Raw genomic sequence first — 121,896 nt, forward strand, 5'->3', positions numbered from 1 at the left:
GCTCTTGCCTGGCCGGAGTTAACGGTGTGGATACTGTCGGTGCCGCGGCAGACATCGGTACCAGGCGATCCGACTGAGCATAGCGCTCGGCTGCGGAGCAGGCGGCTCGGATGCAGCGTCATAGCGAGCTCGACCACGGTCCGTACCGGGGAGCTTTCCAGCACCGGACTCGACGGCCCTTGCCTGGCCGGAGTTAATGGTGCGGATATTGTCGGTGCCGCGGCAGACATCAGTGCCGGGCGATCCGACTGAGCATAGTGCTCGGCTGCGGAGCAGGCGGCTCAGACGCAGCTGTTCCAACGACCGACACAGGCGGTAAGAAGGAACTGAGGAGCGGATGGGTCGGCAGGGGTATATATCCTGCGCCATAGCGGCGCCACTCCAGGGGGCACCCAGCCGACCGAGTGTTGCTAGGGTAAAAATCTTCCGACGAACGTGCACGCGGCGCGCACACACCTAACTGGAATGCATAGGAGCAATCACTCGAAGAAGAACCAATATTCCCTTTGTTATTATCGCTTGCTGTGCGCGCCACAATCTCTGTGAGAGTAAGAGGGAGACATTTATGGCGGGGTGGGAGGTTGAAGCAAATCGCCTGGCCACTGATTATGCAGCTACTCACCTGCAGATCGCCACGCTGTCTACCTGGCCAGTGCATCTGAGTTGAGAGCACTGTCCAGAGCAGTCACAATGGAGCACTCTGGGATAGCTCCCGGAGGCCAGTACTGTCAAATTGTGTCCACACTACCCCAAATTCGACCTGGCAAGGTCGATTTCAGCACTAATCCCCTAGTCGGGGGAGGAGTACAGAAATTAATTTTAACAGCCCTTTAAGTGGAAAATAACGGCTTTGTTGTGTGTACGGGTGCAGGGTTAAACTGATCTAACGCTGCTAAATTCAACCTAAACTCATAGTGTAGACCAGGGCATAGTATCTCTACAGCTTTGGAAGTGCTCATCTCAGCAGCAGTAGAAAGGATATAATAAAGCCCTGAAGCCTGAGTGGTATTATTAATACGCTCATGTTTATGGCATGCCTGAGTCTAAAAAGTGACCTGTGTACAATGTATCTACTTGTACACCCTTTATAATTCACGTTGATTCTTAAGCATGGTTCTATATTCTTTGTTCTATAAAGCTGACAGATTGGATCAAATTCATTCTTGGTTGAACTCCATTTCAAGTCAAAGGAGACATGCATTTGGTCCACTGTATTCAGCCCCCAAGAGGGGCTGTGAATCTGCGTCTTTATCTGTTTAAACTAGTATCACATTAAACATACTAATCCTGAGCAAGAAAGAAGGGACCGAGAGTAACAATTACTGAAGTTGCAAAGCTTTAATCATCTTTTTATTTTAGCTGAATTTATTTGTATTGGTAAATTGAGGCTGTGTGCTATTCTGGTCTTTTTTTAGTCTCAATGCGAGCCACAATAGTGGTGATATTTCAGGCTATTTTATTCGGTGGTGTTGTAGCTTTGTTGATCCCAGGATATTAGCGAGACAAGGGGGGTGAGACAATATTTCTTATTGGACCAACTTCTGTTGGTGAGAGCCACAAGCGTTTGAGAGCCCCAACTTGAAGAAGAGCTCTGTGTAAGCTTGAAAGCTTGTCTCTCTCACCAACGGAAGCTGGTCCAGTAAAAGATATTACCTCACCCACCTTGTCTCTCAGGCTATTTTATGACATTATGGAATTAAAGCACATTAGACGAATGCCATACAGTGTAGGTATTGCAGGTTGTACCAATATAAAGCATATAGAATTCCAAATCCTATTTTATAATATCTGGGTACATACACAACAGAGTTGAAAACGTGGTGAAAGAGAAAAACTTAAGGCCAAAGGGATTGTTTTTTTTTTCTCTCTTCACAACAGTAAAAATCAGCACGAAGGTTACTACATATGTGGGTGTTGTTTGTGATTAAGTATATGCTAGCTAGCACCAACTGATCTTGCACCTGTTCTTGGGTGTTTGCTTTTTGTTGTTTTTTTACAACAGTGCAGAAGAATAAAAACAAGTCTGCCAGTCCTTCAGAAGTCAGCTGCAAGGCTAGAATTTTGCTGCTCTGCACTATGAGATTCCTTGAAGGTTTCTCTTAACATAACCTATGAGATTCACTGCTGCCTTTACAAATGTTACCCCCATCACAGTCAATGAGGTGCAATTGAAGTGGGTTGGTAAGTGGCTCCCCAGACAACTGTTTAGAGGAGTCAAATGAATAAGGCCTTGTCTACACAAAGACATTGTATCAGTATCACTATGTCAGCCAGAGGTGTGATTTTTTACCAAAATAGTTACACACATATAACCCCTAGCATGAGTATAGTTAGACCCGTATACCTTATACCCATATAGGAATGGAAATAGACTATGCCAGTGTGAACACTTTTATACCCTTGTAACTGCAGCCACTAGGAGGATTGTACACATAAGACAAGGGCTTAGTATCAGGAGTTCAGGATTCAATCATACGATCGTTGATTTTGATAGCTGGCTTACCCTGCTGTATCACTGGACAAGCTAGCTTTTGCTGTACAAACCACCCTTGAATAGTTTTCTGTAATATCAAAGGGAGAACCCATGCTGTATTCATAGACTCCAAATGAGAGAGAAACTCCCAACAGATTCTTGATTATATCAATATCCAAGCACATTCAATTTTCTGATGGGCTAGTGAAAAGCAGATTTTAAATGTTACTATATTGAGTGCTTTTCTCAGCTTTACACTGTATGACTATCCCCCTAAATCTGGATTTAGGGTGTGACAGACTTACTCCTCCACTTGTGCATTGGTCTCAGCATAATAGTACATCAGAAACTTTCCTACAGCTTTGGCAGCATACCAGATGTACCATAACCTCAGGGGCAACTGATGTGCACATTCAAATGCTATGCTGTCTAGTATCAGGACTGAGCACCTTCAGCAGAGCCTGAGGACTAGCCAGGCCAGCCTCCAGGCTGATTAATAAACACAGATGGGTTGCGCCGATAGGACTGCTTGATTACCTGACCTGCCTGATTGGCTGAAGGGAGCCAGTAGGCCCGCTTTTGAGCTCAGCAGCACCAGCCAGATGCTGGCTACTCAAAAACTCTGCCTGCAGTTGTGATTGCTCTTGCTCCTGCCTTGTGCCTGTCCTGCTCCAGCCCCATGTTTCCTTCCTTATTCCTGGCTCCTGATTTTGACCCATCTCCAGCTCCTGGCATCGAAACTTAGCTCTGGTTCCTGGTTCCTGACTTTGACTCTGACCTTTGGCCCCTGTTTCTGGAAGGCCCCGTCAGACCAATTCTAACCACTGAGCTGGACTGCAGATGCCCACCCCTGACATCAAGGCCCGGGGGAAAGGAAGTACTAACAAGTACATCAAATAGGCAAGATCGTCTTACATTTGAGAGAATGAGAAATTTCTGACCTGATAATTTTCTATCATCACTAATGGGTTATGCCCTCCTACCTGTGGACTTCAGAGGCAGTCCAAGATTGTTGCTGGAGGCTCCAGGACTAAGTCCAGCCTTTCTGCTAAGGGTGCTAGAAGAGTTCTTCCAAAAAATTCTAAAAAATACTCCAGCAACCTATTATAGCATTAAGACAACAACTTGATAGAATATACAAGTACCCTTTAAGCAATTTTGTGTCCAAGTTTTCCCTCAGAGAAACATTTTAATATGTTACAAGTTGCATCCCAGTCATTTACCAGGCTACCAGGGTAGGTTAAATGATGAAAGAACCTGCTAACAGAAAGAAAATGATCTGGTAAGAGATTTCTTATTCTGCTGCACAGCTTCTTTCCTCATTCATCACTAATGGGAAGCAGCCAGCAGGGAATCATAGAGGTAGAGAGGGAAAGCATAAGCAGAGTTTGATTATTAAAGCAGAATGATAGGCAAAATAGAAGTTCCCAATATAGCACAAGAGCTTTGTAATTTAAGGAATTATTTGGGAACCAACTCAGCAGCACCATCCTACTAATAGCTGCCTCTCCACAGGAATGGAAACTTCCTTTGCAAATCTTCCTCAGATGAGTCTCATACACTTTCCCCCACAATGCAACTAGGAAGACTGCAGAGGGACCTTTGACTCCTTCTTCATAAATAGTTTTCCAGATGCCTACCATGCCAATTGGTGCAGGATTTTGAAATCTTGCCTGCAGCAACTTTGAGGCCCTTAAGTCCCTGGCCTTTTAAATGGATTGAGAGGAATGGGGTACAGTTGGTGTTTGTACTTCATATGCTTGAGACATATCTTTAGAACTCTAGGAATGGCCATTTATGCTGCAACCTTCCAACGGGTTGCTAAAGTGTAGTACAAAATGATGAGAGAACCATTTCCCAGAAATTGTGGAAAGAAGAACTTATCCTGAACAGAAAGGTTTCTGGAGCTATAAGAATAACCTTTTCCTCTCTACCTCTATGATTCTCTGCTTGCTGCTTCCCATTTCTCTCTTTACAACATTTCAAACATTAATTTTTTTCTTCTCTGTCCTTACTTCCAACATATTAGTCCATTCACATCTTTTCCCCATCTCAACTTCTGCAAACTCAACCTGCAACTTCAATAGCTTTCTCCATCGTTCCCCTCTTCAGTCCATCCAGAAATGTGGCTACCACGCTCATCTTCCTTCCCTGCTGCTCTAACGACATCTCCCTTATTTGGTCTCCATACTGGCATCCCCTCTTTTTTTCACACACTAAATGCAAGCACTTCTTCCTCACCTTCTTGTCCTTGCCTATAATACAGCTGTGTATCGAATCAATGGCAATGCCAAGTCTCCTACCTGTACTGCATCACTGGCAGATTTGGAAGTAGAGCAATCAATGTGCACATTAAGAAGTCTACAACCTCATGTCATATGACATTTCCAAGTTGCTCAGAAAATTAAAATTTTTCCTTAACATGGAAGATATTAGGAAAAGTTATTGTTTTCTCAGTTGTTCTTTCCATTAACTGGCCAGATGCTGCTGCCATCCTTGTGCAGCCCAAAGAGAAGGCAAAAGATGCAGAATCTTTCTTCTGTATACTTCATCCCCATACAGGGAACACTGTTACCCAGGCTTTTCAGAACCCAACACAGTGGTAACTTAGCTGTTTCACTCCAGGCGGTTATAGGAATAAATCAGTGGAAACACAGCACTTCAATCTATAAATGATAGCTACAACCAAGTGTCCTCTTAACTAAAACTACTATTTATTAGATATTAAACACACACAATAGGTTTAGGACATCTCAGATATAGTTACCTGCAGTCTGAGATGGTTTAGATGATCACCAGCCAGGCTTCCAAGGGCCCTCTTTCCCATCCAGCTTACACCGAGTTTAGATGTCAGCTCCTTGCCTGAAAAAAAGCTCCTTCAGACTGCTCAGAGGTATTTACTTTGACCTAATTTTTTATAGCTAACTCTAACAAAGCACATAACCTATAACCACTCCTAGTGGGTCAGCATAATAACCTCTATTGAATCACCAATTTTTCTAATTTCAGCAAACTATTCATTATTTTAAAACACTTCTAGTATTTCTAGCCATAACAACAGTATGTTAGGGGCACCTAAAACTAAGGTCGCTATTCACTCACTTTCTTCCATAGCTTTCTGTTCCCATCCTCCCATTCTAATTAACAAACTGCAAGTAATGCAGTTGTCTGACCTTGTCTCACAAAGGCCTAAGATTATTCTTAGCTATATGATGTTTGGTTTTCAGCTGGCAGTGGCCGAACATACAAAATAGCTGACTGCAGTACTGCCAAGTTCTGGGGTACACGCAGGAATGTCAAATTCCTGGGTAACAATCCCCTCCTTGTAGATTGTCCCTACCCAGCTAGGTAAATACTCATTGCAAAGCATTTGGGTGCACCTGAACTTTAAGTTACTTGCAATCAATGTTCCCTCTAATTTTTTTCATCCATGTGCGGAATTAATTTTATTATGTGCACCAATATTGAGGTAATAGGTGAATGTGCACCACCTGTAGAAACAAAAAGCCTAGATACAATATATATTTTTAAAAAGTTACCATAGGAATAATTAATTACTCCAGACAGGACAGGTTAGGCATTTCAGAACTCACTACTCAAAGAATTAAATTTAAGCATAAGAGAGAAATAAAAATTATGAAATGCATAGATAACACACACACAAAAAGACAGAGTCTCCTTTTCCGTAACTGGTGATCTTTGAGATGTGTTGCTCATGTCTAGTCCACAATAAGTGTGCATGCTCGCCATATGCACCAGTGTCAGAAGTTTTTCCCTTAGCACTACCCATAGGGGAGCGCCCCTAGCAACCTCCATGGCGCGGTATAAGGGGCGCTGCATGCTCCCCCCCACCCTCAGTTCCTTCTTGCCAGACAACTCTGACAGAGGGAAAGGAGGGCGGGATGTGGAATAGACATGAGCAACACATCTTGAAGAACACCAGTTATGGAAAAGGTAACCGTCTTTTCTTCTTTGCGTGATTGTGCATGTGTATTCCACAATAGGTGAATCCAAGCTATATCCGTTGGAGGTGGGTAGGAGTTCACAAATTCTCAGGACAGAGCACAGCCCTGCCGAACCCAGCGTCCTGCCTGGTTTGGGAGAGGCATAATGTGAGGTGTAAGTGTGAACTGAAGACCACGTAGCAGCCCTACAAATGGCCTGGATGGGGACATGGGCCAAAAAGGTGGCCGATGACGCCTGTGCCCTAGTCAACTTTGTCCAAACAACTGACGGTGGGGGGACTCCCGCCAGGTCATAACAGGTACGGATAGACGATGTGATCCAGTTGAAGAGCCACTGAGTAGAGATCGGCCGACCCTTCATGCGTTCGGCTGAGGCGATGAACAGCTGCGAGGACTTTCTGAACGGTTTTGTCTGCTCCAGGTAGCTAAGAGCTTCAGTAAATCCGTAAACCTATCTTGGTCTTGGGCCATTCAGGGACAATAAGGATGACTTGAGCTCTGTCTTGACAGATTTTCTGTAGAACCTGTTATAAATGGAATGGGAGGGAAGGCATACCTCAGGTGATCCTTCCATGATAGCGGAAGGGCATCTCCCATTGAGCCCTTGCCTAGGGCTGCTATGGAGCAGTATAGAAGAAGTTTCTTGTTCACCTGTGAGGCAAAAAGGACCAAGGATGGCATTCTCCATTGGCAAAGGCCTCACTGAGAACCAAATTGTGAATTTCCCATTCATGGTTTGTGGGAAAATGTCTGCTGAGACTATCCACTAGGGAGTTCTGCACCCCTGCTAAGTAAGCTGCTGAAAAGATTATGTTATGGCTGATGCACCAATTCCAGAGGTTGACTGACTTTACACAAAGAGGACTGGATCTTGTTTCCCCCTGCTTGCTTACACAGAAGATACTGTCATATTGCTTGACATTATTTGGACAGGTCAGGATCGGATGAGTGGGAAGAAGGCACTGCAGCCTCGATGGACTGTCCTGAGTTCTAGTAAATTGATACAGATTCTGATCTTCCAAGGGGTCCAGATGCGTTGTGCTGTATTATTGCCCATATGAGCTCCACAATTTAAGAGAGAGGCATCAGTAATGATGGCTGTCTCAGGAGTCAGTGTGAGGAAAGGGATCCCCACCCAAACTTTTTCTGGCTTTGTCAACCAGCGGAGAGTCCAAAACTGTGCTCGCATAGAGTGAGATGTAATATCCCCTAGAGGAGGAATTCTTGCTATTTTGTAGCACTCCAAGATGCATCCTCAAACCCACTTGGAAATCCTCTGGAAGGAAATGGCATGTCCTCACGATCTTTCTGCTACCCCAATAAAAAGTCTTGGAGGTTTTCTAATGGGTTTGGTTCTTTGCAGGTAGAATCCCAGGGTGCACCTGACATTGAGGGAATGAAGTCTCTTGTCTTCAGAAGAAATGTGGGGTTTTGGGAAAAATACGGGTAAGCGTATTGCTTGATTGATGTGGAACTCAGAAACAATCTTGGGGAGAAATTTGGGATGTAACTGATGGGAAACCTTCTCTGGGCCCAGATTGGGGTGCTTGATTTTCCCTTGGTCCTGGGTTAGGAGATCAGAAATGGCAGGATCCTGATAAGTGGACAGACAGACATTGTTAGAAGTTCTATGAACCAGAATTGTCTGGGCCAGTAGGGTGCTAAGAGAATGATGCTGGTTCAGTTGCAATGTATCTTCCCTATCACTTGCGAGAATAGGGGGATGAGAGGAAAGACATTTCTGAGGCCGTCTGTCCAGGAAAGCAGGAGAGCATCACCTTCGGAGTCATGACCCCTGGATCCCCTGGAACAGTACAGGGTATGCTTCCTGTTTGTCTGGGATGCAAAGAGGTCCTGTAGTGGAGTACTCCATTGCATAAATATCTTGGTTAGGACTGTGTGGTGAATCTCCCATTTATGATCTGCAGAGAAACTTCTGGTTAGTTTGTCTGCCAGAGAGTTGTGTAAACCCGGGAGGTACACGGACTGTATTGTGATGTGGTTCCTGGTACACCAATTCCCAAGTATGACAGCTTCCAGGCAGAAGGAATGAGATGTCACTCCTCCTTGTTTGTTTATATACATCACTGTGGTGATATAGTCTGACATTGTCTGTACACAGAGCAAGAGTATGAGAGGAAGGAAAGCCTTGCACAGTTCCAGTAAGTGTATGTGGAGCCTGGCCTCTCCCAGGGTCCGCATACCCTAAGTATTGTGGTAGTCCAGGTGATCTCCCCACCCCATGAGATAGTCAGCTGTCACAATGATGGTTCTGCATGTGGAAGGACTGTAAGAAATCCCCACCATGACTTTGTTGGGTTTGACCACCAAGCAAGGGAGGTGAGAGCTCTAATGGGAAGAGTCACCTTGGAGTTGATGCGGTCCCTGTTTGGTTGGTAAATGAAGTGTAGACCTTGCAGACACTGCAAATGAAGTTTGGCAAACGACATCACGTAGATGCATGCAGCAATCTGGCCTAACAGAGAGAGATACCTGTGGATCGTAGTTTGTAGTCTGCATGTGATATGGGAAATCAGGTTGCTCATTGAATAAAATCTGTCTATAGGGAAGAATGCTCTTGCAAAGACTGAGTTCAACTGGGCATCTTACAAAGTTTATTGTCCTTTTAGGTGATAAAATTGACTTTTCTTCATATATGAAAACACCAAAGGTAGCAAGAAGTTGCAAAAGAGATCCTGACAATATTGGCTTACCAAGAGCCAGTTGTCCAAGTACTCAAAGAAGCAATTGTTCTGGCATCTCATCTGGACTCCTATCACAGAGGAAACTTTCATGAATACCCTGAGTGCTGTAGCAAGCCCAAAGGGGAGGACCCAAACCTGGTAGTGTTTCTGGCCAACCATGAAATGCAGAGACTTCCTGTGTGATAGGTGAAAGTACACATGGAAATATGCATCCTTCATGCGAGGGCCAAGAACCATATCCCCCCTGCTGAAGGGAGGAGATTATAGATGTCAATGTAATCATCCTGAATTTCAGTTTTCAGATAAAGATGTTGAGTTACTGAAGATCCAGGATGGGTCTCCATTCTCCGACTTTTTGGGGAATTAGGAAATACAGAGGGTAGAACCTATCCCTTGGTATTGAGGCAGGACATGCTCTCTTGCTCTTTGGTGTCAAAATGATTCTGCCTCCTGTTGAAGAATCAGTTGTGAGAATGGTCCCCGAAGGTGGTTTGTGAGGAGGGAAGGAGAGAAACTCTATGGAGTATCCCTGATGGATAATCTCCAGAACCCAATTGTTCATGACAAAGCCCTGTCTAGGTCCCTTCCAACCCTGATATTCTATGATTCTATGATGATCTTGTTCCAGCTGTGGGTGTGCATGGAGATTGTGACAGTAGAGAGAGATGAGAAATGGGACCTCTGAATCTTCTGGCATTTGTGCAGAGGCTCAGCTGGACTCTGGTAATAGGGAGCGAGCAGAGGTGGCAGCCTTAGTCTAAATGGCTGTCTCTGGTGTTTCCTCCTGAGAGCTGGAACGTAAATCTCCAGGGCCCACAGAGTAAATCTCAAGTCCTTTAGTGAATACAGGGACTCGTCTGTCTTCTAATTAAAAAGGTTGGATTCATCAAAGGGGAGGTCCTGGATGGTGTTTTGGACCTTTCTATGAAACCTTCATGACTGTAGCCACGAGTTCCTCTGCAGGACAAGTCCTGTGGCCATAGTTCTGGATGCTGTGTCTGCAGCATCTACCACAGTCTGGAGAGCCACCTTTGCCACTAACTTCCCTTCATATAAAAAGAGAGTGGAACTGGACTCTGGCTTCCATGGGAAACATTTCTTTAGAGTCCACAAGACTGGAGCGGCTGTTAAAATCTTATTTCACTAACAAAGCTTGGTAGTTAGCTATTGAAAATTGCACACCCGCGGAGGAGACAACCTTCTTTCCTAAGAGGTTCAGTTTCTTTAAGCTCTTATCTGCTGGGGTGGGTTACTGGTAGTGTGACCAAGCTCTTTCTATAGCCACCTGTACCATCACCAACTTGGGGCCAGGATGGCAAAACAAACAAACAAAAAAGCCAGTTCCTTTGGCAGGAATAAAATAACATCTCTCAGCCCTTTTAGGTGTAGAGAAACATGGTGCTAGTGTGCACCATACCGCTTTGACTGGCTCTAGTATAGCCTTGTTAATTGGAAGGACCATCTTACTCAGTTCCTGCAGTTGCAAGATGTCCCAGAGCTGTTGAAGGTCTTGAACCTCCTCTAGTGGGATCTGTAGATCGTTTGTGACCCTCTGTAACAGCTCCTGGCACTGATGGTGGTCATCCGGTGGCAAGGGCAATGAAGAAGCGACAGCATCATTTGGGGATGATGAAGAAGCGGAACGGGTTCTGGGTCTTTTTCTTCGTACACCAATAGAACTAACTGGTGAGAGGAAGAGGAGCGATAAAACTCCTGAGAAGGGCCTGACATAGGGATACCATGGACCCCAATAAGGTCAGAAAGAGGGAGCCACCAGTTGCAGGGGACCCCAAAGGGAATTAGTACTAGCAGACCTGACGTGGGGGGAGGGCAGTCATACCTGGCGGGATGCACAGCCCTCTCAGTTGGAGCTCCTGTGCCTCCATGGAGATTCTGGTGCAGCTATCTCCTCTGATTCTTAGGACTTTCCCATCAGTAGGGGCAGTGCCATTGGTACCAGCATGCTCCTGCCTGTTGGCTGGAGATGGAACAGCACCTGGGCCATTGGAATAGATTCTTCCTCCAGGGTAAAGATATCCCTCAGGAAGGCTGGGCCAGAAAGGAGTGGAGACTGTGGATAGGGGAAAAATATATCCTCTGGTATTATGCAAGTTTCTGTATGGCCCTGGGTCTGGGAGTTCCAGCAAATATGCCTGAAGGACCCAGCTCATCTGGTGTAGCCGAACAGTTTTTAAATGAACAAGGGAGTAACTCCAATCTGGGGATCTTGGCAAATCAGATTCCATAGGTTCCATGCACAAAATCTCACTCAACCTAGATCAGCTCAAAGACGGAAATAATTTTTTATGGACACTCCTCCGAGGGGATCTGTCCTTGCATCCATGAGAGTGCTCTGTACTCTCATGGGGAACCCTAGAGTCCTGGGCTTTGGAGTTAAAGGCTCTACTTCAAAGCATGTGCTTGGAGGCGCACTGCTGCTCGGTTGAGGCCGATGTATGGGGAGTCTCCTGGTCCTGGGTCCTAGCAGGACCTCCTCTATCAGGAACTCTCTGTCGAATACTGGGTGTAAAGAACCGACAAATACTGCACTTTGCAGAAATATGTACCTCACCGACAGCACAGGCACTACTGATGCTCATCACTGATGGAGAAAGAGCGAGGGCAGGAGACACAATCCTTGAATCCCAGACCTCCGGGCATAGTCCTGGAACCAGGGAGGATTTCCCCTGCCCAGGAAGAGAATACTACTCTATACTAACTATAAACTATTGTAGTGAGGCGGCCTGGTTCCCAGCCGCCCCAGAGAGGGACAAGCCCTTACGGACGCCAAAGTGGCGGAGTCACTGGAGCCTGCACCCGCCCCTCAGAGGTCACGGCGCAGGGCAGGAAGTATAAAAGCCCAGCCTCAGGGCTCAGAAGCTGCCTGGCCGCCGGAGAGGCCAGACGCTGATGCCCTAGCTCCCGCTGGGGAGACTCCTGCCGCCTGTGACCGACCTGAGGACTGGCCATACCTGCGGAGACTGGACACTGACCAGACGCTGGAAGAGCCTCTAAGCCAACCGGTACAAAGGGACCCTGAGGAACTGCCCAGTTTACCCCTCGCTCAGTATCCCGAGGAGCCCATAGTATGGGATGCTGTGGAAGACGCCGCTGAGACACAGGTACCGGTAGAGGGGGAGGTCGGAAGTAGCCCGGGGGCAGCCGACCCTAGTCTGGCTGCAGCACACCCAGAGCCAATGTCAGTGTGTTGCGGCCAGGATCCCCACTGACATAGCAGCAGGCTGCCTGCTGCTGTTAGGGCCCCGGGCTGCGACGCAGAGGAGTGGGCGGGCCCCGCGTCCCCCCTGCCACCCTACTCACGGGGGGCAGTCTCCCCCTCGCCCCGACGCTCAGGCCCAGGCGCCTGGGCTTCTTAACTTCCTGAATTATTTGCTCAGCCCCTGCCTGAGGGTCTGAGCCCTGAACTCTGTTTGTTGCCCCGCCCCGACCTAGGGCCTGGGCTTAACTTACTGAACTGTTTGCTCAGCCCCTGCCTGAGGGTCTGAGCCCTAAACTACTGTTTGCTGCCCCGCCCCGACCTAGGGCCTGGGCCTCCAAGACGAGACTATTGGCTCAGCCCCTGCCTGAGGGCCTGAGCTCCTGGCCGTTTCCTGACCACCAGGCTAATTCACCAGTGCACTGGACTCGTGTAGTGAGGTGGCCTGGCTCCCAGCCACCCCAGAGAGGGGCGAACCCCAACAGCGGATGTTTACACGTGGTACCAGAAGTGGGGAGCCTCCGTCCTGAACCCTGATCCCTGTGAGGAGGGATCTGAGGAGACTTGTCCGAGGCAGCCATGGACACGGACAAGCTTATTAAACTTTTGGCAGAGAACCAACAGCAGCAGCAGGTGGCCCAGCTTCAGCAGCAGCAGCAGGCCGCCGCCCAGCTCCAGCAGCAGCAGCAGCAGCAACTAGTCCAGCAGCTTGGGACGCAACAGCAGCAGCTGATCCTGGAATTGGGACGCCAGAACCGGGACCACCAGCAACAATGCCTGCAGCAGTTGGCGACATTGTTGCCCCGTCCCGAGCCCCAGCCGGTGGGGCCCCCGGGACCACCCGGCAATGCCCCGCCTATCCGGCTAATGAAGATGAGCCCCAACGACGACCCAGAAGCCTTTCTCGTAACGTTTGAATGGGTGGCAGTCGTCGCTGGGTGGGCCCCATGGGCTACCCTCCTGGCCCCGTACCTGACTGGGACCGCTCAGACGGTCTATCGGGGCCTGTCCAAGGATGCGGCACGGGACTACAGTCAAGTAAAGGCGGCAATTTTAGATGCCCTGGATGTAAGTCCGGAAACCTTCCGGCAGCGGTTTCGGAGCCTGGCCTACCCCACAGGGGCCCAGCCCCGGATGGTGGCTCAGGAGCTAAGGGAGGCGTGCAAGCGGTGGCTGCAGCCCGAAAGACGAACTCCGGAGGAGCTCAACGAACAAATCGTGCTGGAACAGTTCATCCACATACTCTCGCCGCGAGGAAGGGCCTGGGTCCTCCACCATCGCCCTGCGACACTAGCCGCCGCCATCACCCTGATGGAGGACTTTCTAGCTGCTGAGGCACTGGTGGGTCCGACTATTTGAGCAGTCCCACCCGGGGTGGGGCGCCCTAACCCAGAGAGGAGGAGGGCGCCAGCCCGGATTGACTCACGAATTTCCTCCCGGGGTCCAGAGCCCCGAACCCGTACAGCGGAGGCCCCAGGGCGACAAGCTCCAGCACCTTCTCCAGTTGCTCGAGGGATCAACCGGAGCCCTCCCCGGGGAGCCGCAGGAACACATCCACAGCCGGGACGGGCGGACCTTGGGCCCTGTTTTTCCTGCGGGGAGTATGGCCATTTACAACGGGACTGCACAGCGATGGAGTGCAACTTTGGCCAGGTCTGCTCAGGGGAAGCCCGTGCCCGACGTCCACAAGCCGCCAAGATCACAGTGCCAGTGGTCGTTGAGGGTTACCCAACGGTGGCCCTCATTGATTCAGGCTGCGGCGAGACGCTGATCTGCCAAAACTTAGGTCCCCAGGCCGACGCCCGCCTGGGGATGATCCAGCTGCAGTCTATACACGGGGACATACGGCCCTACCCCAGTACTCAAGCCCAGCTAACAGTAGATGGGGTCACCCGACCGATGGTGGTGGGTCTAGCCCCGTGCCTTGCATACCCAGTGATCCTGGGGCGGGACTGGCCAGAGTTCCCAGAAGTCCTCCGCTGCAACACCGGGAAATGCCCGAGGGTCACGCCAGTCTTGGAAGGAGACCTCCCCGAGACCGGGGAAGAGGAAGGGGAAGCACCCGACCCTACCGAACCGATGGGAGAATCGGAGCACTCTCCCCCGGAAGCTGTTGGGGAGCCCTCGCTTCACACTGACTTTTGCCATGATCAAAGAGCCGATCCCACACTCAAGCAGGCATACAAGCAGCTGGCCACTGTCGATGGCACCGTCATTGATCCACACCGGGCGGCCCAGTGGCCACACTTTGAACTGCGGCAGGAGCGCCTTTATCGGGTTGAGAGGGACCCCCGCATGGGGGAGTCCCAGACCCAACTCCTCGTGCCCCAGTGCCATCGGCGAGCTGTCATGAAACTAGCCCACGACGTCCCGGCGGCCGGACACCTGGGCCACGAGAAGACTCTGTCCCAGATATTGATGCGCTTCTTCTGGCCGGGCATACACCAGGAGGAGAGGAACTACTGTAAGTCCTGCCCAGACTGCCAGTTGGCTGCTCCTGCACAGAACCCCAAGGTGCCCCTGGTCCCCATGCCCTTGATTGAAATCCCCCATGGACCTGGTGGGGCCTCTCCCCAAAAGCATTGCCGGGTTTCAGTATATATTGGTCATGGTGGATTATGCTACCCGGTTCCCCGAGGCAATCCCCCTCTGAAACATCACGGCCCGCACCATCGCAGGTGAGCTTGTGAAGATCTTCACCCGTGTAGGCCTGCCCCGGGAGATTCTCACAGACCAGGGCACCAATTTTACTTCTCGGCTGTTACGGCAGGTGTGTGAGCTTCTGGGGATCAAGCAACTACATACGTCGGTCTACCATCCCCAGACCGACGGATTGGTTGAACGGTTTAACCGGACCCTTAAGGACATGCTACGCAAGTTCCCCCAAGAAGATCTCCGCCGATGGGACCAGTTACTTCCACCTCTGCTCCTGGCGGTTCGGGAGGTTCCCCAGTCATCTACAAAATTTTCCCCTTTTGAATTACTGTACGGTCGTCACCCACGGGGCCTATTGGACCTAAGGAGGGAGACATGGGAGCAAACCCCATCACCCGCCCAGGGCCTCTTAAAATACGTACTCCAGCTCCAGGAGCGCCTTACACAGGCTGGGGCCCTGGCGCGGGAGAATTTGAAGGCCGCCCAAGAAGCTCAGGCACAGACCTACAACCGGGATGCACAGACTCGCGACTTCCAACCCGGAGATCGGGTTTTACTCCTCCTCCCCTCAAGCAAATCAAAGATTCTGACCCAGTGGCAAGGGCCTTATGAGGTGGTCCGAAAGGTTGGGCCTGTCACCTATGAGATCAACCAGCCCGACCGGCGCAAGAAAATGCAACGGTACCATGTAAACCTTCTCAAACCCTGGCGGGAGCGAGAGGGACTCTTAATTAACCCATACCCGCTGGAACTCAAACTGGGTCTCCAGGTAACACGTTCGGAGGACCCCAGAGGGCCCCAGCTTGGAGACACGCTGACTGAGGAACAACTCAAACAGACCCAGTGTCTCCTACAAGCGTTCCCCTGCACTTTCACAACCCAACCAGGATACACCACCCTTGTCCATCATACAATTCAGACAGAGCCTGAGGTGGTGATCCGGGGCGCGACCAGGCCCTTGCCATATCACATGCGACAGGTCATTGAAGAGGAAGTACACGCCATGCTGGACTTGGGAGTCATCGAACCATCACAAAGTGAATGGCGCAGCCCAGTAGTGCTGGTACCGAAGCCCGATGGCACCCAACGGTTCTGCATCAATTTCAGAAGCGTCAATGCCATCTCAAAGTTCGATGCGTATCCAATGCCCTGGGTAGATGAGCTGCTTGGCCGGTTAGGAGAGGCCCGCTACATCACCACCCTTGATCTGAGCAAGGGGTATTGGCAGATCACCCTCGAGCTGGCCTCCAGGGAGAAGACCGCTTTTGCCACCCCTATGGGTCTGTATCAGTTTACTCAGATGCCCTTTGGCCTCCATGGGGCCCCGCCCATGTTTCAGCAGCTGATGGACCGCCTCCTCCAACCCCATTGAGACTATCCTGCTGCCTACCTGGATGATGTGGTTATTTATAGTCGCCAAAGGGGGAAACACCTAGAGCAGGTAGCAGCAGTCCTGAGGTCCCTGCGGGCAGCCGGGTAAACTGCCAACCCAAAGAAGTGCCGCATTGGCTGGCAAGAAACGACCTACCTGGGGTATACCATAGGGAATGGACAAGTAAAACCCCTCGTGGGAAAGGTTCAGGCCATTGCGACCTGCCCACTGCCGGCCACAAAACGCCAGGCACGCCAGTTCCTGGGACTTGCTGGATATTATCAGCTGTTCATCCCCCAATTTGCGGCGATTGCAGCCCCCTTGACTGGACTGTTGACCAAGGACAGCCTGCGGCAAGTCGTTTGGACCCGAGAGTGCGATAACACATTCCAGACACTCAAGGCAAGCCTCTGCCGTGAACCGGTCCTATATAGCTCCGATTTTGACCAGGCGTTCATCCTCCAGACAGACGCCTCTGAGGTAGGACTCGGGGCTGTCCTCTCCCAAGAGGTGGATGGGGAAGAACATCCAGTCATTTATATCAGCTGGAAGCTGTTCCCCCGGGAGAAGAACTATGCGGTAGTGGAAAAGAAAGCCCTCGCAGTGAAATGGGCTTGTGATGCATTGCGTTATTATCTCCTCGGAGTCCCATTCACGTTGGTCACCGACCACGCCGCACTCTAATGGCTGGCCCGAATGAAGGATCATAATATGAGACTACAGCGGTGGTACCTGGCATTACAGCCCTACGCCTTTATGGTTCACCAAAGGGCCGGGAAGGACCACGCTAATGCGGACTTTCTGTCCCGCTTGGGAGGCATGGAAGGGTCTGGCCCCGCTGAACGGGAGCCAGACTTGAGTGGGGGTGTGTGTAGTGAGGCGGCCTGGCTCCCAGCCGCCCCAGAGAGGGACGAGCCCTTACGGATGCCAAAGTGGGCAGAGTCACGAGCCTGCGCCCGCCCCTCAGAGGTCACGGCGCAGGGCAGGAAGTATAAAAGCCCAGCCCCAGGGCTCAGAAGCTGCCTGGCCACCGGAGAGGCCAGACGCTGATGCCCTAGCTCCCGCTGGGGAGACTCCTGCCACCTGCGACCGACTTGAGGACTGGCCACACCTGCAGAGACTGGAAGCTGACCAGACACTGGAAGAGCCCCTAAGCCGACCGGTACAAAGGGACCCTGAGAAGCTGCCCAGTTTACATCTCGCTCAGTATCCCGAGGAGCCCATGGTGTGGGATGCTGTGGAAGACGCCGCTGAGACACAGGTACCGGTAGATGGGGAGGTCGGAAGTAGCCCGGGGGCAGCCGACCCTAGTCTGGCTGCAGCACACCCAGAGCCAATGTCAGTGTGTTGCGGCCAGGATCCCCTCTGACATAGCAGCAGGCTGCCTGCTGCTGTTAGGGCCCCGGGCTGCGACGCAGAGGAGTGGGCGGGCCTGTGTCCCCCCTGCCACCCTACCCACGGGGGGCAGTCTCCCCCTCGCCCTGACGCTCAGGCCCAGGAGCCTGGGCTTCTTAACTTCCTGAATTATTTGCTCAGCCCCTGCCTGAGGGTCTGAGCCCTGAACTCTGTTTGCTGCCCCGCCCCGACCTAGGGCCTGGGCCTCCAAGACGAGACTATTGGCTCAGCCCCTGCCTGAGGGCCTCAGCTCCTGGCTGTTTCCTGACCACCAGGCTAATTCACCAGTGCACAAGACTCGTGTAGTGAGGTGGCCTGGCTCCCAGCTGCCCCAGAGAGGGGCGAACCCCAACAGCGGACGTTTACACGATATTAACTACAAACTACTTAAGCGAAGATATAAAGCTATTTACTAAGGCTGTCGATTAATCGGTTAACTCACGCGATTAACTCAAAAAAATAAATTGCAATTAATTGCAGTTTTAATTGCACTGTTAAACAATAGACTACCAATTGAAATGTATTAAATATTTTTGGATGTTTTTCTACATTTTCAAATATATTGATTTCAATTACAAAGTATACACTGCTCACTTTATATTTTTTTAAAATATTTGCACTGTAAAAATTATAAACAAAATAAATAGTATTTTTCTGTTCACCTCATACAACTATTGTAGTGCAATCTGTATTGTGAAAATGCAACTTACAAATGTGCATTTTTTGTTACATAACTGCACTCAAAAACAAACTATGCAAAACTTTAGAGCCTATAAGTCCACTTAGTCCTACTTCTTGTTCAGCCAATCACTAAGACAAACAAGTTTGTTCAGTTATGGGAGATACTGCTGACCGCTTCTTATTTACAATGTCACCAGAAACAGGCATTCGCATGAGACTTTTGTAGCCGGTACTTTTTTTTTTAAGAATCTAAAATCTAAAGGTTTATTCATAAAGGGAAAAAGGTAGAGATGAGAGCTAGAATTGATTAAATGGAATCAATTACATACAGTAATGGCAAAGTTCTTAGTTCAGGTTTGTAGCAGTGATGGAATAAACTGCAGGTTCAAATCAAGTCTCTGGAGTACATCCCCCGCTGAGATGGGTCATCAGTCCCTTGTGTAGAGCTTCAGCTTGTAGCAAAGTCCCTCCAGAGGTAAGAAGCAGGATTGAAGACAAGGTGGAGATGAGGCATCAGCCTTATATAGGCTCTTCCAGGTGTAAGAGCACTTCCTTGTTCTTACTTGTGATCCTGAGCAGCATCCTCCGCGCGAAGTACAGTGTGATCTTTGTGAGCCTGGGACTCTTCGCAAACCGCACCCTTGTGTATTTGACAGACTCCATCGTCTGTTGCTGGTGTTCCCGGGGCTGCGGAATACAGCCGTTTGGCCTTTTGGGCAGCACTCCCCAGCTGCACGTTGGAGACTAGCTCCCTCTCCGAACATGCTCCCCTGCACTCAGGGCAGAGGACGGGTTCACACTTGTCCGCAAGGTATTTACATGCCAGATATGCTAAACATTCGTATGCCCCTTCACGCTTCGGCCACCATTCCAGAGGACATGCTTCCATGCTGATGAAGCTCATTAAAAAAAACGCATTAAAGTAAATTTGTGACTGAACTCTTTGGGGGAGAATTGTATGTCTCCGGCTCTGTTTTACCGGCATTCTGCCATATATTTCACGTTATAGTAGTCTCGGATGATGACTCAGCACCTGTTTTTCCTTTTAAGAACACTGTCGCTGCAGATCTGACAAAATGCAAAGAAGGTACCAATGTGAGATTTCTAAAGATAGCTACAGCACTCAATCCAAGGTTTAAGAATCTGAAGTGTCTTTCAAAATCTGAGAGGGATGAGATGTGGAGCATGCTTTCAGAAGTCTTAAACGAGGAACACTCCGATGCAGAAACTACAGAATCTGAACCACCAAAAGAGAAAATCAACCTTCTGCTGGTGGCATCTGACTCAGATGATAAAAATGAACATGTGTCGGTCCGCACTGCTTTGGATCGTTATTGAGCAGAACCTGTCATCAGCATGGACACATGTCCTTTGGAATGGTGGTTGAAGCATGAAGGGACATATGAATCTTTGGCGCATCTGGCATATAAATATCTTGTGACGCCAGCTGCAATAGTGCCATGTGAACAAGAAGCAAGCAGCATTATCTCCTGCAAATGTAAACAAACTTGTTTGTCTGAGCGATTGGCTGAACAAGAAATAAGTTTGAATGCACTTGTAGACTCTAAAGTTTTACAGTTTTATTTTTGAATGCAGTTATTTTTTTTACATAATTCTACATTTATAAGTTCAACTTTCATGATAAAGAGATTGCATTACAGTACTTGTATTAGGTGAATTGAAAAATACTATTTATTTTGTTTTTTACAGTGTAAATACTTGTAATCAAAAATAAATATAAAGTGAGCACTGTACTCTTTGTATTCTATGTTGTAACCGAAATCAATATATTTGAATATGTAGAAAACATCCAAAATATTTAAATAAATGGTATTCTATTATTGTTTAACAGTGCGATTAATCGCGATTCATTTTTTAAATAGTTTGACAGCCCTACTACTTACAAATATTTTTAACTCTACAGAGTGAAGGAGGATATGATTCTGACTCAGGCCATGTAGCGGTAAGAAGGCACTGGAGAGGCATTGACCTTGTGCTCCTGACCAAGAGTATAGGGAGAACTGCTGTGCGCATGCTGGTTAATGGACACTGCTTTGAAGAAATACTGGACTTGGGCGTGTGGTGCGCATGCGTATCCATGTGTGGAATACACATGGGGACCATCACTCGAAGAAAACTATTTGTGACGAAGTGCCAAACTTTGATTTTTATAAATTTAGCAAAGTAAAGTTTAAATTTTTCTTCCTAAGAAAAAAGCATCAATCAAATATTGCATTTTTCCATTTTCTGAAGTGCCCTTAGTCATATAACAAATTAACTCCCCAAGTCAGTATTTTTAAGTTATTGAAAACCAACACATGGTACTACTGCTGGAGAAAGTTAAACTCTATGTCACTCTTTTCTTCTGATAGAAGTACTATAGTACAGTACTTGCCTTTCACATGAAACTCTCAAGGTATCCCTCAGTTGCCCATTGACAAAAAGTGCTTTGATTGTTTTGCAAGGACATGCAAATTTCTCTCTCCTCCCTCCTACCCCTCTAGGTTACTGTTCCAACATTAAATATTTGGTTTTCCTTAGATGAGTATTACCTTCTGTACACAAATGGATTCTCCACAGGGATGGAAATACTTTGTAAGCCATATATACAATATTTTCATGTTAATATCTTTGAGTACATATATATTTTCTCCAAATAACTCAAGTCTTTTCAATATGACAATTTTGTTTCCTCTTCTTCACATACAAGGCAGCTTTTGGATGTCGGACATTATTTTTCCAAATTCCTATAATTTAAATCAAACTTTTGTAGACAAATTTATCTTAAGTGCAATAATAAAAAACAAGCATGATAGCTAGCTAATTAAAGATAGTGGTATCACAATATTCCAACTAAATAAACTTTTCCAACAGCCATGTCTATCAGGGTTTCAACTTACTATTTGCATGAAGCAGACAAAAAACCCCCCCAAACAAAACGCTATTAAATTATCTGTTTGGATTGTCTGCTCATGGTTTTATATATTTCCCCACTGCCCCTTTTTTGGGATGCTCTGTTTATTGTAGGCTGTTAATGGAAAAACTACTATCACCACCAAACACTCACCATGGGTTTGTTTTGCACAGGTCCACTGTTTCTTCACAGTCTTTAACAGCAGCAGTTATAACAAGTCCACAGTGTAGAGAATTGCCTTTCCCAGATATTTTATTATTCATATATATACACAGAATTACCAAACTCTCACAAACTTTATCATAAGAACATAAGAATGGCCATAATGGGTCAGACCAAAGGTCCAGCTAGCCCAGTATCCTGTCTTTTGACAGTAGCCAATGCCAGATGCCCCAGAGGGAATGAACAGAACAGGTAATCATCAAGTGATCCACCCCCTGTAGCCCATTCCCAGCTTCTGGCAAACAAAGGTTAGGGACACCATCCCTGATCATCCTGGCTAATAGCCATTGATGGACCTATCCTCCATGAATTTATCTAGCTCTTTTTTGAACCCCGTCATAGTCTTGGCCTTCACAACATCCTCTGGGAAAGAGTTCCACAGTTTGACTGTGCGTTGTGTGAAGAAATACTCCCTTAACACGAGTCTTGTAATATTTGGTGTTTTTCTTGAGGCCCCAGCTATTGGAATCATCCAATTAAGTGAGGATCTCAGCTTCCATTAAAAACAAAGTTTCCAGTACTTATGGTTGAGGGAAAAAAACTTGAAAAATGTAGATCCCAAACACTCAAGAACAGGAAGGCAAGCAAAAAGAATCCAACATTTATTATTTTTCAAAATCATGATTAAGGCTCATGTTTTTTGGAGTCTAGTGCACAATTTTGGAATGCTGGAGACTGGAAATACTGTTTATATTTAAATAGCACCAAGAGAAGTCTATCAGATAAGTCTATCAGATAAGATAACATCCTTACCAGTGAGCTGGCTGGTCTTGAGCTTTCTCAGTCACAGCAAGGCTAACTGTTTCTATGGGTACGTCTACACTACCCGCCGATCGATCTATCGGGGATCGATTTATTACATTTAGTGTAGGTGCGATAAATCAATCCCCGATCGCTCTGTTGTCAACTCCTGTACTCCACCGCGGTAAGAGGTGGAAGCAGAGTCGACGGGGGAGCAATAGCAGTCGACCCCGTGCCGTGAGGATGCGAGGTAAGTCGATCTAAGATACATCGACTTCAGCTACGCTATTCTTGTCGCTGAAGTTGCGTATTTTAGGTCAACCCGCCCCCTCTCCCCCCACTGTAGACCAGGCCTAGCTGAGAGACTAACAAGGCCCAGGCTGCTAAACCAATGTACTTATTTAAACCCTTGCCAGTCCTGGCTAATGCTACATTGTGAGGCAATGGAATTTCCTCACAGGGACCAATTTGGGTACTGTTGGCCAAGCAGAGTTCCTCCTCAAACTTCAAAGTAGCAGCATATCTTGTTCCAATATGTTGAAACAGGAATAACGTGTACGTATAGGCACTTGCTCATTAAATTTCAAAACAATTAAAATATTTCTCAACTCACTAATTTTAAGATGAAATCAAACAAGAATAGATGATAGCTTTTGGAACCTGCAACTAAATGTTTAAAGAAACTGAAAGACTATGTACAAACAAATTAATTACCTGAAAAGTAAAATTATTCACAAAGACAAATATTGTTGCAAATATTTACTCAAAAAAGTAATATTTACAGCAGCGTTTTAATAGCTATTCAAAACATTTAACATTCATTAAAAACAAAACTGAAAGAGTCAAATGCACATTGTAAAGGATTCAAATGGAGCATTTTAATGAAGTTTTGTTAATATTTCAAAGCAAGCTACTGTTAATCATATTATGCATTCCTATACCTAGCTGCTAGCTACATAGCCAAAAAAAAAAAAAAGAACAAAAAACCTGCTGCAAAATTGTTTCAGCAGCCATCTTCTTGTATATAAGTTAGACTACAAAAAGTCCTGAAATCAAATTATACATCTCTGCTTTATATGCCCTTGAGTCTTTTTTGTAACAGTTAGCAAGCAGCAGCTGCAAAATGGCAGAATACATGCCTTTCTGTTTCCAGTTCATTTTTTAAAAACAGTTTCTGCATTAAACCGTACTTTGGTTTCACTTGAAGACCATTCATATGGGTCTATCACTAATAAAAAATCATTAAAACAACTGTAATGGCCTAACAGCTACAATACTTTGAGCAGTATTGCCCTACTTTATACAACTAGTACGTCAGGTAAATCTGCACAGCTTGCACACTGAGAAATCTCACATATATGTATTTATAATGTAATTTCCACTTTCACTGAAAGTTTAAGGTAAGTTTACAACCTGGCAAGATTACACCTGTACAGAGGTGCATAGATTCATTTAGTTCGGTTTACATGCTTTGACAGACAGGAATGTGACATCAAATCCAAAGTACGTTTCTATTTATCCAAACTGTCAATAGGTGAATGCACCATTGTTGTGAGCATGCTCTATTTCAGCAGTCGGTTTACTTAATCCTTGTGATTCTAAGATTTCCACATGGTGATGATCTTCACACACAACAATAATCTCAATCTTTTGCTCTTGGGTAACAAACCACTTTACTGTAGGCAACATCATTGTGAAAATGATTTTTTTTCCATTTTCAATTGCCAGACTAGTAAAACATATCCTCTTCCTATCTCTTGGAGATATATGCCAATGTGCTATTCTTTGTAATATTTTGTTACTAAACTGCTTCCTTCATATATAACATCTACCCTTTTATTTTTCTATCTTAATACTCTGAATCGGCATCAATAAGCATACTCATCAGGAATGGTCCATGGTGTTCTTACCATCATTTATACAGCATACTACTTTATACTGAATGAAGTTAGTTTAATTTCAGCTTGCTTCATTCTCATCTGTCTGGTTTACAGTTGTCTCCATTCTGCTAGGACTGCTTCCTTTAGGAATGTCATCTGTTTGTTCAGAAACTAGTTCAGCTTTCTTTGATGAAGGTGCAACATTACCTTTTTGAAGGATCTCAGTAGTTTCATGCTCAAGTACCTCTGATGGAGTCAAAGGCTCCAAATGAATACTGCCTTGCTCGCTAATATCAGAACTAACAGATTCAGGTTCATCTCTTTTTCTCAAAAACTGCTCAAAACTAACATCTTCACCCAATGTCAGTTTTAAGTCCTTTGTGTTCAAAGCTGCAAGCCTAGTTTCATCCAAGCTACTTTCTTTAGTCTGGTCATTCAAGATAGCATTCCCTGAACTTTGGCAAATTTTCAATTCAGTTTCATTACAAATATGTTTTTTTTGTTTGTCCTCTATGACTTGATCATTATTATCTGAAACACAACATACTGCTGTCTCACATGACGAGTTTCTTGAATAGTTGTCCTGGAGTACTAGATTGGAGTCATTTTCCATATTTGATGATGTACTTCCTTCACCCTTTTCAACTGATGAGCCATTGTTAGTTGGATTTCCATTGCATTCTTTTTTTGTTTCTTCTGAAGAGTCATTTGCTTGTCTGCTGGGAAAAAAATATCCACTTATTTTTCAGCCATCATAACAAATGTTTTAACATAAAATTCTACTCTGCAAAGTGACTAAAAATGTCACTGTAGAGTTCCATACTTGTCATCTCTTACTGACCTTCATATCAAGTAGAAAGTGCCCCCACAACTGCTAGCCCTGCAAACTCTGTCTTGCATCTAACAGCTGAGTTCTTTCCTTCCTTCAAATCATCGCCAGTAATAAAGATCTTTCAGGCCAAATCAGGCCCTTATAGCTATACCTGTGCAACACAACGGTTTTTCAAATTATACTCTCAGTGACACCTATCATCACATTATCTGGACTGATGCAGGTATAACTGATTGGAATTTAGTAAATAATTCTGTAGATGTATCCAGTTCACTCCATCTTAGTCTGATTGGCTCTGCAGTGTTAATAGAAATACAAAGCAATAAAAACTTGTTTTTGTCATTAAAGTGAGCTGCTTTGAATCTGAATTCACACAGGGAGCAGACTACTGAGCAGAAAAGGTGGCACTTTACATCACTTTTCACAGTAAAACTATATTTTGAATTAAAAGAAAGGTACTGAATTATCTAAGCCAAGTCAAGGAAAACCTTTCCATATAAGTCTGTTTAGCTATTTATGCTAAAGGGACAATATTGGAACAAGAATAAATGGATATAAACTGGTCACAAACTAATTCAGGATGGAAATTAGAAGACGGTTTCTAATCATCAGACATTCTGGAACAGCCTACAATAGGAAAGTGGGGGCAAGCAACTTAATTAGTTTTAAGAGAACTGGACAAATTTATGAGTGCTATTGTGTAATAGGTTTGCTTGTGATGGGGAAAGGCGGGGGGGGGGGGGGGAAGCAGGGCTCAACAGTTGCAGGGTTCACTTCTGGTTTACGTGTTATGTTCCTAAAAGTTCATGCTTCAGGGTTTCAGCCAGCCACCGGCAGGGGTCATGAAGGTATTCCCTCTCAAAGTATTCTGGGAGGGTTTTTTTTTCCCTATCTCCTTCCTCTGAAGCATCAGGAATGGCTGCCGCAGGAAATAGAACATTGGGTGAGGTGGGCCTGGGCTTTAAGATGGCACCAAGCATTATCTTTGTCTGGTGCTTGGATAGCTGATCCTTGCTCATGTGCTCAGGGTCTAACTGATCGCCATACACAGGGTTGGGATGGAATTTCCTGCCCAAGTCAGATCGGCAATGATCTCGGGTTTTTTTCACCTTCCTCTGCAGAGTGAGAGTGTGGGTAACTTGCCAGGATTATCTGGGTATATCTCATTTAATCATTTCCCTGCCATTGCAGGGGCCTCAACCATTGGTGCACCTTGGTCACCCCTATTCTCTGCCTCAGGCGCATAATATTTTAGTCTCTTATGGGTCTCATTTAGTTTGGGCTCATTTCCATTGTTGGGTTTAACGTGTGAGTGGTAGGTGGTGTTGGTGGCCTGTACACAGGAGGATAGAATAGATGACCTAGTAGTCCCTTCTGCCCTTAAAACTCTATGACTCCATAATAAAATCCAAGCCATAACATAGGTAAGGTTTATATACAAAGTTGATACTGGCTGCACTTTGTATTACTGTATCTTTTTAAAAAATCAGATGCACTGCTCTAAAATAGCCAGGGAAATCAATATTCCCCAAATAAAAACTCCATTACATACTTAGAACTCAACATGTACATACAAAACCCTCAAATACTCAGAGAAGATCGGATTTTTTTTTAGTCAAATCCCTAAATTTATCTGCTCATATTTTTGGTTCTGAGAGTTGATGATTCAAGTAGGACCCAGTTCTGAATGTTGCTTCCCATTTATTATAGGAACACCAACGTCCATCATATACTTGCACTGAGGGAATTCTGGTCTCCATTCAGAGGTTTATTTTGCTGAAAAGGTTTTACTTAATTCCTAGCACCCCTAAAAGAAAACTAAAATCTGAAAAAAGCCCAGACTGCCAAAAACTTTGAATGTGATGGACAGATTAAAAAGAAAGATGAAGGAACTATAGTTAGACTATTTTCAAGTTTAATTTGTATTTAAAAGGCTACCATTACTCCCAATTTAGCTTTTAAAAATCTAAAACTTAAATTGAAAACAATCCATGACCTCTGATATACACCCAAGAGATGTGTGAGGGAGAATAAGAGGGATTTTGGGGGGATGGTGGGTGAGGAGGTGATTCTGATTAAAAGTTGAAGTATTATTCTAGCCCAAATATTATTTATTACAAAACTGAGACGTTGCTCTGTTTTCAAGTTTTACTTTCACTTAAGAAGCTACACCAGGAATATTTATTAAAAAAACAAAAGCAAAGTGAACTTTCTTGTGCAGGATATAAAACTGATAAGAATTCAGCAACCAATGATATTTATCCAGACACTAGAAACAGCAGAGCCAGTTGTAATGTAAGCATCCCAACACTGCCACACCAATGTGTTTCACTCATACTCTGGGGGGATTCATTCAGAAACTGCCCATTAAAACCCTTCCTCCACTGAGATTGCCAACAAAGGTAAAATTTATATTTCATTTTTATAAAATGCACTGTAACATGTCTAAACCTCTACATAAAAAATGTAACATACAATTTTTGCTTATTGTTTAAGAGCCTTCAAGGAAAGGACCTTCTTCCAAAACAAATAAATTCCTACCCTACCCCAGCTCTTCCAGGAAAGATCTGAGAAAAGAGGTTTGCATGAGCTAGTGGATGCAACATGTTCCAGAGTTAAGGACTCTACATTCAAAATACCATATCATCTGTGTCTTGATGCTTAAAATCTAGGGTTTCTTAGCATGATTGCTCCAGTTGACCTTGACCACACTGCTGGAACAAGAAAAGAAAGATTGTCTCTCAGATAATCAAGACTTAAGTCATGTACAGGTTTACAGATTGAAGTTAATGCCTATAATTGTATTCACAAGTTAAATGAAAGCTATGACAGTTCCTGGAGAAATGGTGTAATATATTTGCTATAGCTAATACTGCCTAACAAGCTACCACACTCACTCTGGACCAGCTGTAGCTACAAAGTGACGAAAAAAGATACTCCATACTGATCCACCTGGGATTCCAAGAGCACGCAGGAGTATGAAAACAGGTCCAAAGTAAGAACCTCTTAAAATGTGAATATACCCTCAATAAAATGGGAAAGACCCATCACCCCAAGCTCTCAAAATCTCAAATATCCCTCGAGCATCAAATTCTCCACCTTTTCCAGACTGAACCCCTATGAATTTGCTTTGATCCAAGCTCAATTTTGGCCAGGCACTGGAAAGCAGCCTATGCATCATTTGATACTGATGAAGAAATAGATAAAGCTGTGTGCCATCAGCACACTGACAAATTTATATATCCTTCACTAGTTTATTTATACATGTTGAACTGAAGGGTGTAAGATTAACAATAATTTTGCAAAGTCACTGAAAAAGACCTCTTGCAGCAAAGGAATTTAGTTACCCAAAACAAATGGTGATCTCTCAAATAAAAAGACACACAATGCCTCTAAAGCAATACCATCTACCTTGACCAAGGATTGCAGATGAGTCAACAAAACCTAGCGGTTTGTGACAAATTAGGACATTGAGTCAAAAATATTATTTGGTATTGAGAAATAAATATGAAAAATAGTCATTTTGTTAGTAAGGCTGTGGCTGAAAAAGAACAGCTTTCTGTCTGATACTTCAGGGAATGAAACACCAATACTCCTGTGAACTATTCCTGTATGCTAACTATTTTGACAAATGTGCATGTAAAGAAACAGCTAACTGTAGATGTGAGGAAAAAAGAGGAAAAACTGCAATTTTCCAGAGAGAAGGAAGGTTTTGAGTAAATACAGTTAGCCAGCTGCCTACCCTACAATGAAAACAAGTATTCACTTCCTGGAGTTGTACGCTTGCATAACCCTTCGTGTCAAGATGAGAATACCAAGAATGCACTATGGTAATGAGCAAGTTGACACATGGCCCTAAAGTAGCCAGTTTTGACAGTAAGAGGAATCCAAAATCAGGGGCTAACCTAAGACATAAGTTAAAGAGCCACTGAGAGGATAAGACTAACAGCTTAGAGAAACAGAGTTACAGAACTCTAGAGATTTGAAGTGTTGTTGTTGTTTTTAAATCTCTCTTGTAATTTTAAGGATTTGGGTCTCGCTAGGGGATACTAGGGAAACAACTCTACGTATACTTGCTTTTTGAAACATTTATGAGTTCATTTGATCTTCTCTTTGTTTTATTTAGAACATTTTGGGATTTTTCATTTTCTGGGAAAATTCCTATAGTCTGTCCCAAGGAAAGGTAAACCACTCTCTTGTTTGAGAGAAGAGATATAACAAGGGAATGGGTTTTATGGTCATGCTTGAGTTCTCACTCAAAAGCCTGACTATGGAGCCATGTTAAAACTTTGGCTGAATTGTGAAACCTGGGAAAAAATAGACCATTGATGAGTCTGAGAGAGCAAGGTGACTTGAGCAATGGTATCAAGGGCTGCTGATGAAACTAAAAAGGATCAGTATGGACTCCTGACAACTGCCAATCGCCAGGAGGATATTGTCAACAAACAAAACTAGTCAATGCTATGTTATATCTTGGCTTAAAATCAAACAGAGATAAACAAAATTTGGAGGATTAAAAAATGATTGATACCAGAGGTACCTTGCCCCAGTTTTCTATATTTTAAAAAAATACAATCATAGTGGTAGTTTTCATCATGTTGAGATCTGCGCACTAGGAACTAGACGGAGACAACCAACTCATTTCCTCTAGGCCACTGAACTATTTTCAAACTTGTCATTACAAAGCAGAAATTTGCAACAAATACAGATGGGGAGGCAGGGAGAAGCTAGTAAATATGATACATAATTGTCTAATGTACCAAGATTAGAATGATTTACTACTGCCCTGGGATGGATTTGAACCAGTGATCTAGCAAAGGAGAAGCTTTGTAGTCATTGCTAAACCTGAGCCATCCAGTTCCCATTATTAAGCAAGCATTTTAAGTGAAAGTAAAATTTCAGAGGATCAGACATACCTCAGAAGTGGTCTTTGGTATGACCAGAGGAGGGAAAAGCAAGGGAGAACATTTTATGTATGGAAAAGTAACTGTCAGGCTTTTGTATTAAAGCTTACAGTACATACAGTCTTTAAAAAACAAGACATTACAAATGTGTACGAATGTAGAATAATATAATTAAGGTAGAAATTTGTGGCAAACAACTTTTAAGGACTACTTCAGGACCATGGTTTTGTAAATTAATAACTGCAATAGGCTACTTCAGGATGATAATTTTGGTGTAATAATTCACATTTTGTACAAATGAACTGTTCCAACAACCTTTTGCCCAGAACAAAATGTACATTATTTCACAACTCATGCCAAGTTTTACTGATTCACAGATTTTTATTTAACCAGTCTGAATTAATGTTAGCAATGTGTGTGTATTGCTGTATGTTACAATTAATTACCCAACAAGTTCACATATGTATCTTTTCACAAGTGTGAAAATATGTTTTTAAGAAGCCACACTGATGTTTTTTAAAACATTTATTATTTAATTACAGTGCATGTTCCCCAATTTTACCCCTCTACTTTTTCCCCTGAAAATACCCTTACTATTCAGATTCATTAATATAATAAATAATCCTTCTTTTCAGTATTTTGTACATGTCTTTTGGTAGAATTATTTTTTGAATGTTGACTATATGTTTACAAATATTAAGGCTTTAAAATTTGTAATAAATACACAAATTTTGGAGCCTGAGAGCCCAAGTTCCACGTCTTGTTGAGTAAATACACATCTGCTATTTAAAAATTACTTTCTACCATAAAAAATTAACAGTATGCAAATACTAGTTAAAATATTTTCTCCCAATTACCTGAGAAATAACACAGCACACGTGTTATTTTATGTACTTGAATTTCAAGAGATGCAGCTGTTCCTTATATTTACCTTTCAAAAGTCGATGTTTCTGTTTTTTCTTCAGGCAAACTAGGTCTTGAATTTTGCTGTAATAATTAATGATATTTTTTTATTTTACATCCATGACCAACTGATTATACTACAGTGCAGCAGAAAGAATTTTACCCTGTTATTTCCCCAGATCTGCAAGTTAGTAGGGATCCAGTGGATAGCTTAGTACAGACACTTGCAACCAGTCTTCCAAGTTAAGAAAAAGTAGATCACATTTTGGCACACATTTCTGTGACCCTTATTCATATACGTAGACCCACTCACAACTCACTTGAGTAGGGTCTGCAGAACTGAGTCCCCACAGTTGTTCATTTGGAGGAAGAATATCAAGACTGAACTACAGATTTGTTGACCATCAGTGGAAGACAAAAGTGAAGTTAATGCAATTTAAAGTATTACACAGGACTTCCTGGACAGTATCTATTGGAGATGTATTAGGTAAGGAAGACTGACATACAAATTTATCTCATATATAACTGTAAGGCTCTGGTTGTAAGTGCTTAGTGTGATAGCTTTATAGGAGAACAAATTGTCCACTATCATAACTTAATAGGATAAGTGATTTTTCAGCACTGGAAGGCATAATAAAAATGAGCTAATTCTTTCATGTATAAAATAACTAATTGTAAAAAAGTAAAAGAGTGCTCCAATGATGGTATTTGGAAATGGCCAGAGTAGTCTAATAAAAGCATCTGCCATAATGCAGACCCTTAGGTCCATGCAAAGCCCCATTGAAGTCAATGAAGGGTCAGGGCCTAAAATGACAAAATTAGGCAATTTAATTCATAATGGTCACTGTTCAAAATTATAAATGGATTTTGAATTTAAAATTAAAAATTGTTAATGTGTAATGTTCAGAAAAGTATCCTAAATTTCTATTATTTGTACTGCACTTTTTTTTTAGTCAAATAGTTTTTTCTTTTTTGTTTTTGTATTGTATACTACTTGTATATGTATTTTGTAGTGTAACATACAATACGTATGACATATGGGGATCTGTTTACTCTGCTACAATGAGACCAAATTCTACAGCAAACATCTTCAGATTCCATGGCAATGTTAATCTGTTCTAAATAGCCTTCATTCTGATCCCTTCACTCATATTAAAAAAACAAAACAAAACCACACAATGATGGCTCATTCTCACTGACCTAAAATTATTTCCAACAAAGATTATCTTCAACTATGGATTTTTCACTATGTCCTGCAGGTGACTTGGCTCCACTCTCCATGCCTCGGATCCCATGATGATGTACAGCTGGCCTGCTACAGAACCTCCTTCCCCACCCATGTCTACCTAGGAAGGGGTGAGCTTATACATAATTTCAGAAACTCATCTCCCTTTGATGTTCTCAAGGCAACCTAGCTGGCCAGCCTATGCTTTTGGTTCCCCAAGATCCAGGCTGTAAATTAGACTCCAGTTCTAGTCTCTGACCCCGTTATCTAATATTATCAAACAGAGCAGAAAGCATACACTATAACCCAGTTAACTCCTCCTGACAGAAAAACTAGAGAGCAAAATACAGCTGCAGTCAGATCCAGGCAGAGCAAGTATATGAAACAAAATGTCGAGCACCTGGCTGCAGCAAAATTTAAAACATTTCATGCCACTGGGGAAAAATAACCAATTCCACAGCTATAGAATCAGAATCCAAGAGGCCATAACAAAGCTGAAGGGGCAGGTCATATCTCTGAGGGCTGCTTCAGGCTCTCTGCAAACATCAAAGAAATGGTCTGCAGTTTGTTCATCTTTTCAGTGTAATGCATCTTCTGCAATCTTTGCCTGGAAGTTGAAGCTAGACAGTCAGACTGGAAATAAGGTGTAAATTTTTAACAGTGAAGGTAACCACTGGAACAATTTACCAAGGGTCATGGTGGATTCTACATCACTGGCACCTTTTAAAATCTAGATTGAATGTTTTTCTAAAATATATGCTCTAGGAATTAATTTGGGGAAGTTCTATGGCCTGTACTATACAGGAGGTCAGACTAGACAATCACAATGGTCCACTCTGGCTTTGGAATCTATGAAAAAAATCATAAGGGCTAGAAATTTAATTTTTGTTTTTAAATGAAAGCAGAGGTTCTAGAGCACAATTCTGCAGGGCAATTGGGTGAATTCCACAGCAAATTCCACGCTGCTGAATCCTGGAATACATGAGGCCCCATTATACACATGTAAAATACATTCTTAATATTCTGTATCAACAATATTTAATGAAAACATACAAAGAAAAAGCTGGAGAACCTTAAGAGAGGCACATTTCTGTCCCCAAACCCAGGAGATCCACTACGGTTCTATAGGAAACAAGTACTAATTACAAACAGGGTCTGTGCCAGGTCCTAGGCCTTTCCCTCCACCCACTGGAAGAGTGGGGTTTCTGTAACTGCAGATTCTCTTTTCTGAAGAGTCTCAACAGGGCAAGCAGGAGAATAATGTCCATTATTCCACCAAGTATGCCCACTACTCTGCAAATCCCAACCCACAGGAGAACGTTCTGCAGGGTGTTAAGGAAGTGAGAGTGGGTGGTATGAGCATGTATATGTGATAGACTCCAACTACTCCCTTCCACACAGACCAGGGCAGAGCTGTGAACAGATCTGGGAAAAGCAGTCTAGAGTAGCAAAGGAATGACTGAAGTTTTTAAAAAACATTTTTAGTTTTAACTATGCCAAAAAGAGTGCAATTTTTTTTTAAAAAGTCACTTTCTCATGTCTATTATGTCTATGCAGTATACATAAGGCAACTAACAATGGCTTCATTAGATTGGCATTTCATTCCAATCAGTATCTGAATGCCAATTGGAAGTTTCTAGATATAGCAAATTTAAAGGACATTGAGTGGAGGGACATTTTAGTTATGTCATTTGAAATCAGATGACAATGCAGGACAAGGCTTGATTCTTCAAAACAAATGTGTCTCCTGGACATACTAACCTAATTATACAGCAGTGCGTACATATGTATTTAAGTAATATCTTCCCAGTTGGTTAACCATTATAGACATTCAAAAATATTTTGTATACAGACATCTTTAGACTATAATAAAATATTACCTCAGACTTTGAAATCTCCACCAGAGAGAGAGAAGTTGCCTTTAACCTAGTGAATAATGAATTAAGATTGAGTTTTCATACTGTACTATTAATATTAAAAATAGAGGTGAAAATAGGACAAATATTATACTGACAGTAAGAAAAATACCACAGCAACTTGAAATCGATTTTTATTGTTAAAATGGATCTGAGTTGGCTTAAAATCTATTTCATATTTTAACATCCCAAAACATTTATTGTATACATGTAGTAAGTTGTACACAAACTTGTTTCGTGTGACCCTTTCCCATTTATTTCATTGATGGAAAAAAGGAAAGTAATAATCTCACAAAACTTCAAGAAATACTGTTCTGCTAATAGTTGCTGTAAGTCTATTTGATGATAGATGATGCATCTTTCCCACAATTAACCTCTCAAACTATGACCGAATCATCATTTTAACCAAATAAATTCCTAAGATTTATATATAAAAGTAGCTATATTTTACAAAGTGAAAACATGTTTCTCTCATACAGCTACAAAACGACATTAAAGAGAAACATTCCTACAGCAAAATTGTTGCATATGTCTTTCTTAAATTGTATAATTTATTGCATCCAATAGCTCAGAATAAAGTTTTTTTTGGAATGTTGTAAAATGTTGAAACTGACCTTCAACTATCACTTAGAGGATATTCTTTCCCCAAAATATCTTCACAAGCACAATCCATACAATAGATGGCTACAAATTATTTAAATTTATTGACTTCTAAACCCACATTAATTAAACAGCTTATCACAACATCACCCTGATTGATTTTCTGTGTTTATATGAGAAAATGCTACTGCAGAGAGAGCAAGAAGTACATATGTCCTATAAAACCTTGTTAAGTCATCAGTTTTAATATAAAATCTAACCTTTCAAAGGCTTTTTGTTTTAGAAATTGCTTGTGGCCATATCTTCTTTGTTGATGCTGCATTAAAGTCAATTTTAATCAGCTGAACGTATGGTGCTGTTTCTATCAGACCCGAGTAGTAATGTTATTAATCATGAATTAAATTATTCATGACCTCAGTGAGGCTTAATGACTGCTTCCACAATGTGCAATATACCTTGCATAAGAAACAGTAATTTAAATTTTATGAAAAACAGATAACACCAGCACTATGACTGATGTCATTTAGCCTAATTGCTGTTCTACTATTGACTAATACAAGAAAAAACAGTGTTAATAAACACCATTTCAATAATCTGTAAACATTCTCTATGGATACATCATAAGACTTACATTTATTAATAACAACACCCTGGTAGGTATTAATAATGACTTTGCTAGTATTATGCAAATCCATTTATGATTATTTATTACATCCTGATTTATGATATAGAATGTGGCATATATATATTCAAGGGGACCAAAGATCATACTGTTTTTTGTAGCACTTAGCATTATATTAATGTAAAATTAATTAACAATGAGAAAAACAGTAAATTAAGAGTTAAGATTGTGTACGATAAATGACGCACTAAAACCACTCTTTTCAGTCAGGGATTTAGAATACTCTGAAGTATTTAATCATGAGTAGGAACACCAATAAAAAATGAAGTGGCATCTCTCTACTACTTGGCTTAGCTTCATTGCTTTAATGATTTCTATGTGAGAATATAATAAATGTGTTTTTAATAATGATTTATCTAAAGCACAGACAATAGTTAGAAAAATGTGATCAAAAGGCCAGACCAATTTAAATACTACAAAGATATAGTTGTTGATTCTCTTCTGAGTGGAGTCAGTGGGGGTTCTGCCACTAATTTCAATACTTGTTTACAGTATCTTTACTCCCTACTAGATCAAACTCCTTAAAGACTAACGGATTTATTTGGGTATAAGCTTTCGTGGGTAAAAAACCACTGCAGGTGCGGTGCTGTGGCGGGGTCCTGGAGTGAGACTACGAAGGGGAACGGCATCGATGTTCATGTCGCGAGTGGCTATGGTAGTCCCTCAGAGACGAAGATGACCTTCGGTGTCGTCTGTCTTGGTCTTGACAGGGCCTGCTCCTCGAGGCGGAGCGGTGCCTGGAGCCTCTGTCAGTCAGAACCCAGCCAGACAACCTGGTGGGGGTCGACGGTGACCGGTGTGGACTACGCATGGGGCGGAGACTGGGTGGCGAATGGCGTCAGGAACATTCCCTCAACCGCAAACTGTACCGAGCCAGGGGTGACTGCGGAGATACCAGCGGTGGCTTGCCTCTGGACCATGGAGCCAGCATTGGTGGTGCCCAGGTAATGGCATGGACATAACGTCCCGAGCCGCTTGCAGGGCCTCCGGCGTGGAGGGCATCTGGACATCTGGGGAAGCCTGCTCCAAATGGGCTGGGCTAATCTGCTTGACCTGCGTTGGAGGCCTCGAGGCCGACGGGGACCGAGGACTGCCCAACATGGGCCTAGCCTCTCCCCTGGTTTTGCTCCAGTGCCGCGGCGGAGAAGGCCTCTTCTGAGCCTTCTTGGCGTGCCCTGGGGACGGGGAGTGGTGCCAACTGGTAGATGGCACCGATGGGTCACCACGCACAGACACTGCGGTACCCGGTGCCAACTTGGAGTGGTGTGCCGGAGTTGGGGTCAACGCTGACTCCATCAGGCTAGCCCAGAGCCAAATGTCTCTTTCTCTCTTGGTCCGAGGCTTGAAAGACCTGCAAATCTTGAAGCGATTGCTGAGATGGGTTTCACCCAGACAGCGTAAACAGTCTGTGTGTGGATCACTCACTGGCATCAGTCATCTACAAGTGTCGTACAACTTAAAACCTGGGGCACGGGGCATGTCCCGGCACGGGCTCACTAAACTAAACTAATCTAACTACTTCAACTACAGGTACTACTACACCGAACGAACAAGAGTTCTGGAGGAAAGCTGCAGACGAGCTGGAGCAGAGCAATTCTGAAGCACTTTCACTGGTGGCAAGAAGGAACTGAGGGTGGGGGGAGTGCGCAGCACCCCTTATACTGCACTATGGAGGCACCACTCTAGGGGTCGCTAGGGGTACTTCTAGGGGAAAAACTTCTGGCACCGGTGCACATGGCGAGCACACACCCCTATTGTGGAATACACATGAGCAATCAGTCAAAGAATAGGGAACTACAACCTAGATAGAGCTACTATACACTGGGTGCTTAACTGGTTGGAAAACCGTTCCCAGAGAGAAGTTATCAATGGTTCACAGTCAAGCTGGAAGTGCATATCGAGTGGGGTCCCACCGGGATCAGTTCTGGGTCTGATCTGTTCAATATCTTTATCAATGATTTAGATAATGGCATAGAGAGTACACTTATAAAGTTTGCAGATGATACAAAGCTGAGAGGGGTTGCAAGTACTTTGGAGGATAGGATTAAAATTCAAAAAGATCTGGACAAACTAGACAAATGTGCTGAAGTAAATAGGATGAAATTCAGTAAGGACAAATGCAAAGTACTCCACTTAGGAAGGAACAATCACACATACAAAATGGGAAGTGACTGCCTAGGAAGGAGTACTGCAGAAAGGGATCTGGAGGTCATAGTGGATCACAAAGTAAATACCAATTAACAGTGTAAAGAAAAAGAAACTGTTGCAAAAAAAGAAACATCATTCTAGGATGTATTAGCAGGAGTGTTGTAAGCAAGACACAAGAAGTAATTCTTCCGCTCTACTCCATGCTGATTAGGTCTCAACTGGAGTATTGTGTCCAGTTCTGCGCACCACATTTCAGGCAAGATGTGGACAAATTGGAGAAAATCCAGAGAAGAGCAACAAAAATGATTAAAGGTCTAGAAAACATGACGTATGAAGGAAGATTGAAAAAACTAGATTTGTTGAATCTGGAGAAGTGAAGAGAAGATAGAGGGGACATGATAACAGTTTTCAAGTACATAAAAGGCTGTCACAAGGATAAGGGAGATAAATTGTTCTCATTAATCTCTGAAGATAGGACAAGAAGCAGTGGGCTTAAATTGCAGCAAAGACGCTTTGGGATGGATATTAGAAAAAACTTCCTACCAGGGTAGTTAAACACTGGAATAAATTTCCTAAGGAGGTTATAGAATCTCCATCATTGGAGATTTTTAAGAGCAGGTTAGACAAACACCTGTCAGGGACGGTCTAGATAATACTTAGTCCTGCCATGAGTGGAGGGGACTGGACTAGATGAACTCTTGAGGTCCCTTCCAGTCTGATGATTCTATAATATTAAAGATTTCATCCATGAACACTAAACTATGTGATGTTTCCAATAATTTGAAGAAATGTAGTATCAATCTTAAATCTTTTAAGGCCAAATTCACAAGTATGTTCTGACAGCTTTAAGCCATTCTCCTGAAAAACTCATGAAGAAGTGTTCTCTTCAAAATGGCCATTACCTCACTGTTCCCAACTGAAGAGAAGCCCAGCTCCCCCTCTAGGAATCTGTCAGTTTCCTGTGCTCTCAAGAGGTAAATAGGAGCACTGCGTGCAGATACAGGCCTATGGCCCAAGTCCCACTGAGAACAACAGGAGAAGATGGTTATTTTGAAAGATAACTGTTTTTTGTGCACTTCTCTGAAGATTAACAGTGGTTGAAGAATAAAAAAGAAACTTTCAGTTATGAAGCAGCAAAGAATGGCCACTAATTCTAAAAAGAAAATTCTTCAAATGAAGCCTAGTCATAAGATTCTATTGAGTTTTAACTATATGGGAAATCTGACGAGTCTGTTTTATTTGTTAAGATCATCGGGCATTACAAAAAAGGTTTTGCCAGGGGGTGCAAAATTTCGTAAAGGTCCCATTTTAAAATTAATTTAACTCAAACTAATTAATGGATTTATTTGTAAATCCTCAGAACCTTCTTTACTCAAGAAGTAGTGTAATTTGGGGAAGGATGTGCTGTAATTTTCATACATAACTGAAAGAGTGAATCCCTGCTTTCAGTGCAAAACTTAATCTTAACTATATTATCTCTACAACATACTATAGATACTGAAATACACTTCTCTAATTGCAAAAAAGTACACACACACACATACACACACACACACAGAGGAAATATATGCTATAACTGAATTTTAGCTTTGTTTTGTATTTGAAAACCTACAAAAAATGTATTTATTGTGATTATCTCCAGAAACAGGGTATGAGCATCATACCCTACCAGAGCATGGGGATTTTTTTTTTTTATTTACAAATGTAGACAGCCTCTTGTATACCAAATTACACTCAAACAAAGCCAGCCTCTTTGATCAAAAAAGTGTCATGTCTCACACGCACTGGTTCTGCAGACTAATGTCTACACTACTCAATGTGTCCAACTATTGGCCAGCTTCCAGAAGGCTGGCGTTAATATTATTAGTATTATAGGAGCTTTTGTGATGGTGCTGTTAAACAATAATAGAATAACAACAGAATAATAATAGAACAATAATAGAATACCATGTAAGTTCATGTAAGTTCAACTTTCATGATAAAGAGATTGCACTACAATAGTTGTATGAGGTGAATTAAAAAATACTCTTTTATCATTTTTACAGTGCAAATATTTGTAATAAAAATAATATAAAGTGAGCACTGTACACTTTGTTTTCTGTGTTGTAATAGAAATCAATAAATTTGAAAATGTAGAAAAAAACATCAAAAAATATTTAATAAATTCCAATTGGTATTCTATTGTTTAACAGTGAGATTAATCATGATTAAATTTTGTAATTGTGATTAGTTTTTTGAGTTAATTGTGTGAGTTAACTGCGATTAATCAACAACCCTAAAAAAAAGTAATTTTTTTTTTGCACATCTAAGAAAATCAGTGACAAAAGCACACACCGTTATCATATATATTACCTCCGGTTCATTCTAAATGTCATAACTAAATCCTCATTTGTTTAGTTCAGATAAAACCACAATATTCACTGTAAGCCAACAAAGAACATTATGGATTCATTAAACAGTGTTAATATTAGAAATGGGTTGAAGCAGTGTTCAGATTCAGATTAGTTCAGGCTTCAGTTCAGGATTGATCAGTGCCAAAATCTCTCAGATAATCTAACAAACAATTTTTGCAAAACTGGACAAAAATCTTGAAAGCAGTATTCATTAGAGATTTTGTCTAAGGCCAAACCATATCTGGATAATAGGTCCTCTCCAGTTAGGATACAACCCAGAACGAAAACTATGCAGACAAGCAGAGAGCTAGGAATATTTATCCAAGCACCTCAAATACACGAAGGAGGTCATATTCATTGTGCAACTTTTGACCATATCTAGTTAATACAAATTAAGTTAACTATATTTTAGAGGTTAACAAAAATAAAAACTTACTCAGAAATGTGTTCAGCAGCTGGGCAACCTAGGGAAACTGGAATTAAAAATAAAGGATTAAGTCTATATTAAAAAATACACCTTGATCATCATGAAAGATCATCCATTTCATCTTTACCCATAACAATTTTACATTCAACAACAACACTTTGCCCAAGCCATGGGTACTAGGGTAGCTCCCCAATATTACAACCTCTTCATGGGCCATCTTGAAGAAGAATTTCTGGACAAATGTACCTCAAAACTAATGATATACTTGAAATATATCAATGATATTTTCATCCTCTGGACAGATGACCTAAACTCCCTCACTGATTTCCACCACAATTTTAATAACCCCCATCCATCCACTAAACTCTCTCTAAAACACTTCCACACTAGCGTCAACTTCCTGGATACCATGATCGGCTTCAACGTTGGAACCCTACAGACAATTTATTAGAAAAGCAAACCTGGATCACCACACCTACTTTCATAGATCCAGTAACCACCTCAAACACACCAAGATATCAGTTATTGACAGCCAGGCGCTCAAATGCCACAGAATACGATAGAAAAAAGTCTGGGATATACACCTTAACACACTTAAAAACAGCTTCACCAAACAAGGACACACCACCAGAGAAGTAGATTGCATCATGGAATGGGCCATCCAAATGCCCCAAGAGAACCTGCTTCAACACAGAAATACCCACTCCCAACCCTCCCGACTGCACACACCTAGTTGTCACCTACCACCCTCACTGGAACCCATTATGGGGTATTATCAAACAATTACAACCCATATTCGATGGGGACGACGTCCTGGAAGAAATCTTCCTGAACTCCCTCATCTGACCTTCAAACAACTCCCCCAACCTCTCCAAGCTCACCATCAGAAGCAAGCTCCCAACAGACCAGGCCATACCAACTCCAAGCAGCACCAGACCCTGCCAGCGTAACAGATGCAAAATCTGTGAACATATCCCCATTGCTAGGATGATCAACACCTCCCACAACACACCTTTTAAGATCCAGGGGTCCTACACATGCCTATCACAACATGCGGCATACCTCATCCAGTGCACTAAATGCCCAACAATAACTATGTGAGTGAAAGCAGACAATCACTACATTCTCAAGTGAACTCACTCAGAAAAATGGTAAGACAAAAACACCATATCACTTGTGAGTAAACACTTTTCACAAAATGATCTCTTTGTGGATAAGAATTGAGGTTAGCTATAAAGTACTCCTGGAGGAATTCTGCACCACTGCACATGCTCAGAATTTATGTCCCCTGCAGATTTCTTTGCTTTCCCACAGAAAAATGACTTTCTGAAGCATGTGATCCTCCCCAGTATTACGTTTTGGGTACCCAGGGCAGCCAGCAGAGAAGTAAATCACTGCGGGTCAGAAGGCAGGACTGCGGAAGACCTGGCTAGTGGCTCCTCCGTGTGTCAGGCTCTGCTGCTAGTCCCGGCTGGGCTGGGGAGGACGGGACTTCCTCTTCCCTTGCACAGCATCCGTGGCTGGGTCAGACCCACCCCCAGATTTCGTCCCTGGCTGAAGGAAGCTCTGATAACTCCCACCCCCATCCCCCACTTCCTGCACCCATCACTCCTCAGCTGCAGGGGGAGGGATTCCTGTACAGGGAGCTGCTCCCCCATCCGCCCAACCCCTGTGCATCCAGACCCACTCAAACCCAGACCCTCCCACCGAGCCTCACCCCCCTGCACTCAGAAGCCCCCCGCCTGATGAGCCCCACTGCCCCTGCACCTGGACCACCCCACTGAGCCCCAACTGGACCCCCCACACCCAGACCCCACCCCCCCGCTGAGCCCCAACCACCTTCACCTGGACCCCCTGCAGAGTCTCATTACCGTTGTATCCAGAACCCCCCCAAGAAGCCCCTGTGCATCCAGATCCCCGCTGCACCTGGATCCCCCACTGAGCTGCCCACACCCAGATTGCCCCACACAGAACCCTCTCGATCCACACTTGGATCCTGCTTTGCTGAGTCTGACTGCCCACATCTGCTGCACCTAGCACAGAGGGAAGGTCCTTGGGGTGTTTCTGGGGCAGGCCCGGTCCTTGCACTACGTCAGGGTTGGGTGCAGCCTCACTGCTGAGTCCGTGTCCCGGGGGGAGTTGCACCATGATCTCCCACCTCTGTGCAGCCAGTGGCCTGTACTCCCCAATGCCATGCTGGAGCCTCCACATTTATTTGAAAAATAAAATGTGCAGAATTTTGCAGAATTTTAAAATACTGTGTGCAGAATTTTTATTTTTTTTGCACAAAATGCCCTCAGGAGTAACAAAGGAAACTTGCACAACACCTTCAAAAGATGAGCCTTGGAGCTTAAATTCATAACTTTGCAAAACACTAAAAATCATGGACCGAAGAAAGGCACTGGCTTTATGGCTTATTACAACAATCTATAACCCACTAACCACACCCCCATTCCCCTCCATTACTGGAAAGGTGTTAATGGACCACTTCACCTTGAACAACACATATTTCAAGGGACTAACTACTTACGCTAAACAATCTGTTCCACCTTGTATTTAGCTGTGACACTCAGAATACATTTCAAAGACCTGAAGAACTGCTACATGTAAGCTTGAATGCTTGTCATTGTTACCAACAGAAGTTGGTCCAATAAAAGATAATACTTCACCCAACTTATCATGAAAGATTAGCATTCATTTTGGGATGTAACTGTACAAGAACCACCAATAATGTGGTAGACTAAAATACTATATTATTAATAGTCAATATATAAAAATAAAATATACTACATGTACTTACCATTCTCTATAATAACTTGACAAGTATGAGTATGTCTTTCACTCAAATGTGTGGCCATCTTATCTAAGCCAGAAACATCAGTTAGGAAATCACAATTAAGACACACTACAGTAACATCCCTAAAAAGGGAAAAAAAAAGAAAAGAAAAAAAAAAGGTAAAAAGAGTGAGTAGTACAAGGCTATGAAAGATTTTCTTCTACTTGTGGCATATAAAGTTTGAGACTATGTGACGATCCAATGAAAATACAATGAACATGTATGTAATGTTTATGTAAATCATCATCATCTTTTTGTGCACTTAAGTATTTATTATTTGGGTAATTAATTAAAATAGCATGTAGGAGCCCTAGCCATATACCAGGACCCCACTGTGCTCAGCACTGTACAAACATAATAAAAAGAAAGTCAAAGAAGTATTACCCATTATTAGCACTTTTATTTGAGAATTCCAAGCATTATAGATAGCAGGTGCGTGAGAGGAAGTTCTTCTTTTGAAAATTTGGCAGAGATGGGGAATAAGGGTGGAAGAGACATGTGGACAGTTGCTTTATGTATTTGCAGTTACATTAAACATTATTAGTTCTCCCACAAGCAGCTTCACTTCCCCTGCATAAACATTTTCACTTCCATGCTACTTCCAACTTGTAGCAACCCACAAGATCAAGAGTTCCAAAGTTTGAACCTCAAATACAGGCCTTATATATAATATCAACTAAGCGACTAGACAGGTATAAGAGTATATATTAAAAAAAGAATGTAACAAAGAATAATTTGCAACTGAAAATAAGAGTTACCTCAGTTCTTCTGAATGTTTCTTATAGATCCAAAATCTTTTACTTGGACGAGCACTATGAAAACTACAGAGAAGAAAATATAATTTAAACTATTTTTCTATATAGAGGGCAAGTCTTTTTGAGTGTAGTATTCCACATAACTACACTGTAAATGGTACTGCAAGTTGCCTGTTGCAAGACATGAAAATAAAGGCCTTTTATTGTCTGTCCATGTACTGTTCTAAGGTAGTAAATTTGGTACATAAAGAGTTTACAGGTTCATGCATCTCATTCCCTGTTCAAAATATTGAAATATGACACCAACATCTTTAAAACATCACTAGCTGTTACATATTTTCAGGATTAGACTACCAGTTAAATAAGTATGTCTTTATCCTTTTCAAGGTATCCGTTTAGTAAACTTTTAAGTACTTTCTGAGGAATGTAATTTTGGGACAAAAAACCATTTCAGTCATGATTAGCTGAAGTACTATGAAGTTTAATTTTCAGGATACAATCACTTACTATCATAATATGGCAATAGCATAGCACTGTCTTTGAATAACTAGTTTGAATGTTTGTGTTTGTACATAAACAAGTAGTAAGTCATTTGTGAAAATAGATAAAACAGCCTGAGAATATATTCTCGACTTCTAAAGTTTTAACTATTATTTTGATGTTTTACAGTAATTACAATAAGCTATATATTTGTTCTCAGTATCAGTATTTCAATTTGCTCTGGCTCCACTATGGTTCAGAAACAAGGCATCATTTATGGACTATACTCAATAGGTTTAAACAACAGCTTAATAAATGTGTATGTATGAGATCCGTCTTAATATATAAGATGGACTAAAGCCACAAGATAGCTATACAGCTGCTGGTTGCTAGCACAGAAGGTTCTCCTATTAACTAAATAGAAACCAGCAAGTTTGTAACATGATACATCACTTCACCCAAAAACTCAAATGGACAGTGACACCACAACATGTCTGTGTGTGTATGTAGGCACAGGCATGTCTACATACATACACACAAAATGCTAAAACATTAAGATTGCGAAGTCAAGCACTCAGTTAGAAAATGCCAGAATTTAAAGTTGCTTAGGCAAGCGTAACTCATTCTGATTGTGCGTATGCATTATATAGTCCTTAATTACATATATGATCACATTTTTTCCACAGGACCCCTGCCTCATTCAGTGCACGGAATGAACAGTGCTCATTTAATGAGCAGCTATTCGACATTTTGATTTACCCTCATTGTATGTGAGGTCCCATCAGGGCTGCCGGGGAGGGGGGGAGGGAGGGGAAAGTGGGTCAATTTGCCCCAGGCCCCGGAGGGGCCCCCACGAGAGTTTTTCGGGGCCCCTGGAGCAGGGTCCTTCACTCGCTCTGGAGGCCCCAGAAAACCTCTCGCAGGGTCCGGGCCCCTGGAGCTTCTTCCGCTCCAGGTCTTTGGCAGTGGGGGTCCCTGGGCGGCCCTGGGTCCCATGCCTTATTTACTGCACCACTATTCAAACACTGCACTAAACACAGAATTATTAATTTTCTCATGGGCTTTTCTATCACAATCATCACTGTAGTATCTGACTGTTTCACAAACATCAATGAATTTATCTTCACATTACCCCTGTGAGATAAGGCAGTATTGTTTTACAGATGCAGAACTGAGGCAGAGAGAGAATAGGGTCAAAAAAGTATCCACTAATTTTGGGTGGCCAATTTTAGACACCTACGGCATGATTTTTCAGAGAACGTCTCATTATATAGCACTGTGTATGTTTAAAGCACAGATCCCATAGACTTCAGTTGTAGCTGTGACTGAACTGCACTTCTACAATTCAAACACTAGGGTCTCGAGGTGGGTGGCTAGAAAATGAGGAACAAATGATTACTGATCACCTCTGAAAACTTTGGTTTAAGTTACTTGCCCAGCCTTACATAAGAATTCTGTGGCAGAGACAGAGGCAGGGATAGAACCCAGTTCTCCAAGGTGTCATTTCACTGCCTCAACCACAAAACCATTTTTTCTCTTCCTGCAATACCATGCCTCACTCTATACACAGGGTCCTGCTTATAGTCTGAGGGGTTTTTTTTATAGCAAGTACCAGTGCAGTGGATTTAGCCACACATCTGTCATTAACATTGCTTTGAAAATCTAAGCCTATAGTTTTCCTCAGTCCTATGAAACAAATACAAGATACAGCTCACAGAAACAGTTAACATAAATTATATATAGGTTAAAGAAAAATATTTTATAATATCCATGACTTTAATTATCAAAATTTGAAGAGTGCTCACCTCATCATATGATTCACATAGGCTTTGCTACAGCTAGTATTGTATCTGCATAAGCTGCAATGGACGTATGCTGGAAAGTGACTTGCGAAATCTTTTATTTCTGAGTAACATTCAATGCATTTATGAACTCCCAAACGATACCTAATAGTAATACAAATGAACCAAATATTGTTAGTGTTAATACATTAAGGGGACATACTTAATATATTTAAAAGATCTTATTTTAAAGCCTCAACAGCATTGGTTTGACTAGTAAAATGAGGGTCTTTTTAACAATGTGTTGACTGACTAATGATTTTAAACACCATTTAGTAGCTAGCGTAGACAGTTTAACACCTTTAAAAAATGTTAGCTGGTCATGGTAGAGCCTATATACAAAGTACTGTTTAAATTCATATTAGCTCATACTTCTTAAAAACACTCAAGAAATTTTTTTCCCCTCTAATCTTAAAACTTACTCAAAGCTTATCTGCAAAGGACTTTTAAGTAAGTTATTTGCCTGCTTTTTGCTTCTCTTTAAAAAAGGATTGGGGCTCTCCTCTGAGATGTCTTCCCAACCCATCCACCCCCAAAATACCCCACAAACTTTGCAGAAAAATTAAATGAATAAAGCAAAGAATCCTGTGGCACCTTATAGACTAACAGATGTTTTTGCAGCATGAGCTTTCGTGGGTGAATACCCACTTCTTCGGATGCAAGTAGTGGAAATTTCCAGGGGCAGGTAAATATAAGCAAGCAAGAAGCAAGCTAGAGATAACGAGGTTAGATCAATCAGGGAGGATGAGGCCCTGTTCTAGCAGTTGAGGTGTGAAAACCAAGGGAGGAGAAACTGGTTCTGTAATTGGCAAGCCATTCACAGTCTTTGTTTAGTCCTGAGCTGATGGTGTCAAATTTGCAGATGAACTGGAGCTCAGCAGTTTCTCTTTGAAGTCTGGTTCTAAAGTTTTTTTGCTGCAGGATGGCCACCTTAAGGTCTGCTATTGTGTGGCCAGGGAGGTTGAAGTGTTCTCCTACAGGTTTTTGTATATTGCCATTCCTAATGTCTGATTTGTGTCCATTTATCCTTTTCCTTAGAGACTGTCCAGTTTGGCCAATGTACATAGCAGAGGGGCATTGCTGGCATATGATAGCATATATTACATTGGTGGATGTGCAGGTGAATGAACCGGTGATGGTGTGGCTGATCTGGTTAGGTCCTGTGATGGTGTTGCTGGTGTAGATATGTGGGCAGAGTTGGCATCGAGGTTTGTTGCATGGATTGGTTCCTGAGCTGGAGTTACTATGGCGTGGTGTGCAGTTGCTGGTGAGAATATGCTTCAGGTTGGCAGGTTGTCTGTGGGCGAGGACTGGCCTGCCACCCAAGGCCTGTGAAAGTGTGGGATCATTGTCCAGGATGGGCTGTAGATCCCTGATGATGCGTTGGAGGGGTTTTAGCTGGGGACTGTATGTGATGGCCAGTGGAGTCCTGTTGGTTTCTTTCTTGGGCTTGTCTTGCAGTAGGAGGCTTCTGGGTACACGTCTGGCTCTGTTGATCTGTTTCTTTATTTCCTCGTGTGGGTACTGTAGTCTTGAGAATGCTTGGTGGAGATTTTCTAGGTGTTGGTCTCTGTCTGCGGGGTTAGAGCAGATGCGGTTGTACCTCAGTGCTTGGCTGTAGACAATGGATCTTGTGGTGTGTCCGGGATGGAAGCTGGAGGCATGAAGGTAGGCATAGCGGTCGGTAGGTTTTCGGTATAGGGTGGTGTTAATGTGACCATCACTTATTTGCACCGTGGTGTCTAGGAAGTGGACCTCCCGTGTAGATTGGTCCAGGCTGAGGTTGATGGAGGGGTGGAAGCTGTTGAAATCATGGTGGAATTTTTCCAGAGACTCCTTCCCATGGGTCCAGATGATGAAGATGTCATCAATGTAGCGTAGGTAGAGAAGGGGCATGAGTGGATGGGAGCTGAGGAAGCGTTGTTCCAGGTCAGCCATAAAAATATTGGCATATTGTGGGGCCATGCGGGTGCCCATAGCGGTGCCACTGATCTGGAGATATATATTGTCATTAAATTTGAAATAGTTGTGTGTGAGGATAAAGGCACAGAGCTCAGCAACCAGTTGTGCTGTGGCATCATCAGGGATACTGTTCCTGACAGCTTGTATTCCATCAGTGTGTGGGATGTTTGTGTAGAGAGCCTCTACATCCATGGTGGCTAGGATGGTGTTTTCTGGAAGGTCACCAATGCATTGTAGTTTCCTCAGGAAATCAGTGGTGTCACGGAGATAGCTGGGAGTGCTGGTAACATAGGGTCTGAGTAGAGAGTCTACATATCCAGACAGTCCTTCAGTGAGAGTTCCAATGCCCGAGATGATGGGGCGTCCAGGATTTCCGGGTTTGTGGATCTTGGGTAGTAGATAGAATAACCCTGGTCGGGGCTCTAAGGGTATGTTGATTTGTTCCGGTGTTACTGTAGGGAGTGTCCTGAGTAGATGGTGCAGTTTCTTAGTGTATTCCTCAGTGGGATCTGAGGGAAGTAGCTTGTAAAATTTGGTATTGGAGAGTTGTCTGGCAGCCTCCTTTTGGTAGTCCGACCTGTTCATGATGACAACAGCACCTCCTTTGTCAGCCTCTTTGATAATAATGTCAGGATGGTTTCTGAGGCTGTGGATGGCATAGCATTCTGCACGACTTAGGTTGTGAGGCAAGCGATGTTGTTTTTCCACAATTTCTGCCTGTGCACGTCGGCGGAAGCATTCAATGTATAGGTCCAGACTGTCATTTCGACCCTCAGGAGGAGTCCATGTGGAGTTCTTCTTCTTGTGCTGTTGGTGGGAGGGTAACTGTGTATCAGTGCGCTGTTCAGTGTTGTCCTGGAAGTATTCTTTGAGTCGGAGACGGCGAAAGTAGGCTTCCAGATCGCCGCAGAACTGTATCATGTTGGTGGGGGTGGCAGGGCAGAAAGAGAGTCCCCGAGATAGGACAGACTGTTCTTCTGGGCTGAGTGTGTGGTTGGATAGATTGACGATATTGCTGGGTGGGTTGGGGGTACCACGGTTGTGGCCCCATGTGGCAGGTAGGAGTTTAGACAGCTTACAGTCCTTTTTCCTTTGTAGAGAGGTGAAGTGAGTAATGTAGATCTCCTGTCTTATTTTAGTGAAGTCCATTTGTATGGAAGTTTGGTTATTGATGAGAGACTCCAGGTTGGAGAGCTCTTTTTTGATGTTTTCCTGTTTGCTGTATAGGATGCTGATCAGGTGGTTCCTCAGTTTCTTTGATAGAGTATGGCATAATCTCTCACTGTGGTCTGTGTAGTATGTAGATAGCAGTGGATTTTTTACCTTTAGTCCATTAGGTATGATGTCCATCCGTTTACATTTGGAAAGGAAGATGATATCTGTCTGTATTTGTGCAAGTTTCTTCATGAGGTTGATGGATTTCCACTCCATACGGCTAAATGCAGTGCCTTGCATGGTGTCAAGTATCAGAGGGGTAGCCGTGTTAGTCTGGTTCTGTAGAAGCAGCAAAGAATCCTGTGGCACCTTATAGACTAACAGATGTTTTTGCAGCATGAGCTTTCGTGGGTGAATACCCACTTCTTCGGATGCAAGTAGTGGAAATTTCCAGGGGCAGGTAAATATAAGCAAGCAAGAAGCAAGAAGCAGTGGCACCGCTATGGGCACCCGCATGGCCCCACAATATGCCAATATTTTTATGGCTGACCTGGAACAACGCTTCCTCAGCTCCCATCCACTCATGCCCCTTCTCTACCTACGCTACATTGATGACATCTTCATCATCTGGACCCATGGGAAGGAGTCTCTGGAAAAATTCCACCATGATTTCAACAGCTTCCACCCCTCCATCAACCTCAGCCTGGACCAATCTACACGGGAGGTCCACTTCCTAGACACCACGGTGCAAATAAGTGATGGTCACATTAACACCACCCTATACCGAAAACCTACCGACCGCTATGCCTACCTTCATGCCTCCAGCTTCCATCCCGGACACACCACAAGATCCATTGTCTACAGCCAAGCACTGAGGTACAACCGCATCTGCTCTAACCCCGCAGACAGAGACCAACACCTAGAAAATCTCCACCAAGCATTCTCAAGACTACAGTACCCACACGAGGAAATAAAGAAACAGATCAACAGAGCCAGACGTGTACCCAGAAGCCTCCTACTGCAAGACAAGCCCAAGAAAGAAACCAACAGGACTCCACTGGCCATCACATACAGTCCCCAGCTAAAACCCCTCCAACGCATCATCAGGGATCTACAGCCCATCCTGGACAATGATCCCACACTTTCACAGGCCTTGGGTGGCAGGCCAGTCCTCGCCCACAGACAACCTGCCAACCTGAAGCATATTCTCACCAGCAACTGCACACCACGCCATAGTAACTCCAGCTCAGGAACCAATCCATGCAACAAACCTCGATGCCAACTCTGCCCACATATCTACACCAGCAACACCATCACAGGACCTAACCAGATCAGCCACACCATCACCGGTTCATTCACCTGCACATCCACCAATGTAATATATGCTATCATATGCCAGCAATGCCCCTCTGCTATGTACATTGGCCAAACTGGACAGTCTCTAAGGAAAAGGATAAATGGACACAAATCAGACATTAGGAATGGCAATATACAAAAACCTGTAGGAGAACACTTCAACCTCCCTGGCCACACAATAGCAGACCTTAAGGTGGCCATCCTGCAGCAAAAAAACTTTAGAACCAGACTTCAAAGAGAAACTGCTGAGCTCCAGTTCATCTGCAAATTTGACACCATCAGCTCAGGACTAAACAAAGACTGTGAATGGCTTGCCAATTACAGAACCAGTTTCTCCTCCCTTGGTTTTCACACCTCAACTGCTAGAACAGGGCCTCATCCTCCCTGATTGATCTAACCTCGTTATCTCTAGCTTGCTTCTTGCTTGCTTATATTTACCTGCCCCTGGAAATTTCCACTACTTGCATCCGAAGAAGTGGGTATTCACCCACGAAAGCTCATGCTGCAAAAACATCTGTTAGTCTATAAGGTGCCACAGGATTCTTTGCTGCTTCTACAGAACCAGACTAACACGGCTACCCCTCTGATAAATGAATAAAGTTAAGTCTGGTCCTCCCTAATTTTGTTGGAGGCCCAGTTGGATGTCCTGAAGCATATTTATTGTGAGCTTTAGTACCTCAACTGAAGAAGCAGGATTGTCAATCTTTAACAAAGGCATTCTGTATCCAAAATGTTATTCATTGAACTTAAATAGCTATTAAAAAAAGTTTTATACAATCAAACTAAAGATCCTCTCTCTTCTCAATAGCTTAGCTTTCAATCTCTTGACTCTTCTGGAACAATTTCATTACATCTCCAGTCACCAGAGTGCCATCTAGGACAGACAAGACCTGAATTCCTAATTTTAAAAATAAACAGGAAAAACAAACAAACAAAACCTTAAAAACCCTACAAACAAAATGATTTCTTTGTAACCTCATAAAGAAGCTAAAAGGAACACAAGCATAGCTGTATTTCCCTTTGCAGGTCATCTTTAGTAGACTCTACCTAGAGACTCAGTATTTCAACAAAACATGATTTTGTACAGTGACTCAGTGAAAAGTCTAAATTTTGTAGGAAATTAGTACTTTTCACATCATCTGTCCTGCTCGTCCACTGCCAGGAAGTCTGTTGCTAACAAAACAACAAATCACATGGGGAAGAATAAAGATAAAAATAATATCCAGATATTGGTATGCAAATATCAAGATACTAGCGTCTTTCTTATGAACCTGCTCTTCTTGCCAAACTCAACCATGTCGCAAATCTCCTGTGTTCCAATAAGCTTTATCTTCATGAACTGATCTTTAACTACTTTTTGTAAGTATGTTCAAAATATACTTTAGAACAGTATTAACTGAAAGATTTTACCTTAGATTATGCAATGCTGTATTGGCAACTTTTTTTTTTTTTTTGCTGCTGCTGCTGCTGCTGCTGCTAGTAAATGTGTTTTGCTTCTTCTGTATAGTTGATGATTTTAATTTTGATTTATTTGTATTAGATTTGTTGTGATTTTTAGTGTTTGTATTTTTAGTTTTGGGAGATAACTGAAATGTGGAGGTGCTTGTGCTAAAAGATGTGGCAGATGTTCCAGATTGAAGAGGTCCAACAGAAGCTCGAATAGTAACCTAGGAACATGAAATAATATGGGCACTTTATTTTTATAACACTGTAAAAATTAATGACACCAATTAGAGAGTTATATTTAAATTTTTGAAACGCCTATTTCTATAACATAGGCAATGCTTTCATTTGCCTTGTATACTTTGTTCATATCCTTGTTGTATAAAACAAATAAAGCAGTTTACTGTCAAGAAAATTTTGCTAAACATGGAACAAATATATAGAATCCTATTCAATAAGACATATGTTGAAAAATATGACTTTCAACTGACACAGAACAGAAGCTATACCCCAAATAGTTTACTGATTTTCAGCAAAAAAGGGGGCATCCAATAGGTAACAGCAGAAAATTCTAAAGTAAGCAAGCAGAACGTCTACTACTTAGTCTTAAACCCATGAAATCTTTGGATAATTGAATACGTTATCACAGAAGACTGAAGTCTGACCTGCAGGTTTACTGGGGAAAAAAAAGTACTTCATAATTTGCAAAGCAACTATCACAATTATGAGTTCTCCTACAGGGACTCAAATGACAGTGTGGTCAAGCTGGCCAGTTTCCAACAGACCAGCTACTTCACAGACCTGCCAAGTCCACGGGTTTTCCTCATAGGACTATGGATCTCAAATCCTCTTAGAAGTCTGTATGAAAAAACCCTAATTTACAGGGAAATCTTGTGCTGATTGACTACTTGTCACTCATTCTATTTTTTCCTTGAGGAAAGGCAACCAGATGAGATGATGATCCACACGCTGATGAACAGCAAGGTTCCCTCAGCACATATAGCAAGAAGAGCTCTCTTCATCTCCCTTCAAACATGGGTCTGGAAAACTCTTATAGACTCTGTGCTCAGGAAAGAGTTCTAACTAGGGAGCAGCAACTTTTGCGCCCTTGCTGGCTGCTGCTCTTCCCCAATATGGCCCCATAAATTGAGAAAGGGTCAAATATTCTCAACCACTGATCACATCCTCTCTACAGCCAATATGCTGAAGCCCTCACATTTCTCCAAGAAAGTGGGGGGTGGGGGGCTGGGTGGGAGAGAAGGGAAAAACAGGACCCTCAGCTCAGGAAAGCAGCAGGACAGACTTCTTCTAAAAAGTGGGAGTGGGGCTCTTATCAATTGTGTGTGTTGGGGGTGCACAGACATGTGCAGGGAAAGCACAGTCCTGTATAAATTATGAAGATGGGAGGCAGAATTAAATAATCCGCTTTGAGGGCTGGTGTAAAATTGATTGCTTTGAGTAGGGAAGATTCCTTCCTTTCCCAACGCCTCAGTATCTCCAACCTAAAATCCAGTCCTCTCATCTCCTCCTCTCTAAGTAGGCTCTCTCCATTTCTCCGGTCAGGTAACTTTTTCTTTTTTTCTCTTTTATATGAAGTAAAAACTTACTTTAGTTCCAGGAGGCAATCCCTCTAATTGCTTAGGTTTCCTGAATGTCCGGTGATGCTGAGTCTTGTGATCCGTTTTTTCTTTGCATGTCAAAAATTGCAATCTGCACTTCGTACAACGGTATATTCCTTTTTTCTTTTAAAAATGGAAGACAATTTACAATAAGCAGGAATCTTCTAATCAACTGAAACTGCCATCCTAGCATGTCTCAAGCAATAATGACCTAAATCTTACTTTAACGAGTCACTCTTAATAATCCTAAAATCCATAATACTGCATAACAAACCAGAAAATGAACATGTGTACAGTGCTTTAAAATGCAAAGCAATACAAAAGCACGATGTATCAGTAGCATCTAGGTTACCAATTCAATGAAATTACAAATAAAAGATAACTATAATCCTACATCTGGTTCCACAAGAGTGAGTGTGTGTTTTGTCACTGATTTCAAGAGGATGTCAGTATGACATATCTAAGCAAAGAAATGACACATGTATTCTTTCATAGAATGTGCAGAGATTTTTTAATAGTTTTTTAATATTATTGCTAACACTAGTTACACAAAGAACTCCTCACACATCAATATACTGGGGACATCTCCCAATGGAATCCAATAGTTTACTTAAAAGAATTCAAAAGAAATGGCCGAAAGCTTTATACGATAAATATTTTCTCTTATTAGTATATTTACCTCCAGTATTTTAAAACATAACTCTTCTCAATGGTCACACAACCAATTACGCTATTTTTATGTGGGAAAATGTACATTAGCATATTACTAAGTTAAGTTTTGCTTTTTGGGTCACATTTCTATATCATGAAGAGACAAAAATTAATAGCTACTTACCTGATGCCTCATATAATGATGCATGTATGGTGCTCCAATTTTAATAACTTTGAGGCAAAATGGACAAAGCAAATGTTTTGTGTTTTCATGTACAGTTCTAAAATGGGTTTCTACATCTGAAAAAGCTGATGATCTGTAACTGCACACCTAGAAATAAAAATGTAATTTAACCTCATGAGCTCTTATGTTGACTTCTTTTCTGAAAATTTTCTAAGAAAAAAAATAGGTGTTTTAATACTGAATACTCTGAGATACCTGGCAAACATATGGCATTTCACCTGGCTTATGATTGTCCTTCATATGTTGCAAAAGAACTTGCTCTGTTTCAAAGGATAATTCACAGATTTTACAAATAGCTGAAAAAGAACAGAAAATAATCAAAATGTATTAATTGGAGTTTGGGGGAAGAAATAGCGTATTGTGCGTGTGTAAACTGCTATGTACATATACATACATAAAATGAAATTGACACATACAGAAGTATTAAAGTAATAAAGATGAGACAAACTGCAGATTTATTTTGCTTCTGAAACTTGCTTCAAGAGTCTGCAGTCAGGATTTCCTGGTGTGATGCACTGTCTTTTAAAATACAAGAAATCTGGCAATGGAGAGCAATAATAATCTTTCAAACAATCTGAACAAAAGCTGGTAACTGAACATGGTAACTAAAAACTGATAAACTGGCTGATCAACTACTCTCTAACCTCAGTACTTATTCTCCCCTTTTAAAAAAAACAAAAACAAAAAACAATGGTTTCCTGCATCTTTATTTGCAAGTTACAAATCAGCAAATAGCTAAAATTGTAAGAACACAATGATTAAACACAAAGAGAACAAACTTACTAGATGATTCATAAGGGGTGTGTGTACTTTCAATGTGGCATTGCAGCTGGAAAGGTGTGGGAAACTGACGATAACAGTGCTGGCAGGTGGTGTGGCTTTCCCAACTTTCACTGCTCTGCTTCTCAAGCTCTAAGTGGTGTTTCATGTGGTTCATAAACCTATTAAAGATAGAGAACAGGTGCATAAGCTAAGTTTAAACAAAAAAACATACTTGACAAATTTGACATGAAGTATGTAAAGTGGAAAACACTGTTGAATAGGAGCACTTTTCAAGTGAATTGTAACAAGACTTATGGTTCTTATGATTTCTAAATTGTCAAAAATTTCATAAATGGAAGATACAAATAAAAAAACCAAACCTCTCAACAGATTAACCGAAAGATATCCTGAATGTTAAATTAAAAATGCACTATCATCTCAAATATACTCTTCACTATAGGGAGTCTATAGTATTATGTCATGTTTGCTTATAGTCATACCAGACTATGTCAGAGGGACAAGGTGGGTGAGGTAATACCTTTTATTGGACCAACTTCTGTTGGTGAGAGAAACATACTCTCAAGCTGACAAAGAGCTCTTCTTCAGGTCACAGTCAGGCCCCCATACCTGAAGGTGATCTGAAGAAGAGCTCTTTGTAAGCTTGAAAGTATGTTTCTCTCATCAAGAGAAGTTGGTGCAATAAAAGATATTACCTCACCCACCTTGTCTCTCTAATATCTTGGTACCAATACAACAACAACACTGCATATAACGATATGTAGGATGCTTTCCAAATTTCAAGAAAGGACAGTCCCTGCTACAAAGAGCTTATAATCTATTGAAGAGAAACAAATAAAACAAAATAAACAATCTTTACACAAGTCAACTCAATTCACTCCAAGCAGCATAGCAGAAGTGGGTTTTAAAGAGTGACTGAAACAAGGACAGGGCAGAGGCCCTCCAAAGGAGCACAGGGAGACTATATCTTATATACGGGATTTCCTCCACACAGGTATATTGTAGGAGTCATGTCCCTGAGTATGCTGTCATGTAACCTTGTGGAGTAATAGGGGGGCCATGTGCATGCCCCTCAAAGCCCACATTCCACAAACCAAAAAGTAAAAGTCACTGAACAGAACCATCCCATCCCCTTGAATTCCTTTCTACTTTCAGGAGCTTTATTTAGAGATCAGCTTTAAAGTACAGGGAGAAGGGTTGGCATGTTATTGTTTATACACACAGTAGAATCTCAGAGTTATGAACACCAGAGTTATGAACTGACCAGTCAATCACACACTTCATTTGGAACCAGAAGTACACAATCAGGCAGCAGCAGACACCCCTCTTTCCCCCGCAAAAAACAAATACAGTACAGCACTGTGTTAAACATAAACTACTAAAAAAAGGAGGGGAGCAGCATTTTTCTTCTGCATAGTAAAGTTTAAAAGCTGTATTAAGTCAATGTTCAGAGTTAGGAACAATCTGCATTCCTGAGCTGTTCATAACTCTGAGGTTCTACTGTGCCCCCTTTTTCTTCTTTCATGGGCCTTCACAAAACTCTACTGTAGGAGACTTGCTACACGAGGAATACTGAGGAGACCAGCTAGTCACTGAGGGTGAAGTGTGCAAAAACTAGGAGAGTGGTAAATAATGACAAGAACAGGTCAGTTCTACAGAGTGAGCTAGATCACTTCGTAAGATGGTCTCACTTGAACAATCTGTGTTTTAATACAGCCAAATGCAAGGTCACATCTATAAACAAAAAAATGTAGGTCACACTAAGGCCTGGTCTACACTACTCGTTTATACCGAATTTAGCGTTAAACCGAATTAACCGTGCACCCGTCCACAAACGAAGCCCTTAATATCGATATAAAGGGCTCTTAATACCGATATCTGTAATCTTTCCCGACGAGAGGAGTAGCGCTGAAATCGGTATTGCCATGTCGGATTAGGGTTAGTGTGGCTGCAATTTGACGGTATTGGCCTCCGGGCACTATCCCACAGTGCAACGCTCCGGAAATCGATGCTAGCCTCGGCACATGGACGCACACCGCTGAATTAATGTGCTTGGTGTGGCCACGTGCACTCGACTTTATACAATCTGTTTTTAAAAAACGGTTTCTGTAAAATCGGAATAGCCCCGTAGTGTAGACATACCCTTACACATAGGGGGACTGTATTTTGGAATGCCTGTCTCTGAAAAATCATCATGATGCATAACCAATTGAACATGACCTCCCAGTGTGATGTGGTTGTTAAGACCGCTAACAAGATCCTTGGATGTATAAGCAGGGGAATATTGAGTAGAAATAGGTAGGTGATATTACTACTGGATAATACTTGCATGAGCCCATTACTAAAATACTGTGTCTAGCTCTGGTCCACACTTGAAAATGGATGTTGACAAGATGGAAAGGGCTCAGAAAAGAGCTACATGAACGATTCAAGGTCTGGAAAATCTGTATTAGAGTAAAAGATTAAAGAAGATCAGTCTATGTAGTTTATCCAAGAAAAGGTTAAGAGATGACTTGATTATAGTCTATAACAACATACAAGGGGAGAAGATTTCTACAGTGCTCTTTAATCTAGCAGATAAAGGCATAACAAGATCCTATGGCTGGAAACATAAGATAGATATATTCTGATTAGATTGTAAAATGCAAATTACAGCGAGAATTGTTAACCATTGGAAAAGCTTGCCTATGGATGTGGCAGACCCACACGTTTGATGATGGCACCAGCATGCTCTGAAACAGAGATTCCCTTCATACCAATGGCTCATCCACAAAGTGGTGAGGGGAAATTTCTCAGGCACCAATCCAACAGATCCTACAGAAGAGTAGCTGGGGTACAACATTAATGTCATCTGACATCATGTCCACCAGAGTCTACAGAAGGTGAAGGTTTCTGGTGCTTTAGCTATGCAACTTCAGGAAATTAGCTGCATTTTTGACCAACTAGAAAGTCAATGTCAAGGCAGCACTCTTTAGACCTGTACAACAGTAATACAAATAACAAGAAGGCTTGATTGTGGTTTAGGCACTATGGTCACATAAATCAATTATTAAAACAGAAGATGTAATAAGGAATAACGAAGGGTTACAGGACAGACACAACAAAAGAATATTGGCAACTTCTGACTTTAACATGAATCAAGAGATAATAAGGAGAGTAGCAGTCAGCAACAGAGTGAGTCGACAGTGACAGGATACTTCCTAGACTAATCAGAATGATGACTAGGAAGAGTCTAGAGAGGCCTGAATACTGGTGATTGGAGGGCACAGCTACCAGTACCTCTGAGGACCAAGTAACTTTGAGAGCTAAGGGAATGTTAGACTGTTTCATGATAGAAGCACAAGCCCCAAGAAGAAGAATCCATTAGCTAGTGTAACTTTGTAAGAGACCCAATATGTTCACTTAAAAGAAAATAATCTACTAAAATATTTTGTCACCAATTAAGTTTATTGGTAAGTCAAATACTGTAAATCAACTAAACAAAGTATTAAATATTGTAAACTAACAATATCTTTTTAAAATGAAAATATTCTTATATGTAATACTTCTTATAGACTATTTCCAAGATGAGCTAAAAGAGGCTCTTATTTTTATAGTAAAACTATTATGCACAGAAAAAAACAAACAACTTTCTTCAACCCACATCAAATACTGTTTACAGTTTTTAAAGATAAATGAAAGGAAGGAAATGCCATAGCCAACAGCAACTATCAAATCATGAGAGCAAACCCTTTGAAGGTCTGACAGCATACAATATTTTCCAGCTGCTTAAAAGATAAATTACTAGTAGTTTTATTTGTGAGTTAGCTTTTAAGTGTGTGTAATAGCAATTTTAATGCCTGCATTTATAAGAACCTTTTGTTTTATTTAACAATATGGGTTTAATGTTATCACAAGCATGTTCATTTTAAACTTGCAGACTATGCCCTTTGAAGGCCCAGTCCATTTTTCAGTTTTACATTTTGCTACATCAGCTTCCCTTACAGGCGTCTTATGAAAAAGAACTACGACCTTAGCTGCCAAAGCAATTGTGATACAAACTTGCCTACCTATTGAAACAGCTTATGAAAGCTTTTTGTTGCATTTGAAAGTAAAGTTATTCCATCAAAAGAACAGTTTTTATACTGGTTACATCACTACCAATTACTCATCATGGACCCCTAAAGGGAATTATACTGAAATCTACTGTTAATGTCATCAATCTGGATGGCAAATTGTAAAAAGGTAATGTGTTGCTCTTACAACTTCCATACTACCACAACCAGAATCATTAAAGCATACAATACTCTTTATCTTGGAAGTATTAAAATTAGCCATTCTAATTTGTACAAAATTTAAGTTCCAAACATACACATGTAGTGAAAAATGAATTAAGTTTTACTTTACACTGAAGTAACTTTATAGCAGTGTTTCCCAAACTTGGGACGCCGCTTGTGTAGGGAAAGCCCCTGACGGGACGGGACGGTTTGTTTACCTGCCCCGTCCGCAGGTCCAGCCGATCGCAGCTCCCACTGGCCACGGTTTGCTGCTCCAGGCCAATGGGAGCTGCTGGAAGTGGCGTGGGCCGAGGGACGTACTGGCATCTTTACATTCCAGATACAATTGTGACTACGTGACTTTGAATTTTGTTTTTGTTACTAATGTGTAGTATCTAGCAGTTATAGAAGTGAATGTTTAGATACCTTATGTTATTTTTAAGAACTTTCAAACAGCTGAAGCACTTAAAAGTTGTATGAGTCTTCTGTTCCTGTTGTACCCGCTGGACATCACCTTCATGCTTTCCATAATAAAAGTCATTAACTAACATGATCAATTTTCCTTTCTCAGATTCAGCAGTCTTACTTGGTGTATTTGAACATTCTGTTTTGGACATTCCCAGAAAGAAGTTATTTACCATATCTGGACAACAATACTGAAAAAGAGACACAAGTCTAAGTTACCAAATTGCACTAAAAATGCTATCCTTGCTATACCTGCATTTCTATTTCCATTACTTTGGGACATGTTCTCACTTTGCTCTTACACCTATGTCTATTCTGGATGGTATCTGCTCTTGTGTTATTGCAAATACAAAAATACATAAAGATAGGATTTAGATAATTAAACAACAAGTATTTTAAAATACCAACAAAGGAATTTTTCTTTTATGTTAATATGACTACTATAAATCACAAGTCAGAATTACTACCTTGTTTTATATGTTGATTAAAAAATATTCTGAAATGTACAGCACAATTCAAATTTCTCCAATCTTCATTTTATTAATCAGAAAGCTATTCTCCCTCTTAACCTTAAATTTAAGCTGAGTAAAACAGCTGCTTTGTTAAACAAAATATTTGTAAGCATGAGTTTGTTGACAACTATAAGGAAAGCTGTATTTATTTTTTTTAAATTTGACTGTCTCTTAAAAATATCTGTATATATAAAACACCAATGTGCTGAATTGATTAGAGCAGATAATTGATAGTAAAGACATCAAAGTTCTTTCCCAGCTCCATGAATGAATTTAGAATATGGAAAGTCATCTACCATCCATGGCCTCTGCTTCCCTATCTAAAATAGAGATAATGTTTACATAGCTAACAGAAGTATTGCAAAACTTAATGTTTAGAAAGAACTTTTGAGTTCTTCAGATAGAAGGTGCTATATTGCTGTCTAACAGGAAACAAATTTGGAATGCTTCCGAGGACAACTTTTGCTAAACAACATGCTTTGCTGCATAGTACTAACTTCTCTGACCCCAGTTTGTGATAAGCTTATTTCCTGTTGTAGGTGAAATGACAGTCCTTGATATATTTATACCACTAGGTTAACTGAAGATGTATTTTATTCATAAAAAATGTGTAAGTTAATAAAACCAAACAAACCCACTTTCTTCAACAGTATCTTTCAGCACTAAATTCTCCAAATGAAGTTAACTTTTCTCTAACAAAATGATCACGAATGGATCAAAATTGAAAAGGTGCAATTGAGTATCTATATATTTCTGAGAGGAGGAGAGGAAGAGAGTAATTTTCTCTCTTTTGTAAACAGCATCTTTTTTATTTTGCACTGTTCCAGGCCCATGAAGGGGGTCATATTTTGCCTGTACAAACAGTAATCGTAGGCATTTAGGGTTCAATTCTTCAAGAGCCTGAACTCCTGTTGCATGGGAGTTGAGGATCATCAACACTATACATGAGGTGCTAAGACCCTCATAAAACTGGGCTACACATGCCTATGAGGTTTTTATTTACATATGACAAAGCAAGTGTGCACCTTTAAAAAGGACCAGGAACAATGAAAAAACAGGTGAAAATTAATCTCATTTTACTAATTTCTTTTTCATTCTTCTTTGCTCATGGGTGTGAAAAACATTCAGCACCTCAGAGAATTGGGCCCATGGTGAAAATATGCAGAGTGCAGAATATCTGTAACTTGTCATAAAAATGTGACCCCTGTTTTACAACTTTGCTTAATCCCAAAATGTTTATAATTACTTTTCACAAATACAAAAAACTTTTACCTTCATGTGATTTTTTAAAGGATCCATAAGATTGAAGTGAATATTGCATTTTGGACAAGCTCGTGGAAAAGGTGCTCCATTTTTAACATTGCTTGATGTAGTATTAGTACCTGTAAAAAGTGAAGTGTACATTAGGACTCCAAATTTACAGTCCATCACAAGAGTAATTATGACAAAAAGTTTTAGAAGTCCAGAAAAATACATGGTTTAAAATGAAATCTATTACAACTTAGGTGAAAGTGGTGGCTGTAATTAAAGATTGAATTCCAACTGCCATTATAATTACCCTTTCATTTTCAAATTCTTTTTGGTGACAACTTGCACACAATATTACTGTATGTCTAAAAATACTCCAGGAGTGGAAGAGATAACAAGAGATAGATGATCTACCTATCTAAGGTCCTTATGCAGTGCTACTGCAGTGATTTTAAGACAGCATTTAGAATTTTTGTTTTCATTTTGAGAGCATCAATTCTTGGAGGAATGTATATATTTTATACCGTGATCTCAACATCAACAGGACAGGATTTAGTCTGACCACTTCTGGAAAGCAGCTACATGACTTGGCGATTAGTGATGAGAGTATTGTTCTCTCTGCCAGGTAGTTGGAACCTAAGCCTATTCAGCTGCATCATTCATGCTGATCTAAGATGTCTTTGAGGTTCATGGAGAATAAATAGGTATCTCAGGCACCTACACCCACATTCATGAGAGAATAGTGTTTTCTTTTATTAACATAAAAATTGTTTGCCACCTGCTAATCAGTTTGTATTTAAATGTTGGAATAGCTCATCTTTAGTGAATATTGCTTAAATCTGGGCTTAAGCGCTCTTGGAGCTGCCAAAATCAGAGCCAGCTGCCTCTGTAGATGAAGTCCTCTCTTTGGCATACAGTCCTATCTAGGTAAGCAGTTTAGACAAAAGGAGTAATAAACACAGGAGAGGGTTGGGTTTTTTTGTGTTTTTTTTTAAAGAATAAATATGAACTATTTGAGGTCAACTGTAATCTGCCAGTCTATCACCAAAGGTCACAACAGTCAACACACCACCTTATAAGAAGAACTGGGCAATATTATTCATTTTTGGCAGGGGGGGAGGCAAAAAATTAAGAATTGGGTCAACTGAAACATTTCATAAACTCATGTAGGTTTTGCTGAATTGTTTTAATGAATATGCTAATCTAAAATAGCTAGAATTCCTCTCCTTTTGTAGGGAGGGGGAGGCCTATCAGAGCACAAAAAAAGAAGTTATTTCAAACTAAATCAAAACAAAATTGCTATAAAAGGATTTTTTCTTTGGGGAGGGGATTTCTGCAGTTGCAGGTCCAAACAGGAAATTCTGCACTCAGAGAATCCTTGCAATCTTGGTTATTAATCTTTGAAAAAGGTACTAATTTGCTATTCAGTTTTTTATATATAGATTCTAAGGTAATGTGATTTAACTCTGGGCCACTGAACTCTAAATATTCTTATCTTCACAACTACTGAACCAGTTAACTTTATTCTTGGCTTGCTTTATGGAGATCAATGAGACTCAAAACAACCACATCTGAAGACTAAATATACTGTAACATTTGTAAGGCTCCAGTGTGTATTATATAGAGTATAAAAAAAATACCTCTTTATATAAGAAGAGAACATATTTTAAGGCATATGCACAAGGGGCAGGCAGAGCTGTGAGTTAACTCTGCCTTAACTTCTGAGTGTTGATCGTTCAACTTTAACATTTACATTAGTGCTAGCTTTTTCCATGGAACAGATACATGGATTTAACAGCTAGACCATTTAATCTACCCTACCTTTTGAAGAAACATTTTGTGATGGTGTTACTGTTGGAGATTTAACTGAAGGTGATACAGCTGAATTGCTTCCAGCACCAACCTCATTAGGCTTGGCCTTTTTTGGAGTAACACTGTTGACTTCCGAAGTAGCTGGACGCTTAGACACAAGACCACTCTCATTCAGACCTATAGCAGTTTAAATTAAAGAACCTCAGTTTTTTCATAGTATATTACCAATCTCTTACTGATAACTACTTTTAATGGACAAACAAGTCTAAACAAATAATAGTTATTAAAATCTCCTCTACCCAATAAGCCGTTTATAAATTAGGAAAATTATGTTTGGTTCAGCCAGCCATCGATACTTTGAAGTCAATGTGATGTGAATGAGTAAGAAAATAGACTGCAGCCCCCTCATTTAAGACACCTCATATATTTGTTGCAGCCTACCTAAAAAGCCTGATCTTTCTGATCCCTCTTCATCTAGCACAGGCCTAATTTGCGTGCCTAACCACAGATGGCTATAGCATTCATCACTGCAATGCATACCATTTGGAAGTGCCTTTTCATTCTTCTCTTCAAGAGAATCTCTCTCTTTTACTTAGCATTCAGTTTTAGTTTATGTATTTGATGTTTCACTCCATATTATTTATGAAAATATGTTTATGATATGAATATGATACAACTGAGATATACTTAATGCAAGATGGCTCATGTAAGATATCACTGAAAAGGTTATGATTTACTGAATGTGATTATCCAATTTGTATGCTTTTATCATTTCTATATCTGAAGTTAGGAATATGTATCTGTATTTCAAATGAGTTACTTTGGGTGTCACCCCCAAGTAGTCCTTCAGGTACAACAATGGAAAAGCCAGGCAGGGCTAATGGCCCATTAGCAATGACAATGGATTTTGAAAGACCTTAGTCTTCCTGTGGACGCTCCAGACAGCCTATAAATAATGGCTGCCACAGCTCTGCAGAGACATGGGTCTGAGTCACCTGGTACTGGACCCACCCCTTAGAAAGCCAGTGGGAGAGAAAGGGTTCCTGCCATACATAAGAGCTAAAGAAGGCAGGGGAATGACATCATTGTGGTTCCCCTCTGCCTCCACACCCAAAGAGACACTGAAAAACACCTGGAAGCAAGAACTGAACTCTTGGGAGAAGGGCTGAGCCCAAGCTGGAAGGGCATCTAGCTTGTGAGTAATAATACCAAGCTGGAGACCAGTGCAGATTCCTTTCAAGACTTTCTGTAATCTGCCTGCAACAGTATCTAGGATGATAAATTACTATTTGTAACCAATTTTTTAGTGAAACAAGCTCAGTTTTCAGAGTAGCAGCCGTGTTAGTCTGTATCTGCAAAAAGAACAGGAGTACTTGTGGCACCTTAGAGACTAACAAATAAATCTGTTAGTCTCTAAGGTGCCACAAGCTCAGTTTGCGTGTGTCACATTATTGATTTGAACTGGGACCATACACAACATGGTTGCAATCAAAGTCCTGCAGTGGCACCAAATCTTGTATAAAGGGGGTCAAATGAGGTGTCTAAGACAAGGTTATGGTTTGCTGATTATGATTATATTGTCTATAGGTGTGTATCAATTTTGTAGTTGACGTTATGAATATTGGCTCCATACTGTCTGTATTTCAAATTTATGCTATGCTTCTGGGAAACATCCCAGACAAGTTGATGTTGGCTCTGCCTAGCCTGCTCGATGGCCCATTAAGGACCATCAGCTATATAACTGACCCATTGAGAGAAGGCAGATACACCTTGTAACTCAGCAAAGTATGCAAGGACTTGCCCATGTGACTCCAGACTCCATTTTGCTGTAATTTTCCACAGTAAGAACAAAGAGGGGTTCTTACACCTGGAAAAGCCTATAAAAGGCTGATGGCCTCATCTCCATCTTGTCTTCAATCCTGCTTCTTACCTCTGGAGGGACTTTGCTAGGAACGGAAACTCTACACAAAGGACTGATGACCCATCCCAGCTGTGGATGTACTCCAGAGACTTGATGTGAACCTGCAGTTTATTCTATTGCTGCTACAAGCCTGAACCAAGAACTTTGCCATTACTGTATGTAATGGATTCTATTTAACCAATTCTTGCTCTGATCTATATCTTTTTCCTTTTATGAATAAACCTTTAGATTTTAGATTCTAAAGGATTGGCAACAGTGTGATTTGTGGGTAAGATCTGATTTGTATATTGAGCTGGGTCAGGGACGTGGTCCTTTGGGATCGAGAGAACCTTTTTTGTTTTACTGGGGTATTGGTTTTCATAACCATTTGTCCCCATAATGAGTGGCACTGGTGTTGATACTGGGAAACTGGAGTGTCTAAGGGAATTGCTTGTGTGACTTGTGGTTAGCCAGTGGGAAGATCAAAGTCCTCTTTGTCTGGCTGGTTTGGTTTGCCTTAGAGGTGGAAAAACCCCAGCCTTGGGCTGTAACTGCCCTGCTTTAAGCAATTTATCCTGAATTGTCACTCTCAGTTAGGTCCCGCCAGAACCAGCATTGTTATAGTTTTGTTTTATTTACTTAGTAATCTGCTTTGTTCTGTTTGCTACCCCTTTAACCACTTAAAATTCACCTTTTATAGTTAATAAACTTATTTCTTGGTTATAATATAACCCCATTTGTGCAATTTATATAAAATGAAAGTGCGTTATAGATAATTCCCAACTATCCAGAAAATGGTAATTCTCATTTGCCATTTGAAGGAAAAAGAACTGAAATAGCTTCAAAAAGGTTGGCGGGGAATTAGAAGCAACAGTTTGCTAGTGACCTATAAAAATGCAAAATATTAAAAACAACTTTCAAATACATGTATATCAATGGCCTGATTAGATCCATTAGAAAAGCTGTGTGTCTTTTTTCCAGTGCCAAGTTGCCCTAAAGCCAGCATATCTGGCACTGGATGATTTCTCCTGCATAGGAGAATCATCCAATATCACCCACTCAATGTAGTGGTGAAACCAGGTAACAGAAGGCATAGCGGGGAAATCCTTACATGCCAGTAGTGTGTTCCTGGCTGCCAGGACAGTTCCTGAGGACCACTGGGAACTACAATAAATTAGACACCAACTTTCAGACTTCTATAGTCTATACTGGGGACTGGACCAACAATAGCACCACTCCTGAAGTGGGCATACATGGTGAGAACAGAAAATAGGTCCTGTGCATTCCCTTCTCCACTCTCCAGTTGCATTCAGCACTTCTTGGGTGGAACTGAGAATCTGTCCTTATCTTTCCTTACAAACAACAAAAGGATAGCTGATCTCTTGGAGAATTGTTAAAGAGCTCACTTTTTCACAAAAAATGAAAACTAGGACTTAACATGGCAACACCCACCTAAATTGCAATTGTGACTCACATTCATTACCAGTTGTACAAGAAACCCTCTGTTGTAATAACTTGTTTTGTTGAAGTTATTGTGAATGTTGTGTGGATGCCGGTACAAAAATTGTATGTAGTATTGTTGTAGCCGTGTCAGCCCCAGAATATTAGAGACGTTGTGGGTGAGAGAATATCTTTTACTGGACCAACCTCTGTTTGTGAGGGAGAGAAGCTTTTGAGCTTAAACAGAGATCTTCTTCAGCTCTATAAGCCTGAAAAATTGTCTTCTTCACCAACAGAAGTTGGACCAATAAAAGATATTACCTCAGTCAACTTGTCTCTCCAATACAAAGATCCTAATGCCTACTGAAACTGCCTTCATTATGCCCCTTACAAATGAGAATGTACTTAACTTTCAGCTCAGATTTTTACAATACTTCACCAGCTTAAAAAGCTGTTTTGCAGTCATACTTTCTAATGATTCAAACCCAGTCATTTTCTGAAGTGAACATGTTAAATATGCATTTCCCATTCAGTTTATGCAACTTTTGCCCAAGGTAATTAAAAATTGCTAAATCAGATCTGGGCTACTCATTGGGTATTATCTTTCTTTAGTGCTTTTGTTTATTTATACATGCACTGCTAAGTGTGTGAGCTTCTTGCTGGGCCTTCTGTGTGTTGATTAGCAATGGCTGTTGTAGAGCTGGTACAAAATTTGTATTCTTCTGTACCACTGAATGTACTTGTGCAATGGGCCTGTGAACAACAATGAATGCCGTAGATGTGACTATGAGATGTATTTGTATAATTGACTATTCAGGTTGAACTGACTGAGTGGAACCTTCTATAAAATACAATTTTTTTCAAAGTTGTGTGTCAGAAGAAAATCAAGTTTTAATATAATTTGTAATGTTTCCTATCAGTAAGGAATTATAAAAAAACGTTCTGATTTGTTCCAAGGAAAATATACACCATTAAGAATTCTGTTCCATATTTACAAAGGTGCACATTCTCACATGGTTGCGTGCAACTCCAGTTATGTTACTAGGAGTAACACAAACAGCAGGAGAGTACATATGCTCAAATTAGCGTGGGATTGTTTTCTGTGGTTCTACATTAGAAGAGTCAAGTTAATTCTATTAAGTTGTCTCTTTTAGAATAGCCATCCTAAGAGTAGGAGAATTTGTTTACAATAGTAGATAAGAGGAGAATTCAAATGCACATTGAAGAACAGCTGCAGTTATACTGTGAAAAATGCTATTTTAAACAAAGAAATTCCAAACACTGTGTAATAATCAGAAAAACTGGTTGCCAATCTGAAAACTAGGCAATTTTATAGGACAATCACCAATTTACATGGTCTCAACCTTGCAAACACTGACGCACATGCTTAACTTTTATTTCAATGAGTCTACTCATTGTAGTAAAGTTAAGCACATTCATAAGAGATTGCAGGATGGGGCCAATTGCCCAGCTTTAGGAGATGACTTAAGCACATAAATCCCACTGAATTCTGTGCTCAAAGTTAAGCATGTGCTCAAGTGCTTTTCTGAATTGGAGAATAAAGTAGTTAGAGGTAGTTACAGGTAGGCTACACTTGAGAGTTGCAGTGCTAGTGGAGGCTTTCCAGCGCTGCAACTTAGTAACTGTCCACACCTGCAAGGCACATCCAGCGCTGCAACTCCCTGGCTGCAGCGCTGGCTGTACACCTGGTCTGCTTGAGGTGTAACGAGTGCAGCGCTGGTGATGCAGCGCTGCTCGTCGGGTGTGGCCACACACCAGCGCTGTTATTGGCCTCCAGGGTATTAGGAGATATCCCAGAATGCTTTTAACTAATTACTCTCTTTGTTTTGTTATGCAGCCTCTCTTTGTTTTGTTGTGAACACGGGGCTCCAGGGCTCCGGGAGCTGCTTATCTAAAAAACAAACACAGCTCCTGTTTGCTGTGATCAATCTGTAACTCAGTGAACAATCAAATGAGATAAACCCTGTGAATGAGGCAGGCAGGGGGATGAGTGAGTGTTTGCTTGACGAGAAAAACAGCGGGGGCGGGGCGGAGAAAGGGAGTCCGTTGAAGCAGCTGCTTATCTGGTCTGCAGGCTCTTTGCAGTTAAGCGTAAGGGGTCGGGAAAATTTTCTGATTTTGCAAGGCAGGGAGCTGATACACAGTGTCGGCTCCAAAAATCCACTCTCTCTCTCTCCCCCGCTCCCTGTCACACTACACCCCACCCCCCTCTTTTGAAAAGCACGTTGCAGCCACTTGAACGCTGGGATAGCTGCCCATAATGCATCACTCCCAACAGCGCTGCAAATGCTGCAAATGTGGCCACACTGCAGCGCTGGTAGCTGTGAGTGTGGCCACACACCAGCGCTTTCCCTACACAGCTGTACGACCAGCACTGTAACTCCCAGCGCTGCAACTCTCAAGTGTAGCCAAGCCCTAAGAGGCTTGTGAAATCTGAATGATCAACAGTCACCTGAGCAGGACAGTTACTCACTGTTTGATAATAAATACATATATTGGTGCAACACCTCTCACCCATAGCCCAATCCTCCCCGCAGACCAATTTACACTGGTAAAAGTCGAATGACTATGATGAGTTGCAATTTACACCAGCGTGAAAGAAGACTTAAGCCTACAGTTTTTATTTTGGGCTACAGATTTTTAACTTTAAAAAATAACACATCAGAAAGATTCACAACACGTGACAGGTGTTGAATAAAGTGTTGAATTTAACAGGTATGATTAAGTATTTACTTTTGTCTATACCAAGATTTTCTATTTTAGCCAAAATATTAATTTTCAGCATTTGTTACTATGAACAATTCTAACTTTAGTATCCCCGTATTCAATTCTGTAAATAATACATGCAATACTAGATTTAAAAAAAAAATTCAAAGTGCCCTTATTCCATTTAACAAGTGGAAAGTATTTACTCCTTTTCTCCCACACACATAATAGATTAAAACAATCAGTACACAAAATTATTTTAAGCTTGTTCTGGGTCTTGAACAATTTACAATCAGTAACTGATTTTTGCTTAATTATCTAAGATTATTTCTGATAAAGGTGAATGTTAATAATTCTTATCAATTAACATGAAAACTCTTGATATTTCTAAATAATCAAGTACTCAGTGTGCTTGATTTTAACTGTGTTTTCTGAAAACATGCGAGTCAGGATTTTTCTAGAATTCTTGGCAAACAAGGTTTTGGTCTTATGGAGCTCACATGTGATATGAAACTGACCACCTATTTGTGTTGGCTCTCAGGTCCTTACTACTGCACAAATGGTTCTCAATTTAGTCAATCCAGCTCAGTCCTACTTTTGCTTACTAGCTCAGTAAGTATTCCTCTCAGCCTATCAATTTCCTTTGCCTGTTCCTTAATTTTCTCCAGCAGGCTTTTCTTGCTACATTTTATTTCACTCTATTACACTCTCCTTCTATTTCTAAAAGGGGCAAAAAGAAGTTTTGTTCTCAATAATTTAAATAAGCAACGTTAAATTCTTCTTTTAATCTATAAATCCAACAAAGACCACACACCTACTTACCTACCTCGCATGAACTACAGGACACCTCAATTCACAGTCATTTAAGGGCTCAGCCCTTGAAGGTGCGGAGCACTCTGACTCCAATCCAGCAAAGCACATAAGAGTGGGTGTAACTTTTCAGTTTCCCACTGACATCAATGAAACTGCTCAAGTGCTTAAAGTTAAGCACCTGCTTAAGAGCTTTGCTGGATACGACTAAAATGCTGAACACTTGATAAAGTAGGTAAGTGCTTGATCTTGCCATGAGCTACTTGCCCCACCTTCTCCCCAGCTAGAATAAGTCACAGAACAAGAGTGGGGTAGGAATGGAGAAGACTATACCAATAAGTGTGTGTGGATAACTACTGGAAAAAACACACCATTCACTCATTTGGGAACAGATGGAGGATGGGAGAGAGTGCCCCATTTAGAGTGTTATGAAACCACCAACTCCCCCACAAGAATTGATTAGATTTTCATCTTACTCATTCTGCTTCACATAGCACTTCTGTTTTAGTGTCCTCTTGTAAAAGGATCAGAAAAATTGTCAATTATATTTCATTACAGATTGAATTACAGGCTGACCAACAATTAAGTTTGTCATTCAATTACCACAAAAATGCAATTCTTCATAACTGACACGAAGTTTAAATTTACAGCTTATATTTATTTATTCTAAAATGTAATTTAACTTTATATGTTCTAATCAGTATTTCAAATAAATACAATTTTCTTCAGCCAGATAAAACAGTTTCTGCAACTAAAAATAAATAATTTAAAAAAAAATAAAAAATACTTCAGAGGCTCATGACAAGCATTCTTTCCCCTCCCCAGTTTCCAAGAACAGATCCCTTTGATCTGTCTAGTTCAATTGCTATATATAGCAATCAGGAAACAAAGAATGACATCTAGGGAATCCACTGTGCAGACTCAAGAAGTTGTTCCATGGGCTCTCACTGGCTGACTGACAGACACTTTTATTGATGTCATCCAGAGAGAGCTGCATATGCTGCAAATGAACCTTTGCCTGCCAAAAAAGTCATTTCAGTGAGTCTGGCAGTAATTTTTTAATATAGACAGACAAAAATCATAAGCACATATTGATTGGGGTCATCATGTAACGTGTGTGAGTTCACAAGAACAAGACTTTATTGGAAAGTATATTTTAAGTGTAATGCTCCAAATCTTTCTTCGTAACACGGACAACAATACTACTATTTTACAAACACTAATAAACTGTCCTATGTTCTGAAACCTCTATTAAAATTATAACCCAAACACTCTATACTTTTACTCTTAAAAAAAAAAAAAGAAAAAAAGCTTTTACTAACATACACTCACCTATCATAGTCACCACTGATCCACTCTGGTAGTGAGGAACTCCTGACTTCTGTCTCAAGCCGAACAGTATGCCCGAAGTATTATTTGGTACAGCTTGTGGAGAACTCGCAATATAACCCTGATAAGCCATTTTCAAAAGGAGGGAGAGGGGAATTGGGACTTAATCTTTATAAAGCATTTTGAAATTTGCATACAAAAAAAATCAATATACAAATGCAACTTACAGTATCATATGCTTGTTTTTTGTAACTACAATTGGATTCAGATAATTTAAACACGTACTCTGTAAATACTGAAGTTATAATTACCATCTGGCAAAATAATAATATAAATTCTTTAAAACAATTAAAACCTGACCTGGTTCATCTGTGGTTGATTTATCCAGTGTGTGTGTGCATGTTTACGTTCTGTACTTTTTAGAGAAAGTATGCATACTACTGATTTATTTATCTGAATAAAAACAGAGTTTACTAGCTGATTTATTCTAAATCTGCTAGGGTTTCTAATTAAGAGGATTTTTTATCTAAGCATTTGCCCACTTTCTTCCTTTCAATTTAAATTTAGAGACTTTACTCATTATTTCCGCAGCTAGCTAACTGTATTTTAAAGGACACAAATCAGAACCCAATGTAAACTCATAGTAAATAGAAACTTCTTAATACAAACAGAGCAAGATCAGTTATTCTGGGTTTTTTTAAGTGCCACCTGTTCAAGCACCAATTCAAACCAAGATTCAGAAGCCATAATCAGTACTTAGGTTAGGCAATTCTTTCGTGATCATAAAAGAAGAATCAATATATCATTAGTATTTTTATAGTGAGCTATGCAATAGTGAAGTTAGTTTAGAGCATTCCAGAAAAGAGCTAATTGTTAATAATTAATGAAAAACATGAAAATTTCCAGGTGAAGACAACTCATGACACACATAATTTTAGGGTCTTCTTCCAGTTTTTATCCTATTTTCCAGAGCTGAAGTTCTCATTGAAAGTATACGCCCTCCTAGTACCAATTATAACCTTCAAAACAGAAACCAATAAATATACTGTTTGTGGCTGCATATTCAACAACATAAAAACCTATGCACCTTAATTCATCCCAATGGGTTATTTCTGAAGCCAACAATAATCACTGAAATTCTAAATGTCTTCTTAGTTATATACCAGAAGCATTCACAAAGTAAACGTGTCTTAAAATGTTCACATGGTACACCTGCCATGTCATAAGTGCCAATTCATTCAAATGGCCACCACACAAAAACTTTATATAGAATATATGCAATTTCCAGAAGCAGCATAATGAATTAAGAACAACCAGGTAATAGAGCTAGGTTCATTTTTAGTTTTAACTTAACAACAATGTACAAAAATAGGCCAAAACCCAAATCCAAGCCTGTCCTCAACTCTTCCTTATCAAGATTGACTTATTTCTCTTTCTCAGCATACCAGTTTCATGCAGATACCTAGATGTATTTTTTCCCCTAGCACAGAGAGTATTTTTTAAAAAGTTTGTTTCTTTAAAAAGAAAAGAAGCCAAAGGCTCAAAGAGCAGAGTCCACAACCTACTTAGCACTGGATTAAAACTGTGGGAGAGTACAAAGCAAAATGAGAGCCTTGGTAAGGAGGCTTACCACAACAAGAAGATCATCTGGAAAAGGCACATGACTTGGGTCCCATGTCTCTCCTCTAGTGACTTGTGCCAGCAGATTTGAAGTATGTTGAAGGTATCCACAAATGGTGCTCTTAGACCTGGATACTAACTACAAATACTTAGCAAACTGATTTCTCTCCTCTGATGATTTTTCTTTTCTGTGAATAAATGTGTCCTTTTCACCCCTTCCTCCCAACTGGCATGATGAAACTGAAAACTTGACAATGATAACTCCGTTTTCCAAGTGACTTTCATAGGGTAGACCAGATTTTGATACAAAGATCTCATGAAACACGTCCCATTCACCTTTCCATTCACAAGACAACCCTTTAGCAACTATAGCAATTGTTATATTTTTACTACAAATTTGTACCACTACACTGATTAAGCCTGCTGAAAGAAAGACTAATTAATAGTGCTAAAAACAAATATGGCTTGTCCAGTTGAGGCCCCCACCAGTGCCAAGACAGATTTCAACAGAATGAGAACACACATCAGTGGGAATCTTTTTCTGTAAATTCCTTCAATGCAGACCCTGAATAACGCAAAGGAAAAAAAACCCTCAAGTCTTCCTTTCCTCAAATGAACTCCTCATCCAACCTTACCAAATTGAGACTGATCTTTAACAGCAGCTCTGAAAAAATGAGTTATCCTTTTGGTTATGTTAAAAATATTACTAATGATTTGGGATTAGTTTTCAGAGTTCTTTGACCTGTTCATTATCAAGCTTCAAGGAGGTGTGGAGGACTGTGCATACTGTCTACACTTGAAAGATGATGGGCCAGATCATCAGCTGATACAATATCTCCACTGAAGTCCTTTATGTCTTAATACAAATCAATCATCTGAGTATGGTACCATAGCTCTATATCCACACTTCCAAAATGTTTATGTAGTTATCACCATTATTTTGGACAGAATTAAAGATGCTTTCGTTGGGATGAATGGTAGCACATGTACATTTCCCAGCACACAATGAAGTTACCTGGCAGGGAGAATGTAGGAAGAGGTGAGATGGATATTCATAGACCATGATATCCTCTGAACTGTAGGACAGAATGACAACCCATGAAAATTCCATTTTCAAGTACTCTTTTTGCACAAACTGGTTCAGTCATTTCATATGCAAAATGAATCAATGACTTCCAATGCCTTAGAAGTCACAATCTCTATTGGGTAGATATCTCAAAGCATGCTTTAAACACCAGTTTTATGACCTCAGTGAAAGGTCAAGTGCAAGGTTGATACAAGTTCCTGCATCTGCAAATGCAAAGAACAACCACCACCAGAATTGAATACACGTTGATGTTTACACTTATAATCTGTGTTTGTCATCTTGAGAACCTGATTTCAGCTAGGATCCCTGCCCACTTCTTAAAGTAAGACAATCTCTACTCAGTGAAGAAACAGGACACACTGATACAAGTTAGTCAGAATGCACCTCTGCCTCATCACTGAGCCTGTTCTCTGACTTCCCCAAGAACTGAAAGGCCTTACTGGAACCAAACCTCCATCTCAAAACTTGACCATTGAGACAGGAAGTCTCCCAAAATTACTGTGCTATGGTTGTCATGTCTTTGAAGAAGATTATCCTCCTAACAATCCTCAGGAGTTTGATCCAATATAGCCATAAATCCCTTATCTCTCAAAGAGCTGGGACTACTGTTGTTGAGTAATCTCCAAAAGGGGGTCTCACACGGAAAGCAAGGTAATTGACAAACTGCTGAGAACTGAAAATTTTGAGTCTGGATTCTTCCATAATGAATCTGCAAGGAATTTAACTACCCAACACAAACAGAACACTTTAATTGGTATCCTTGTCTAAAAGAAGAATTTATCCTAGATGGCTAAGGGGGGCAGGTGATGGGGAAGAACTGTAGATTTAGCAAATAATCTTAAGAAGGATACCAAATGTTTACATTTTAAAACGTTCATGCTAGCTGCCTGCACTCAGATACTTTAATGGAGTAAACAGATTTCCCATTCAACAGGGGAATCAGCAACACATTTTAAGATTAATACCAATAAGAGAGGAAAAAAAACAAGTTTACCAAACACTACCACATATCTAGGGCCTGGTCTATACTACAGAGTTAGGACAACATAAGACAGCTTACATTGACCTAAACTCTGTAAGTGTCTACACTAAAATGTCACTCCCACCAATGTAACTCGCCCACTACACTGACTTAATAACTCCATCTCTAGGAGAGGCATAGAATCAATATTGATGTAGTTAGGTTGTCATAGTGTCAGTGTCGACGCTGCGTTGCTTACATCGACTGCTGCTGCCTTTCAGAGACCATCCCACAATGCCCCATGCTGACAGTTAAATTGGTGCCAATACTCTTGGTGAAGACGCACACCATCAAAACAAGGAGTGTAGTGTGGACATGCAAAAGCAATTTAATTAATGCCATATCTGTGCACTGACATAACTTAGGTCAATATCATTTTGTAGTGTAGACCTACCCTAGGTATCACCTTGTTTGCAACTTTTTAAACCTGATATCAAATAATGGCGCTGCAAATTCTAGAATACACACTGAAGTCTATTCCCTATACCCAGGCTACTGGACTACCAATTTGTTCACTCAGGCTATATTCTAATTTTTCTACTTTTTTGTTCTAAAATAGTAGTATTAAACATCCACTTAATTAAACTGCAGAATAATATTAAAATGAAAATTTCAAATCTTAGCATTCTTCTAAGAGTAAATTAAACAATGGAAAACATTGCAAAGGTTTTTAAAACTATGAGTAATTAATTATTTTTACAATTACAACATATAGAAAATCAAAATTTTACTAAAGCCCAGATCCTGTAAACACTTATGCAAATGCAGAACTTTGTACACAAAAATACATTGTCCTTGTAATTACTCCTGTGTAAAGTTAACCAGCTGCCAAAGTCTTTGAAAAATTGAGGCCTTAAGCTTCAAACAAATTGAACAACATCAAACACAGTGTAGTAAAAAGACTATTTAATACTAAAGTTCCTGAAAGGGAACCTATGTGTCATAACATGTTTAGTAAGTTTCTACAAAAACCACAAGATACTTTGAAACTAAAATTTTGTGAAGTGATGTGAATATACAATAAGCAATATCCACTTTTTGTACTTCATTAATTTAACTACAATTAAACCTTGAGCTTTATAAGTTAATAAAAATTTACCTGATTTAATATTACAGGTTGTGCTGTTACTGTAGCCACTGGCCTCGGTACGGGTTGACCCATTACAGGAATTGTAATATCTCTTGATACTGGCTCTGTCATTACTGGAACGGTTACAGGTCTGCTAACAGGCTGTGATATTCCAGAATTTGACCCGGGTATCTGCTGAGCTGATAAACATCCAGCAATAGGTCTCTGTAGCGTCTGTGAAGTTCCTGAAACAGTCACTGGTCTAGACAACGGCTGAACGGCTACAGAGCTAGTTGCAGGTCTGGATACAGACTGAAAGACTGGCGAAACAGTGACAGCACCCGGATTGGATGCAGGAGTTGTATAGTGTTGACTGGCAGGCTTGAATGTAGTAACTGTACCTGTTACACAGAATTCCAGAATAATCATTACATAGTATTACAGTTGGATGTTTCATTAAGTTTTTTTTTTTTAATTACCATATTAGGACAATGTAGTACCTCTACTAGGTGCACCATTCTGTATCCCCGTTCGTGATGAGCTGAGGTTGACTCTGTTCAATATATCTGTTAAAAGTTACATTTGTGTCTTAATTCCAGTGACAAGTTACAAAAACTGAAGTGAAGTTAAAAGAAAAACAAAAATTAAAAGCAGCAGTCACATTTATTTGTGAAGTTACCACAAGCCAATAGATTTTTTTCAGTTACAAACTTGAATGCCATTTCTAAAATAAACACCCAATAAAGCAAACTGCATTATCATCCTATTTGTACAAATGAAAAGTTAGAAGTCTCAAGATCTTTTTCTTGAGAAAGTTAATTCACCAAATCAAGTCAAATTTTAGTTCTCTAGAAATGCAGATAGGAAAGCAAAACTCTCCTACATGGAATCCGTAAGTGTTTAGCTGTGTTGATTATGTAGACCATTATACAAAAATTTTATGAAGACAATGGAAACAAATAAGAAAAGTGAATACATTCATAAATTATCTCTTAGAAAAAGTTTCTTGAATTATGAAAAAACATTCCAAAAAGAGGGAGCAAACTCCCTGCTTCCCAACTAATTACTTTGCATTTTGCAATTTAAGACACATCAGGAGGAATAATTTGAACTACTTATTCTAAATTAACTATCAATTTACGAAAAAGATATGATCATCATTGCAGAGAGCTCAATCTCCAACAGAAGTGAAAAATCCAAAATAATACATTAGGCTGTACAAGGAACAAGATGGAGAGTACTACCAAAATATACAATACCATTATACAATTTAGCAGGATTTATAAAAGGATTAGATGTTTATATAACTAACAAGAATATACAGAAGTTAATAAAAATATTTAACTATCAACTTCAGGGCATAAGCCAAACTCTAACTATTAGTAGTCAGAAGAAGCTTTTCCTGGGTGAAAATTATTCCTCAGCTGCCTACTGCAGAGTTTTTTCCTCTGAAACAACTGGTACTGGCTACTATTAGGGTATGGCTACACTGGCGATTTGCAGCGCTGGAAAGCCTCTACCAGCGCTGCAATTAGTAAGTGGCCACACCTGCAGGGCACTTCCAGCGCTGCAACTCCCTGGCTGCAGCGCTGGCCGTACACCTCACTCGGCATGGGGAATAAGGATTCCAGCGCTGGTGCTGCAGCGCTGGTCATCAAGTGTGGCCACACACCAGCGCTGTGATTGGCCTCCAGGGTATAAGGTGTATCCCAGAATGCTTTTATAAATTACTCTCTTTGTTTTGTTATGCAGCCTCTCTTTGTTTTGTTGTGAACGAGCTCCGATCGGAGCTCCGTTGCCGCTTATCTAAAAAACAAACAGAGCTCCTGTTTGCTGTGATCATCTGTACCTGGCTGTAAACAATCAGATGAGAGGCAGGCAGGGAGAGTGAATGAAACAGCGGGGAGTCGTGTTGGCTGCAGCTGTTTGCAATTAAGAGTTAAGACTAAGGGGTTGGAAACATGTTCTGATTTTTCAAGTCAGGAAGCTAAACACACAGTGTTGGCTCCAAAAATCCCCTCTCTCTCTCCCCCCGCTCCCTGTCACACTAGACCCCACTCCACCCCCCTCTTTTGAAAAGCACGTTGCGGCCACTTGAATGCTGGGATAGCTGCCCATAATGCATCACTCCCAACAGCGCTGCTAATGCTGCAAATGTGGCCACACACCAGCGCTGGTAGCTGTGAGTGTGGCCACACACCAGCGCTGCTCCTACACAGCTGGATGACCAGCGCTGCAAACTACCAGCGCTGCAAACCGTAAGTGTAGCCATACCCTTAGAGATAGGATACAGTAACTCCTCACTTAAAGTCATCCCGGTTAACGTTGTTTCGTTGCTGATCAATTAGGTAACATTCTCGTTTAATGTTGTGCAATGCTCCCTTCTAACTTCGTCGTTTGGCAGCCTCCTGCTTTGTCCACTGCTTGTAGGAAGAGCAGCCCGTTGCAGCTAGCTGTGGGGGCTTGTAACCAGGGTGGATCGGCAGCCCCCCATCAGCTCCCCGCTCCCCTAAGTTCCCTGTGCAGCAGCCACCCAGCAGGCTATCAATTGCCGGGCAGTTCAGCTGTCCCTCCCACCACTGCCATGTGCTGCTCCTGCCCTTTGCCTTGGAGCTGCTCCCCAAGCCTCCTACTTGCTGGGCGAGGGGGGGGGCGTCAGCTAATGTCAGGGTGTCCCCCTCCCCCCTGCTCCTATACCCCGCTTACCCCTTCTGCATACAGAGCAGGGTGGGGACACGCAGAGGCGGCTCTATGTTTTTTGCCACCCCAAGCACGGCAGTCAGGCAGCCTACAGCGGCGTTTCTGTGGGAGGTCCGCCAGTCACATGGAATTGGCGGTGGTTCTGTGGGTGATCTGCCGGTCCCGCATCTTCGGCGCACCCACCGCCGAATTGCCGGCGAAGCCGCAGGACCGGCAGACCTCCTGCAGAAACGCCGCCGAAGGCTTCCTGACTGCCACCTTCACAGCGACTGGCAGGCCGCCCCCCCACGGCTTGCCGCCCCCGGCACACACTTGCTGCGCTGGTGCCTGGAGCCACCCCTGGGGACATGGACAGAGAGAGATAGAGAGAGCTTGGGGCAGCAGCTGCTGTCTCATCTTCCTGATCCACTTAAAAAGACAATGCACTTAAGAGTGGGTCAGCTTTCTTAAAGAGGAAGTGTGCATTCCTCTCTCCCTACACAAGCGGCAGCCCCAGTTTGAGAAACACTGGGCTACATTAACAACAATGTGTTAACCCTTGAGGGCTCAGCCGAGTGCTAGTTCATCATTTAGCAGCAAGGCATTCTCTGGGAAATATCCCACCCTCTAACTTCACCACCTCAACCAAGCTTCACAATCATCATAGCTGTGAACAGTACTAAATTGTTTAAAACATATACTGTGTGCATAGATCTCTCTCTCTCTCTCTCTCTCTCTCTATATATATATATAGATAGATAGATAGATATAAAAATAAAGAAAAACTGCTGAACTTCAGTTAATTTGTAAATTTGACACCATCAGCTCAGGATTAAACAAAGACTGTGAATGGCTAGCCAACTACAAAAGCAGTTTCTCTTCCCTTGGTGTTCACACCTCAACTGCTAGAAGAGGGCCTCATCCTCCCTGACTGAACTAACCTTGTTATCTCTAGACTGATTCTTGCCTGCATATTTATACCTGCCTCTGGAAATTTCCACATGTGTCTGACAAAGTGGGTATTCACCCATGAAAGCTTATGCTCCAATACTTCTGTTAGTCTATAAGGTGCCACAGGACTCTTTGTCGCTTTTTATATAATATATAGTTTTTTGTCTGGTGAAAAAAATTTCCCTGGAACCTAACCCCCCCATTTACATTAATTCTTACGGGGAAATTAGATTCGCTTAACATTGTTTCCCTTAAAGTTGCATTTTTTCAGGAACATAACTACAAGGCTAAGCGAGGCATTACTGTACTAGATGAACCTCTAGTCTGATCCAGTATAGTAATCCATAAGTTTATCATACCAGTACTCATCTGGATGACATTATTTTATTTGTTTTTTTAAGCAGGTAAAGAGGCAAACCACTCACTAAGAGAGGATATATAGGCTTCCCCTGCCCACAAAACCAGCACATATACAAGCACTGTTTGGGAAAAGGTTAAGGAGGGGAAAACATGGTAATTTACTTGCAATGTAACTGTTCCTTGAGACATGGTTCATAGGCGTATTCCACTCAGGAAACTACGAGCTTCTCCTCATTTTACTGGGAAATCCCCTGTAAAAAGCACCTGCCATATCGAGTGCCAACTGCACTGATGTCTTGGCCACCAAGCGGCCTTCTGCCAAGAAAGCCCATAACTCCTCCCTTATATCTTCAGGCAGCTTGTCAGTGAACTTCGATACTGCACCCCAGTTTACAAAATCATGTTTTGCTAACAATTCCTGCTGGTTTCCTATGCATAGCTGGAGAAAGGAAGCAGCAAATTCATTTGGCTATGATGTAGCTGTGGTGTCATGTAAAACAGACTTCTATCTTGAATGGTCCCTTGCATGTCTTCCTCCTTCAACAAGTGTCCATATGGAAAGGTTTAGCCTTCTTAAATCCCTCAAAATTGCATCGTCCAACCACATTCTTGGTCAGGCTTGTGCTCTGCTTCCGTCAACCGCAGCTCTATAAACCTTCTGTAAAAGCATACCTGCTTCTGTACTTTGGACATTACCTCATCCAACTGCAGCCATCGCGTTCTCAAAAGGTGCAAAACTACAACTTGCCAAGATCATCTAAGTATTTCCTCATTTGTGACAAAAGTCAAACCAACATATCTTGATACATTGTAACGTTTGACACTGAAAACTATTGTTTCCTCTCCTCCAGTGTTTTTAACAGCCATGTTTCTGCTCCATATAACAGAGTTGTCATTACCGGTGTGTTGAATACTTGTAAGTTGGTTGTTACACAGACATTCTGCCGGCCAAAGAGGTTTCTGAAGATGCTGAAATGACACAGACAGACGTCTGATCCTATGTGTAACTTCTTCAGTTATAGAACCTCCTGCTGTCAACCAACTACCAAGATAGATAAAACTGTTTGCATGTAATGATGCTGAATTGGTAATGTCAGTAGGCCATTCGTGTCTGTTTTATAGGAGGTACACACAGCTTTGGTTTTATCATCATTGATCTTAAGTCCCATATATTCTGCAGTTTTTTGCAGCTCTTCTAGCATTAGTTTTAGTTTGTTGATGGCCTCTCAGGGGGCATGGATCAGCATTCACCTTGCACTCCTCGTCAGTACCTGGCCCGAGCCGGGGACACTAATGATCCAACCAGCATACCAAATTCAGTGATGAATCCTGGTCACATGCCACCTGAGACAAGTTCTGCATATGCTAAGAATGGTCTCTGCAAGTAAGATAATATCATCCACATACTTAAGATCCTCTAAAGATTAATCTTTAAATTTCACTCCACCTACTTTGGGCTCAATCAGCTTCGTCATCAGATAGTCTATTAGAACTATAAACACGTGGTACACATACCCTGTGGGGTACGCAGTGGACTTCCAGGTGGTACATCAACTCATCTAGATATTTGCCCAGTTTTATAACAGGCTATATAAAAAGCACTAGCGAAATCAGAACAAATTAGTATTTCATACAGCCAAAATGAGAAAGTAAGCAATTTTTCAGAAATAGTGTTCTGTGACACTTTTGTATTTTTATGTCTGATTTTGTAAGCAAGTAGCTTTTAAGTGAGGTGAAACTTCGAGTACACAAGACAAATCAGACTCCTGAAAAGGATACAGTAGTCTGGAAAGGGTGAGAACCACTGCTATAAACAACACAGGTGAGAGAATGTGTCCCTGGCATATTCTTGATTCTACTGAAAACCAGTTTATAATACAACAATTGACTCTCACAGAGGTAAATGTATTGCAACACAGTTCTTCCACCAGGCACACTAAGTCCTCAGGCACTCCAGATTCATAGCAGTACCCACAGTGCTGATTCACGCACTGAGTCAAAAGTAACTGCAAAGTCTATAAATGCGGTATTAAACTTCCCTTTGTTTCTGTAATCATTTTTCCATTAACATTCTGCACAGCATATATAAGCCTGTACAGAATCCATACTAGCTGTCTCTCATTTTTGGGCTGAGACAGTATTTCAGTTGGTTCAGTAGTATAATCACAAACATCTTCTCTGGGACTAAGAGCAGTGTTATTCCCTTATAGTCTGAGCAAACTGATCCCTCTCCTTTTTGAGGGATGATATAGCCCCTCTTCTAATCTTCTGGAATATGACTGGTTTCCTAAACTTTTAAGACAGCTCCATGAAACTAGTAACCTAAACCCAGGCCACCACTCTTTAGGAGTTCTGATGAAATATTGTCAAGACCAGTTGATTCACCATTTGGTAAATGTTTGACCATACGTATCACTTCCTCAACTGTCCATTTTTTGTTTTCTGATCAGTTCTCTTTTGGATTAAGTTGCATTTACATCTTTGTGGGGATCTGTTCATTAATTCACAAAAGTGCTCACACCAATGCTTAAGTTGTCTATCAATATCTTGGAAGTATCTCTGGAGAGAGAAGGAATAATTTTTTCTCCTGAATAAGTCAAGTCTCTTGGATTTTCTCTTGGGAGTTGATTTGAATCTCGATGCAACCTCTCATTGACAGCACTGACCATGAAGGAGTTTGAGGCAGGGTGGGAACACCCAAGCACCCGAAGCCTTGCATCGGAACATATCATTTGTCTGTATGCTTGGCTATTGATGCCAAGGAGGCTGGTATGTGTCATGAGGTCCTTGCTGGTTCCAAAAGAGCCCCATTAACAAGGAGGGCTACCCTCTCAGGGGCTGCTACCTGAAAAACATCCAAAAGCTTGTGAGTGTTCTCTTGGACAAGCTCAGCCTGTATGCTCAACACTGCAGCCATCCTCTTCAATAGGTCCTGATAAAATTTAAAATCCTCTGGAACAGGAGAGGAGGAATCTGAAGCCATTAAATCCTCAGGAAAGAACAACCGGTTAACCAGGGCCAGTGGGTCCTCTTGTGGCACAACTGGCTCCTCAGGTGAACCAGTATCTGCACAGGCTGCCAAAGTAAGTGGCTCCTGACGGTGTTTAGCAAAACAATCTGGTGAGCTTCCTCTCCAGCATGCAGATAATTGAAACCTGGAAAACCACAATAGTGGCTCTTTAGGAATTCTTAGGGTGTGAAGAAGGGTGTAGGTCACAGGTGGTGTTGTATTAACTTCAATGGAACAAAAGGGGTCCAAAGAGTCAAAGGTGTTAACATGACTCGAACTGTGCAAAATTAAATAGTGTTCAATAAGGTACAGAGTTTGGTATAGAGACCTAAGCCTGCTTGGTACGATGGGAAACGCACCATTAAAATACTTTTAACATTTTATTAAATGCACAGAAAAGGACAACAACATTTAAAGCATTTGAAATGTACAGTAATAAATAAGGCTTTCATTTTAACAACAGTCCTTGTTTCCCTTAGGTGGAGAGTCTTTTAGACAGGAAAAAGCCCTTGTTCTACAATCTCTTAGATGGTATTAAAGATGATAATAACTGTCCTTTTTGAGGAAAAGTGAAGAAATTAGCCGAGATGGGCTGGAGCTGTTGTTGTTTAAGTCAAACACCTTTTCCTAGAAGACAAAACACAAAAATGGAAGAGAAAGTACAGCAAAGATAGAAAAAAACAGCTTCTGTCTCTGATGTTGCAATCTCACTGCTGGAAAAAAACAGTCATAGTACATGGTACTATTAGCCACTCTGAGACCGGGCAAACTTATGACAGCATCAGGCAGTTTAGGGCACTGCATTTCTAGTCACAGACTTAGAGCACTGTTGCAAAATATACAGCCTTGGCTGGTTAAGCCAGACTCTTATTAAGACAGAAAAGTGAAGAAATAAGGTGAGGAAGGAAAAGGTGAAGAGAGGAGAGAAAGTGTCACATTCCAAATGGTGGCTGGAATTCAGTCAGAGCTGGTAGCAGAGGAGATGTCATCTGCATCCCTTTTCTCTAGCCTGGTCAGGACATCTCCCAGAATCAGGATGAAGAAGGTCCTGGGGTCCCAGGAGACGGTAAGGGTAGCAACCATTATGGTGAAGCTCGGTCCTGTAGTCAAATTTTCTCCCAAAGTCTCTTAAGGACCCCAAGAGGGAGTATAAAGTGGAATAGCCCATCCCCTCATTATTTTGTCCACCAATAAGACATAATATCTGACATACCAATTTTGGTTCATTGATTTTCGGTTCCACACTTCATTTAATAAGCATGATCTTAACGCAATTCTTGAGTTATGTCAGAAGACCTTTTGTTTGGACTAATTCAGTCTCTCTCTCACTCACTCACACCCCTTTTCCTACCAACATTCGTAGGTTACAGGTTATTGTGACATTTTATTAACTTACCTTCACTTTTTACAGATGAACCCACAATTAAGGTAAATTTGTAGGCCCAATTATTACAACCAGCAGCCAATAGGAAGCAGGCCAAGATAAGCTATCTTTCCTGTATCAACAATCCCATTCCTGATACAATGCTCTTCTTCAGTAGGTGGTCTAGAAGACTTGCTAGACTGACCAAACCTCAGAGGGAACAGTGACGTGGAGGAGGCCTCCAAACCCAACTGCAAAGAGCTATCTGAATAGTCAGCAGACATTGAGGGTGCCAATCCTAAAGAGGCCACTACGCACTCTTACTTATCTGTGGCCCATTGGAAAGAGGTCAATATCAGTGCTGATGCCAGCATAGTAGTCAATATTTCAAACATGCCCCAAGATGTGAAGAGAGTCACATGGAGACTTGGTATGAGGAAAGACCTTGCTGCTGCCGCTGCTGAAGTGCAAGTTGTGGTCGGTGTCCAGTCTGAGGGATACCCCAGTACTAAACCCATAGGTGCGGAGATACAGGCTTGTGCAGAGGCTGAAAAACATACCAATACTGACATGGTGTGCGTCAATGACTATTACATCTTTGCTGTGTTTCTTAGTTGGTATCAACACTGGCACCACTGACAGCCTCTGTTCTGGAGCCACAGACCCAGACGGACGACCACGAGCAGGAGGTACATCCACTGCCAAGGACTCCTGGCACCACAGGAGAGTTTGGAATGGAGAGCCAAACCAAATCCTTTACTACCTCATAAGCTTTCAGGGTCATTGGTAACAATGGGGCCAGAACGGTATCCGTTGGTACCAGATTCAACAGCTGTCTCACAGGACAGTACCAGAATCAATGGAACAGTACCGATATGTTCCCTTCATGGTACCAGGAAGACAAGAGTCAACAGCCTGGCTCCATCTTGAGTTCCTAAGGAGCAGGGGTGATTTTCCAAGTCCTCCTTCAAAGAAGAAGAGTAGTCCTTCAATCTGGAGCAGCTCTGGTCTGTTTTATGGATCCTCTTTCAGAGAGGCCCCAGAGAGGCAGACTAATCCCTCTCTCTCTGAGAAGAAAAGTCTAAGTACAGCAGTTTGTCAGCAACCACTGCAGCCTCTGTAGCAGCCCAAGAGGCAGGGTGATCCATCGACGGACGGGGAGGCTGAGGCAGATCCTGTGCCATGAGGTACTGCTTGAGACGCAGAGCTCTGAAGACCTGCATTCTTTACCTGCAAGAAAGGTAGATGCTGCACATCTCTTTAATGTGTCCCTCACTGAGGCCAAAAAGCAGCACATGTGGGGGTCACTATTCAGAACAGACACCTCACATGACAGACCATACTTGCATCAAAAACCAACCACTGACTAAAAACAATCAAAACAGTAAAGGAAACTAGCTACTGGCAGGAACTACTACCTAATATTTAACAGGATTACCTAGACCCAAAAATAAATAAATAAATAAAAAAGTGAGGTAAATTGCATGGGGAACTCAGAGTCAGGCACAGGTGGTGAGAAGGCACTAAAGGGATCAGGGTGGTGCCAAGCTTGTATAATTTCAAGAGGAGTCTGGGTGCAGTGCACAAGCTCCTCTCCGATAGATACTGCTACAGAAAACTCTCCGGCTCCAGCAAACCAGGTGCACAAACACCTTAGTAGAATACACATATACAACTGCTAGAAGAAGAACAGGTTCTATGTTTAGATTCTTCTTTACTTATTTCTTAACCATGCTGAGATCAAGTAGCAGTATGGCAGGGCATGTTATCCTACAGTGCCTTAGGAGTAAAGGAAAGCCAAGAATTACGTGGCTCAGCCACAAAATCATTCAATACAAACCCAGCCAGAACAAATAATTTACATAAAAAGGTATTTATACCTCTAGGTTACTGATGTGAAAGTTAATATTTCTAAGTGTTCAAATACTGTAAAGTTGGAAACTGACATACAACTTGTTTCCAAACTTTTAAAGAAAGAAATCACTGAACTGGTAGAAATCAATGGCTAAGCGCCTGCAACCAGAATTTGTTGAAGTGCTAAACCAGCTTTTGATAGCATTAGCCTCTTCACCAGGTGCAAAGGAATATTTTCTTCATTTCAGTTTATTCTATTAGTTCAGTTCAATGTTCAAAATTCATTCAAAGTTAAGAAACCAATTAAAAGCTGAACACATAGGAAAGTTTGTTTTCTATGAATAAAAACTAGATGTGGAAGCATGAGACCTACTAGTTCTAAAGAAGGACATAGCGACTAGAAATAATTAGTTCAATTCACTAACTACAGGTACTTCATTTGTTTAGTAAATCAGTTTTAAATGCAAAACAAGTTTCATAAACCTTTTCTCTTATGTTTCCAGCACATTTAAAGTAGTTTTAATTTTAAAAATGTTTTTGTGTATTTTAACTGAATCAATTTCGATCCAGAGAGCTTGACACATATCACAAGTAAAAAAATTAAATCATAAATAAGAAATGCATCATTCACCATTTTCTAAACTAATAAATGTCAAAATTAAGAAACTGAATAAATATTAAGCTATATAATTGCTTAAATAAATGTGTACAAATATAGCATATACTCCTGGTTATCAAAAAGAAGCACCAAATTTAGTGTAAATGCTATATTTAGATGCAAGTCAAAATGTGTTAATGGTTACCAACCAATGAGAATCAACCTTTCTTAGCAAATAACTAAAAAGTACAAATACAAACACAATTAAAATTGATTTAAATCAAGTTTTCCTGTTTGCTTACTTAAATCATGATCTTTTTTTTAAATCAGTGATTTAAATTGCTTTGATTTAAATCAGTTTACCCTGGGAGTGAAACTGTAAACTATCTAATAAGAAATCATGTAGGATAATTAATGTATTATAATATACAAGCATACAAAACTGAGCTAAGATTGCATATGCCAAGTTAACTTTAGTATTTCTTACACATTTCCTAAACAGTACTACTATGTTATATTTAAATAGTTCATCTGCCAAACATGAACAAATGTTAGCCGCAACCCATTTTACCAAAAATATATCTGAAGCACATATATATATCTAACCAGCAGCTACCCAAGTACCTAACAGGTTACTCATGCACGCCAGGGGTGGCTCCAGGCCCCAACACGCCAAGCGCGTGCTTGGGGCGGCAAGCCACGGGGGGCGATCTGCCGGCGCTACGAAAGCGGCAGGAAGGCTGCCTTCCGCGGCTTGCCTACGGAGGCAGCCTACCTGCTGTGCTTGGGGCGGCAAAATCCCTAGAGCCACCCCTGATGCATGCTCTTTCAATTTGCCTCCTTTTTAAGAAGGACCCTAGGAGATGCCATACCTGATCAGAGCAGTAGATCATATATTCCAGTATCTTGTCTCAGATTATGGCCAGTACCAGATGGTTCAGAAGAAGGTGCAAGAAACCCCATAGTGAGTAAGTATGAATCAACATACTCCTAGATTTTTTTTTCTTAACTGCAGCCAATTAAAGCCTGGTTTATTCCCTAAATTATAAGAGTTTATAGCACTTACAAAAAGAACACACTTATCTAACTACAGTAACTGTGTAATATTCTCATTGTCAATGTAAGTGCATTATCTTTTAGAAAGAAAAATAAACTCTACTATAATAGCATTTCACTTTGGTATCCTGGCCAACAAGTTCACAGGTTAATTGTACATTACTACATAATTCAGTGTTTCCTTTCATCGGTTTCTAATTTGTCATGTTTCAATTTCATTGAAAGAGTCCATGTACTTATGAGTAAACAGGAGGGCCCAATTTCCCTTCTATATATTGTTCACTTTTTATTCCTCTTTTTTGTCCCCTTTTAGCTGGCCACTCTTTAAATCAGCGTGGGGAAGCTTTTTTCTATCAGGGGCCACTGACCCACAGAAAAAATCAGTTGTGGGCCACACAGCCCCGCAGGGTGGTGGTGCAGAGGCTTGTGGCTTCCTCTCCCCCACGGTGGGGTGAGCCAGCACTCGTGGCTCCAGCCCTGAGGGAGTGGGGGTGTGGAGGCTCGGGGCTTCCCATAGGCTCCGGCGTGGGGCCAGAAATGAGGGGTCAGGGTTCAGAAAGGGCCTCTGGGCTGGGGTGCGGGAGGGGATGAGGACTGCGGCTGGGGGTGTGGGCTTGGAGTGGGGCTGGAGACTCCACCGAGGGGTCACAGGGTCATGCCAGTTGCTTCTGGGGGCTGCGCGGAGCTGACTGGACTTTTAATGGCCTGGCAACCCCCGCTTCCCCCGCAGTGGGGTGAGCCAGCGCTCGCAGCTCCAGCCCCACTTGGGGGGGGGAGGGGGAACCAAGCCTTGGGGCTTTTCACCCACAGCACGGAGACTAGTCACAGGCTAGATTAAATGAAGCAGTGGGCCGGATCTGGCCCATGGGCCGTAGGTTCCCCACCCCTGATCCTTCTTCAGAAGGAAGCATTCCAGTGTATTTAGTTGCTTTTTGTCTGGACCTCTTCTATTTCTGCTAGATTTTTTTTAATAGATTTATCAGAACTCAACACAGTATTCCAAATGAGCATATACAAACGATTCATGTAATGGCTTTATAAAATATATTTAGTATTACAGTTTATCCCATTCCTTAAGCCTCCTAATATTTTGTTTGCTTTTGTGGACCCTCGTGCACAATTAGCAGCGGTTTTCATTTACTAGTCCTCAATGATTCCAAGTTGTCATTATCTTTTTTGTTTCTCAAAAAATATTTCGAATTAACCAAGTACAAGTAATTCAAATTATCCCCTCCAATGTGCAGTACTTTGGGTTTGTCAACAATTAATTTAATCAACTATAGTAGGCCCACTCACATAGCTTGGTCAGGTCTTTCTGATGTTCCTGAGCCTTCTCTAGAATTGACAAAACTTAATAATTTAGTTTAAAGGAAAAAAATCCTCATTTGCATGCTCTTTACCTGCTTGGTGCTGTACTCAGAACTTTTGGATTGGAGCACTAGATACTAGCACATAATCCCGGGATTTGAGTCCTTCAAGAAATGTAGCAATCACAAGGGCAAGTTGTCTGTGACTAGGGAAAAGGGACTATTCAGAAGACAATACCTGAGGAAGTCTACTGCCCACTTGATATCCAGAGCTTCCTTCTGATATATATTTGAATATGTTCTTTCCCTGGGGAACAACTTCCTGCTTAAATATAGGATTGGGTGCTATTCTCCCTCAAAGTCCTGGACAGCATCACTGAAAGGCTGATGTCAGATGCATCTGTATAGAGAATAAATTGCCAGGTGAAATTGGTGGAATTGGAAACAGGCATTTGGCCCAGCCATGCCATCAGGGTATTAGAAAAGCATCACCACACCGGTCATCTCAGAGGACATTCTTGGTATCTTTGTCTTTTAGCACATCCATTGGGGGAGCTGTGATCAATGCAAAGTTGGGGATGAACCGGCATAATGCCCACCAGGCCTAGGAAACAACATATGTGTCTCCTAGTCCGAGGTGTGGGGCATGAGTTCAGCTTGTGGATATTAACACGGGCTTCACAAAGCTTCCTCCTACCCCCTACCCCATAAGTCACTTCTGCCATGGCCAACTTACACTTTGCAGGGTTAGCTGTGAGACCAAGCCTCCTGTAGGGATGTCAGTACTGCCCTGAGGTGCCACAGGTGGTCTGCCCACATACAGCTATATATGACAATGTTGCCAAAGTAAGCCTCTGCATATTGCTGGTGGGATCTGAGGATTCGGTTCAAAGGCACTGGAAAGTTCCTGTCACTCCTTGCAGAGCGAACAGCGTAGTTTTAAAATGGAAATAGCCAAATGAGAACAGGAGGGGTGTGATCTTCTCCTGAGAGGATGGAGATGGGAAATCAGTCAATAGCCCTTTGTAAGGTCAACCATACTGAGATACTGCACTGGGCCCAACCACTCAGAGTTCATCCACCCTTGGCACTGGAGAGGCATCAAACTTGGTGATGGACTTGAGCTTGTGAACGTCTCTACAAAAATCAGACCATACCATCTACTTTCGGGTGATGACATCTTCATCATCTGGACCCATGGAAAAGAAGCCCTCGAGGAATTCCACCATGATTTTAACAATTTCCATCCCACCATCAACCTCAGCCTAGACCAATCCACACAAGCGGTCCATTTCCTAGACACTACTGTGCTAATAAGCGATGGTCACATAAACACCACCCTATAGCGGAAACCCACTGACCGCTATACTTACCTACATGCCTCCATGTTCCATCCAGGACACACCACATGATCCATTGTCTACAGCCAAGCTCTAAGATACAACTGCATTTGCTCCAATCCCTCAGATAGAGATAAACACCTACAAGATCTCTATCAAGCATTCTTAAAACTACAATACCCACCTGCTGAAGTGAAAAAACAGATTGACAGAGCCAGAAGAGTACCCAGAAGCCACCTACTACAGGACAGGCCCAACAAAGAAAATAACAGAATGCCACTAGCCATCACCTACAGCCCCAACTAAAACCTCTCCAGCGCATCATCAAAGATCTACAACCTATCCTGAAAGATGATCCCTCACTCTCACAGATCTTGGGAGACAGGCCAGCCCTTGCTTACAGACAGCCTCCCAACCTGAAGCAAATACTCACCAGCAATCGCACACCATACAACATAAACACTAACCCAGGAACCTATCCTTGCAACAAAGCCCGATGCCAGCTCTGTCCACATATCTATTCAAGTGACACCATCACAGGACCTAATCACATCAGCCACGCCATCAGGGGCTCGTTCACCTGCACATCTACCAACGTGATATATGCCATCATGTGCCAGCAATACCCCTCTGCCATGTACATTGGCCAAACCAGACAGTCTCTATGCAAAAGAATAATTGGACACAAATCTGACATCAGGAATCGTAACATTCAAAAACCAGTGGGAGAACACTTCAACCTCTCTAACCACTCAGTGACAGACTTGAAGGTGACAATTTTGCAACAAAAAAACTTCAAAAACAGACTCCAAAGAGAGACTGCTGAACTCAAATTAATATGCAAATTAGATACAATTAACTTAGGTTTAAACAGAGACTGGGAAAGGTTGGGTCATTACACTAATTGAATCTATTTCCCTATGTTAAGTTCTCCTCACACCTTCTATGGGTCATCTCAATTATCACTTCAAAGGTTTTTTTTCCTCCTGCTGATGATAGCTCATCTCAATTGACTGGACTCTTCCAGCTGGTATGCATACTTCCACCTTTTCATGTTCTCTGTATGTATAAATATCTTCTGTCTGTGTGTTCCATTCTATGCATCTGAAGAAGTGAGCTGTAGCCCACGAAAGCTTATGCTGAAATAAATTTGTTAGTCTCTAAGGTGCCACAAATACTCCTGTTCTTTTTTTAGACCTCTCAATGACCCCCATTCTCAGCACTGCCTGCACCTCTTCACAAATTGTGTCCCACATCCTTTTTGGTAAGGGCCAGAGAATTCTTCCTAATGAGCTGCCATTGTGCTCTTTGTTGTGTTCTTCACAAACTTGTGGAGAATATCTGAGCAAAGTCTCTGATTATTTGCATCAAACTGGATCTTCTGCTCTGGTGAAAGAGCCTCACTTAATGGTACAGGTTTCAGGCAAGCAGATACCTAAAGGCCTAGCTCAGGGCTTGCCAGCCAAGGGTCTATCAAAAGGGCTTCCCGGGTCTTTCATGGCTTGAGAAAATTTACAAGGTACATCTTAATCTCCTTCCTCATGCCAGGTAGCTTAAAACCATCATGTACCAGGATCATTTGTCTAAGAACCTCAAAAAAGCCCTGACAGTAGGTCATCAATTTAGATTCTGATGATGTAACACCCCCGGTCCACATGTCCCAGTACCTCTTTGCCTTGGACCCACACCAGAACCATCAACTTTGGGAGAGACCTAGTACAGGCCCTCACTTCTGCCATCCAACCCTGGGCATATTTGCATTCCATCAATGAGCACACTTCTTCATATGCCCCTGTAGACCACAAGAGTAGCTAGTTACCGGACTCATCCACATGAGCTTCTTTCTGGCAGCGAGTGGGTTTAACCCCAAAGTGGGATTAGTGTCCATACTTAAGGGCTCCAGCCCGGCTGTTTGTGCAGACATCTCGGCAATAACTCACATGAGCTCCCTGAGGTCTTCCCCCTTCTATGCAGTTGTCCTGTGTCTCTGGAGTGGGGTCTGTACATGCTTTGCACTTCTACTAGGGTTTGGGGTCTGCTGACAGGTGTCCTGCTCTGCTGGTGGCCCTAGGTGATGGGTGGGCAGAGGCCGTACAGGTCCCGTCTCTAGTGACCCATTGGCTGCAAGAAATTTCTCTATCAGCTGCACCTCATCTGACAATGACTCCAGATGATGCCAGAGCAGTCACTCCCAGCCCATTACAAACTGCTCCATTAGGACCAGCTCTGCAACTGGGCCCTGGAGCATGCCTCTGGACAAAGCCACTACTAGCAGTACTCTTAATTGTTGTACCACCACCCAAGGATGTTACCCCTTGGAGTACATCTCAGCTCTAAAGCACTGCTGATGCATCTCTTTGCTGATGCCCAGGTAATCTAAAATAGTGGTCTTCACACAATTATAGGTCACTGAGAGGCCAGCATCTCCTTCTCAAAATGGTGAGGAATGCTTCCAGATCATCATGTGGGCCCATCTTAGTTAACTTCACCAACATAGGTGGCAGAGGTCCCTTTGGCAAATTGGCCCCTATGAGGCCTCCCCGGGATGTTCTTGTGCTGGGAAATAATCTCTTTCAACAGCTGCTGCTGCACTGCTTGGGCTTGCTCCTGGGTTGTCCACAACTACATCATCTACTGCTGGAATTGCTGCTGCTGGTTGGCCTGCTGTTGTTGCCACTCTCACCATCCACTTACACCAGCGTTCATCTTGTCTGAAGTCCATATCGGCTGAGGCCCCTTCTCGAGGGGCTGGTGAGGAATCTGTTTCTGTCTCAGTGCCTTTTAATAGGCATAGAGCTTCATACCTGTATTCTCCACCAATTGTGGTCAACTGGCCCTCAACTGGGGCTTGGAGTTAGTATATGAATCTTTTGCCCCTGGGTCCCTTATGGTAGCCCCCACTCCTGGGCAACCTTACAGTTCTTGGCATGAGTTCAGGTCACATCTGGCATCTTTTCAGAGCCCAATTTACAAAAAAATTGCAAAAAAGGCTACTATTCTGGGGTGTATTAATAGGAATGTCATATGTAAGACACAGGTGGTAACTATCCCACTCTACTTGGCACTGGTGAATGCCTCATCTGGACAACTGTGTCCAATTCTGGGCGCCACACTTTAGGAAAGATGTGGAGAAACTGTAGACTCCAGATGAGAGCAACAAAAATGATCAAAGGTTTAGAAAACCTCACCTCTGAAGAAAAGTTTAAAAACCTGGGCTTGAGAAAATAAGACTGAGGGAAATCTGGTCTTCATATATGTTAATGGATGCTATAAAGAGGGCAGTGATTAATTTTTCTCCATGTCCACTGAACATCAGACAAGTAATGGGCTTAATCTGCACCAAAGGACATTTTGGTTAGATATTTGGAAAAACTTTCTAACTATAAGGGAGGTTGTGGAATACCCAATATTGGAGGATTTAAAAAACAGGCTGGACAACCAATTGTTAGGGATGGTCTAGGTTTACTTGTTCCTGCATCATTGGAGGGGGCTGGATTTGATGACCTCTCAAGGTCCTTTCAAGACCTACATTTCTACGATTCTGTGATCTTTAACAAGACCCTATCTTTTCCTAAAATATCCAGAAAATGCTCCTGGTTAATAACTACAGATGTTTACATCAAATGGGACTACTCACATGAATAAAGACTGCATTTAGGAGTAAGAGTTGCAGGATCAGGCCTTATGTTTGCAAACATATGTGCTCGTGCAGACCTGTTGGCAAATCCTGTTATCTAAACATCAACATTAATTCCACTCTGGAATTCAAACTAAGGACTTGCTCAAGCCATTTAATGAAATACCAGACGAATCCATTCTGGCAGTTGTAGTTCACAAAGCATATTTTCACCTTAAGGCATTTTGGTATAAACATTCGGTTCATATTCTGTATGTCTGAAACATTTAATGGCTTACACATAAGACATATCACTAAAAAGAATATAGATTCAGAATGAATAGTTTAAAAAAGGAAAACAAATTCCATGGAGGCCTATGACTGAATCCACATCATCAATCTACAGCTTGTAATTTCAATGTGGACTTTTAATTTGTATTTTACAACTAATCACTATCAAAACTTTATTTTTACAGTGTTGTAGCAAGCAAGTTTAATAAACTACATTTTATCTAAGAAATATAAAGTAGAATATTGTTTTTAGCCAACAACAGCAGCCTACAATCATACCATATAAGACTGTTATTGTGTCACATATCAAACTAAGCAGCAGAGGGGCTAGTCAGTAGTAGGATGAGCTATAGGAAATCGTACAGGTAACTCAATAAATGGTATTCTTCCTTCCCAGACAAAGCTGCACTAATGCTGTAGTATGGCAAAAGGAATCATTTTACTGTGGGAGGCACTATTTCAGGAAGTAAAATCAAGCTCCTCTTCTACTCTCTCAGATTTCCAATGCCACTTTGTACATTAGATGCATTAACCACTGTATTCTGGACAACCCCAATGTATAAAGTGTGGATATATACTTCAAAAATACAAGTCCATACAAAAGTGATTAGAAATGGCATCCTGCAGTTTCCCTAGTTGCCTCTCAATGGTTCTACATCAAATTTCCTCAGTTTACAAGTAAAGAGGAATAAAAACAATTGTGGTCATTCTGACTTGCTTATCACCAACAGTACTCAAAATTCTGAACACTGAAACCTTCTTATTGTGCTGATAATGGACAAGCCAGAGAATGGTCCCTTGAAATGTGCATTAACTACTTATGCTAAGCAATCTCTTCCACCTTGTATTTAGCTGTGACACTCTGAGTATGTTTACCAGACCTGAAGAAGAGCTCTGTGTAAGCTCAAAAGCTTGTCTCTCTCATCAACAGAAGCTGATTCAATAAAAGATATTACCTCACCCAATCTTGTCTCTCTAATAAGCCAGAGAAGAATCTAATTCACTCTCCCATAGCTATGTTCAAGCTATTTGGCAGAGTAATTGTGTATTACCGAGGCAGAGAGCAACAAGGGGGACAGAGTGTGGGAAGAACTGGATAAAGGCAGACACTATAAGTCCATGTCTTGGATCCCAGTTCCTGGAGCTGAGTCTGGTTACATCAGAATCTCAGATTTCATTTAAAAGAAAGTATATCCTTCATAAGAGCAAAGAAAATCTTGAAGACACAACCCAAGCACAAGCAATGCAAAGAAGTCTGCCTTATTCTGCAGACAGCCAGAAATAATAGTTTGGTGGTGTGAAATACCCAGTGCATCTCAATGAGTTGTAATTCCAAGATCCACTGTTGTTGGAGGTTCCACCAGTGTATCAACCCAACAGAGGACTCTGTGCATGGCAGAAGGAGAAGAGTACTGTGGTCCCAGCCCGTCCACACTAGCAGATACACCATGGATGCAGAGGGCCCTCTCTGCTGCCACTACTGCCTCTTTGCAGAGATGGGAACCCTGCTGCTAAATCTCCTGCTCCCAATGGGAGTTTCCTTGCTGTTGCTCCAAGGAAACAAAAAAGAGCCCCAAGCCACTGCCTCTTTGGAAAAGAGACGACTTCCCGCTATCATTCCAAGCGTGGGGTAAGGGCTCAGGGTTTGAGCCACAGCAACCATTACAGAGAACATCATGTCATGGTGTGCTTAGGGTCACAGATTGACTTAATCCAGGCCCAAGTACAGAGCCAGAAACTTCTCAATTATAACCTGATTCTTCCAGTGATTTGCTGTATCACCTTGGGTAAGTCATTTAACTAATTCACTCTCTCACTTTCCCTCTCTGTAAACTGGGAATTAATGCTGACATATTAACCAATCCTCTGTCACCTTAGGGGAGAGGGATAGCTCAGTGGTTTGAGCATTGGCCTGCTAAACCCAGGGTTGTGAGTTCAATCCTTGAGGAGACCACTTAGGGATCTGGGGCAAAAATTGGTCCTGCTAGTGAAGGCAGGGGGATGGACTCGATGACCTTTCAAGGTCCCTTCCAGTTCTAGGAGATTGGTATATCTCCAATTATTACCTCTGTGAAATGTTTATACAGCACATAAAATATGTAAATTTCTTCATATTTTTATCTTTAAAAGAGAAATGGAAAAACAGTGAAATAGACAATGAAAATTATTTTTTCCAAGTTATAAATAAGAACTCTTCACTTAAAGAAAGCCCACTTCCTCACATTTATAGTGTCAAGTTATGTCCTAATATTCATTTTGTTTCCCTAGACGTGTATGATCATTTTTTCAACAACATTATCAGATAGGAATATAGTCATCTAGGGCTTGATCCAAAGCTCAGTGAAGTGTATGAGAAGCGAAGTGAATGTTTCCATTGACTTCAGGGTGGGGTGGGGTGGGGTTAGGCCCCTCATTCAGTTACATCTGGAAAAAGTAGTATTCCACGTTTTCAGTTTTTACCTATTTTCACTGATAAATTACCTATTCTTTTATTAAAGTTCAGTTTTTACTGATTTACATCCCTTTATCAATCCACTCAGTATTTTTTCAGGTACTTATTTTTGTTAACCACTAAAGCTTTACGTGACTGTTGTATTCTGCAGCTCTGAGACTGAAGCAGTTCCACAGTGTAAAACACAGAACACACACACGGTGGAGGTCAGAAAATCAAACAATGTTAATACTGTGCTATGACTGGCTCACAAGGAGACACTGCTCACCTATTTCTTTGTGTCTGTTTAGTGTGGCACTGAATTTAAACAATCAGTTCTCCAGAGCTAAAGATATGTAATGTACCTTATCCACCTCCGGTAGTGCCAATCTCCTTACGGGTTTGGATGGACCAGCCTGGGTTCCTCTGGATCCCCACACAGGCAGTCCCACCCTTTCTGTGGCTGGCTCCAAACTTCCTCCTTCCTGGGCTCCCAGGGGAGTGCATCTCACTCCAGGAGCTTTAACCAGGACTTTAATGAAAGAGAGGATACAGCATGATTGTGTCAATGAACTTGTGCATGCTCTTTGTTTCACTAGACAACCACTGTTAATAACAGGGAGGCCTATTGGTGACTTTGTGCGACATTACTACAGCAGAAAAACCTTTCCTAATGCAGATAACCTCACTCGTAAATATCTGAAAGAAAATGACGATGCGTTAGTATCTAAATTGATGGAAATGTGGTGTCTGGTTTGATTTCTCACAAGTCTCCTGATGCTTTGAACCATCCGATTTTTGGCGTTTTGCTTTCATTTTTTAATTTCAAAGCGAATAAATCCGCATGGTTTTGTCTTGATGTGACATTCATCTCCTCTGCTGATAGTTTTGTTGACACAGCGATAACGGACATGTTTGAGATGTACCAACTAGGGAAAATGTAGTCACAACTAACACAGATTCTGCTTCCTAGATGGCTAAGTTTGCACAGGAGATTAAACTCAATCAGAAACTGGAACTGCTATGTATTACCTGTCCTGCTCATCTGATTAACGTTGCGCTGTCAGCAGCTAATGCTACAGAAGAAATGAAAGATGTGAAATCTTGCATCACTGGATTCTGGGCCATTTTCAAGCATACGAACAAGCTGAAGGCTTTGTTTTACACAGTGCAAGACGAGTGCAGAGCCAACTGCCGATAACCTATCCGTTGTGTCACATCAGTGGATGAACTTATATTTCGCTGCCTGTCATGTGAACATGTGGACTGTGCTAATGCGTCTCCTCAGTTTGTTGGTTCTAAAAGGAGAGACTCTGAAGAGACTGGCAAATAACCAAAATGACCGCCAGATTCTGCGCACCATTGTTGAAAATGTGGAATCACTGAGTGACACACAGAAAACACAGGAGTTTTCTCCTACTACTGCCAAGATGTTTGCCAATACAGACATTTACCAGATCCTGACAACCAAAACATCAGCTGAACTGAGCATAAAAGTTGCAGGAGAAACATATGGCAAAAAACCCAGTTGTTTCTGGAAATCCTTCCCACCCCGGAACAAAAGAGAGTTCAAAACCTTCAACACAACACTCAGTGAGAAATGGAAGACAACCATGTCCTGTAATCTGAATCCAGAAGTATTTGGTGCCGAAGATTCTTTTTGGAAAGTCATCCAGATGTTGCATCCCTTCCTCAAGGTGAATTTTGCAGCAGACTATGACCGTTATGCCAGAGTGTTTCAACCATTTGCCATTAAAGATGAAATTTCAAATCTGAATGGGGAAATTTAATAATTACATGAACTTGCCTAACCCCAATTATGCAAAACTGGATGTGCTGGCTTTTTGAAAGTCATCAAGACACTCTTCCCAATTCCAGCCAAGTGGCACAGCAAGCTTTGAGTGTACTCCCCAGATCTTTTGATTCAGACCACATATTTTCAAAGTTGGACTACCTCCAAGACAGCAAGAGGCTCAACATGAGTAAGGATATTTTGAAAAAATTATGAGAGCATACACAAACCAGGATTTCTGGAAAAACCACTAGCTCTGAGAGAGACAAAATATACCTCTGTACATTAAAAAAAGGTTTCAATTATACTGTAGCAAAATGTGTATATTACAAAAGTTGTTTTTCTTTTTTTTCCCCTAATTTTTCCTGATTTTTAACTTTTAACCCAATTTCATCCCAATTTTAATGTCTGAAAAATAAACACTGAAAAATTCCTGGATTTTTTTTTAAATAAAAACTGAAAATGTGAAATACTAAAAATAAGATAGCTCACTGAATTATTTTTTCCAGTCCTATATATTACTGCCATTTTATGCCAAATAGGTATATTCCATATTAATACCATCTATACGTAAAATACACAGATTCTTACTGAAATGTTGTGCCACATTGACAGATTTTCACAACCAGGAAGTCTACATTACAATGTACAAGCACTAATCAACTCTTCAAAAAAATATATAGTATGGTATAGAATATTTTTTTAAAAAAATACATCAGCATAACCCAGCATGCCGTGTAACTATTTATTTAAAATGGTCTTTTGAAAGCTGTGCTTTAATCCACGTCTTAAAATTATTATAACACAAATCTGGTCAACTTTTCATTTTTAAGATATTGTTTGGAAGACACAGTATGTGGAGCATATTACATTTTTTGCCAATATCTTCTAAAAAATATCCTTTCCAGTTCAAGCCATCTTTGACACCCCCAAAGTTATCTCTGCAGATAACCTGATATCCCAGATTCCCAACCAATATAATTTCAAACTCCCAGAAGAATAAATGCTTAAAAAGTATGTATTTTAAATGAGACTACTATCTTAACATCAACGGTAATATACTACCAATGCTTCTTTACTATTTAAAAAGTGAACAGTAGGGATTTTTAAAATACCAAAAGTAACATTTAAGATGCAACTTACTACCCCCAAATAAGTAACAGAAAGTGATATAGATACATAGATGTCAGTACACAGAGATTTTAGAAGATTTCAAATACTTAAATTTTAAAATAGAAACATAACAAAAATAATTTTCTCTTTTACTTACCTGCCAAGGCCCAAGTACAGGACAAACATGGAATTCTGACACAGCTGATGGCATCATAATCACCTAACTCATTCCCTGCACTAGGAGAGAACTGCAGAACTTGATGAACATGAACTCTTACTTCAACTGAATTAATATCAGATTATTAATAGCAACATCTTTATTTGACACAGGTTCCTTGAAGCGATTATTTCTATATTAACACTCTCCCCTTCTCTGATTATGTCTTTTCCAGACACAGGGAATCTGCCTTTCCCTTATTAGAAAAGTGTCCAGCCATTTAGATAGGATTGCACTGATAGAAAGACTTTATTTTTCAGTTAGTTCTTTTTAAAAGGATGGATTACATTGATGTACGTTATGTCTGTCTAGGCACACTTCAATCTTCACTACAAAGACAACCAGGTTGGAGACTTCAGTTATAACATTACTTCATCCTGTCATATAAATTGTACCTTAACCAAGCTCCCGAAGTATACTAAAGCCTTCAAACGTCCTTTCTTTAACGTGAGGGACAAAGGGCAGGCAACTGTGTTGTACTTGGATCCCAGGAGACAGTTGTATTTTTAGTGTACAGGTGATCAGGAATGAAAAGAATTTAGAACACTGAAGTAATTTATTAGCTCTTATCTTTACTGACAATACAAACTCTAGTCTTTTCAAAAGAAAGTAATTTTTTAAATTACTACTTCCATTCTTCATCATACCAAGAATATATATTTAAAAGGTTTGTTTTATAATGTAGAAAATGCTATCTTACATGTACTGGCCGGTTTGGAGCTCGAAATCTCCCCAATGAAGATTGGCTCATCATCATCATCATCATCCTCCTCAACTTCTTTCACTCTCTTTTGCCATGGTTCTAGCTCCTCCTCCTCACATTCCATAAACAGTTCTGCCATTTTGGTACTAGATAATAAAAAATAATCATACAAGCGTGTCATGGAAAGCCGGGGGGGGGGGGGGGGAGGGAAACGGCCAAATAACCCACACCTTTCAATAATAAAATTGTGTTTGATGCAAACATGACCACAGAACACTCTTATGAGTTGTAGCCTTCGTACAGATACAGATTATGAGGAGTTTGATATTGCTTCCATTTATATCACTGGAGTCTGTAGTATTGGGCGCCAGGTACTTAAATACTTTAGGGCAGACCTATTAAAACCCACCTCTGCTCATTCTCCTTGCTTTATCATTCCCTTTGCATCCTCCTCCACTCTTGCAATCATTTTATTCTTTTTATTCCCACACACTTTGCAACATCCAGAACTCAATCCCTCTATGTACCAAAAGTCCTAAAGCTCCTTCAAATCCTTCCTTCAAACCAATTTCTGTCTTGTTTCCTACTACTGACACCCAGTTACAGGGCCAAATCTACACTAGAGCTCTCACTATTGATTGACAAGATGCCCTTGGCATTATCATCACCTTCCTTTAGATTTGCTCTAAGAAAGGCACTATTGTTTTCACCACAGCATCTTGCCTTATCTACTTGTGGAGATTTCCCACTGGCAGTGCACCAATTGGAAATTAAGCAAAAGCTCAGTGCAGACCCAGCCATGTTGTCCATTCCTCACTTCTCACCCTAGTGCAGTCTCTACTAGAATATGAGACTTCATATGATTTCTCTATTTATTTTGTCTTGCACTATTTTTCTTTGGTTTAACCCTTTTCTGTCATTTTCTTATCCACTTCTTTTTTCTAGCCTCATAATCTGTCTAAATTAGAGACTGTCAACTCTTTAGGGAAGGGACCATTGTTTTTAATTTCTGTAATGTGCCACATGAGGCAAATGGACTTACAATTTGTTCAGCCCTGGCCTACACTTTATACTTAAAAGAATTATGAAATATTATAAGATAGGAATACAGTCTTTAATGCATGAAAACATCATTAAGAAACAAATCAAATAACCATTCAACTGAACAAGTTAAAACGAGATTTTATTACCACCAAACTGGAAATCTGAACTGTGCCTATATCTTGTTCTTTCTCCACCACAGCTCCATCTATTTAGTCCCATGATAGTACAGGTCTAAATTTATTGACACAGAGAAAGAACTTACTTATTTTAAAGACTCCTGATTCTTACTGAATTTTAAATAAGTTCTGTGTAAAGAATTCAAAACTATCCTAGAAACAAGTGTTTCACATGCTGCATCAACTATCTGGCAGCATCAATGTGAGCAGGAAAAACAAACAAACATATTTGACTTTAAATGCAATCCTTAGCTGCCTAAATCACTAGATGCAGCAATAAGAGGTAGCCACAAAATAGGTGCTTATGGCTCTCTGATCCTGAGGCCCATTATATGCTAGGTACGGCATAGCCTGCACTAAGCTATAACAGCTGGTAATGTTTCCCAAAGGGGCCTTTGTGCCAGCATGGGACTGCCAGAGCACAGAAGTACCATCCCTAGATCCCTTTGGATGGTGGAGTAATCTATATCTCAAAACTGATTTATTCCCCACAACAGGAATCCTCAGCATGGCAATTATGTCAGTTTTGCACTCCCTCACTTGGGCTGCAGAATGCACAAAAGGGTCAAAGATTGTGCACTTAGCATATAGTCATCTTTCCCAAGCATTAAGCTTACTATTTTATAGTAACTTAAATTGGGATGGGGAGGTGATGTTAATAAATAGGAATTTGATCAACACAAAGTATACTGAATGGTACTGTGATGAAATGTATACATTTTATTTGAAAAGCACAGTGTAACTTCCACCAAGCTTTCATCATATAATCTGAGTAAAGCTTGAATCCTCTGAGGAGTTTCAAGAATACTGGTTAATTAAAAACTGGCTAAAGAAAGAGTTCACTTCCTGAGCCTCATGAACTTGTTGGGCCCTTCTATTCTGAAAATTATATCCTGCAGAAAGTAAAACCATGAGTTCATAGTGAGAGTTTGAGAGCTCCCTGGGGTTATAATTTTTTTTAAATTACCAAAACAAATCACTCATCATAACTGATTTTTATACAGTATGGAAGCCAATGGAGAAAGTTTTTTATGTTGGCTACTTTCATTCTCCAATATAGCATGTGTAAGACTTCCTAAATAGTATAGGAAAAAGATGTAAAACTGCTCTTTGACATATGCTGCCAAAAACATTCCTGCAATATATTAGGGTCTAATATGGTGGGTGGGGAATGGACTTGGCTAGGCAAATGGTCTTTGTATGGTGTCAGAAAAGATCTTCAACACAATAATGGTTACTTTGCCAAAGACTGAGACCTCTGTGAAATTGTTCAGTTGGTTCAGAAGCATCCACAATCAGGATCATTGAAATACACCTCTACCGCGATACAACACAGCCCGATATAACACAAATTCGGATATAACGCAGTAAAGCAGTGCTTGGGGGGGGGCTGCGCACACCGGCAGATCAAAGCAAGTTCGATATAACGTGGTTTCACCTATAACGCGGTACGATTTTTTGGCTCCCGAGGACAGCATTATATTGGGGTAGAGGTGTAGTAAGTTGTTGCTTTATCTGAAACCACAATCTGTGTCAATTTGTCAGCCAGCTAAAGAAAACTAACTGAACAGCTTCACCACCAGGATCACCACATATAGCCAGTACAAGAGTTCCTTGAATTGTATAAGCAGTTTATTTAAAACAGCATCTTCAGCAAAGTATTCCACTGCTTTGACAAAGACCCTGTTTTGTGTGAAAGGAATCGTTGCTGTGAAGATTCTTTGCTTCCTTTAAAATTATTCAGCTAGCTCAAAAGCTTCACTCCTGAACCAGCTGACAAGAGCAGGTTGAAAAGCTTTGTCAATCAACTTTTCTGAAAAAAGAAGTTTCTAAAAACCCTGTTTATTTAAAAATGTTCATAAACAGACTATATTTTATTTGAAAATTTTCAACCAGATCCACTTTCATTTTATACATTCACCTGTGAATGTCCATTAATGGGGGTGATATCAGAACAAAGTTGATGTACAGGCTTCCATACTGCACAGAAAAATTTCCACAAGTTTTTTGTTTTTTCCTTATGGGATGACTTCATTGTCCATATTTGCTCCAGAAGCACTTCTGGATTAGTGTGTGATCTCATGACCTCTGAAACTATCTGTCTGAAAATAAACTTCTATCATGGTTTCACCATTGCCTCCTAAAGTTCATGTCACAGATCGATCACATGTGAAGGCATTTTGGTGGTCTGCTTATGATGATTAATGGACTTAATTTTAATACTGAATTCTCTGTAAGGAGTATTTTAAACCAGAACCCCAATATCAATGACTTGCTAGGACAGGATGATTCCTTGTTCTTGAATATAGAAACTGTGGTATGTAAGCATATGTGATCAAGTGTCTAGATACGCTCTCTGTATGTTGGCTATACTGTGGGTGGCGGGGAGACGCAATAGCTCAGTGGTTTGAGCATTGGCCTGCTAAACCCTGGGTTGTGAGCTCAATCCTTGAGGAGGCACTTAAGGATCTGGGGCAAAATCAGTACTTGGTCTTGCTAGTGAAGGCAGGGGGCTGGACTCAATGACTTTCAGGATCTCTTCCAGCTCTATGAGATAGGTACATCTCCATATATTATATTAATGTCCCTGTTGTCAAAAAATTCCATTTAGCACATTTTAGACATATTCAGAGTCTGTTAATTTCCTTTACTCTTTGGACATAGTACAGCAATAGACCTGGTTTCATTAGCTGATACTCTCCTAGGAACAAACAATGACCAGGCATTGAAGCCACTTTTCTTTCTTTTTTTAAAATCAGCTTTTATTAAAGTCAATCATGTGTTTGTGCACACAAACTGTGAAAAGAGCATGAGGCATGTTTCTGACCAGTTCTTGAATAACAGATCCCAGAGAATGGTTTTGAGTACTCATTTTAGCTACTGCAAAACTATCCTTGTCAACCCTTTGTTCAGCAAGTGAAAGAGAAGGGGGAAAAAAAACACACACATGGGCTGGAGTGCCACTGCTATGCAAATGACAGCCATTTTACCCAAATTATCTGCCTTATTTCTATCAGAGCCATTGCTTTTCCAGCATTTGGCCAAGATTAAAGCTTGAATGAGAGCTGCTTGAACCTTAATCTCAATAAGGGGGTAGCAATGTTAGAAATTGTGAAGGGGTGGGTAGGAGAAGTATCTGGAGAATACATCTGGGACTGCTTCTATTTTTATTAATGAGGGAGTAAATCCACCCTTTATTCGAAAGGTTTGCTGTTTCACGTGCTTGTGAATCCCAAGCTGCTTCTACAATCTTAGATGGTATTGCTGGCCAAAAGCACTTTGAAACAAATGGATACACATGCCTAGCCATATGCAAGTGTCAGACTCAGACTTCACATCAGGTATCCTGGACTTTAGTCTGGCAGTCACAAATTACTGAGTTTTTTTTTGTTTTCCAATCTTTTATTTAAAAATACCAATAATTAAAAAGGCAAGGCATCTGCAAAACCGGTTTGCTTTCTTCTCTGTGAAGTTTCCCTTTTTCTCAGTAAGAGGACCTCTTCTGAAATTCACTTCCTTTAATGGTGCAGAGTCAAAATTCACCAGGCTTTAAGGAAACATGCACCACACATCTCTTTTCTTAGGCTTCTACAAGGGTTAATATGGATATTCACTGACTGGATATTGACTGCATTTTCAAGAATAACTATTATTTGACTTTTATTTATAAAGCAATTTGTTGAATTAAAACTATACACATTTGCACCAGGAATATGATTGAGAAATAAATATAGGCACAATAACTCATATACTACAATATAATTGTGTTATTTCCGAATTATCAAAGATAAGCAGAGGGCCTATATCATCCAGTTAATTTAAAAGTGAGGTCATATGTTGTTTAACACCTCATGTCAAACACTCCTTATGTACCTCTTTCAAGAAGTTTCTTCCACCTTTTCTAGGGATATCCTTAAAATAAAGGACTGATAAGTAAGGCTGTATGAAAGTTGTTGATTTTTTTTTTTTTATTCAAAAGTAATAGTCATTTCAAATACCATAAAAAAAAGTTTTAGAAAAATTTGGTAGCAGTGTGATGCCAGGTGCCAGGTCACAAAGTTATTGAAACTTGCCAAAACTATACAAAATTGTAGCGTGTAAAAGTTTAAGTTTCCGCAGCAAAATCACAATCTGCACTTTTCTTACAGCCTGACTGACAAATCGTCGACCCAGCTGTCCGTGGTACTGTCATCTTTCAATGGCAAATAAATCAGATATCTTGCTGCATATGCACCTCACATTTCTTTTACCACAGTACTACTAGCTCATTCAGAACACAAATAGTCTTGTAAAGTTTATGCTTTTTAAATAGGCTGAAGCAGGTAACACATTGCATGAGCCTAGTGGTTTCTCTCAATGTTAACAGAACTATTACCCTTGATCCTAGAAACAGAGAATATATTTAAACCAAGCAGTGTAGATTATAGGTTCTCAATCTGTGGGTTTTGATAATGTGTGCGGGAGTCATGAGTATGCTATATTTTCCACACTACCAAATGGGAAGTGGGATCCTGACATAGCAAATGTTAAGAACTAAAAGCATCACCTAAACTTAAATCCTATGCATAACTGATTAGAACTGTGGAGTAAACTTCATTTTCTTAGAAACATGGAAGTGCTCTAAGTTTTAACTTTTAAAACAAGTTTCAAGTTTTCTTCATGGAATGACAAAACGTCTCAAAAGAAGAGGATTGCTGAAAAAAATTAAAAATAAGTATGAGCAGCTAGAAAAAAAAGCTGGCCAATACTGCTACATTTCTGAACAACAAAAACTTAACACTAGTCATGAATGTTCATTACAGCAGCCACAACTGCATCAACTTTTAGGATGATATTACTCAACTCTAATAATCAGACTGCTTGAGCCTGATGAAAGTCAAAAAATCAAATCTGTATCTTATTGAACAAAATCAAGTGAAAACTAAGTTCATGATGGAATATGAGTTTTTGCTTCTCTGCATAGCTGTTCTATCTTCACTTTAATACCATAGATGTATACTCAGCACAGCTGTAATAGGCTTACTAAATATACATGTTCCCATCCTTATTGTATAGTGTAATAATAAGTTTGAGTGTTTACATACTTAAAAGAAACTAAAAAAATTAACAGGTGTTTGAGAAATATTAAATAAGAAGTGGGCAAGAATACAAGGGGAGAAGAACTTTTTTTTTGACATGACAAGCTACAAAAATGTAAAAAGTTACTGAAATCCCTCAGCAATTTATAGTTGATATGTTACCACCTTCAGTGTTCTGAGGAAATTATAGTTTCCATGGGCCTATAAATCCTTTTATGAAATCAGGAAGTAACTATCCTTGCAGAGATGACAGTAAAGCTTTTCAGATTGGCCTTGCTTGTCTGTCAGTTTGTCAGGACAATAGTTAAATGATGTAATGACACTGACTGTTAAACTTTAACATTTGCCCTTTAAGACTTGCTTTAAGAAGCAAAGCTAAATTTTACATCACAAGCCCAAAGTTCAACCTAAATCATCCACCCAGCCACCACTTTACATCTGGTCCACACTACTTCACTTAGCATGATTTAATGGCATATGGACAATTTACTAGGGCAATGTCATGGTTTGCAGGGTCTTGGTTTGTTTTAGAGGCTGTCAAACATTGGGTTAGTGAGGAACATTCTTAAAAGAAACTAAATGATGAATTTTAAGTTTGATGCAAATTTAAAAAAAAATTAAGCATCCATCCCAGTGGTGAAACTTCCCTTTAAAAAGCACCTTCCTGCCTCACTGTCATGAGGTGGTAAGTGCCTCCCAAAGAAAGGCAACGTCACCTTTTGTAAACAAATGAGAAGTTCTCACCCCAAGCTCAAATGGGTGTGAGGTGAAGCCAGGGCAGGGCGCAGAGAGCCTGGGGCAGCAGTGTGGCTCGCTCTGGAACCGTTCTCTTTAACGTGGCCTCAACATGTCCCTCTGACACTCCGTGACCCCGGGTGTCTGAAACTAGGGCTGGGTTTGGCGTCGGGCAGGAAGGGGTTGTATGGGGATCAGAAACCTGCTTGCACAGCTAGAAGAACGGGGAGGGAGGATCAGTAACACCCATTCACAAACTATACGGGAGGCACCGACAAAGCGCGGACACGGCAGGATGAGCCCTGGAAGCTCCCGTCCCCCGCTTCAAGCGGAGACTAACAGGCTCGCTAGAAAGCCTGCGAGCCCCAGAGCTCGCCGGTCCGGGCAAGGCGGGGGCGCTACAAGGCCACGCTCCGAGCCAAGATGGCGTCGGTCTCATAGGCGACAATCCCACCGGTGGCCCACCCGCCGCTAAGCTGCAGCAACTCCCTCCGCACGGGAAGGCCCTAAGCAGGCCGTCCCTGCGCGGAGGGGACAGAAGGAGCGCGCCGGCTTACCGTGCTGCGCGCGTGAAGAGGCCGCGGCAGGCTCGCTCCCTGACTGACTGGGGGATGGGATGGGAGGGGGCTGCTCCGGCGGAGGATCCTCACATTGCCTAGCCGCGGCGCCCAACCTCAGCCTCCTGCCACTGCAGCCGCCGCTACTGGGAAAGGAGGAGGGGGGGGTGTTTGCCGAACCCGGCGCGCTGGCTGATGGGTAAAGTGCAGGTCAGCCCCACAGAAGCGCCTTCTTTCCGGCAGCCGGCGGGGTGGGGGCGGGGCAGCGCGGGGGAGGCCGGCACAATGCACGCAGCGCCATGTGCCGGGCCTCACACCCTGCAGCGCGCAGGGCAGGCCTTGCCTGTAGGCCGCACCCTCGGAGCTTTCCCTGGCCAGGGGAACTCTGCTGCAACACAGTACTCCTCCCCTCTCGCCCACCTGGGGCAGGACTCAGAAGCAAGCCCCCCCTACATCCTCTACTCATCCCAGCACCCATAGAGACACAGCCAGGGAGTGGGCTGGGCCACTGCTGCCCCACCAGCACCCCAGGGACACATGCCATCAGGGCTGTCCTTAGGCATATGCAGAATATGCAGCTGCACCAAACTGCCCCAAATTTCATGATGCCCTACACAGCTGCATGCTTCATATGTGGCAGTGCCAGCGGACAGCCCCATTCCCCAGCTAGCCCCCCTGTCGAGTGTTCCCAGTGCAAGGGGCAGGGACATTCCTAGGGGGTGCAGGGCCAGGGACAATTCCCTCTGCCCCAGCCCTGTCTCTTCCTGCCTCCATTTTCCACCCCTTTTCCCAAGCCCCCTCCCCCAGCAATGGATGGGGCCCAGGGGATGAGCAGGGGGGCCTGATGCTGGCAGCAGGAGTTAGGCCTACCCCCGCCCTCACTGGCCGTGGCAGGAAGCGGAGCAACCCAGCCCCATCCCGCTCCACGCCACTGGCTTCCTGCTGTGTTGGTGAGTGGGGGGAGGAGGGGCAAGGGCGGACCCCAAACCTCATCCCTGAGCAACAAGGCTGGGGCGGGGGGGAGATGAGCAGGCTGGGGCCGGGTCATTCCGCTTCCTTCTGCTGGTGCCAGGTCCCCTGCTAATCCCCCGGGCCGATCTGGGCATGTGGGGCCCCCCAAAGCAGCCCCCCACAGCTCCTGCCTCCACAGCCCTTGAGCACAGCCCAGACCCTCTGCGGGGGAAGGGGGAGCAAAAGCAGGTGCTCGGGCAGTGTACGGCACGATAATTGGTAGGAATGGGGCTGCATGCCCTGGCGTGAGCTGCCCTCGTATTATCAAGGGACTCAGGCCACCTCATGAACCAAACCCACAGGAAGCCCAAATCACAGAAAGAGACTGATGCCTTGCACCAGGAAGCCTAGATTGCACCGTGTACCAGGTCTACAGATGCAGGATGTATGCCACAGAGTAAGCCAGGTTCACAGCACAGCCAACAGCATCCGTAGCACCAGGCACAGACAGGTCCCTGAGAAAGCCCAGACTGGGATATTCCTTTCCGCACACAATACAATCAACCACAATTACCAATAACTCCCTGTGTGATATACCTATGATCAGAATATTAGTCCACTTCAGGGAAAGTTGTACCTTCAGTAAATACAAAGTGCAACAATCTGCCAAGTATAGTGAACTAATGGAACGCAAAATATGAAACTTTAACACTACATGTACATTGTATAATAGCTGTATGCACGTTTTCATTAACAGGTATAAAATGAGTGAAAATGAGAAAAATATTTAAATCTGACAATATTCATGTCTAAATATTTGCATATATATTTGTTATTGTTCATGTCATTTCAGTCTCCTTGTCCCATTCTGCTTGCCCAGCTACTCCCAGTTCCCCTCTCTAAGCTCCTCATCTGATCCATCTCTTCTCCCACAACTCCAAACTGGCTCCCATTCCTAATCTCTATCCCCAGGCTCCTCATCCAGTCTCAGTCCCTCCACGACCAGCCCTCCCCAACTCCTTGCCCCAGTCTTCCCACTCCCTGACTCTTTGTCCCAGTGTCTTTGCCCAGCCGGTCCCAGTTCTCCCCCTGCATGGCATGTCATTGTCTGGATGGTCTCCCCATTTCCATTTCCCCCTCACTGACTCATCTCAGTATCCTTGTTCAGCCAATCACAGTCTCTCCCCCACCCTACTCCAAGCCACCTCTTTGTTCAATCAGTCCCAGTCTCCCCTCCCTACCCCCTTTGGCTCCCAGTCACAGCCTTCCTTCCACCACCACCCCAAGCTCCAAGTCTCAGCCTCCTTACCAAACTAGTACCAATTTTTTCCCCACCCTCCAGTTTCCATCTCACCATACTCCTGCCCCAATTACACAAAAGGAGCTGTAAGATGATTGAGCATACTCCATTGTTTTGAGGAGTTGGTGCATGCTCAGTTTGGTTAGTAGTAGGAGCTGTGAGGTCAGTCTGTATTCTGTGGTTCCACGGCCGGCTGGGAATATTACTTGGTGACTCCTTCATGGAGCTATGAGCATGTTTCATGAACTCTCCTGACACCTATCCTTTTGCAGTGTGAGGGAGATCCTCATCTATGTAGAGTGTATCAGGTTGCAGCCCTTCTTCTGGCTCCTCCAGAACTTCCTACTGAGGTTCTGACTGCACTTCTCCCCTCATCTCCTGATTTTTGCACACTCCATCTGCAGCCCCATTATGTCACGAGACATCCTCATCAAGTTCCTCCTGACACTGGCCAAGACAATCATCCATTACAGCAGGAGGAGAAAACTGGGTGGAGAGTTGCTCTGCAACTGTGGAGCCTGCTTCCGTTCCTTTATCCAACCACATCTCCAGGCAGAGTTACTCTGGGCGGTGTCCACTGACTCCTCAGACACTTTTGAGAAGCAGTGGGTGATGTGAAGCGTTCTCTGCTTGTTGTCCCCTTCCAGTTCCCTGATTTTTACCCAGGCTGTGACCATCCCTGTTTCTTCATTTGTAGTCCCCACTATTCAGTTGTGGTCCAAGTTCACTAGTCCCTCTCCCCTGGCTAATGAGGGCCTTTAGCTTCATCTCCCACTACCCACAGTAGGTGCTAGGAGCGATGAGAGGCAACAAGCATGTTTAGTGAGGAACAGAATCTTTAGAGATTTTAGTAACCAAGACGTAAGTCTCTAGTTAGTGATGGATCCACACTATTGTGCTATGCCCCCAGCTTTGGAACAGTGTGCAAGACCCCTAAGGGGTCTCCCTCTTCCTGCACAGGATAAGCTACATGACCTCACCATCTCCTCAGACTGAATCTCTGGGATTCCAGCACTCTTGCTTCACAGCATGAGCTCTGTTCAGTGAGTCCAAATGAGAGAGATTCCTGGTAGAGACTTGTGCATTCTTCCAGAAGTTCCAGGATTAATGCACCTCATCATGCGTTTGCAGTGACACTCAAACAGCATTGTCAAAACTCTACAGTTTACTAGTCAACTGGAACACAGCATAGGAGTCATTAGGTTAGTGTAGAGAAATGAAGGTTAAAGCATAGACATTCTGGTCAGCACAGAAACCCAGCCAAGCTATAGTGAATACCATTGTTCAAGCTCCATGTGCCTCTGAGTCCGACCTTCTTGGTCAGTTCCCAGGTGAAAACAAACACTTCTTCCAACAGCTAACTCTTATTCCCCCACCTCACACCTTCCCAGTCCTTTGTTCTCAAGTTAGGGAATGTTGCTGAGCATTCCTGCTGAGCTTTCCTGCAGAGAGGTGGGGAAATCCATCTCCTCCAGATCATTACTTGCTAGGTGTCACTGTCTGGTGATTGCCTTTGCCATGTCTTCAGAGATTCTCCACTGATATGGGGTCAGCCTCAGGCAGTCCTTCTTCAATGACCCATTTAGACTCAGACAGCAAGGCAACATTCACACTCATGTTTCTTAGGCCTGGTCTATACTAAAAAGTTAGGTCAAAGGAACTCACCTTAAGTTGACCTGTTAATGAATGTGTCAACACTACCAGGTTCTTTACGCTGACCTAAGTCACCTCTAATGTCTATTTCTGTAATCCACCTCTGCGAGAGGCGTAGCACTTACTTCAATTTTCATGGGTTGACTGTGAGGTAGTGCAGACGCAGCGTTGTGTAATTTTACTTAATTGGCCTCCAGGTGGTGTCCCACAATGCTCATCAGTGACCGTTCTGGAGATCATTCTCAACTCTGCTGCATTGGAGCTAGATACACAGGAAACAGCCCCTCCCCTGCTAAAGCCCCGGGAATGTTTGATTTCCCATTTCCTGTTTGATTAGCATTGGGAGCATGCCAGCTTGAGCACAGCTGATCATGGAGACTACAAGCCCCAAACACGCTCCAGCCTGGTCTACACAGGAGGTGGTAGATCTCATCGCTGTGTGGGGAGAAGAGTCTGTGCAGGCAGAGCTCTGATCCAGCAGAAGAAACGCTGACATCTATGCAAAGATTGCTCATGGAATGGAGGAGAAGGGCTACATGAGGGACACTATGTTTCATGTGGCAGACCCTATTTCGGCTCTGGAAATACTGCAGGAGAAGGCGTGAGGTGTTTGAGATGCTCACAGCAAGAGTGCACAACTGAGCAGGCTCCATGCTTCTGGGGTTATGGCATATGTGTGGCAGATTTAATGTGTGAAAACCACTTGGTTGTTTGCCATTGATGAAAGGGAGGGAGCATGTTGCATCATGGGATACCGACGCAATGTTCCCATTCTCCCTTGCAACAACGTTTTGGTCCCATGAGGCATTGCACAAACTTCCCAAAACACACTGTGGCAAGTTGCACTTTGGCACAGCTACCCACAATGCACTGATGCTAGTGAGGATGCACTCTCTCAAGACAATGAGCATGGTGTGGCCATGCACAATCAACTTAATTAATTTGGAGGCTCAAGGTCAAATTAGATAAAGTCGACTTAATTTTGTAGTGTAGACAAGCCCTTAGCCTGCTCTGAGAACAAACAATTGTTTTTTACTCACTGGATAACACTACTACATATAGGGGAAACTGAGGAACACACAGGATTCATAAAAATATTACCAAAATTCCCACTTCATCACAGTGAGCATGTGTAAAGTGCAGTTTTTCAAAGGTCTATAATTTGGCCAAATTTGGGCAGTTTTTCAGAGAGCAAAAGGCACTTCCCTGATACAAAGGCCACCCCTTGCCAAATGTCAAGTTCCTTCTTCAAAACATGAGGACCCTAGAGTGGTACAAAGAACAGGTCACCAGAAAAGGCCTTGTTCTAAAAGTTTTGGCTGAAGTTTAAAAAAAATAATTCAGTCTGAAGCTGACACCAGGCATGGAAAATACAGCTCAAATGGTTAAAGTTTGGCAAAGTTATAAGCAACTGAAAATATGGTCTGATAATGGTATGTGTCAGGCAGCCGCAATAGGTGGCAGTACCATCCCCACATTTAAGAGACTTTTTTAAAATGATTTTGGCAACTTATTTTAAGAAGTGATGAGAGTTTGCTTCTATTACTGCTTCATTTTATTGAGGAAAGACTGAATTCATTTATTGTTGAAAGAAAATGGGCTTAATTGCTTAAATATCTACTGACTCATATTGTAATAGTGCATTCTATTAGCTGTATGAATCCTCTGAAGGATATCAGGATAGACTAGGAACCTCTAAGGCTATTTGCACAACCTTGTCTTGCAAGTGGATTGAATTGCGCACTCTGTTAATTTGAGTAGGAAGTTGTAAGTCCTCCAATTTAGAGGTTAGCCCATACTACATTACCTCAATAGGCAAAACTGGGAGTGTATGTTTGGTTTCTGTGACGATTTTAATGTAATTTTGTAAGCTTGCAGAAAGGAAGCTTCTGGGAAGACAGTGTCAGAAGGAAACCCTTCAACAGTGGTTAATTGCAGGAGATGATTATATTTCATGCAATTGGATGTCATGCACTTTGTCAACTATGATAATAAGGCTGAACTTCAAACCTGATTAGTCTGAACTACTGCTTCTGGTCTGCTACCTAATTATGAGAGCTCTTGCTCTCTCCGAACGTTTTCATCATAGTCATCTCATGACAGCTTTTATATTGACCATTCAGATGCCTGAAGAGATCGATTGATTGTGATGTCCCTCAGTGGACTAAAATTCTCTCAAGAAAGAGCTTTAGTTGTTTGCCACAGAGGAAACAATAGATTAAAGTTACCCCAATAACTTGTAGGGATAAAGCTCTAGCTGATTGTGTGTTAGTATAATTGTGCCCCACTGGTCCAGCTGGCACAGTCTACTGTGACAGCTGTTAATTCTGACAAATGTCAGAGTTGACAGCTCCCTCAGATAGCAGACTTCTTCCTTAGTCTATTGTCTAACATCCCCTCAGCCTGTTATTCCACTGTTATGTACTCCTCATGTTCTTCTCTCCTTCAGAAATATCTCTCAACCATAGCCCCTTGCCTTACCTCCGCAATCTTCTTCTCCTGCCCTTCAGGTTTTCAACTTGTGAACCAGCAGCTCTGGATTGCCAGCTGAAATTGCAATCTGTCACCTCCGCACCACACATCTCCATCAATCCCCTCCTTCCTCAAGCTTTTCCCCCCACCACCATGCCTTTATATGTTCTTTCCCCTCACCTCAGATGATACTCCAGACTCTGACTGCCAATCAGCTGGTGAACCATAATGGTTTACCATCTGATACTTTTACTCTGACAAAGCCCAACTGGAATTTCAGGCAAAAATGGGGGAACTCGGAGCTGCATTCCTCAAAGTTCATCAGCTGCCAGCTTCTTCCCTCCTCTGGCTCCTCCAAACCTAATTGGAGGGAACAACAGGCTAGATTAATAGATTTCAAGGACAGAAGGGACAATTGTAATCATCTAGTGCATTGATACTAAGACCTCAGTGGTTCAGGAGCCAAATTAGTGATCAGTGTTACCCAATCTCTTCCAATCTCCTCTTTTAAGACAGGCCCTCTCATCTCCTGATCATCCTAGTAGCTAATTAGAGCTAAGGGCCAAAATTGCCAGACTCAGGAGTCAGAAGTTAGGGTCCTAAAATCCATATTTAGGTACAGGCCCACTCAGAGATTCAGAGAGGCCCGGGTCACTTCCAGCTTTTGAGGCCCCTACCCATAATAAAAATAAAAAATGACGACACATGAAAACAAAATAAGGCATCAAAAAAAGAGCGAGACATAATTTGAATTTTTTTATTTAACAAATGCTTTTCTAGCCTTTTTCTGTGTAAATGCACTGACTATTGAGGAAAATTCTAGCTTTCGTGCAATGTCACAGTTGATATTAAGCATGGCGAGTTTTCATTGCGGAGTTTTCATTAAAACGCTCGTGTCCCATAGTAGAATGGTGATAGTTCTTTACCTGCTTCAACACACTGAAGGTGCGTCCACCTGAAGCCACTGATGCAGGCAAACTGACAAAAAAAATGCAATGCAATTGTGATATTAAGAAAGACTGCAGAGAGTCCAAGTTTGAGTATTTCTTGAAGCAATTCCATTGGCTTGCAATCCAACTTAAAATTCATTGAATATATTTGTTTGAGGAAGATGACCTCATCACTGAGATCTTTTGAGATTTCGTTGTTGTACTGTTGCTGAAATTGTTCAGCTGCAGAAAGCAGATCTTCATTACTTAGTATGTTGAACTGCCAAAGAAACCCCAAAAGGGTACAAATTAGTTGCAGTGACTCAAATCGACGTGTAAGACCTGACTGAATAGAGTCAATCATGACAAGAAAGACATTGACCTTATAATGCTGCTCAGCATCAGATTCAGTAGGCAAGTTGCAATTGGTGGAGAACTCAGATGAAATGCCAATATTCTGTGCTACTAATTTGGACTCAGTCAGGATCGCATTCCATTGTTCATGAATCTGTTGAATGTCATCGATAAGACTTTCAATGTTATCCGTCTCAACATAAGTGTAGCATTGCATGCTTCAATTACCAGATTAGTTTGGTGGATCATTGTAAGTAGCTTCGTCAACAAAGATCCCATCAGAATGCATTCAAATGTGGACATGTGCTTCTGAATAGTCTGAAGTTCAGTTTGAGCCTGTGCAGTGAGTTTGAGGGATTCAAGCTCATTTAAAGCCTTTCTCACTGAATTCAAATGCTGTGCAACTGGGTCAGAATTTCCCACCTTTGTGGACTGCTACTGAAGAGATTGTACATTTGCTGAACAATTCCAAAGTAAGTAATTGCCTCCTTTCATGACAGCACAGTCAACACCTACAAGGTTTAGGGTGTGGTTTCCACAGCTGGAGAAAATACAGTTTGAATTATGCTTAAGCAGAACTGCTTGTACACCTTTGTACTTCCCAGCCATATCAGATCTATTGTCATAGGCTTGACCAATGCAGACTTGAAAATCTAACTTAAAACATTCTAGAATTGCTAGTACTCAAGCAGCAATTTCTTTTCCAGTTTTTCTCGTGAAATTAACAAAAATAAAGCTTTCTTCAATTGAAAATTTTGAGCTGTCTACAATCTTAACATACTGAATAACCATAGTAGTCTGTTCCTTGTGAGAACAATCTGGAGTGACATCAACACTGATTGAAAAATACTTGGCATTTTGAATCTCATCAAGAATTGTTGTTTGTACGAATGACTCACATAGCTCAATAAACTCATTTTGTATGCATGTGGAGAGATAATGGACTTGCATGTGCTTTTGTCTCTCTTGCGATTCTTGAACATATTTAACATGCTCTGATAAAAGTGGGTCATATTTGCTGAGGAGCTCAACTATGCCTAGAAAGTTTCCATTTGCACAATCACCAATACATTGACTGGAACCAAAGAAAGCCAATCCCCGCTCAGAAAGAAAAAGGATGACATTCAGGATGTGCTCAAAAAGTTTTATTTTCCAGTTATTAGTTTCTGTAGAGAGTTCAGTCAAGAGTAAATTCTCAACTGAACTTTCAGCTGATGCTGCCCTACTGGCTGATTTCCGTGCAACATAGTTTTTTTGTGTGATGTTGAACTCTCATTTGATGGAATTCGTTCTTTCAACTTCCTCCAACCTCTGTTGATGCTCCATCCTCATTGATCAGAGAGAACGGATGCATTTGTAGCACTTTTGTTCAAAATTAAGCTGGGTGCTCACTACAGAGACTGGTTATGCTAGAATACAGAAAAACAGTTTCTTGTGCAGGTCTCACCATTTGGAAGAGTTTTTGTCAGCAGACGAGTAGGGAAAGCATGATTATCAGCATCTCGTGGAATGTTACTTAGAATTTCAAAACAACTAATTTGAAAAAAGACTGCATTTGGGCAGCATTGCTCTTCTCAATAATTCCAATGTCAGTCACAGTCAAACCTGTAGTACTCGTGAATTGCTTTTGCTGCGTAAGGTCTACATCTTCCTGTTGCTGTTGAGTTTCTTGATCGTACACAGGATTTTCTGCTGCATCTGTTACTGTTGGCACATCTCCTTCATGACTACTGTCCTCATGTTCAGGTATTTGCATTGAAATATCACCTGTTGCAGTTGCGGAGTTTTCATTATCTGTAGCATTGTTTGTTGGGCAAGGTGTGTTTTCCAGTGGTTTGAGAAATGAAGTTGTCATCTTTGAGCTCTTAGCTGCTGCTTCACTCAATTGTTTTTGCCGTCTTTTGCTTGCACCACTTTCAAATCTCCTCTTCATAGTGATCTATCTGGTCAATATGTGGCCTATCCACACTTGAAATATTCTGCTGTAAATAAGTAGCTTACTTACACTTGAAATCTTCTACAGTAAAGATGTAAACAAATGCTGAATGGTACACAAATGCTGAAGACTTAAAATGAAGGAATATTAATTAAGAACACAAAATGAAACAGTCAGACAGGTTATTATCCTTATCACTAAATCAAAACTCAAGCATGCAAGGTATAATATAACAGGCTGCGCTAAAGACAAAGGGATGACATATATATATTGTGACAAAGTTCCTCCTCTATCTTGGTGGGTCCTGTGTTTATTGGCGTATTTGTTCGCCTCAGAGATTCACCATGTGGGTCAGGAAACAGCCCAGAGACCTTCCCCTCTGGTAGAACCTGCAGTCCAGGACAACTCCTGTGTCTGATCAGGAGTTGGGAGGTTTGGAGGGAACCCGGGCCCGCCCTCTACTTCGGGTTCCAGCCCAGGGCCCTGTGGACTGCAGCTGTCTAGAGTGCCTCCTGGAACAGCTGGCTCCAGGTGTCCTAATTAGCCTGCCTGCCTTAATTGGTTCCAACAAGTTCCTGCTTGTTCTGGAACTGCCCCTGTTACCTTACCCAGGGAAAAGGGATCTACTTAATCTGGGACTAATATATCTGCCTTCTAACTCTCTTCTGTATCCATCTGGCCTGACCCTGTCACAATTAGGGTGACCAGACAGCAAGTGTAAAAATCGGGACAGAGGATGGGGGGTAATAGGAGCCTATATAAGAAAAAGCTCCAAATATCGGGACTGTCCCTATAAAACCGGGACATCTGGTCACCCTAGTCACAATATATAGTAAACACAGGCACGTATACAGACAGAGGGATAATGTCCACAAATTTCAAACATGTGTCCTCACGAAACTCACTGTACAAAATTGTCCTCACTAATTTTCACCTTGAATCTGGGCCTATAGACTACGAAAGCCTATGATGATGGCCAAGCTACCAAGCTAGGGCTCAACCAACCAGTCACCTCTTTTAGCTACCATATGAGGTAATAATGAGGGATTCTCACACATAAATAATTCCTTAGTCAACTACACATAAAACTATAAAGACACTAAAATGTAACAGTTCTCTACCTTTCAACACGCACTTGATCCAGCACCAGCCATTAGTAGTGGTTTGTTTATATAATCAGCTGATCTGAGAGGACACGTTCATCACAGTCTAATCTTATGTCATCAGAACCGATATATTTTTATTAATATTTATGAACATTTTAAACTCTTTAATATGTCTTTTACCAAATCACATTTCTTATTTGCTTAAATTTGCAGCTCTAAGCTGAGAGTGTGTGTCACATTTTGGTCCAATAGGGATGCACATAAAAACAAGTTGCGAAACTTATCAAATGCCAAAAAATTAACAAGTGTCTAAATTTGAGGCCACCTTTGAGCTTGAGGCCCAGACCAAATAGCCCTCCTTCCCTTCCTGCCTCTGATTGGCCCTGTTTAGGTACCTAAAAAGAAGTGGTTTGATTTGCTTAGGTTCTGGGCACCTTTGTTATCAGTCGAATTTGTTAGTGCTCAACATTTCTGAAAAGTAAGGCCACTTCTATTTAGGTACCTAAATATAGATAGATTTTAGGACTGTGACTTCAGACACCCAGGTTTGAAAGTGTTGGTTAAGGAGCCCAATTTCTGTTCTCACTTTCATGTAAAGCAGAAGTAACTTCTTAGAAGTCAATGGAATTACACTAGTGTAAGGCTGTCTCTACACTTATCATGACATGTAAAATATAGGAACTACATATATAGTTACACACACCAGTGAAAGGGAGGCTGCATCCACACATGTCACTGCAATGTGTAGCTACATGCAGCAGGGGAAGTCTCCAGCAGTCGGGAGGCAGCAACACACTATACTGCTAAAAATAGCCAGTAGACAGAAGAGGCACTGCTTGGGTGTGTAGAGAGAGCCATGTAGGGTATATACCACAGGGTTTAGATGTGTATATATCACAGGGCACTCTGCTCTACTTTTCTCACTTAAGCCATGGCTCACCATCAACACAGCTATTTATGCTAGCTGGGCATGCAGTGTCTGTATTCTACATGCCACCGTAAGTGAAGACATACCTTAAATGAGAGGAGAATCAGGCCCTCATAGTTAATCGTTTGGGAGGGGCGGGGGAGTAAACGGGAGAATATTTTGAACTAAAGTCAAGTCTCAGGCTTCAGACATCAGTTAATCCATTTGTACTCTCAGTGCCGCAAGAAGCACTCAGCTTCACATATACCTTCACATGCTAGATTTCTCAGTGCATTTCTCTTGGTGCTCTCCTTTTATTCTCGGATTCATTCTGTTGATTTCTTCTAGTCCATCTTTTTCCCCATAGCCCCCTTAACGACAGTCTCATTAAACACTTTACACTGTGTCTTGCTAACTTCCCTCCCTGCCTGGTCTGATTCATTCCTCCTGAAAAGGGTCCTGAAGTCATTGCATTTTCTTTGGTCTCCTCCTCTCTCCAACTGTCATTCCCAACTGCCATGGAATCTTCCACACCCAACATTCTCCCCATGAAGGAACAAAACATTCTGTTCTCTGTGGTGAGATTCATATGCGGAGGGATACACACAAGGCTGAAAGCACCATTTATGCCCTTAATGGGTTTGTGCAGGCTCCCTGCACAGCATTAAATTGCGCCCTGTTTAATTAAAGGATAGCGGAGAAACCATTTCTTAATTTTAACTTTTAAAAACTGGATTAACTAAAAAAAAATCATTTAGTTGAAAATGCCTCACTGTAAGTACACTGTAAGCACTGTACAGTGCTGTAAATTTGAGGAAGACAAATTACATTCTTCATACAAAATAGAGGTCAAATCCCTGCTCTAAATTTAAAAATGGAACCCAACCTTTTTATATGTAATATTTATAAAATAAATCTTTAACATACCATTTTAGGTACGCCTTCTCAAGTGTGCAGGTTTAAAATGTGCTTTATATGGACAGGCTTGAATTAAATGGATTGAATTATATGGACAGGATTACTTCAATGCCTATTGAAATAAACACCAAAGGGTTGAATCCAGCTGAAGCAAAGTCACTTTTAAATTTGAGCGAATATCCATGGAAAATTCATTGTAGTATTTGCCCAACTCTTATGTTTTCCCTTTTAGTAATTCATTTGCAAACCAGTGCCCAGTAGGTACATGTGCTGGAACTAGAGGTGCTGGGTGTGCTGCTGCACCCGCTGGCTTGAAGTGGTTTCCATTATAAACAGGGTTTACTGTTTGGTTCAATGGCTCTCAGCACCCCCATTATAAAAATTGTTCCAGCCAGTAGGAATGGTTTAAGATAAAACAAAGTCTAGAAGAG

The 121,896-nt window shown here is 41.7% G+C and overlaps 1 protein-coding gene across 7 annotated transcripts; it reads right to left on the reverse strand.

The window, feature by feature from the left end:
- Positions 1-23,086: 23,086 nt before the first annotated feature.
- On the reverse strand, positions 23,087-121,051 carry ZNF280D (zinc finger protein 280D). 7 transcript variants are annotated; one of them, XR_006572448.1, is made up of 22 exons: positions 120,816-121,051; positions 115,496-115,675; positions 101,347-101,495; positions 77,169-77,234; positions 76,699-77,069; positions 71,875-71,992; positions 63,675-63,842; positions 61,878-61,987; positions 60,055-60,284; positions 55,376-55,533; positions 54,788-54,888; positions 54,533-54,679; positions 53,686-53,820; positions 52,046-52,302; positions 46,127-46,267; positions 43,845-43,907; positions 43,051-43,169; positions 40,260-40,296; positions 33,965-34,010; positions 30,888-30,943; positions 25,062-25,203; positions 24,798-24,936 (listed from the first exon to the last, which is right to left on the reverse strand). XR_006572448.1 is itself a non-coding variant. In XM_044979780.1 (22 exons), exons 2-21 carry the CDS (start codon positions 115,540-115,542, stop codon positions 27,721-27,723), a joined length of 2,565 nt encoding a protein of 854 aa, XP_044835715.1. In that variant the 5' UTR covers positions 115,543-115,675; positions 120,816-121,051; the 3' UTR covers positions 25,175-25,203; positions 27,692-27,720. The 7 variants fall into 7 exon arrangements, 5 of the variants coding, with proteins under 5 accessions (XP_044835711.1, XP_044835710.1, XP_044835712.1 ...); XR_006572449.1 differs by having other exon boundaries at positions 24,813-24,939; XM_044979780.1 differs by lacking the exon at positions 24,798-24,936 and adding an exon at positions 27,692-27,766 and having other exon boundaries at positions 25,175-25,203.
- Positions 121,052-121,896: the final 845 nt, after the last annotated feature.

Source organism: Mauremys mutica, chromosome 11 (assembly GCF_020497125.1).
Source record: "Mauremys mutica isolate MM-2020 ecotype Southern chromosome 11, ASM2049712v1, whole genome shotgun sequence".
Lineage (NCBI taxonomy): Eukaryota > Metazoa > Chordata > Testudines > Geoemydidae > Mauremys > Mauremys mutica.

Bases quoted from the DNA above. Each gene is read 5' to 3' on its own strand.
- ZNF280D (XM_044979775.1), bottom strand. From the start codon at position 115,542: ATGGTTCACCAGCTGATTGGCAGTCAGAGTCTGGAGTATCATCTGAG. The intron at 61,988-63,674 runs GTAGGGTAGATT...CACTTTTTACAG, and splicing joins ACAAAATGTTTCTTCAAAAG to GTACTAATACTACATCAAGC. The intron at 30,944-33,964 runs GTAATATTTTAT...TAATTATTACAG, and splicing joins TGGAGATTTCAAAGTCTGAG to CAAAATTCAAGACCTAGTTT.